At 35.2% G+C, this 144,179-nt stretch overlaps 6 protein-coding genes and 1 pseudogene across 6 annotated transcripts in view; 3 read left to right on the top strand and 4 right to left on the bottom strand.

The window, feature by feature from the left end:
* Positions 1-7,337: 7,337 nt before the first annotated feature.
* On the bottom strand, positions 7,338-13,291 carry LOC123665848 (gibberellin-regulated protein 14-like). Its single transcript, XM_045600083.1, has 3 exons — positions 13,129-13,291; positions 8,911-9,018; positions 7,338-8,425 (listed from the first exon to the last, which is right to left on the bottom strand). Exons 1-3 carry the CDS (start codon positions 13,289-13,291, stop codon positions 7,848-7,850), a joined length of 849 nt encoding a protein of 282 aa, XP_045456039.1. The 3' UTR covers positions 7,338-7,847.
* A 41,065-nt stretch (positions 13,292-54,356) lies between these two features.
* Positions 54,357-89,661, top strand: LOC123665847 (igLON family member 5-like). The gene is made up of 10 exons (XM_045600082.1): positions 54,357-54,420; positions 64,455-64,544; positions 64,915-65,042; positions 78,660-78,869; positions 79,507-79,648; positions 81,309-81,406; positions 83,607-83,728; positions 85,214-85,394; positions 88,341-88,508; positions 89,485-89,661. The coding sequence occupies exons 1-10, from the start codon at positions 54,357-54,359 to the stop codon at positions 89,629-89,631; spliced, it is 1,350 nt and encodes a 449-aa protein (XP_045456038.1). The 3' UTR covers positions 89,632-89,661.
* LOC123666327 lies at positions 77,642-77,760 on the top strand (annotated as a pseudogene).
* A 7,871-nt stretch (positions 89,662-97,532) lies between the features above and the next one.
* Positions 97,533-107,297, bottom strand: LOC123665846 (zinc finger protein 22-like). Its single transcript, XM_045600081.1, has 7 exons — positions 107,026-107,297; positions 104,467-104,619; positions 103,937-104,038; positions 102,266-102,361; positions 99,611-99,764; positions 98,337-98,476; positions 97,533-97,658 (listed from the first exon to the last, which is right to left on the bottom strand). Exons 1-7 carry the CDS (start codon positions 107,179-107,181, stop codon positions 97,533-97,535), a joined length of 927 nt encoding a protein of 308 aa, XP_045456037.1. The 5' UTR covers positions 107,182-107,297.
* A 4,773-nt stretch (positions 107,298-112,070) lies between these two features.
* LOC123665845 (zinc finger protein 616-like) lies at positions 112,071-125,734 on the bottom strand. The gene is made up of 12 exons (XM_045600080.1): positions 125,448-125,734; positions 124,725-124,856; positions 122,395-122,844; positions 121,284-121,414; positions 120,362-120,436; positions 118,734-118,854; positions 116,578-116,693; positions 115,615-115,711; positions 115,308-115,451; positions 114,465-114,566; positions 113,171-113,266; positions 112,071-112,237 (listed from the first exon to the last, which is right to left on the bottom strand). The coding sequence occupies exons 1-12, from the start codon at positions 125,556-125,558 to the stop codon at positions 112,091-112,093; spliced, it is 1,722 nt and encodes a 573-aa protein (XP_045456036.1). The 5' UTR covers positions 125,559-125,734; the 3' UTR covers positions 112,071-112,090.
* Positions 125,735-130,004: 4,270 nt separating this feature from the next.
* LOC123666135 lies at positions 130,005-131,180 on the bottom strand. The gene has a single exon (XM_045600342.1). The coding sequence runs from the start codon at positions 131,116-131,118 to the stop codon at positions 130,042-130,044; it is 1,077 nt and encodes a 358-aa protein (XP_045456298.1). The 5' UTR covers positions 131,119-131,180; the 3' UTR covers positions 130,005-130,041.
* An 11,371-nt stretch (positions 131,181-142,551) lies between these two features.
* Positions 142,552-144,179, top strand: part of LOC123665844 — a 14,004-nt gene continuing 12,376 nt past the window's right edge. The window contains exon 1 of the mRNA XM_045600079.1: positions 142,552-142,617. Coding sequence (XP_045456035.1) covers positions 142,552-142,617 — 66 coding nt within the window. The remainder of the gene's footprint in view (positions 142,618-144,179) is intronic.

Raw genomic sequence — 144,179 nt, 5'->3', positions numbered from 1 at the left:
GGACTCCTAAACTACTTAACCGATTTTAATCAAATTTGCACACCGTGTGCAGTTTGATCCAACTTGAAAGATAGGTTGTATTTTATTTTGGGGGCGTCCATAAATTACATAAGGTGTTTTTTAAAATTTTCTGTCCCTCCCTCTCCCAACCCCCAATTTCACGTGAAATTTTTCAAAATATGGGTTTCTTGCGTAAACGCGTTGGATTGTTATTGTAAAAAGAAAAAAAAATGCTTTTATTTACGACTAGTTAAGACTTGTAATCAATATTGCTGAGAGTTTAATTATAAGTGTAATAAAAATTTAACAATAGAATACTTAAAACGTAACTAATATCTACTCTAATTCCGTCCATGGAGAAGCATGCGCGGTCTCAAGAGAGACTATTAGAACCAACATGTCCATATGATTTTCAGTAAAATCACCTGCTCCTTCAACTTCGTTCTGATCTAGCCACTCTAAGCCGTTGGCATAAAACAAATATGTTGGTTTGACAGTCAGTAGATGCATAACGTCGAAGTATGATGAAACTATTTTCTTTCGAACGAATTAGTGAATGATCTTAATCGTATTACGATTCCGCTTAAGATGAAATCTTAAGCATGTAGAATCTGGATTAAATGGACCAAAACAGTACAATTTTTTTCGTTTCAATCAAAAAAAAAATTGCGTGATATTTGCCGATACCCCAAGGCTCTCTCCAAGGTAAGATTAGATGAGATTTGACTCGACCCCCTCCCCCCTTTAAACATCTCACGTATTTTATGAACGCCCCCTTTGATATATGTAATTATTATATTTAAGAAAAAAAATAATAATAAGGCGTTACGAAGTTCGCCAGGTCAGCTAGTTCTTATTAATGCTATGTTAGTATCTTATAAATGCTATTTCGTGTAGGTGATTTAATTGAATGTGTCTCGCTTATGTTCACTCTGTTTATTTAAAAACTTTTCATAAAGAAACCGGGACGGAGAATGGCTAATCCCGAAGATTAATCAACGACATAACCTCCCTGAAAATATCTTTAAAGATGGCATAAATTCTTCAGTGCGGTGATAAATTTTAAGACATTTTCCCAAATAGGTTTTTTAAGGATTTATCATAAATAAGACTCTTTTTAGATGACAGTATGCCTTGCGCCTATAATTATATTGTGCTTTTGATTTATAGGAAGTTTCCTGTACCTATAACTTCCTGTACCATAAGTAATGGAACATTGTATAAAAGTTCCTTAATAAAGATATTTAAAAATTAAATTATGGAACATTCCATTTTTTTTTGGAGTTGGAGAAAAAATATGAGGAGTCAAATCTACTGAACGAATGACATCGTTACGTTTCTCATAACGCCATCTATCGTTTATTTACCATTAGATATGGTATTAATCTTTTTTTAGACAAGTAAGCCTTTTTTGTGCCTATTTAGACAGTCGATCTGAAGGAGTAAACTGCAGTCGCGCGTCGGAGCTGACGCACACACTTTATTTCTATTTTGAATTTGGGACTTTTTACAGCAAGTTTGAAAATGTCAGTCCCATATTGCCCTAATTACTTGACAATTCAACTATATATTCTGTTCTAAATTTGTATTTTCATTTAAAACTATAAATTGAAATACAAATTGAAGTCGCCAACATACTTTGGAAAATTCCTGCAGATTTTGAATTGAAATTAAGTTTTGTTATTACTTCCTTCCGGTCATCAACTCGCCTGCCCAGCGTGGTGACTATGGGCAAAACACACGAGTTTACTCCATTTTTGGCGCGAACTTGTGGAGGCCTATGTGCAGCAGTGGAATATATTAGGCTGAGTGATGATGATGATGATGATTACTTCCTTTCTCTCCTCTTCATTTCCGGATACATTTCACCAAAAAAAAAAAAAAGCATAAATGTATACAATATGTACCTAGAAGCCCAATTAGTATGGGATGAAAGATAAGGGGATTGAGGTCAAGGGAAAAAACCAAGACAATGTTATTGAAACTTCAATTGAACAAAGAAATGATCGCCTCATAAAAATTAACGTAGGTAAATGTCGATTATGACTTCTTGATGCATATAATTAGTAATACATTAGTGCTTTTCCATAGTACAGTTTTACTTGTTGGTTTGTATACTTTCCAAGAAGGGACGAGGGGAAGGGCGCAATAAAGCTTACGGTGTGCTCGATGAAGTTTACCATTACGGTAATAGATGCTTACAACACCAGGACCTACCGACTATACCGGCTGTCAAAACGTATCCTCAGAAACTCTGGCTACCTTACCTCACCCCAGGAACACGACAGTGCTTGAGATCAGTTTTATTTAGCTGGGATCTTCTGTAAGGTTGCGGTTGGGTCGCTTTAGTTTTTCAGCAAAATAGTCACAACTGTAACCTACTAGTGTTGCACGCGCCCAGAGGCTATGGTATCCGCTTTCCATCAGACACATTATACACTTTTTTGCTACTCTTTAGTGTAAATAATAATAATAATAATATAATAATAACGAACTTAAAGCGCTGATGATTTTTAGATCATGTTATTTTGTAATTTTAAACCGAAATCACAAAGGAAGAGGTTTCTCAATTCGATCGTATATTTTTTTATCTAAGTTCGCGGATAACTTCGTCGTTTATGAACTTATTTTGATAATTCTTTTTTTTTGTTGGAAAAGAGATATCCCAAGTGTGGTATAAGGAAATCCAGATCTGATGGTGGAGTGCCAGATAAATTGAGGAAAACCGTCGAAAACCGTGGTGACGACAAGTGTGTTTGTAATTTTTTTTTGTCTACTTACGTCGTTACGTTACTTGTCGATGTAATTGAAGTCGGTTTTTTTTCGTTTACTAGCAAACACAATGATCATAAATGTTTCAATTATAAATTTATTTATAACACTAGAGCTAACCTAACCTAGCCAACCCCGATAAAAATTCACCCACAATATAAATTGTTTAAAAGCACAGATTTCTACTTCACTATATTAATTCTCTTTGTACCGCCATTTTGTAAATTTTCACAAAAGCATAAGAGTCACAATATCCGCCTGTTGCTGGAATTCGGTTCGATCACCAAACACAAGTTTGTATAGCAAAAAAGGTCATGGCTCGGGGTGACATTCTGCGAGGGGCAGTACGTGCCGAGCAGCAGAAGCGGTGCAAGCCGAACTAGCGATAAAATTATTAATTTAAGGAATTGGTGCCGAAAAAAAGGTCAGGTCAGGTCAGTACGAAAATTAGAGGGCGGTAGACTTATTTGGGCCGAGATGCTGAATCATAAAATAGGCCATAGCACATACTAGCAACTATTTTTTGTGTTCTGGACGTTGGTGTTCTGTGTTCTGAACACCGGACATCGAACATTCGATGTTACGGATAGATTTTTACCGCGAATCATCTATACTCTCCCTCTCACAGTGTAAAAATAAATACAGTTGTCCAACGCCATTGTTGTTTAACAACAAGCCACCACCACATGTCACCTCCGCAGCACGAAGGGTTGTCACAGTTTCTTTTTTCATAATTAAGTAAAATATAATATCACTAGCTGTACCCTGTGTGTGTTGCTACGCTTTTTTTTTTGGTCGTACCAACTCAGAAACCTTTGTGAGCTCATGCACAAAACTTTGCTGAAGATCATGACATGATCAAACGCGTAGTTTACGATTCCATAAAGGACATACAGACAAACATTCATTTTTAATATATGAGAGATTATTTAGTAATTTCTTGAAGTTCTTCATAGCGATGAATACAAAAAGACATTTCGCAAATTCAATTTGAGTTTTACAACGTTTTCATAATTTAATGTTATTAATGTCTAATAGATAAATTCCCAAATGCTATTATAAGTGGGCAACGGAGAGGTGTTGTCGGTTTCTAGATTTACTCGATTTGAAATTTCTGTTACCACGCTGCTCCAATGCGGGTTGGCGGATATATTCCCTACTATGCGTGACGATCGCTATCAGGTGTACATATTAAAAACCGGGACCGACAGCTTAACGTGCTCTCCGAGGCACGGTGGGGAGACCTACAAGAACTAACATTAAAACGGGAAAGAAATATTTGCTGCTAACATAAGCTCGGACCGAATAATACGCTTTTAGCTTATAATTTTTTAAGCATAAATTATCAGTTAATTACCAGGAACTCATAAAACATCAAAAGTTTTATTCGTAAATATTAAATTTGAATCCTTTGAAATTAAAACGTGAATGAATTATTAAACAACTTCGGCTCGGATGCCAAACGATATTATATTAGTATTTAAAACAAATATGAATATCATATGAAAATTTTGAAATTCATTATACTATTTCGTTGGATGTAGGCTGGTTCGTTTAAAAGTCAGACATTTTGATATTTAAATGGTTCAATAATTGAATAAATCAGTTACGTTTAATATAGAAAATTTTAGTATTTTTAACATAATATATATTGGCTTTGAAATACACAGACCGAAGGCGAGCAACGTCTTCGGTGCGATAAAGCCAGCCCTGCGGTCACCAACCCGCCTGCCCAGCGTGGTGACTATGGGCAAAACACATGAGTTCACTCCATTTTTGTGCGAACTTGTGGAGGCCTATTTCCAGCAGTGGACTATATTAGGCTGAACTGATGATGTCTGATGAACATAATATATTGTATTTTTAAGTAAAACTTCTTTATGCACGTTTGATTTGAGTAGTAAGCTGGTGAATGGGTGACGAGAGCGTTATGAAAAGACAGTATGATCGAGCAAGGCGAACGGAACAAGAGAGAGGTGCGAGCATTCGTTTTATTTCCCTCTTTCTCTCATAGCCAGTTAGTTACGTTTCGTATATCTAAGACACAGTACAGGCCTATTGTGTAGAAGTTTTACTTCAGTCGTGTGGTCTAAAGCACACTCGTTTTTTATGTTGTTTACCTTACGACTTTTTACTGTTTTCTAATATAAAGTAAAGAATCTTCTAATATATAAAATTCTCGTGTCATGGTGTTAAACATTGAACTCCTCCGAAACGGCTCGACCGATTTTAATAAAATTTTGTAGGCTATCGGGTAGGTCTGAGAATCGGCCAACATCTATTTTTCATACCCCTAAGTTATAAGGGGGGGGGGATTAAGGGGGTTAATAACATATATTCCAAAGCAACGTTTCCGGGGTCAGCTAGTAATATAATATGATTTCGGATAATAATCCCTAATTTTATGGTTTTTGTTATATTTGTCGATGACGGATAAGACGGTTTTTCTTTTATTTTTCGCAAATAAACACCAAATACAATTATTTAATTTTACGATGTCATTGTTTTTATCACGCCAAAACACAACACGAGGTAGGTTAGATAATTTTCGAGTTAGTTAACTTTAAGAATCGATTTTTTCATATAAGGAGGTCACGAATATAAGGAGTACTACTGAATTAATGACTGAATCGTTTATTTATCATTTCATATGGTATTCAACTTTTTCTTAGATTAAAAAGCCTTTTTTTGTGCCTATTTAGATAGTCGATCTGAAGGAGTGAATAGAATAGTAACATAACCATAAAAATAATTGAGCATTGTTTTAACGGAAGAGCAAAGTGATCATTCGTAGCATAACGCTACGTTCGTAGACTCGTAGAGGCTCTTCGGAAATTATTTTTTTATAGTTGTGTAGAGGCGTAGTTAGTATTTATAAGTTATTCACGTAAATTGATATTTTATTTACGAAATATTATATATATATGTTTATTTAATAAGCATATCAGCAGGATACTCGTAGGATACAGCGGATTTGACATTAGCTGTTTATCTCGTGATCATGTATTCACACTAGCTGACCCGGCAAACGTTGTCTTGCCACTAAACGCTGTTAAAAAATAGGGGTTGGTGGTACAAGGGTGAAAATTTAGTATTGTGTGTATTTTTCAATGCCAAATCATAATAATATAAAAATTTAAAAAAAGGTTTTATCAAAAAGTAAAAATAAAAAAATATTTAGGGGTGGGTCACCCTTATCATTTATCTTTCTTTTCTTTCTGTCTCTTTTTTCTTGAATGAAATACAGCGTAAATAAATCTCCTCTTTATGTTTAATTTTGGACCTGTTTGATAACGCTTATTGATGATTGTATCCATCGGATAAAGGTTACACGTAACCGTTTTTCATCATTGAATTATACAATATTTATGGTATATTTCTATTTGTAATTAGGAATCTAAAATTTGTAGTTTTTTGAGTCGAAACAGGACCTTATGACCTTATTCTACCTCCTGTTGCTAAAGTCTATTCGTGAATTATGTGTAGGATAAATTTATCCAAATCCGGTGGAACGGGCCTTTAATCTAGAATTGAGTAATAGGCGTTGGCTCTTAGAGACTTTTTAAACTTTTTATCTTTTGAAACTTTAATATTTTTTAAAGTATTCATTAAAAGTATACAATGTTAATGAGATCTCCATCTTTTAATTTAATAACTAAAGTAATTGAGATATTTTAATCCAATTTTGAAGAAAGGGAGTTATGTTTTAATTTATTTTTTATATGTTCGTCGATATATTTGTTAATCATATCCAATTAAAAAAAAGTCAACTATTTTTACTTCAACGGAAGAAAATAAATAAATCATTTTAAAATAAATAAAAAAGAGACTTTTTTTCTTTTGGAGAATCTTCTTTTTAAAAAAAAAAGTGGTTTTAAAATGTTTAATTAAAAATGCTTAAATGTATGTTAGAATTGTTTATTTTCTTTTTATCTTCTATAAAAAAAGAATGTTGCTAAGCGCATAACTCGAGAATGGCTCGACCGATTCGCCTAATTTTTTTTTTTTTGTAAGTTCTTTAAGGCCCTCCGAACGCCGATCGCATTTTTTTTTAAAAAAGAAGCTTTAATTAAGCTAAAATTTTTAAAATTACATTTTTAAAATTATAATTTAAACTTTTGACAGAACGAAGTCTGTCCAGGCAGCTAGATTAAAATGTATTAAACACTGTGTTTCAAATTTAAAAACAATAAAACGAAAAATTGGTTTAAATTAAACGATATATTTAATACAGATAACATTTATGTAAATAAGACAAACATTTGTAAAAATCTTAAAATGAACGAAACAATACGGGCATTTAAAATAAAATCATTATCCTTTTAACAATATTAAATTCTTCAGAAATATACGATTATTACGTAACTCCCAAAAAGTATATAGTCTTAGCTAACTTCTTTTGAAAGATAAAAATAATAAAACAAAACAATTAACCTTGGTGAAGCTTAATGAATTAACACCTTCTTTTAAGGAAATTACAGATATTGTCATTTTGAAAATCACACGTGACTAGCGTCTGTAACGGAGTATCAAAATGGCCGCCGTTTGTCTCATTAAAGTTAGTGTTGATTGAAAGTTTACAAAACTTATATTTAAATTAATAAATTTTATACAATTTTCTTCATTAATAACAAATAATGCTTTTGATCAATTGAATGCGCATTTAATTAGAGCGTAACACATTTCTTCTATAGGAATTGTGTTTGACAGAAATATGTACAAGAATATAATATTTCAATGCGGCGTCAGAATGAGAATGCTACAATTTGATGTTTAGATTTTGTTTGAGATTGCGTCATTGTATTTTATATCTGTGTTCTGTACTAGAGTTAGAATTTTGACAGATAACAAACGATGTCAGATAACAAATATCTGTCAAAATTTTAGTAGTTTTAAGATAGAACTTTAACAGAAATATTTTGGTCAGATTACGCTGACGCTACGTAAATTTCTAATGGTTTTAAGTTTTTATCGAGCCACGGATATTTTGTAGAAAATTAAGGACGAGGGATGCGCATGTGTATTACGGATTTGTCAAAGACTATATACTTTTACGGAAGTTATTTTTTACTATTTCAGTTGTAACCAGAGCACATACAGGGGCAGGGAGCATCATCGGACGGCATCTCGTAATTTTGTTGCTGGCAAGGTTCATTATTTTGATAGTTTTCCAACATATTTGACCTAATGTAGATGGTAGGTGGCTGAATATTAGCTTGGCTTGGTGGTCTCACCACAATTTGTGGTGGTATTATATTAGGCAACTCTGGTTGGGTGATGGTTATCGCTGGTGGTTGAATTGGCTGGGGACAGGGTGGTCGGACTATAATTGGCGGTGGTGTTATTGGGGGTAGAGGTCTTGGCCTAACACAAATTGGGGGCACGTTTATTGGACACATTTGAGGGGGTCGGACGTACAACGGCGGAGGGGTGATTGGAGGTATTTGGGATGGTTGAACCTCGATTGCGGGTGGTTGGATCGGCTTGGGCTCTGGTGGTCGGACCACGATTGGAGGTGGCTGGATGACGATATCAGGGTTGGGGCGAACAAAGAAACATCCTCCTGGAACTGGATAAGGCTGGAATCCTTGTAATGATTCCGGTAAATTGTCCCTCTGAATCTTCACTCGGAGGTTTCCATCGGTGTTGGCCGCTGAAAAACAACATTAACATCTTAATATACAAGTATAAATGTGAATACGATCGAGAGGTATTAAATTAAACCACGTAAACCAAGCAGTTCTTAGCTACATACAAGAAATTAGCCAAATAGAACCAGCTTGGACATAGGATACGGCTACAATTGAATTTAGACAACTGTTTATATATGACAGATGTTTTATATATCAAAATCAAAGTAAATTTATTTAAATAGACACCAAAACCACCTTCGAATCATTATCTTACATAATTGTAATCATAATAAAATTTTAAAGAGTATTTACCACCGGATCGGAATGTAAAATCTGCAGAGAAGAATCAGCAAGAAACTCCGCTAAAGAACATCTTAGAAATGTATTTTATGTAAATAATACAAAGCATATGTCTGTCTCACCCATGCTTTCAGGAGTTTTACCAGAATAAAATATAGCCATTGTCATGAATAAAATAAAAATGGAAACTTATATTGCTACTTACATATCTGTCCATCTTCGTCTAGTGCTTGGCACGGCTCACAGGGTGGAGGTGGCAGTCTGCAAGGGCATATTTGTGGGGTTGGTAGCCCGACCACTGACGACAAGAGACCTAAAAAATTACATTTGTGGTGATTGCCATGAATGAAATTAAAGCTAGATATAATTTAATCCCACGTATTGCTACCAAATCACGATGAATGATCTGCTTCAAAAATTTGACACAAAATTCTTTTTTTTCCAAATAGATTTTTAGGCTATAATCTGTGAGTTATGTGGCAATATTTGACTGAGATGGTAAATAAGTATCTTTTAACATACACACAGCGTCGCCTGTGGCTAATGCTAGTAACTTAACGCTTCTGTTATAGATAAGTAAATATACAATTACAAGGGCACAAACTATTGACAGAATAGTGTACTTATTAGAACTTGTCAGACATGTAATAGTGTTAATATTGATATCGAATTATTTCATGAGAGTATCAGTATCATATAAATGGCGATTGTTAGATCTATGATGGAATCTGTGCTGTATTAATTATAGGTGTGTTGATGACGTGTTGGCACAATAGTCACAGCACTGGTTTGTGGCTGTTGCGCTGGCGGTTGCGGACTCCATCCCCGCACATGACAAACATTTGTATTGGTCATATAGATTTTTGCCGTAGTCTGGATGTTTGTCCAGTCCTTGTGGGTCTCCCCACCGGCCTCAGAGAGTGCGTTAAGCCGTTGGTCCCGGTTGTTATCATGTACGCCTGATAGCGACGTTACTCATAGTAAGGAGTATATCCGCCAACTCGCATTGGAGCAGCGTAGCAGATTACGTTCTGATCCTTCTCCTACATGGTGAAAGTGGCCTGTACCCAGCGGCATATCCCAATATTACAGGCTGAAGCGTTAAGCCGTAAGATATCCTAATAAAATAAAATAAAATATATACAAACAAAACCTTCGGAACTGAAGGTGGGGTCATCTTAATCGCGACAATGTGTTAGTCAATAAACTGGGACGTATTTCATCTTTGTTAACTTTCTATTTCTAAGAGTGAAATGGTTTTGTATTTGTATTAGACTTTAAGATCCTATTTACTATAAGGTTAAGAAATCTTAAGCCTTGAATGAGAGGTACTACAATTTCTTCACAATGTGTACGTCAAACTTTCCAAAGACTGCAAAGAATTGGATTAAATTCTCTGGATTTCTCGTGTTCATTAATTTAAATTATCGTGATTAAATCGTTATTGTACGTATACAATCTGGTCTTTAAATAGTATTAAGAAAAAAAAAAATATAAAAAATGGCACGCAGATAATAAACCAAATATTTTCTGTAGTGCAAATGGCATTAGCAACTAAGAGCCCGCGGATGTTTTTAATATAATAAAAAATAAAAAAATAAAAATAAATCACGAGAAAAAATAGTTGAACAATGGTCAAAAATGGTCAGATAAATACCACTATTATATACTTGTCAAATTAAAATAGATAATAGTTTAACACTACATAATTGTGTTTGCAGCAAACGAAGGAAAACCGACTTCAATTATATCGACAAGTAATACAACGAGACACAAGTAAATACGCATTATCAAAGATTACTCCAAAAGTGGTAATTAGACCTCGATGAAATTTAAACGTGACCGTGACATGATAAACATCGTCTTTCGATTAAATTAAAAATCATTAAAATCAGTACACCCAGTAAAAATGTTAGTGTTATGTGGATTTTCGAAAGTTTCCCTCGGTTTCTCTGGGATCCCATCATCAGACCCTGGTTTCCTTATCACAGTACTAAACTAAGGATATCTCCTTTCCAACAAAAAAAGAACTATCAAAATCGGTTCATAAACGACGGAACGAAACCGAACATACATAAAAAAATATATAGATACGGTCGAATTGAGTAACCTCCTCCTTTTTTGAAGTCGGTTAAAAATATTATTTCACAACGATCTCTATTTTCGAAATTTTGATATAAAAAAATATGGCAGAACCAGAAAATTCATTTACATAAATTTACCTTCAGTTTATTTCCACAATTTTCTAGAATATTCTGAAACTAACTATATAAAAAGGTTCGTCAATTAGTTGTCGTATTGGATTATTGATTATATCTGTGGAAAGTTTTGATTGTAACACTGGAGAAAGAAATAAAAAGTAAAACGCTTGACTAATTTCGTCCAATTGTTATGTCTTTGGGAGTTACTTGACTTGTTCAGACTCAATTCATTTGTTTTATGTGTTGTGTTGATTGGATTCTGCTTTTGGAATTGTTATTAACGTGTACTAAGAAAACTATGTACGTGAAAGTTTTAGATACTTGTCTTTTGATTAACTTTCTGTGCACATTATCTATATAAACAATAATGAATGTTGCTAAGCGCGTAACTCGAGAATCGACTCGACTAATTCGGCTATTTTTTTTTTTGTATATGCCTTAAGGCCCACGGAAGGTTTTAGGTTAAAAAATAATAATTTTTACTATTAACTTTTGACAGAACGATGTCTATCTGGGCAGCTAATAATTTATAAAAAATATATAAAAAAAAGTGTTACAGCCAATTTTCTGTCAATTCTATGTCAAATTTCATAAAGTTACATTAACAATGTCTATATTGTCCAAAACACTAACGTTAGATTAGAAATAATTTAAATGGTGGTTCAGTATTCTTAAATTTACTAATTTCACGAGAATTTTCTTATCTTCTAGAACCTTCTCTTGACAATATCAAACACAACAAAAAAAGAATTAGCGAAATCGGTCCAGCCGTACACGCATGATGGCGCGACCAAGGGAAATAGGGATTGATTTTTATATATGTAGATTAATCTAAATAAAAAAATGCAGTTAAGAATATGATTATTAGTGTTTGATCTATATTAATTAACGATGAACGCTAATACAAAACTATATTAAAAATTAACAGCGCCATCTATTGACCGTGCCCCGTAAACAGTAAAATAATAAAAATAATAATTACCTAATAGATACAACGCAGCTAGCCGCCTCATCCTGACATGTCGAAACACCATAAAAACTAGCACTTTTATACAAACCACGACCTCATCGTAATCTTCACACTAAAATCTATTAATTTGTTTCAAAAACACTACAATTGAAGCGAAGTTACACAAACATACTGTTTTGATTCGGAATCATTTTTAAATTCATTTTTTTTATTAAATATATAGCAATGGCAAATTAGACTTTATTACTAAGCAATAAAAACTATAATCTCAAATGCTTTAGTCAATGGAAAAGTATATATAAAGGTATAATTTCCTGTTGATATACATTCGCTAATCATGGTGACATACGGGCTTATATTTTTTGGTGAGTATACTTAATTTTAGTACCACATTAATACCGTGAACTATTTATTTGGCGCTGTTCGTAGCGTTTGCTTCTCAAACAGATCTCTGGTTTCTATTCCCGTTTCGAGTCTGCAGGGCTGGATTTAGAGGTCTGGAGGCCTCGGGGCATTAATGGAGTGGAGGTCCCTTGATCCCAAATTATTTTCCAAATAAACTGTTCAATTTTTTTTTAAAGGTAAAACGTGAAAAAAGTAATGAAAAGTTGTTTACTAGTGTTTACTAGTCTAATTTTGATATTTTTTTCGAAGTCTTTATTGTGGCTCCCTTAAATCCGGCCCTGCTAGTCTGGAAGATATTAATGTTGTAATTATATCAAAGAAAAACGAATGTGCTTTAGAGCACACGACTGAAGTAAAACTTTCTATCTTCACATCATCTTTCATTCTATCTATCATCATATTACCCTTTCAACTTCCGTTAACCTCGCCCGATCACAGTTTTCCTAACCACTTCGTCGCGCATTCACCAGCTTACTCCTCAAGTAAACTATTATCTATTTAGAAAGCCAAGATAAGGCCATATAACATGCTTAGCTTTCAAAGTAAACAATGTGTAGATTTAAAAAAGGCTAACATAACATGAAGACACTCCCGATAGAAGCTAAATAATTGGTTGTCTGTAAAGTCGGTTTATGGACGATAGTTTTACGCGATAACTGCTAGCTCTGACGTCACGCAAGAAGAGAGAAAAATGTGTCACAAGCCAACGCTTGGGCTGATCGTGCCTCGTTGTCCATTAGCTTTTTAAATGACTTCCAAAAAGACGGAGTTTCTCAATGCGATTGTATCTTTTGTATGTATGTTATCTAAGAACCTTCTAATTTTTATATTCATAACTATATTTTACAATCATCAGCGATCATCAGCTCCAGCCTGGCGGCACCCTGGCGCTGCGTTAAGCTGCAAGATGGCAGCACAGTCTGCTTCGGGAATATAGGAAAGCCGACCATATCACCACCATCGATTTGCGTCAGAAGACCATCTCCGCCATGCTCGTGTCCAGCCGCCATCTTCACACCACCCCCGTGCCCGCCGCCACCCTGTCCCCAGCCTTGTCCTCCCCCCTGTCCGCAACCCAGCCCTCCACCCTGTCCGCAGCCATGTCCATTTGAAGCCGTCGATCCTCAGCCGTGTCCGTGTACATCCGTTCCTGAGCCGTGCCCATATGCACCCCAACCATATCCATTATTGATGTCATCCTATTAAATCGCAAGTCACATTTTTGGCAACTCTTTTTGATTGGCAATTTCGGAAAATTGTAATACGTTGGCAAAGTTTTTTTAAAACGTATGACTTTATTTTGGAAACTGATTTTAATGTCACAATAAATTGTATCCAAATTCATATTTTTTTTCTTTTATTCACTTACTAAATAATGTGTGCCTTACAAAACGACAAAGCTAAATATCAAAATTAGTAGATATACTTACAAGTAATTTCAATGAAGGAATTCTTATTTTGTCAATGATTTGTGTACGTTCATTGGTGGGTCAGTAAATATAAGTGACATTTACAATAGATAAACGTACAAGACCGATCGACCCAGTTTTATGGATTTAGTGTCGCCAATTTCCATGTAGGTCATATGCATACGTTTTTATGATTCAATGACTCTTGAATTTCTTGTCGATTTTTCTCAGAATCTACATTCCTAATCAGTTGTTAAACGGTTTTATTTAGCTCACCCCGTTTGTTTTATTTTTTATTCTTGGGTCAAATTTAGTAATTCAAATTTCACCCTCTTCCTGTCAACCGATTAATCTGAAATTTTGTATACACTTTGGATTTTGGTGACAATACAATTATGTTTATTCATTATCATTATAAATTCAAGATGGCCGCGGCTACAAAATGGCGGATAATTTATATTTTATTAATCCCATCAATATGGGTATCAAATGAAAGGGCTCAACAAGCAGAATACAATATACTATAAAAAATTGAAATCCAAGATGGCGGCCGCTACAAAATGGCGGATAACGTAGGTTTTATCAATCCCATCAATATGGGTATCAAATGAAAGGGCTCAACAAGCAGAATACAATATACTATAAAAAATTGAAATACAAGATGGCGGCCGCTACAAAATGGCGGATAACGTAGGTTTTATCGATCCCATCAATATGGGTATCAAATGAAAGTGCTCAACCAGTATAATCAATGTACTATATAAAATTAAAATCCAAGATGGCGACCTCTACAAAATGGCGGATAACTTAGGTTTTATCAATCCCATCAACATGGGTATCAAATGAAAGGTCTCAACAAGTAGAATACAATTTACTATGCAAAATTGAAATCTAAGCTGGCCGCCGCTACCAAATGTCAGATAACAATTTTTTATCAATCCCACCAATATGGGTATCAAATAAAAGGGCTTGACAAGAAGAATACAGTGCACTATACAACCTTAATATTTAAGATGGGCCTTGCAATAATGAAGCACTAAATGAATTAAACAGAATGCAAAATAAAAACTAAAAACTAGAAAATAAAAATAGGTAAAAAAACTTTTTAAGTTAAACGGTTTTATGTTAAACATACATTGCAATGTTTAAGATAAATGTACTAAAAACCAAAAAATAATAAAATAGATACAGTCGTGGGAATTATAAACATATGCATAGACTAGACTAAAATAAAACCGTGGGGCACGTCAATTGTCTACAAATTATCGACTTAATGTGCGATAGAAGAATCGTTTAATTCGTCGTTAAAATAGGCAGTTGGCCCGCAGACGGTGAGGACATTACTTACTATTTTCTTGCTCATGGAAATTCCAATAGTTATACACTCCATGTAAATAAAAGAGATGTTTCAACTAGTTTATCGTTGGACATTCACACTGCTGGCTGGCGAGGAATCGTTTCACTGCTCGTAGTTTGTCTTTAATCGACAAAACATATGATAAAAGTACTACTCGCTCACCACTATGAAACCCTAAAACTCGCTTATAATCGAGCTTGCTAGCTTGTTTCCACATTCTAGCCCTACTTATCACACGTCCATCGTTGTCGGTTGAACAACTGCCTAATTATAGTGTAACATTACAAAACAAACATTTTAATCAACGATTGTAGACAATTGACGTGCCCCACGGTTTTATTTTAGTCTAGTCTATGCATATGTTTATAATTCCCACGACTGTATCTATTTTATTATTTTTTGGTTTTTAGTACATTTATCTTAAACATTGCAATGTATGTTTAACATAAAACCGTTTAACTTAAAAAGTTTTTTACCTATTTTTATTTTATTAATAAAAACGAATGTTATTATTATTCATTAAATAAAGATTCAAAAAGCTTCTGAAGCCTACTTGAATATGTGATAAGAACAATATGAGATTGCATTGTCATTGTCAAAGATGATTTTTCTTCACCATATTGTAATCAAAAGTAATGCTTTAAAACATCACGAAATAAGTCCAGAATTTCGTAAACAAAAAATTTACAAAAACGCGCCTCGAATTAAAAATAAACAGGCGCATAAATGAATTCATTTATGATTGCAAATTGAATGATAACAATTCAAAAAAAAAACTTTAAAAAGAAGAGAAAAAAACATCTGCTTATTTTCCTATCAACGATTTTATTGTTATGTCGCCTTTCTTTACGTAAATATTTGCAAAAACAGTTTTATTAATTTCAACAATTTTTATCTATTACAATAGTAATTAAAAATATAATATCTATCTATACTAAGAAATGGAGAGTCGGTTTTTTTTTTTGTTCGGTATATTACGAAAACTATTGAACCAATCGGAATAATACTTATACCATAAGATGCAGCGTGTTTTGTGGAAGCTTTTAGTATATATGTTGGTGATTACTAATCGTGTAAACAAATATGAATGGACAATTGTTGCTAGTATTCTATTAAGATACTAAAATATCTACTAATAAGCGTTGGTGCAAGAATGAGTATAATCAACCGATATATATATATATATATATATATAACCCGGTCACCAACCCGCCTGCCCAGCGTGGTGACTATGGGCAAAACACATGAGTTCAAGCCATTTTTGGCGTGAACTTGTGGAGGCCTATGTCTAGCATTGGACTGCCATAGGCTGAAGTGATGATGATGACAAGAATGATTATAATCTATACCAATATTATAAAGGTGAAAAGTTTGTTTGTTTGAACGCGCCCATTTTAGGAATTACATACAGGTTACGGGTTCGAATTGAAATTTTTGAAGTGAAATTTCTTTATCGGCGTTGGAAAAAAATTTACGGTAACATCGATACAATCGGATATCGATATAATCGGTTACGCGTCACATTTTTCCGTTACGCGCCATCTTTTTCATGTCCCTACCACGGTTGATTCGAATGGAGTTTTTACTCGGTTACTAAATCTTGTGAAATGTAAGCAATATATTTCATATTTCAGTTACCATAAGCCATCAATAACAAAAATATATAATAACGATAACAATGATAGTAACAACTCTATTACAATTAATGAAATGCTGTAACAATCTTAGTAGTAATAAGATAAAATTAAATAATTGTATTATTTGTATTCATGTCTATGATAATAATAGCATTTTGTTAAACTTTATCTACGCTTCAGCCTGTAATACCCCACTACTGGGCATAGGCCTCTTACCCCATGTAGGAGAAGGATCAGAGCTTACTTAATCCACCACGCTGCTCCACTGCGGTTTGGCGGATATATTCTACTATGAGTAACGATCGCTATCAGGTGTACATGATAACAACGACGGCTTAACGTGCTTTCCGAGGCTCGGTGGGGAGACCCACAAGGACTGCACAAACACCCAGACCACGGCAAACATCTGTATGGCCAATGTTTGTCATGTGCGGGGATCGAACCCGCAACCGCCAGCGCAACATGTACAATCCATGGCTGTGACCGTTGTGCCAATTCTTTTTTGTTGGAAAGTCGATATTCTTAGTTTGGTACCATGATAAGAAAACCAGGATCTGATGATGGGATCCCAGAGAAATCGAGGGAAACTTTCGAAAATCCGCATAACTTTTGACTGGGTGTACCGATTTAATGATTTTTAATTTAATCGAAAGCCGATGTTTATCATGTGGTCACATTTAAATTTCATCAAGATCTGATTACAATTTTTGGAGTAATCTTTGATAACGTGTATTTACTTGACTATTTTTTCGTCTAACTACATTGTATTACTTGTCGATATAATTAAAGTCGGTTTTTGTTCGTTTGCCTGCAAACGCAATTATCATAAAAAGCTGATGCTTGTCTTTTAGTCTCATTTATGTTTGATTGAAATCTGATGACTTCTTTTTGAATAATCTTTGATGATGCGCATTTATTCGACTATTTTTTCGTCTACTTACGTTGTATTACTTGTCGATAATTGAAGTGAGTTTTTTTTCGTTTACGAGCAAACATAATTATATTTCAAACAAAAATTGACGCATCTGTGACACGGAAAGTATAATCGAAAATTTTTACCGTCGAAATCAAACAGAATAAAGATTAAAAGCATAGATATACAATATTTATGTGACTGAACATAAATGTCTCATAGGACCTTTTAATACTTGTAACATTGCCAAGATCTTGATATGATTTTATATTTTTATTGCAATTCTTAAATTGAATCGAGACCACTTGGCGCCGGGTGTAACGCTTTCATATATAAAACTAAAATTGAAAAGATGAAGTGGGTCTGTTGTTTTTGTTTAAAAGTCTTTACGAGTATGTGTGAATGAACCGATCTGGCGATCTTTGTACCGTTTTTTTTTTCTTGAATAGAATAAATTTACTAAAATATACTTGACAATTATCATTATATTTTGGACAATTCACACACTATTTTTAAAAACTATAACCTATGTGTTATTCTAATGTATAAGCTATATTATTGTTTACTTTCATTAAAATCCATTCGGTAGTTTTTGCGTGAAAGAGGAACAAACATCCATACATAAAAACTTTCAAGTTTATAATATTAGTAGGATTTATTATACGTACAAAACTATAAACACAATATATTTGTCATGGAGACTCACGTATAATGGGTGTGCTTATCCCTATAAGAGATTTCTTTCAACACACCGGGAATGGTTAAAGATAGAAATTAAAGGAGGTAGATAAGCAATAAGAAAACATTAAATCATTGAAATATATACATTTACACATACACACACACATATATATATATAGACATATACATTACACACGCGCACTGTACATATATATATATATATATATATATATATATATATATGTCCTATACCCAAAAGTTGTCGGGCAGAAATCGCTCTTTTAGCGTACGAAAAGTGTGAGCATGTTTCTTTTAATGCTGTAAAATAAAGAATATTATTATTACTAGGTATCGATCGCTTCAGCCTGTAATATCCCACTACTGGGCATAGGCCTCTTTCCCCATGTAGGAGAACGATCAGAGCTTAATCCACCACGCTGCTCTAATGCGGGTTGGCGGATGTATTCCCTACTATGAGTAACGATCGTTATCAGGTGTACATGATAACAACCGGGACCGACGGCTTAACGTGCTCTCCCGAGGCACGGTGGAGAGACCCACAAGAACTGCACAAGCACCCAGACCACGGCAAACACTTGTATGGCCAATACAAATGTTTGTCATGTGCGGGGATCGAACCCGCAACCGCCTACGCAACAGGCACAATCTATGACCGTAACCGTTACGTCAACGCGGCTAGCTATCGAAGCATTCACAAATATACTAACCGAAAATTCTTATATCAGAATAGTTAGCTTGAAGACTTCAAGACTAAAACTGTCAAAAGAAATCTGGATATTATAGACAAGTCTAGCCTTAACTTCCTGTCTAAGAAGAGGATTTAGAATCCGAATGACATTTGGAATGTCAATCCTGTAAAACTTGAATGCAACTTAGATTTATTTTCTTCTACACTTTTAGTTCGATTTTGCTTTGAATAAGTTAATGTTTGTGTAAGCTAAAGAGACGTAACTCTAAAAACTTTAATTATTTTATACATTGAATAGCTATTTGATTTTTTTTATCCGTTTCAGAACGAAGTTCCTTATGGGACATTGCCCCATGGGGCCCTATGGGGCCTGGGGGGGGGGGCGTGCCCCATCCCAGCATAAGATTTTTATGTATAGTCCATGTATGATGGCTATACAGTGTCTAATGTATAGTCTACGTGATGACTGTTATTATTATTGCGGTTTGCTATTATTATATCATTCGATTATTATTATATATATTTTATAAATCATTGTAAATAAAATAAAGGTGTTAAGATCATTTTAAAAGTAGTTTTAATTTTATTTTTACCGATATAAAAAAATTATAATAAAAATAATGAATATCCGAATAATTATTTTCTTTATACCTCGAATAGAATTAGAAATTAATATTTTATAATAAGGAACTTCGTTCCTATCTGGTGTCTGGTATACCTAAATTTTATATTCATTCGCTTCAGCCTATACCAGTCCACTGCTGGACATAGGCCTCCACATTTTTGCGTCAAAAATGGCGTGAACACATGTGTTTTGCCCATAGTCACCACGCTGGGCAGGCGGGTTGGTGACCGATTATTGATTATATTCATTAACTTTTCTATTATAATATTATACACATTTTAAGATATTTCGAAGGCATTCTGTAAAGGACACTAAAGCTAAAATGTTTTTAATTTTCTATCTATAATTTTATATCATGGCAGCGAAACACGTCAAAATTAATGGATGATGCTTAATGAAGCTGGATATTAAATTACCGGAATTTAGTGCTTTAATGATTCTCTGAGACATTGCAAGGAGACCCATGAGGACAAAAATCCAGAAGAGAAACATAATTCACTGGGTGTATAACAAGTACAAACCCCGAATTACGCAATCCAATTCTTTTACGCTTTCAATATTGTAACAGAAACATTTAAGTGTCGAAAACATTAACGTCAACTGTGGGCTTGAAATAAAATCATTTTAAACTTTCACTTGTACACAAGAACAGTTCAAATCAATTCGAAAATTTCTTCAATTATTTTATCGCTAACGTAAATCTACAACCGATTCATAATGTCGACTCTGCAAAACAATAGTCAATAACCTCAACAGTGACTTATTTAAAAACTACAACAAAATAGACACAAAATACAAATTTCAACAATAACAAAGCAAAATCTGTGTGACAGACTGGCGACTGTACTAGGAGACCTGTATTACAATACATTAGTCGACCATTATAAACTCAGTCATATTTTTTAAAATATACAACTAGGTCGGCAAACAAGCGTACGGCTCACCTGATGGTAAGGATTACCGTAGTTTATAGACTGCAACACCAGAAGCATCGCATGTTGCCGACCCTACCCCCAAAACCCTTCAGAAGCTCTGGTCACCTTACTCACAACAGGAACACAACACTGCTTGAAAGCAGTATTATTTAGCTGTGATGTAAGGTCGAGGTACCCCAGTCGGGCTGCTCCATTTTTTGAGTTAGGTAATTTACTGGTGTGCCCAACCTCAGTTAAAATCCCCCTCGGCCATATGCCCTGCATGAAAAATAAGATTATTAAGCCCACGCTTCAATATAACATGTGTTCTTTACAGTAAGCCGTGCCAATAAATCTAGCGAAAAGAATATTTAGCTGAACGAAGTACTAAATTATTTCCGAACTCAAACAGTGTTTGAAAATTATTTTATTGCTATCATAATTTCTAGGGCTTAGTTTGCAGTTGTAATTCTAGATTATTTTGTAAGCTTTTTCAATATTTAGTACTAGTTAATAGCGTATCAGGTTCGGTAATTGCTTACTTTAATGATCATCTGTGTTTTAACGATAAAAAACTGAAAAATTGATGTATACAAAGTTTAAGTGAATTCATATTATTTTTACTTTTAAAGAATCTGGCTAAGTGTGAATCGGTGGTCTGTAAAAGGATTTATCACCATTTTAATGACCGCTCTGGTGTAATGGTGAAACACCGACGGTCACAGATTCAATTTCCGCTCGGAGTGGATATTTGTGTTTATACAAATACTAGCTGTGCCCGCGGCTTCGCCCGCGTTGAAATTAGTGTGTCACAAAGTTTTCCCGGCAAACTTCCTGTGAAACTCTCATCAAATTTGGCTTAGCCGTACCGTAAACCTTCCTCTTGCCAATGGTGGAGCCCTCTCTCCAATGGTGAAACCGCATGAAAATTCGTTCAGTAGATTTTGAGCGAATCGATCACATACACTTTTGGGGACTTTGTTTTATAATACACTAACTGTTGGCCGTGACTATGTTCGCATGGTTATGAAGATATGCATTACTATTAAGATGTTTAACGCAAATTATTTTTTTATTTCAGTCACTTGAAATGCTTATCAAACTGAGTAACTTTTTAAAAGGCACAATTTAGTATAATTCATTAGTTATTTTTATAAAATCTCTCTATACACCAATTTTTAGTTTTATTTTCAGGCTGTATATGTTTCACACAAACTATCAACCCCAATTATACCCCCTTAACGGTGAAATATCGTAAAATCCGTTCTTAACGGACGTTTGCTAACTATAATCTACCACGCTGCCAAATTTTATCTTTGTCCAACCTGGATGGATAGACCATCCAGCGGTTTTTGAGTTCTCGTGATGAGTGAGTTAGAGACCTTTCTCTTTTATATATATAGATTACGATGCATTATTTGCACACTACCTCACCATCTATAGAGCATATATTTTTAATTTCAAGTCTCTTACTTCAAAAACATAAGACTTTCATACAACCTGTCGACTCCCGTTTTATCCTTTTAGTGGTTGATTTTCGTAAAATCAGCTCTTAGCGGATGTTTACGCCTTATAAGGAACCTACCTGCCAAATTTCAAGTTTGTAGCTGTTAATAGTTTCGGAGGTTTCGTGATGAGTGAGTCAACCTACCATCCCCCGTTTTAACCCCAAAAGGGAGTTGATTTCTAAAGATACATTATTTGGACACCTTTTCATCATCTAAAGAGCATACGTTTTAAATTTCAAGTCTCTTACTTCAAAAATATAGGATTTTCATACAAACTTTCAACCCCCGTTTTATCCCTTTAGGGCTCGAATTTCCTAAAATTCGTTCTTAGCCGATGTTTACGACCTATAAGGAGCCTATCTGCCTAATTTCAAGTTTTAATTGTTATATTTTCGGAAATTTCGTGATGAGCGAGTCAACCTACCATCCCCCGTTGTAACTCCAAAAGGGAGTTGATTTCTAAAGATACATTATTTGGACATCTTTCCATCGTCTATAGAGCATACATTTTAAATTTCAAGTCTCTTACGTCAAAAACATGGGACTCTCATACAAACTTCCAACCCCCATTTTACCCCCTTAGGGGTTGAGTTTCGTAAAATCCGTTCTTAGCGGATGTCTACTTCCTATAAAGAGCCTACCTGCCAAATTTCAAGTATGTAGGTGTTATAGTTTCGGAGATTTCGTGATGAATGACCTTTCGCGTTTATATATATTATAGATTTATTTCAGGTCTGGTTGTTAGTGAGTAGGAAAGAGGCCTATGTCCAGCAGTGGAATGGCATAGGCTGAAGCGTAGTATAACGTAGTGTTTAAAAATACATACATGTCGAAGACAGCGTTATTCTACCTTCAGACAATCATCTGGGCGTCCAGTGGAATATTTGAACAAAAAAAAATCGTAAATAATCATCGTTATAATGCTTTTCACTAATTTCTTCTCAATCGATGTCTTGACCGAATTACGAGACAGTGCTGCCAACCTTAGACCGCCGTGCCATACTTCCTTTCCTTCGACTTCAAAAAAGGAGGAGGTTACTCAATTCGACCGTATATATATTTATATTATATATATATTTTTATGTATGTTCAGGGATAACCTCGTCGTTTATGAACCGATTTTGATAATTCTTTTTTCGTTGGAAAGGAGATATCCCAAGTGTAGTACCATGATAAGGAAACCAGGATCTGATGATGGAATCCCAGAGAAATCGAGGGAAACCCTCGAAAATCTCCGTGACGATTAGTACGTTTAGTTTTTTTCGTCTACTTACGTTGTATTACTTGTCGACATTATTATTCGTTCCATATTAATAACAATCCATATTAAGACATTATTTTTTTTTAAATAAAAAAACGCTATTTCAGTAACGATTGATAATTTCAACAAGATATAAATATACATGAATAGAGCGAGAACTTATAACTAATAGTAGGGATCGACAAAAAGTATACAAAACTCTAAAAATACAATAGGGAAGCCATTACGGGCAATAATAGCGAAACGCACGCCAAATCGATATAACTCAACCAATTTAAAAAGCCAACCAAATTACGAGAATGCTTTAACAAACTGTGCCTTCTATCTTTTGTCGAATAGGTTTCGGGATTCCGTGGTGATAGCGGGAAGTAAATTTTTTATTGTTTGTATTAGAAAGGCGTTATTCATAAGCGTAAGCGATTTGAAAATATTTTTTTTAATAAAAAAAAGGTACGCTTTTTTATTCCTAAAGGCAAGTTAATGCTTGTGTTTAGTTTATATTTTATGACTGAACCGTTGATACAGTTTGTAGTAGCCGTGTTTTTGCTTCAGTCTAAGTATATCTTACATAAATAAAAATGAATGTTGCTAAGTGCATAACTCGAAAACGGCTCGACTGATTGGGTTAATTTTTTTATATTCGTAAGGCCCACGGAAGATTTTAAACATAAAAAAAAATTTACCAATAACTTTTGATAGAGTGCAGTCTGTCCGGCCAGCTAGTTATGTATATTTAAATGAAAATTAATTATTTCTATGCATATTTTCGAAAAAATATGTAGCTATATAAGTCGTCTGTTACCCACAACACAAGCATTAAGTTGCTTACCATGGGAACAGACGACCGTGATGTTATAAGATATTTATAAAACGTAATCGCTCGTAATTTGGCCACGGTAACATTCTAATGGCGCCTTTATGACTTTTAAACTTTAATACTATTTGCCGTTTCTACAACTTGAATTGTTTCTTGACAATATGTGAGCTGTCCCCGTTTTGTATCTAGATATTTCCTAAGTACTAGAATGATTTTTATTTCAATTAAAAGCTTTTATCATTCTGATCGATTGAAGCGTTGAGGCAGGCCATAGACAGAATTAGGTGGCGAATGCTAGCGCGACCCCATCTCGCCCCACCCAGGCGGATGACTGCTCACACGTGGTGGTTTTTAGTCAGTAGGAGTCTGACATAACCCTCTGGCGCCCCCACGCTGGAGGGTATCCATGATGGATTTTCCCAACGTAAAAAAAAGGCCATAGTCAGAACTGGAGGGATCCTGTTGCCTGCAGATCCGGGACCCTCCAATTAAAGCGGCTGAAGGCTCCCGCAGGGATTTGGTTGGTATTGCACCCCCAAGTGCTGAAGCCGGCATACGGTCTAGGACTGCATCCCGGGCGTCCTGGATGTCATCCGTAAATGGGTTCCCTTGCGATACCAAAAAAAAGGGCATAGAAAGAAATATTATGCTACATGGTACTTGAACCTCACAGAAGATCATCATTACAGCCTATAAAGTCCACTGCTGGACATAGGCCTCCACAAGTTTACGCCAAAATAACGTGAACTCATGTGTCTTGCCCATAGTCACCACGCTGGGCAGGCGGGTTGGTGACCACAGGGCTGGCTTTATCGCACCGAAGACGCTGCTGCCCGTCTTCGGCCTGTGTATTTTAAAGCCAGCAGTTGGATGGTTATCCCACCACCGATCGGCTTTTTAAGTTCCAAGCTGGTAGCGGAACTGTGTTATCCCTTAGTCGCCTCTTACGACACCCACAGAAGATCACAGCTCAGTAATACTGTTCTCAAGCAGTGTTGTGTTCCTGTGAGTAAGGTAGAGAGCTCCTGAACTGAGGTGACCAGAGCCCCTGGGGGGATTGCGAGTAGGGTCAGCAACGCACTTGCAATGCTTCTGGTGGTAATGCGACTGGGGTACCTCGACCTTACAGAAGACCACAGCTAAATAATACTGTTTTCAAGCAGTATTGTGGGGATTGGGGATTAGGTCGGCAATGCGCTTGCGATTCTTCTGGTGTTGCAGGCGTCTATAAGCTACGGTAATCGCTTACCATCAGGCGAGCCGTAGCTTGTTTGCCAAACTAGTCGTATAAAACAAAATTAATTTTCTTCAAATATAGTTTATAAAAAAAAATTAAGTAAAACCTTTTTACGCGCGCTTGGCTTGGAGAGTAAGTTGGTGAATGTGTGAAAAAAGCGTTACGAAAAGTGTTTTCGAGCGAAACGAACGGAGCAAGAGAGAAATATACAAGCAAACATTTTCTTTCTCTCTTTCTCTCATAGCCAGTTACGTTTCGTATATCTAACTAAGACACAGTGCAGGCCTATTGTGCAGAAGTTTTACATCAGTCGCGTGGTCTAAAGCACACTCGTTTTTTTCAACTCTTCACTATTACCAGTGAATAGTTGAATGAGTGACAGCTCTTTTGATTCATTTATCCTTTAAAAGTTTAACATTATTATATTTAATGGCAACGCTGAATGTGTCATTTTTGGATTGAGGCTTAATTAAATACTGCTTTCAATCGTTTTACGTAAAAAAGATTTTTGAAAGCCTTTATATAACTTTTTTTTCATATAACATGGTAAACAAGCGTACGGCTCACCTGATGCTAAGCGATTACCGTAGCTTATAGACACCTGCAACACCAGAAGCATCGCGAGCACATTGTCGACCCTATCCCTAATTCCCCCCAGGAGCTCTGGTCACCTTACTTATCAAGAGGAACACAACACTGCTTGATAACAGTATTATTTAGCTGTGATCTTCTCTATGGTCGAGGTTCTACCCCAGTCGGGCTGCTCGTATTTTAGCCTCTTTCTTGCCAATTCTTCTCAATTAAAACTACATTCCGAATAGGTGGTAAGTTCATATCAACTACAAGCTGTGCCCCACGGATTCACACGTGTTAATTTGAGGAAAAAAAATGCCTATAGCCTTCCTAGGTAAATAGGCTATCCAATACAAAAATAATTTTTCAATACGGACAAATAGTTTCAACTAACAAATAAATTTTTCAAGTTTATGATATTAATATAAATAATATTTACTTCTGGTGTGAGCGTTTTCAATTCTCTACCTCTTTCTCATTTCGTTGTTATAATTATACAATTGTACTAACTGACCCCGCAAACGTTGTTTTACTATATATTTTATTAACCTTCTCAATCCCCCCCCCCTCTTATAACTTAGGGAATGAAAAATAGATGTTTGCCGATTCTCAGACCTACCCGATATGTACATAGAATTTCATAATATTTTATTAATCCTCTTAACCCCTCCCTCCCCCTCCTTACTTAGGGGTATGAAAAACAAATGTTGTTCGATTCTCGGAGTGAAACACTGCGACACGAGAATTTTATATATGTATTAAATATAACGAAGAAGATGCTCTGAGTAGGCTTCTTAATAAAGTGACGTCGGCAAAATGACGTTACTATCTACAATATAATAATATTCGTGCTAAACGTCGTGATAATTCCTTTTATAATATAATTATTTTTGATACAAAACAATAATTTTAATTTAACAACACTTTTATCAATAGCTTTAACGTTACACTCGATAGCAATATTTTTGATGGACCCCAAAACTAACATACTTTCTGACATCGTTTTATCCCCCTTATTATAAACTTTAATGACAGCCAGCCAGGCATAGTTTAACTAAAGAGGTTCTATAGGAGTTTTTATATTTTATTTACTTGTACTTCTCAGTGATTCTTCGAAATTCGAATTTTTTTATTTGTACTTTTTTTCAGAAATTCTAACGTTAATACGGTTTTTGACATTGGAGAATGTCTCTGATATCAATTATTCTCTTGTTAGAGAATTTTCAATATTTTTATAATATTTTCATTTCTTTGTTACAGATATTAAAAGTTGTTTTGACAAGAACGTGTGGAATACCAAAGTGGAGGCTAAAAAGAGGTAAACCATTATTATCATACATACGCATGCATCTATTATGAGAAACTCAAAATACCAACTTCAACTTATTATCCAGAACAATATCCAAAGTAAACCACAGTGTGGGAAGAACATCTTGGCTAAGACACCAATTGTTTGGGAAAATCACTTGTTCATTATTCAGAGCCGCGGTAACAAAGGTACAAGTTGCCAAAATGATCGTCGAACTTTGTGAAAAGATGGCACTTTGTCACGGTTCCCCTGGTCTATTAAGGAAGTAAATAAAACCAGGGTACCATGAACTAAAAAAAATTTATTAGAATAATTAACCCGGTGAGGTAGAATAAAAATGTATGTATATGGGCGGGGTCGAGCACTCAATTCACACAAGCTCCAAATGCAGTTCGGCTCAGGTACTCTCCTGGTTCGCCGTGCAGGTGATATTCCCGGGAGTCGCGTGGCAGGATTCCGCTTTCGACCGGGGGCGGCAGGAACGGGTAGTTCAAGACCCGGCGGAGTGCACTCTCGTCGTTGGGGTTAGGTGGAAACGTCGAAATTGGTGACCCAAACGTCGTAATTGGTGACCCTATCGTTGAAATTGGTGACCCAAACGTCGAACCCTGGAACGCGCCATCAAAATATAAAAATAAGCGTTCCAGCACAGTTTGCAAACATCCACGGCACTGCGTTACAAAAGAAAGCACCTAAATTGTAGCAGTAGTGCCGTGGAATCATAAAGCCAGAAGCGGAGATAATTATTTTTTAAAAGTAGGTTGACTTATATTTCAATATACAATTATAATAAAAAATATTAAAAATGAGGGTAGACTTGAAAGATGAAATCTAAGAACATAATTGAGATGAGATTTATGCTACTGAATACAAATATTATATTTTACAATAGGCATGATTACTTGCATTAACTACATAAATTGCCTGCCATATAAAAATACCACTTACCCAGTTTGGGGGCGATAAACACTGACACTATAATATTTGTTGAAACGAGACAACGCTAAGCAAGGATCACACAATTTTATAAAGTACGGTTACGATGCTTAAATATATATTAGCCACCGTATAGAGACCGTAATAAAAGGTGTGATGTGCGTTAACTATTTCTTGAGACAAAATTCCAAAAATGAATGACGCGGCGGCGACCAGTACTGCCGTTTTTATAAGCCGAGACAAAAGATTCATTTGAATTTTTGAAAAGATAAAATGTTGCCCGCGCGAATATATAAATGCCGGTTGATGAATTTATTATTTTTTTTTGTAGAAAAAAAAATAATTTATGATAAAATAGTGTATCATAAATTACTGTAGATTTTCATTTCATTTAATTATAATAAACTAATGTTTTTTTTTTAAAGAAAAATCATTTCACGTATTTAAAATATTAAATTTAAGTATATTTTAATTTAGCAGCACAAATAATGTACGTATAACGTTACAACTTTAAGAAGATGAACGCCTTTTTCTCCATGTAGGAGAAGGATCAGAGCTTAATTCACCGCGCTGCTCCAAGGCGGGTTGACGGATTTTTATCATTATTATCTTTTATTTCACTTGCTACGATTTACTTATAACCATTTTGTCATGTCGACTTTTTACACTTTTTTTGGAATTTACTCTGTAAGAAGCGACATACGGTACGCGGTATAAAATAAATATATATGGTGTGAAATCGTATGAAATAAAGCTAAGAATTGTGCTTTAAAGCGCTTTTAGCTGTTTATATAAGTTATCTGTAGTCATACCAACATTAACAGTATCGATAAGACCAGCAAGCGTTGATTTATGTTTTGATTTTAAAGTTTCATTGTTTGAATTAACTATAATTTTATTTGATTTTTTACAAATACAAAAGAGAACAAAATTTTTATACATAATTAGGTTGGCAAAGAAGCATACGGTTCATCTGATAGTAAGCCTTACCAACAGGAACACAACACTGCTTGAAAACAGCGTTATTAAGCTGTGATCATCTGTAAGGTCGAGGTACTACCCCAGTCGGGCTGCTCCGTATTTTGAGCAGGAAATTTCCTGCTGTGGCCTAACTCAGTTGAATGTCCCGCATATATACATACGCTGCTGCGAATCACTTCCAAAAAAAGAGGTTCTCTATTCGACTGCATTTTTTTAAGTGAAACTTTGTTAAGCACGCTAGATTTGCAAAGTAAGCTGGTGAATGCGTGGCGAGAGCGTTACGAAATGTGTGATCGCGTGAGGCAAACGGAAGTGAAGATTGAGATATAAGTTAGTGGAGATATAAAAAGAGAGAGTTACGTTGCGTATCGTGTGGTACACTCGTTTTTTTTAATCTGTATGTCACCACAGAAATTTTGACTGGGTGGACCGATTTCGATAAAAATTTTTAATCGAAAGGTGGTGCGCTTCGTGTGGTTACATTTTAATTTGATCGAGACCTCGTGACTACTTTTTCGTTGTATTACTTGTCAATGTTATTACAGTCGTTTTTTTTTTTTTTCGTTTCCGAGCAAAGACATTTATTATTCAAGCTCTAAATCACTTTTGAAATGACATTTTCACTTTCTTCATAACGTTTGACAAGCTGACTTTTATAGTATTCCTTCAAGCGTATGCTTTTTATAATCGCCCTACAAAACCAACCCTTACTATAGGGTATAGGGTCCCTTTACCTTAGGGAATGTTGAACAAATTCCTTTCTGGTCATTTATTCAGAGGGTGCGGTCTTACGTAGCCCTAAATGTTTTTTATGACGTCATTATTAAAAAAAATGTTTGGTTAACAAACAAATAAATACATATTTTTTAAGACACACATGCCCATCTGTCTATTTTCTTGATAACCGTTTGGTATAATGACTCGCAAGAGTCAGATCTCAAATAAATTTGAATGAGCCCAAATGAAACGCGCCACCTTTCGATAAAAAAAAAATCATTGAAATCAGTCCACACAGTCAAAAGTTCTGACGTAACATCACTACATGGTATAAAACAAAGTCGCTTCCCGCTGTCTGTATGCTTGGATCTTTAAAACTACGCAACGGATTTTGATGCAGTTTTCTTTAGTGAATAGAGTGATTCCAGAGGAAGGTTTATATGTATAATACATGCATAATATAGTAGAGGAATACTGATCGTTTTAGAGGTTTCTAATGTGATGTCGTAAATAAATATTTTTTGCGCTTACAATGCAAATATTTATTTTATATTTTATATCAGCATTGCACCCGTGCGAAGCTGGCGTGAGTCGCTAGTATATATAAAAAAAATCGAATTGAAAACCTCCTAATTTTTGTAAGTCGAGTAAAAAACACATACAGACGAAAAAAAAACCACTTTTTTAAACTTAGTTAAAAGAATTTTAATAATCTTAATATGATATTAAAATTTGTGCCTTTTATCACTCATGTCATATTTTATTCAATTAAGTGGGTGACGCACCCTACACAACAACCCCTGTTTTGATCCAGTCATCGTGTGACCTTTGAACGTGACGGGCGTGTTGTGTGTGTTTAAAAATAATTGTCTTGTGTTTACTTTGTCAATATGGTATGTCTTGATATTTTTGTTTAATTATACTAATTATAAATCAAAAACTTCCGTGTCTAACAGGACAGCAAAAGCACTTTTTGAATTGTATTTTCTAAGCATGTCTTGGTATTTTTAACCGACTTCCAAAAAAGGAGGAGGTTCTCAATTCGACTGTATTTTTTTTATGTATGTTACATCAGAACTTTTGACTATGTGGACCGATTTCGATAAATTTTTTTTAATCGAAAGGTTGCGTGTGTCAATTGGTCCCATTTAAATTTATTTGAGATCTAACAACTACTTTTCGAGTTATATCTAATAATGCGTTTTTACTTGACGCTTTTTTCGTCGACCTACGTTGTATTATACCGCATAACTTTTTACTGGGTGTACCGATTTTGATAATTTTTAATTTTATCGAAAGCTAATGTTTATCATGTGGTCACATATAAATTTTATCGAGATTTGATAACTACTTTTTGAGTAATCTTTGATCACGCATAGAGTTACTAGACTATTTTTTCGTCGATCTACGTTGTATTACTCGTCGATGTAATTGAAGTCGGTTTTTTTTCTCGTTTGCGAGCAAACACAATTATATAAGTTAATTATCGCTAAGAGTGAAGCTACCACCGATTTGGAATATAGTGTCTGCTGAGGATCGGCGGGAATTTTAATAATTAGGTCCTTATTAATCAACTTCAAAAGGAGGTTCTCGATTTGATTGATTTGTTATCTGTGCTATCTCAGAATTTCAAACTGGGTGTGCGAATTTCGATAATTCTTTTTTTATCGAAAGGTAAGCTTGCCAAGTGTAAAAAATTGCAAAAGTCGTAACTTATAAATAATAAATAAATAAAATATGTATATACAATAACGGTTTTATATGAAATCAAAAATTCCAGTGACTTAAGTTAATCGTTAAACTAAAAGTAATGGTTGCCCTTTGGTCGAAATTCGACCACAATTAATATAAATTATAACTTTGAACATTAAACAAAAGAGTATATACGTGTGAGTGTCAAATACATGGTAGTGTGTGTAATGTCTTTTTATTGACTTAATGTATTTTTTATGCATAATTTAAAAAAATCATTCTGCAATCCTTCTCTATATAAACTATAAGTGTGCGAAATTACATCCTCCTCCGTTCGAGCAAGTTTCGTAAAAAGGTGTTCAAAGTTTTTGCTTCACGTATTTATATATATAATAGAATAGAAAATAAAATACCGCCAAAAAGTTATCAACCGACCTTCAACAAGAACATTATCAAATCGACCGTATTTTTTTATGACTGTGTTACATCAGAACTTTTTCCTGGGTGGACCGATTTCGATAATTCTTATCTATAATAATCGCTCTAGTATAGTGCTGCGTGAAACCTAAACACTGGCGATTTGTGGGTTAGATTCCCGCTCGGGATGGATATTCATCATATCAGCCTTTCGCAGTCCGCTCCTGGACATAGGCCTCCACAAGTTCACGCCAAAAATGGCGCGAACTCATGTGTTTTGCATATAGTCACCACGCTGGGCAGGCGGGTTGATGACCGCAGGTCTGGCTTTGTCGCACCGAAGACGCTGCTGCCCATCTTCGGCCTGTGTATTTCAAAGCCAGCAGTTGGATGGTTATCCCGCCATCGGTCGGCTTTTTAAGTTCCAAGGTGGTAGTGGAACTGTGTTATCCCTTACTCGCCTCTTACGACACCCACGGGAAGAGAGGCTATATTCTTTACTGCCGTAACCACACAGACAATATATTACAAGTCCAGTATCTATAAAACTTCTTTTGTCAACAAAAGATAGAAAATTCGAAGTATTTTAATTACATAATAAATTTGTCGAACTAAAGTCGCCATGATGGGAACTTATCGCTTTTAAACGAATAGTTCTCGAGTCATAATTCTTTGAACCAAGAAAACTTTGAAGATTGTCTAGTACTTTAGATATTTTAAATTATACTAGCGAACCCACTCGTCTTTACTCCTTAATATTAGTGCTAGAGTTTAAAAAAAATTATACATCAAGTTTCATCCTGTAACATCCTGCTGCTTGTTTTAGAAAAACGAGTGTGGCCGTCGACAATGCGGTAAATTAACATTGTAGACACATGTAATGTATAAAGCATGTAGTGTGTTGCACAGAGCATGAAGCATGAAAAGAAAACCATAGTTATAAATAATTATATATATATCTCACGGTCAGTTGTGGATTCACCATCGAATTAAAGACAATAAGCTTTAGTTCGTAATTTGAAGCAAGCAGTGTTGAAAATAATACGCCCCAACGTTTTGAAAATAAAAATGTAAATAAAAAAGGCATGGGCACTTAGGGGTCCATGGATGTTAAAACTTTAAAAAAAAACATCCTACTGCTGGGCAAAGGCCTCTCTTCCCAAGTAGAAGCAGGATCGGCAGCTTTTAGTTGGCACGTTTGTCGATAGTGAGTGGAATTGGGAAGTTGAGGAGTGGTTATGGGCAACACACACGAGCTCACGCCATTTTCGGCGCGAACTTTTGGAGGCCTATGTCCAGCAGTGGACTGTATTAGGCTGAAGTGATGATGATGATGATGGTGATATCAAAAGGAGGACGTTTACAGGTCGTATAAGAACAAATATCAAAAATCAAAATCAAAAATATATTTATTCAAACAGCCTTCAAAAGCGAAGGTGCTTTCCATCGTCATCGTGATTAAATCATCAATTCACACGAGATTTTATTTGTGAGTGTTGAAAATTTGCAGCATAAAAGGCTGATCTTTTGGTTGCGTTGGCTTGGAAGTTTAATTTTAGCACAGCTCCAAGGGACAGTAGACTTGAGTTTTTGATATAAATTTCAACTTTATACCTCCATGCGAGTAAAATGGTCTTGACAGATAGATGGACAACAAAGTGATCCTATAATGGTTCCGTTTTTTCCTTTTGAGGTACGGAGCCCCAAAAACTAAAAAGCAATCAACAAACACCCTTCGTTCTTGATGTCCGTCTAGAAATTTGTATCATTATTGACAATAATCTTATAATTTCAATATCATCGTCATTATCGTCATCATTCCAGCCTATACAGTCCACTGCTGGACATAGGCCTCCACAAGCTTACGCCAACAATAGCGTGAACTCATGTGTTTTGTCCATAGTCACCACGCTGGGCAGGCGGGTTGGTGACCACAGTACTGGCTTTGTCGCACCGAAGACGCTGCTGCCCGTCTTCGGCCTGTGTGTTTCAAAGCCAGCAGTTGGATGGTTATCCCGCCACCGGTCGGCTTTTTAAGTTCCAAGGTGGTAGCGGAACTGTGTTCCTTAGTCGCCTCTTACGACACCACGGAAAGAGAGGGGGTGGCTATATTCTTTAGTACCGTAATTTCAATATATTTTACACAAAAAAAAATGAGTGTGCTTTAGACCACACGACTGAAGTAAAACTTCTTTAGGTCCCACAGTAATATACGAAACGTAACTCCCTCTCTTTCTATCATCACTAACTTATATCTCCCTCTCATCTTCCATTCGCCTCGCACGATCACACTTCGTAACGCTCTCGTCGCGCATTCACCAGCTTACTCCCCAAGTAAAGCGTACGTAAGAGAGTTTTCTTTCAAAAATACACGTTATTTTTCAAAAGTTTAGTCTACGTCAATTTAGGTAAATTATTCATAAGATTACTATCAAATTTTCCCTAACAATAAATCAACGTCACACTTTGAACTTTAATGTTTAAACTAAATCAGCTAAGGTTTTAAATGTTAAAAAAAGTCACTTGTTAACATTGTAACTTTGGGGTCGTTCATTGTTTATACAACTAGGTCAGGAAACAAGCGTAAATCTCACCTGATGGTAAGCGATTACCGTAGCCTATAGACAACCACAACACTAGAAGCATTGTCAGCAAAATCAAAATCAAAAATAGCTTTATTCAAATAGGCTCCAGGAGCACTTTCGAATCGTCTTTTTACAAATCAAAACTTTAAAAATAAATTATTATTTTTGTAAAAGTGAAGCTACCACCGATTCGGAATGTAGATTCTGCAGAGAAGAATCGGCAAGAAACTCCGTAGTTACTCGTTTGAAAATAATATAAGCGCGTTGCCAACCCTACACATAATCCCCTCCAGCAGCTCTGGTCACCTCACTCACCACGGGAACACAACACTGCTTGAAAACATTATTATTTAGCTGTGATCTTCTGTAAGGTGAGGTAATTCCCCAGTTGGGCTGCTCTTGATTTCAGGCAGGATATTTCCTACTATAACCAAATCTCAACACCCTGTAACCTTAATGTATGTCTGGGCATTGTTTTGACGATACTTAATATTCCGAATAATAATATCATAGCCTTATTTAAAATTAATAACCAAAAAATACACGTATTTGAATGGATCGGGTGTAGTCTTAGAACCTCACTACATGTCACGAGGTAGAGGGAAGTTCCAGGGGGTTAAAAAGCTTCTAAAAACGCTACTCCACTGCAGGATATACTAACTAGTAATTACTATGAGTAACGATCGCTATCAGGAGTATATGATAACACCCAAGGCACGGTGGGGAGACCCACAAGGATATAAATCCAAATCGCAAAGAAATATTTGTTTGAATACAAATGTCAATCCCGAGCGGGAATAGAACCAACAAACCGCCGGTGTTTACGCAGCTACACGACACACGCACACTAATGGTTGTTTAAATAAAAAAGTGTAAATCGGATAAGCTAGTAACAAAAGTATGTCGTCGTATGTAAGTCGATGTCAAGTAAAATAATTTCAAAGTATAATTTTGCCAGCACATAATCAATCACTCTATTTGCTAATTACTTCTAAAGTTTAATTTTTATATTTATTGTAATCATTTACGAGAACTATAATTGTGCGTGACGCCTTAGAGCCAGTCGAGTTTCGGACTACATAGAGTTTCCTCTACAACAAGAATTCAGGTAGGCTTTCCACGGAACCCTAAATGAAACCATAAAAAGATCTCTTGACCGTCGAAGTTACTGACGTAAGTAGCTATAAGAGAAAGAGAGAAAGAAAATGTGTACTTCCCACCTCTCACTTTTGCTCTGTTAGCCTCGCCCGACACTTGGTAACGCGTTCACCAGCTTACTCCCCTAGTCAAAGATGTTTCACTTCAAAAGTCTTGTATATCCAATTTAGTCATTAAATTGATACAAGTTAATGAAACCATAAATATCAGAGTAATATTATTAGCGAGATTATCTAATATTTACCAATATACTTATTTGTAATTAAGTCATGGCGAGGTCCAATTCGATGAATACTTTATCACATAATTCATAATCGCTATGTTACCTCAGAACTTTATCCTGGGTTGACTAATTTCTATGATTCTTTTATTAATACATAAATATATAAATATAACATACACACACGATCATCTGCTCCTACGGTAAGCAGCTTAATGCTTGTGGATTGATATAATTAAATATATATACATTCGGCTGCTACCTATACCATATATATATTGATAATTATACATACAAATAATACATATATAAATAAATAAATACAAATATCGAACCCGCAACCTGCGGAACAGAAGCAGGACCACTACAAACTGCGCTAACAGGCTGGTCGAAAGCTGTTGCGTGTCATGTGGTCCCATCTAATAAGTAATTTTTAGTTAGAACTGATAATGCGTAATACCGCATAACTTTTTATTTTGTGTACCGATTTTGATAATTCTTGTTTTATTCGAAGGCTGATGTTTGTATAGTGATCTCATTTAATTTTAATCAAAATCTTATGATTATTTTTTTTTAGTAATCTTTGATAACGCGTATTTACTTGACTATTTTTTGTCTGCCTACGTTGTATTACTTGCCGATGTGATTAGAGTCGGTTTTTTTTCATTTGTGAGCAAACAAATTACTGACGTCGGTAAAAAAGCAAAAATTGTTTAGCCCTGTTGCGATGTGATGGTCAAGCAAAAGCAAATCCTTTTAGTTCGTGTCTTTTGTAAGGCACTTAAAAAGTATTGAATGTATCATAAAATAAATAAAAACGATGTGGTTTCGTGAGACATCAGATAGGAACAAAGTTTCTTATTATAAATTATTAATTTCAAGTTCTATTCGAGGTATGAAGAAAATTAATTATTCGGGTAGGTACATATTTTTATTGTGATTTGTTATGTCAATAAAAAAAATACGTTACAAAATTATCTTAACACATTTATTTTATTCACAATGATTTATAAAAAAATTATAATAATAATTATCGAATGATATAACAATAATAGCAAACTGCAATAATAATAACGATGCGACGCCGCGTTGGCGCAACGGTTGCAGCCATGGATTGTACCTGTTGCGTCGGCGGTTGCGGGTTCGATCCCCGCACATGGCAAACATTTGTATTGGCCATACAAGGTGTTTGCCGTGGTCTGGGTGTTCTTTCAGTCCTTGTGGATTTCCCCACCGTGCCTCGGAGAGCACGTTAAGCCGTCGGTCCCGGTTGTTATCATGTACACCTGATAGCGTTCGTTACTCATAGTAGGGAATATATCAACCAACCCGCATTGGAGCAGCGTGGTGGATTAAGCTCTAATCCTTCTCCTACATAGGGAAAGAGGCCTATGCCCAGTAGTGGGATATTACAGGCCGAAGCGAATAATAATAACAGTCATCGCGTAGACTATTCATTAGACACTGTATAGCCATCATACACAGACTAAACATAAAAATCTTACGCTTTTTTTAACGTTACGGACGATTTTTGCCAGCTATATAGTACCTCTCCGCAACGCCTCATAGGGAACTTCGTTTCAATAATTTTTCCTAAGAAAAGTTACATTCAAAAGCTAATGATTCTAATATAACGTACGAAGTAAAAGCGTGCAATATATATCAATAATCTCATAAATCTCATGGGTGCCATAAACCACGGTCCCCCAATTTATGTGAAAAGCGTGTGCCAGTGTCCCATGTGAGTAGATATTAAATGTCTATCATTATTAAAAATGATTTTTTTCGTGTTTTTCATACAAATATATATCTATATACTAATATTATAGTTTTATGTTGTTTTGTGTTGGTTATGTTATTTAGCAAGGAAGGCTATAGGTTAGTTTTTTTCCTTAAATGAGCTCGTGTGAAACCGCGTGGATGTTTATGATACTTTGATAGGTATAGTCAGTTCAGCCTATTGCAGTCCACTGCTGGATGTAGGCCTTCCCAAGTTCACGCCAGACATCCCTGTTTTCTGCAATCTTTATCCAGCCTACACCAGCAATCTTACGTAGATCGTCGGTCCAACGGGCCGGAGGACGTCCCATACTGCGTTTGCCAAGACGAGGTCTCCACTCCAGGACTCGCTTGCTCCAACGGACATTGCTCCTGCGACACAGATGACCAGCCCACTGCCATTTCAACTTGCTAATTCTGTACGCTATGTCGGTTACTTTCGTTCTCTTGCGAATAGTTTCATTTCTAAAAATATTTCAAAATTAGGTATACTTTATGTTTAATCATTACATAGTATATAAGTATAAGACCACAAGACAAGCCACATTCTTCGATTAAAACAAGAATCATCAAAATCGGCACAACCAATAAAAAGTTATGCGACAAAAAAACAGTCAAGTAAATACGCATTATCATTGCATAGTATAAAACCCCGCTGTCTTTATGCTTAGATCTTTAAAGCTACCCAACGGATTTTGATGTGGTTTTCTTTACTAATTAGAGTGATTCCGGAGGAAGGTTTATATGTATAATACATGCATAATATAGTAGAGGAACGCTGATAGTATTAAATGTTTCTAACGTGATGTCGTAAATAAACAATTTTTTTGCGCTTACATTTTAAATATTTATTTTATATTTAATATTTAGTATGTACTGTGTGGCTATGGTATTAAAGAATATAGCCACCCCGTCTCTTCCCGTGGGTGTCGTAAGAGGCGACTAAGGGATAACATAGTTCTGCTACCACCTTGGAACTTACAAAGCCGACCGGTGGCTGGATAACCATCCAACTGCTGGCTTTGAAATACACAGGCCGAAGACGGGCAGCAGCGTCTTCGGTGCGACAAAGCCAGCCCTGCGGTCACAAACCCGCCTGCCCAGCGTGGGACTATCGGCAAAATATATGAGTTCACGTTATTTTTGGCGTAAACTCGTGGAGGCCTATGTCCAGCAGTGGACTGTATAGGCTGTAAAGATGAGTATCAGCATTGCACCCGTGGCGGGTCGCTAATACTAAATAAATATAATAAATATATAGTCTATCTTTGCCGCATATCATGCAAAAATTATTTACGAAGATTATTAGTCAGCCTGTAACAAAACCACTGTTCGGTATAGGGCTCATTCTCCATGTAGGAGAAGGATCAGAGCTTACACCACGCTGCTCCAATGCGGGTTAGCGGATATATTCCCTACTATGAGTAACGATCGCTATAAGGTATTTGTGATAACAACCGGGACCGACAACGTGACGTGCTCTTCGAGGCACGGTGGGGACACTCACATGGATAGACATCCAAAACATCAAAATCCATAAAAATCTACTACACTTCTCTACTATAACTACTACAATCTGTACAATTACTATACATCTTTACAATATACAACTTTATTCAAATAGGTCCCATAAGCACTTTCGAATCGTCATTTTACAAATTAAATCTTTAATTATGTGGTGTCATGGGACACAAGGTAGGAACGAAGTTCCTTCGAATAGTATAAAAGCAACACAATTGGAAAAAAATGTTGAATTTTATATATATTTTTTAGTTCTTGATTTTTTTTTAAAAAATTTTGTTGATTGGTTTTTAATTAAGTAAAAATATTGAAGAAATTTAGTATTTTAGAAAATAACAATTACCGTAAAATAAAATAAATCAAACAAAATAATAATAATAATTCGAACTATTAAGTGAAATAAAAAAACATGTCTTTATTTATTTTTGTCGACAGTATAAAATTACATAAATAATTTTAAAAAAAAGTTTAGTAGCAATATTATTTTTAGTTTTACAAACGTCATATTATACAGTCGTGTGACTGATATTACGTCACTGCCGTTGTATATTTTTCTTACGGTTTTAGTATCACAATTTTTTTTTAGTTCGGTTTTTTTTTAGTTTGGTCGCCCAACCAAATATGTCAAGCCTGCCGTAAGGAACTTCGTTCCAAAAATGATAATAATTTTTATATAAGTAAAACTACCACTAATCCGGAATGTAGAGTCTGCAGAGAAGAATCGGCAAGAAACTCCGCAGTTACTCTTTACTCCTTACTAACAACAGGAACACAACAATACTTGAAAGCAGTGTTATTTAACTTTCAACTTCTATAAATCAAATGTTTCAATTAAATTTATTTATTTATTTAATTTATTAATTTTTTTTAATTTTATTTTTTATGGCGAAATTGATTGTAAGTAGTATGAGATACTGTTGTTATATTTATTAGTTTATTATATTATATTATTCTAATGTATATATGTATTGCTTGTAAGTATTAATGTGTAGATATTTGTATGTATGTTTATTATAATATAACTGTACGTCGCCACCTACCCGATCTTCAAATAAATAATACTCAAATCCTATTTCGGGTTGTCTGGAAGAAATGACTAACTAGCCATAAGACCGCCTCTTGTACTACACATTCTTAAGTTGTCTGTATTATTATTATTTTATATTTGCATATTGTGGTCTACAATAAAGAGTAAATAAATAAAAATAAATAAATAAATAAATTCGAGGCAATTCCCCAAAATCTTATGAAATTAACATTATCAAACATTACAGTAGTACAAAACCCTCTTGGGTTTGGTTTATGTTACAGTAAAATGAGAAGCATTATCCAATTTACGCCAAAGACAAAATTAATAGCTGCGGGTTTCCGCCAGTACATTGGCCATATATTTCTAGTTTATCTCGACCCCTGGCCATTGACGTGACCTCTGGTGCCACGTGGCGCCACGTGGATGCGCGTGCGCTGCACAACGAATTTATTAGGGTGAAAAGAATATCGAAGTGGCTCTGCATGGACATACTTAAGCGTAGATTATAAAGTTTTGTATGTATAAATTACATGTATAAACTTTATTTTGTATTTTTTTGCGGTACGCCTGTAACATCCCACTACTGGGCATTGGCTTCTTTCCCCAGGTAGGAGAAGGATCTGAGTTTAATCCACCACGCTGTGAGCACTATGAGTAACGATCGCTCTCAGGTGTACATGATAACAACCGGGACCGACGGCTTAACGTGCTCTCCAAGGCACGGTGGGGAGACCCACGAGGATTGCACAAACACCCAGAGACCACGGCAAATACCTGTATGGCCAATACAAATGTTTGTCATATGCGGGAAGCGAATCAGCAACCGCCAGCGCAAAAGGTACAATCCACGGCTGTGACCGTTGCGCCAATGCGGCGTCTAATATTTTGTGTATGTACAGAATTTTTGAAGTGAAATATCCTTAGAATCGTTGTGATTTGAAACTAGATGAAACGAAAATGTGTCACGATAAAAAACAAACACATAAGTGTATAGGAAAGAGAATAAATCTATACATATAATAAAATGGTAGAAAAGTCAAAACTGTACATTGAATATTTTTTTTAAAGAACACTTGGGGTGTGATCTACAATCGATACCGAAGCCAAATATATGGTTTTTAGGTTTTTTGTCTGTTTGTCTGTATGTATGTCCGGGATAAACTCAAAAAGTACTGCATGGATTTACTTCAAATTTGGCACGAATATTATTAAGAAGTCGGGTCAACATATAGGCTACATATTATCACGCTATCACCTACGGGGAACGAGCAGTGAACCTTTATTTCCTCAACGCATTCTGTAACAACGCGTAATCTAACGACGCATATTTGAATGTTGTTGTTATTATGTTAATAACCATGCTATAAGCTAGCTTCACACTATAAATAAAGACAGTCTGTAGTATATTTAGTATCAGCATTGCACCCGTGCGGAGCCGGGGCGTGTCGCTAGTATAGAATAAAATAAATCACAGCTCAAAACGCGTAAGCGACGTGTTTTACGTGTCGCTTACGACCTTTTTAACCGACTTCCAAAAAAGGAGGAGGTTCTCAATTCGACTGTATTTTTTTTTTTTTTTTTTTTTTTTTTTTTTTTTTTTTTTTTTTTTTTATGTATGTTACATCAGAACTTTTGCCCGTGTGGACCGATTTCGACAAATTTTGTTTTAATCGAAAGGTGGTGTGTGCCAATTGGTCCCATTTAAATTTATTTGAGATCTAACAACTACTTTTCGAGTTATATCTAATAATGTGTTTTTACTTGACGCTTTTTTCGTCGACCTACGTTGTATTATACCGCATAACTTTCTACTGGATGTACCGATTTTGATAATTCTTTTTTTGTTGGAAAGGGGATATCCCTAGTTTGGTACCGTGATAAGGAAACTAGGATCTGATGATGGGATCCCAGAGGAATCGAGGGAAACTCTTGAAAATTCGCAATAACTTTTTACTGGGTGTATCGATTTTGATAATTTTTACTTTAATCGAAAGCTGATGTTTATCATGTGGTCACATATAAATTTTATCGAGATCTGATAACTACTTTTTGATTAATCTTTGATAACGCGTATTTACTTGACATTATTTTCGTCACCTTACGTTGTATTATACCTCATAACTTTTTACTGGGTGCACCGATTTTGACGTTTCTTATATAAATTAAAAGCTACTATTCGTCACGTGGTCCCATTCAAATTTAATTGAGATTTGATTAGTAATTTGTGAGTTATATCTAATATTGCGTATTTACTTGACGGTTTTTTCGTCACCCTACATTGTATTATACGTTATATCTTTTTACTGGGTGCACTGATTTTGATCTTTTTTGTATAAATCAAAAGCTAATACTTGCCATGTCGTCCGTTTTAAACATGATTGAGATATAATGAGCAATTTTTGAGTAATCTTTGATGACACGTATTTACATGACGATGTTAAGACGACCGTGGTCATGTTCAATACTTTGCCACAACGCCATCTATCAAAATTTAATGAAATTACTTCGTTGACTATCGATCAAATTACAATATTCCACTAGAGTAGAGAGTAGCAGTTTATTCGTTATAAATATATTTGTGCTTATAATTTTTGAGTTATCGCTAATACTGGGTATTTACTTGGCTATTTTACGTGCCGGCCCCGGAATGAAAAAATTGAACAGTAAAATCTACTGAACGAATGACCTTGTTAGAGATGGCGTTCAGACGTTTTCTAATATCGCAATTAGGTTCTGATAGATGGCGTTATTAGATTCATTTATTTACAATTTGATATAGTAATAATATATTTCTCAGACTAGTAAGCCTTTTTGTGCCTATTTAGACAGTTGATCTGAAGGGGTAAACTCCAGTCGTGCATCGGAGCTGTGTGAAAACATGAACAGTACATATTTTTAATAAAAAAGACATAAACCGTAATTCAATATAAATCCGCTTCAACTAAAAAACCCGCCGTAATAAGCGATGTCAGCGCTTCGCGCGAATCGACGACGGGCCTTTTATGAAATTTCTGCCTACAATCGCTAACAAAATGTTAGAAATAACAGTAGAACATTACATAATTCTACAATTTTATAATGTCGCGTTATATGGAATATGAACAAAGTATTACTATTTTTTCATCGATCTACGTTGTATTACTCTTCGATGTAATTGAAGTCGGTTTTTTTTTTCGTTTGCGAGCAAACACAATTATTTTGAGGACAAGTCGCAATGGTATACATTCTTACGAAATTTCAGAAGTTACACTTCGGCCGTCTGTGCTCTGCACACACACTAATTTGTTTGTAAAAAAATATTCAAGTAAATGCGTATTATTAAAGATAACTCAGGTCACAAATTGATCAAATTTAATGGGTCTTTTGATTTAAAAAAAGAATTATTGAAATCGGTTTACCCATTCGAAAGTTATGAGGTATAATACAACGTAGATCGACAGAAAAATTATCAAGTAAATACGCATTACAAGCAAAAACTCAAAAAATACTTCTCTGGACTCAATTAAATTTGAATAGGGCCAAAAATTGTTAGGTGTGTATATGTTACGTATAAAAAACTAGAAATGAGAAGCTCCTTCTTTTTTTGAAGTCAGTTAAAAGAGGTATTGAAGACGCCGCCACAGCTTGTATGTAATAGCTGTAGATGTTAATTGGTTTTCATTATGGTAAAGTAGGTAATTGAAAATTTTTTTTCTCAAATAAATGCAGGTGAAACCGCGGGGCACATCAAATGTTCAATACAATACCTCGATTATGCATTTCAAGTTTATTTGGAAAAGGTAATTTATGTTTGTTTTTTTGGTTGACGAAAATTTGTAGTGCTTCAAAAGTTAAGGTTATATATAACCCGAGTAGAAATCTTTTCGTCTTCCTTATAAGGACCCGACCAGGCATGCCTGATCAGGACTAGATAAGGCATGTAACGCAGATGATGTATCTGAACCTGATCAGAAAAACCTGATCAGGTCCAGATAAGGTATGATCTGATCAGAAAAATCTGACCAGGTCCTGATCAGGTCCAGATCAGGTATGACCTGATCTGGAAAACCTTGTCGGGTCCAGATCAGGAAGTCTTGGTCGGGTCCAGATACATCATCTGCGTTACATACCTTATCTAGTCCAGATCAGGCATGCCCGGTCCGGTCCTTGGTTGCTTGATCCTAATGGGGTATGCCCAGTGCGGTCCTTTTAAATAAAACATGCTGTAAAAGTTTGTATTATTATAATTACCTCACAGAAGGGCAGTGACAAATAGCACTGTTTTCAAGTTAAGTATAGCCTCTATCGTAGTAGGCTTTATTCTAACGGCAAAAATATAGAAGCTAAAATCCTGTAGTCCAAGGCACGAGCGTAAAGCTAGTTCTATGTATTTGATAATATAATCAAATTAAATTTCGCAATCGGCTTTTACAAAATGGAATAACAATATCCTCGATCACCGCGGGAAAAAATAAAAAACAGAAAAAGACCAGACACGCTATGTCAGTCCCAAGACTCCGATAATCATGCGCACGCGCGGGTCACGCGACCGCCACGTGGCTGCCACGTGGTCGCAACGTTGGTATAGGTTATGTTCAACTGCGGCATGAGTTACTAATTTTTAAATTTTGTTATATATTGATGGGCTCATAAAAAATGTTTGGAGTACAACCTTTTTACGCACGCTTGACTTGGAGAGTAAGCTGGTGAATGCGTGACGAGAGAGTTACGAAAAGTGTGATCGGATAAAGGGCACGGAAGTTGAGAGGGAGATAGTTAATAAATATTGAAAGAGAGAGTGTTACGTTTTTACAAAGTTTTACTTCAGTCGTGTGGTCTAAAGCACACTCGTTTTTTGTTCGTGAACTTATCGATTATTTTAAATTAAATTTTTAAAACTTTTTAATCTTTTTCAACATTTCAGTGCAGTTGCTCGAAAGTTATGTACATACATACATTTTTTGATATTAATTCCTGATTATACAGATGTAACACTGTCTGACCACACAAAAGTCGTCCTCTTGGATTATAATCATTGAATTTTCAAAATTATGACAATAATTTAGTTCCTTCTACTTTCTACTAAAATTACTAATTTTATCCTCTAGCCTGCAATTGACTTGCGTGGTGAATTTAGCATTCATTTCCTCCATGGAGAAAGAGACCTGTGCCCAACACTGGGATGTTACAGGCTGAATCGTGGTCGTCGATTTATTTAATTATCGACTATTTTACGACTATTTTTTTAAAAACTAATATATTAATGACTAAATAACCCGGTAACCTTCGTATCACCTACGTATATTTGTGAAAAATATGGACAAAACACTTTCTGAACGCACCTGTAAATATTTGACAACCAAGTGACATTTTGTTTTGACAAAAGACATCAAATTTGTAACAGCTACGAACATTTTTAGTAGGAGTATTTTCCGTGACTTATTATTTATTTTCGTACCGTTTAAACTTTTCCTTAACTTCCACAAATATTTCAAGATCAAAATTAAGCCAATCGGTCCAGCCATTCTCGAGTTTAAGCGACAGAAACGATTAACAATATATATAAATATATATTATGAAAATCATTATCAAAATTAAGTGCTTTTTTATTTTAATTTTCTATAAATTATTTTTAATAATATATTATAGTACTACTAGCAACTAGTATAAAAGGCCAATTTGCTCTTTTACCAACCAGGGAACATGGTGTTTAACCTTTTCCCATGGCTAATTGTTATACAGATTACGTTCAACCCTTTTTAAGGGCTGATTTAATCTGTCACAAACGAGTTTGAGATTAAAGAGGTTTTAATACCAACAAAAAAAAAGATTTTTTTTCTGTGGTGTTGGGGCGTTGTTTGTGTGTTTATTGTAATGTTTTTTTTTTACATTGTGTTTGTTTGTTTTGCGTTAATCTTATATTTGAAGTATTATGTTTAATTATATAATTGAGTCCCACGGCTGGCAGATGTTCACATCACAATGTTTCAACATTTAATAAAAATTTATTTATTTTTTATTAAAAAAAAATTAATTCAAAAATTTCTTTAAAATTTCGACATGTCAATTACTATATAGTGCTGTATGGCTACGGCACTAAAGAATTTAGTCACACCTCTCTTCCCATGGGTGTCGTAAGAGGCGACTAAGGGATTACAGGGTTCCACAACCACCTTGGAACTTAAGAAGCCGACCGATGGCGGGATAACCATCCAACTGCTGGCTTTGAAATACACAGGCTGAAGACGGGTAGCAGCGTCTTCGGTGCGCTAAAGCCAGTACCTGCGGTCACCAACCCGCCTGCCCAGCGTGGTGACTATGGGCAAAACACATAAGTTCACGTTATTTTTGGCGTAAACTTGTGGAGGCCTATGTCCAGCAGTGGACTGTATAGGCTGTAATGATGATGATGAATTACTATATAGTATAGCATAGTACATATATTCTATCTTACAGCGTGGCGTTGCGTCGCCACGGCCTGTATCGCCACGCAAACAATCAGGTTTACCCTCGCCTATAGATGTTTCACATCAAAAACTGTCTTCAATTACATCGGCAAGTAATACAACGTAGGTAGACGAAAAAATAGTGAAGTAAATACGCGTTATCAAAGATTACTCTAAAAGTTGTAATCAGATCTCGATCAAATTGAAAGCACAGATGACAACCACAACCTTTCGATTAATAGAATACAAATCATTGAAATCGGTCCATCCAGTCAAAAGTTCTGAGGTAACATACATAAAAAACAAATTCAATCGAATTGAGAACTACCTTCTTTTTCTGAAGATTAATAAGATGATGAAATCACACGAATTAGCTAGTTGATATTTGAATAGAAGAAATTTACTGGTCTAAGTCATAAAAACACCATTCTCATAACAATAATGCCACTATGGGGTTTAGCTTTTACGCTTTTTATCTTTCACCCCATAATGTTAAATCCACGGGGGCTTCTGAGGTACGGTTAGCAAAAATTTTATAGTTTTTAACTGTCTTCAGAAAAGGAGGTTCTCAATACGACTGTATTTTTATGTGTGTAATTACGTCACAAGTTTTCTTCTGCGTGTAACGAATTCGATGATTCTTATTTTAATCGAAAGAAGGTTCTTGTCATGTGGTTATATTATATTTTTTATATTAGATTTTTATATCAAGATCTGACATGTCATTTTAGAGCTATCTCCAATAACGCGTATTTACTTTGTTTTTTCGTCAACTTACGTTGTATTACTTGTCGATGTAATTGAAGTCGGTTTTTTTCATATGCAAGCAAACGCGAATGAGAAAAGATATTAAATTTGTGTTATATAAAAAAAAAAAACGAATGTGCTTTAGACCACACGACTGAAGTAAAATTTCTGCACAATAGGCCTGCATTGTGTCTTATATATACGAAATGTAACTAGCTATGAGAGAAAGAGACAAAGAAAATGTGTGCTCGCACCTCTATTGCTTTGTTCGCCTCGATCACACTTTTCGTAACGCTCTCCTCACGCATTTACCAGCTTACTCCCCAAGTCAAGCGTGCGTAAAGTTTTACTTAAATAATTGTGTTTGCTCGCAAACGAAAAAAAACCGATTTCAATTACATCGAAGAGTAATACAACGTAGATCGACGAAAAAATAGTCAAGTAACTACGCGTTATCGAAGATTACTCAAAAAGTAGTTATCAGATTTCGATAAAACTTATATGTGACCACATGATAAACACCAGCTTTCGATTAAATTAAAAATTATCAAAATCGGTACACCCAGTAAAAAGTTAATAATAATAATAATAATATATTCTTTATTGTACACCAAAATATAAACAAACAGTAGTAATTACAAAAAAAACATGTACAAAGGCGATCTTATCGCTGAAGAGCGATTTCTTCCAGATAACCTTTGGGCACAGGACATGATATAGTAGTGACGGATAGGAAGTGTACAATATCCTTAGGGATGAATAAAAATAGTGTATGATAGATTCATTAATTCATACAAATACACATATAAGTACAAATATCCATACATAAATAATCAAAATACTATTAATATACAGTTATTGCGGATTTTAAAGACTTTCCCTTGATTTCTTTAAGATCTCATCATCAGATCCTGGTTTTCTTCTCATACTGTCTGTACTAAACTAGGAATATCTCCTTTCCAACAAAACAAAGAACAATCAAAATCGGTACATCCTCCATCCAAGTAAAAACGCATTATTAGATATAATTCGAAAAGTAGTTGTTAGATCTCAAATAAATTTAAATGGGACCAATTGACACACACCGCCTTTCGATTAAAAAAAATTGTCGAAATCGGTCCACCCGATCAAAAGTTCTGATGTAACATACATAAAAAAAAATAGTCGAACTGAGAACCTCCTCCTTTTTTGGAAGTCGGTTAAAAAATTGGGAAGTGACATCGTGTGAAACAGTAACGCTGACCTACACCTGAGAGTGACGTTTTACCGCTCAACGTCTTTTGCGAATGAGAAAATAATTGTGTTTGCTCGCAAACGAAAAAAAACCGACTTCAATTACATCGACAAGTAATACAACGTAGATCGACGAAAAAATAGTCAAGCAACTACGCGTTATCAAATTACTCAAAAAGTAGTTATCAGATCTCAATAAAATTTATATGTGACCACATGATAAACATCAGCTTTCGATTAAATTAAAAATTATCAAAATCAGTACACCCAGTAAAAAGTTATTGCGGATTTTCGAGAGTTTCCCTCGATTTATCTGGGATCCCATCATCAGATCCTGGTTTCCTTATCATGGTACTAAACTAGGGATATCCCCTTTCCAACAAAAAAATAATTATCAAAATCGGTACATCCAGTAGAAAGTTATGCGGTATAATACAACGTAGGTCGACGAAAAAAGCGTCAAGTAAAAACGCATTATTAGATATAACTCGAAAAGTAGTTGTTAGATCTCAAATAAATTTAAATGGGACCAATTGGCACACACCACCTTTCGATTAAAACAAAATTTGTAGAAATCGGTCTACGCGGTCAAAAGTTCTGATGTAACATATACAAAAAAAAAAAAAAAAAATACAGTCGAATTGAGAACCTCCTCCTTTTTTGGAAGTCGGTTAAAAAGTGTGTGTTTTACTTGTTCATGGTTTCATAAAAAAAAAAACAAACGAACTCTTCAGATTTAGTATAGATAGGCGACGCGTTGCTGCAGCGGTAACAGTACTGCAGTTGCGCCAGAGGTCGCTGGTACAAGCCATGGCGAACACAGATGGGGATAACACGAGAATAAATCTTACAAAGGCCGTTGATTGTGAGGTTTTTGTGTAAGAAAGAAAGAAAGAAACACATTTATTTATTTATATAGTTAAATAATGAAAGAACAATCTAAAATTAAAAGTACTAGTGTTATGAAAATATGAATTATTTAATTCATTTTTAATTAGCGTATTATTTATTACTAGCGACACGCCCCGGCTTCGCACGGGTGCAATGCCGACACTAAATATAAAATGTAACATAAATATTTGCAATATAAGCGCAAATTTTTTTATTGATTTACGACATCATATTAGAAACCTCTAAAACTGACAGTGTTTCTCTACTATATTATACATGTATTATACATATAAACCTTCCTCTGGAATAACTCTATTTACTAAAGAAAGCCGCATCGAAATCCGTTTCCTAGTTTTAAAGATCTAAGCGTACAGACAGCGGGAAGCGACTTTGTTTTATACTATGCAATGATACACAGTTGATAAAGATGTGTGGACTTAGTGACGCTGTATTTCATGCAAGATATTACTGAATTTTGTACTAAAACACATTTAATAGATTATTTTCAAAAGAGTAACTACGGAGTTCTTGCCGATCTTCTCTCTGGAATCTACATTCCGAAACAATGGTAGCTTCACTTTTATTAATAACAGCGGTACCCTGCGTTTGTTGTTATGCTTTTTTTCTTTTTTTGTCGTACTAACTCAGAAAATGTGGGCTCATGCACTAACTCAATTTGTAAAATATGCCAATTCAATTTAAATGATAAAATACTATCAGAGCGTAGATAATTTTATTTGATTTTGAGAACATGTCTGATTGCCTAATAATGTCCATTTTACGCTTCAGCCTGTAATATCCCACTGGTGGGAATAGTTTTTCATAAAATGAAATGAAAAACTTTTTTTTTGATTCCAGACTATGGCGATGTACGAATTTTTTATTGTTTTTCTAACATTTTTGTGGTATATTGTTTACTAGCTGTTCCATACGGTATCTCCCGCGTATTTTACACTTTGCTGACGATCATAAAGTTATCAAATGCATAGTTTACGATCTATAAAGGACATGCAGACAAACATTAATTTTTATAAATATAGATAGTAGCATTATAATTTTAATTTGTAAAATGAGGATTCTAACGCTTTTGAAACTTATTAGGATAAAATTGCTTTTCATTTTTGATTTTAAAATTTAAACAATATTTTGCTAACCGTACGTCTATCACTGAGGGGGTTTTTTCCGTACCTATTGGATTTCAATAATACAATTTATTCCAATTACGTATAACATCGATGGGACAGGGATGTATGGAATACAAATACGGAAAGTTTTCAATATGCGTTGTCGGTTATAATCTGTGTAACTGAATCGCCGCGAATGTACGCGAACTTTAAAATTAGCGCGCTGAATTGGATAATTCTTTTTTTTTTGGTTTGTTTTGTTCATTATCATCAGGACAATGTTTGGTTAAAAAAAAAAAAATTAAAAAAACATTACATTGGTAATAAAAATAATTAGCGCAATGAAGTTGATAAGGCTAACTATAGGTATACTAGGTAGTACCTACTTTATTTAAAAAAAAGTTATTTAAAAAAATTATACGGTCGAATTGAGAAACCACCTTGTTTTGAAGTCGGTTAAAAACACAAATTAAAAAATAATTTATCCAAGTGAGCATAAGTTTTAAAAACACTTTTTAACCCACTTTCAAAAAACAGGACGTTATCAATTCGACTATATTTATTTTATGTATATCACCTCATAAGCTTCCACTGGTTCAACCGATCTCGATGATTCTGACAAGCAATTTTTGAGTTGTCTTAAATAATATGTATTTACTTGACTATTTTTTCGTCGACCTACGTTGTATTATACCGAATAACTTTTTACTGGGTATACCGATTTTGATAATTCTTTTTTAAATAGAAAGCTAATGCCTGTCTTGCGATCCATTTTCTATTCAAATTTGATCAAGATCTGATTACTGATTTTTGAGTAATCTTTGATAACACGTATTTACTTTTCTTTTTCGTCTACCTACGTTGTATTACTTGTCGATGTGATTGAAGTCGATTTTTTTCTGAATAAACACAATTTATCGTAAATGAAACGTTATTTTGAAAATTAAAATTTTATTTTTTCAACAAACGAATCATATATGTATATTGATACGCTAAGGTTAAGATGTTTGTTTAATTTCAAATCAACTCACGTATTTTTGTATTTTTTTGAAGTGATAATTATTATACTTATTTAGTGCGAATTATTCGCACGGGTATTGCTAGTTATATGTAATGTGAAACTACCACCGATTCGCAATGTAGATTTCACTGAGGAGAATCGGCGAGAAACTCCACAGTAAATTAAAAAAAAATTGTCAACGATTATAAGTCATATGTTGCATAAATACGGCGTCACTAAATCAATAAATTAAATGTACACTATACGAATTTCTTGCACCTGGTGAACCATACCTACATTGAAAAAGAGGCCTATGCCTGGCAGTAGGATGTTACAAGCTACATACGACCGTACAAGTTTCTTGTAGCATCTTATAAATATTTGTGGTATTCTTTTACTACTTTCACTTATGATTTTGTATCTCGCTTCAGCCTGTAATATCCCACTACTGGGCATAGGCCTCTTTCCCAATGTAGGAGAAGGATCAGAGCTTAATCCACCACGCTGCTCCACGGTTGGCGGATATATTCCCTACTATGAGTAAAGATCGCTATCAGGTGTACATGATAACAACCGAGACCGACGGCTTAACGTGTTCTCCGAGGCACGGTGGGGAGACCTACAAGGACTTTGTAAAATTGTGTTTAATTGACAATTAAATAAATAAATATACATACATAGGTTATACTACAAGAAACATCCATTATAGAAACATTCTCATAGCTTTTCCCTTTAAAACAACACACACCCAATTCATTTCAATAGTACTTCATTACAAATCGCGTAAAACCGGGGCGTGTCGCAGGTATCAAGCGAGCATGTTATTAAACTTATTTGACCTTCCAAATCCACCCCTAAGTGTAGGGTTGTTTGGAATCGATAAACGCTTTTTTATAAGTAATGGAGGGTTGTAGTGTACGGCGATTTCTTGAATTGTATTCGACTAAGAATTAACAATATTTGTGTATTTTATGTATGGGATAGGTTTGGAAATACGAGGGTACATATTACGGCCTAGTCTTAATCTATACATATAATAAAACGGTAGGAAAGTCAAAACTGTACATTGAATATTTTTTTAAAAGAATACTTGGTGTGTGATCTACAATCGATACCGAAGTCAGAAATATAGTTTTAAGAATTTTTGTCTGTTTGTCTGTTTGTCTGTACCTATGTCCGGGATAAACTCAAAAAGTACTGCATGGATTTACTACAAATTTGGAAAGGATATTATTAAGAAGTCGGGTCAACATATAGGCTACATATTATCACGCTATCACCTACGGGGAACGAGCAGTGAACCTTTATTTCTTCAAAGCATTCTGTAACAACGCGTAATCTAACGACGCATATTTGAATGTTGTTATTATGTTAATAACCATGCTATAAGCTAGCTTCACACTATAAATAAAGACATTCTGTAGTATATTTAGTAAAAGCATTGCACCCGTGCGAAGCCGGGGCGGGTCGCTAGTATATATATATTTCTTTTGCGTGTGTTTGTCACTGAACTCCTCCTAAACGGCTAAACCGATTTGGTTAAAATTTGCACGTATATTTCTATGCGTTTATGGATGGTTTGAAAATATTGGACCCGGTAGGTTGCACTGCTATCGGTATGTCAGCAATCAAATTTGGTAGCTGTATTTCGGGCAGGACAGTGTATGTCGGGTCCTCTAGGTGTATACTAATATTATAAATCTAAAGAGTTTGTTTGTTTGTTTGAACGCGCTAATCTCAGGAATTACTGGTCCGATTTGAAAAAAAATCAGTGTTACGCTTAAATCATCACGCTAAGATCAATAGGAGCGGAGTACTAATTGAGATGGTTTCAAAATCGGGGTTTTTTCAAGTAACTATTCAACGCAGACGAAGTCGCGGGCAGAAGTTAGTAAAATATAATTTTTTCTATAAGAGGTAGGTATAAAGGAAATAATTATTCGGCTATACATTTTATATTACGATTTTGTTATCGATAAAAATCAAAAAAACTACTTTACATAACTACGAGTATCTTAACATCTTTATTTTTATTTACGATGATTTATAAAATACGCCGCCGAGACGCCGCGTTGGCGCAACGGTTACAGCCATGGATTGTACCTGTTGCGCTGGCGGTTGCGGGTTCGATCCCCGCACAGACAAATATTTGTATTGGCCATACAGGTGTTTGCCGTGGTCTGGGTATTTGTGCAGTCTTTGTGGGTCTCCCCACCGTGCCTCGGAGAGCACGTTAAGCCGTCGGTCCCGGTTGTTATCATGTACCTGATAGCGATCGTTACTCATAGTAGGAATATATCCGCCAACCCGCATTGGAGCAGCGTGGTGGATTAAGCTCTGATCCTTCTCCTACATGGGGAAAGAGGCCTATGCCCAGTAGTGGGATATTACAGGCTGAAACGTTTATAAAATATATATAATAATAATCGAATGATATAATAATAGCAAACTGCAATAATAATAACAGTCATAACGTAGACTATACGACATTCTATAGCCATCATACATATCTTACGCTTTTTTTTTAAATTACGAACGTATTTTGAAGACTAAGGTACCCTTCCGCAATGCCCCATACAGAACTTAGATCCAAAAAATTTAATATTAAATTATGTAATCTATTTTGTCAACAGATGAGGCATCGTGCGTGTAATCCAAGAGGCTGAGACATGGAGCCGAGTTGGGTTATACTGGCGACTGCCCTGGTGGCGGTGTTCGCGCAGAACAACAGAAGTAAGTAATGCTAATTACTTTGTAGCGACATCTATCGCGCGAAGTACGACTACGAAACTGCGTAATTAGAGAAAAACTGACGTATGCTACATCGCGCTATCAGAGTTTTCAAAGTGATTAAGTATATATACATGATCCCGACAAAAACCGTCGGGGGCGCAGTAGCTCGCCAGACACAACTTCCGTCTGCTCGGAGGATCCTCCCTCTTCGATGGCGGACGTGATTCTTCACACCACGTTCCTCACACCCCTAAAACTTTATCATTTATATCATTGCTCAAAACCTGCAGCAGTTACACTAGGGATCCAGCTCAACCTTACAGAAGACCACAGCTAAATAATCCCTCTCGAATCTGAAGAATCCCTCTCGAATGGTGCTGTGTCAAGGTACCTGTAAGGTAGGCAGAGCTCTGGGGATGCGCAGTATGGACACTGGGGCTGGTGTTGCAGATGTTTGTATTTTTAAGGCTGTGGTAACCGGTGACACTCTGTACGCCACGCCAAAACCGTCTAGTATTTTTTGTTTACAACGCGTTGGCGCAACGGTCAAAGCACTGGTTTGTGGCTGGTGCGCTGGCGGTTACGGGTTCGATCTCCGACAAGATTAACATTTGTATTGGCCATGCAGATGTTTGCTGTGGTCTGGGTGTTTGTGCAGTCCTTGTGGGTCTCCCCACAAGCCGTCGGTTCCAATTGTTATCGTGTACACATCAGGCGATCATTACTCATAGTAGATAATATATCCTCCAACCTGCATTGGAACAGCGTGGTGGATTGAGCTCCGATCCTTCTCCTACATGGGGAAAGAGGCCTATGCCCAGCAGTGGGATATTACAAGCTGAAGCGATAACGAACACTAACGACCAGGAATACAAACCTCTCGTCGTACCCATGTGTGTATGCTTGAATAAACACATATATTTCCGTTCTGGTTCCCTGTCCTTATATCTCTATTGGCTCAGAGAACTCTTAAGCGCGTCAATCCTGGTTATTGTTATAGACGCCTTTTGGAAATAATAAATCCAGCACTGTTATTTCAATATTATTTATTGAACAAAACACTTAGGACACATGCTATTCTCCTGAAGAGCGAAACGCGGGCGCCTAGCGACGTTGCATTTAAGCTTCGCTCATACTCTCCCACCATTTAGTTCCCCTACTAAACGGGTAACAGACCCGCTTAGTCAATTCAGTCTCTTTTAATATAGCTATATATTTGCATTCAATAATAGATTTTGATTACATTTATTCGTTATTATTATTAATATAATTGTATAAACATTAGCGATTATTGCCTAATTCTTACGAAAGCTACAATTTAACCTTAATTATGCTTACACACCTAACAGTGATTGTTTTTTTTTTGTTTTTTTTTTAACAAGTCTTAGACATCCACGGGCTTATGAACCCATGTCCTTTTTTACTCTAATACATGCAAATTTTTATTTTTATTTTTTTTTCTCTATTTCAAGGTAGGCGTTAGTCAACAACATCGCTGTTCAAGTCAGACTATGTTTGTTTTTAATGTCTCCAAAAGAGACGTGAGTCCACCGACCGGTTCTTAATCTAATCTATGGTACAACATTTTTTTTTTTTTTTTTTTTTTTTTTTTTTTTTTTTTTTTTTTTTTTTTTTTTTTTAATTATTATTTCCTTATAATACTATACTTATATCTAGCTAATTCTTACATTATAATCATAGATATCAGATAACAGTGATTGTTAGAAGTTAGAAGTAGTTGTTAGAACTCTTAGAAGGAATACGAGTAGTGAGTTCGAATTGAAAAACGTTTATATGTTCATAGCAAAGAACTATTAAGCACAGTATAGATTCAGCTTGTAACATCCCACTGCTGGGCATTGGCCTTCGATGTAGGAGAATAGATAGAAAGAAACATGTTTATTCGGGACATCACACTAATCACAGACAGTTTTTACACAAAAAAGTACAGTCAAATAGAAATAATAATAACTAATATGTATATATATATATATATATATATATATATATATAACCAAATTACAAGATCAGTAATATAGACTATAAAAAATCAATATCATCAAAAAAATTCAAATAAAATTTAAATCTAAAAATTTTCAAAAGATTATGAAATAATTGTGTTAGCTGACAAACGAAAAAAACCGACTTCAATTAAATCGACAAGTAATACAACGTAGGTAGACGAAAAATTAGTCAAGTAAATACGCATTATCAAAGATTACTCCAAAAGTTGTAATCAGATCTCGATGAAATTTAAATGTGACCACATGATAAACATCGGCTTTCGATTAAATTAAAAATTATCGAAATCGGTACATCCAGTAAAAAGTTATGCGGATTTTCGTGTTTTCCTCGATTTCTCTGGGATTATATCATCAGATCCTAGTTTCCTTATAATGGTACCACACCAGGGATATCTCCTTTCCAACGAAAAAAGAATTATCAAAATCGGTTCATAAACGACGAAGTTGTCCCCGAACATACATTAAAAAAAAATTATATTCCCTATTACGAGTAACGATCGCTATCAGATATTTATGATAACCACCGGGCCCGACAATCACAAATCGATATAAACGAAATAGCATCAAAAACTTAGTTCAAACATAAGCTCGATTAAGCTTTTATTTAAGCTCTCGTCGGACATTTAAAAGCAATAGACGATACCAATATTGGAGTTTTAATTACTTCGAACGTGGCCCGATATTGTTCACTTGTACTCTATGATTGAGTTTCACACGCCGATGTTGTACCCTTTGATTAAGTTTTAAGTGATTTATTAACTGTTTTGGAGTTTTTTTTTTGGAAAATGGAGGAAGTGAAGAAATAATTTAAATTTATCTTATTTAAAGAATTAGAAAACCAAATAAAAGTATGAAAAGGTTTTACTGCAAGAAATCCTTTCTGGTAACTTTTTCTAAAAAAATAAAAAATAAATAAAAATGAATTAAGAAAGAAAACAAGAACAGTATGGTACAGTGCAATTTCTTCCTGGTTACCTTTCGATGGAAACTGATAAACGACCATTTGATAAGTGTGCTAAGCAAAACAAATATCTGTAAACATATATATATATATATATATATATATATATATATAAAAACTTATATTATTATACTTCATAAATATTATATGTATGTCGTTTTCTAATTTTTACGCGAATTCCACTCATTATAATGGAACAACTTTTTCAGATTTTAATCGCGGCTTATTGAGTTTTTTAAATGCCCGACGTTTCGGATGCTTTACAGTACCATGGTCACGGGAGGACTCTAAAAAAACAAAAACCGCGATTAAATCCGATAAAGTTGTTTCATTATAATTATATGTATATATATAAATTACGTTTCTGTATGTTCATATTATATTATATTTACCTTTTGCTATCACTATGTTGGTAAACAAGTTAACCATACACCTTATGGTAAGCGGTTACCGTAGCCTATAGACGCCTGCAACACCAGAAGCATCGCAAGCGCGTTACCGACCTTTACCCCAATCCTCCAGGAGCTCTGGTCACCTTACTCAACACAGTAACACAATACTACTTGAGAGGAATGCTATTTAGCTGTAATCTTCTGTAACTCTGCTACTCCAGATGTTGAGCAGGATTTCCTGCTGCCGTCTACCAGACATTTTTAAAATTAAGCAGTTTTTTTTTTGTATGGACAAAATTAACCTCAACTATTTAATGAAAATCCAAGATTTATTAACATGGGAAATTAGTAAAGCCATTGTGGACCTTTTGCTATGAAAAGTAGATGCTTGATGGGATGACATTTTTAATTAGGGCGGACACATCGAGGTCGCCGTGAGGTCACTCCGGCCGCTTGTAATTTCCTACTTACAATTTTTATTTAAATAAATTTGTCATAGATTGTATATATACCTTTTTTTTATTTAAAGTTATAACAATTCAAAATTGAGATTTTATTACAGATTGTAAAAAAATTGTTTATTTTTTTTTCGTATTTTGAGTTTAAATTTTAAACCATTTCAAAACGAGGTTTTATTTCGGCCTGTACATTTTTCATGTTTATTGTACGCCTCCAAGAAGGTTGTGCTTTATTCTCACAAAATGCGCTTATTCTTTAAGCTTCTATATTTTTATAACAATGCATTAATATGCCTTAAAATACTAACTTTGACAACTTTCTTGATTGACTTGATTTTTGCGTTTTATAAATTGTGGAACGACTTCATAATATATTTATAGTGAAAGTTTTAAAGGAAATTTTTATTTTATTATTTTTAGGGCATTTAAAATGAAAGCTTGTGTCTTTAAAAGTTTTTTTATTTTTTAACTGACTTAAAAAAGGAGGAGATTACTCAATTCGACCGTATATATATTTTTTAAGTATGTTTGGGGATGACTTCGTTATAACTTTTAGAGTAATCTTTGATAATGCATATTTACTTGACTATTTTTTTTTTTTACCTACCTACGTTGTATTACTTGTCAATATAATTGAAGTCGATTTTTTTTTCGTTTGCCTGCAAACACAATTATAATCTGTTTTATTGTAAAATTATGTTCAATATCTATAGAAATAAAGTTCTTAGGGTAATGGATTGACTATTGGACAGATTACAATTCATTCTTCTGAGTTTTATTTAATAGACGTGATAAAAAAGCTTTAGTTGCTGTAAACGTTTTATGAATTGACGATTTTTAAAATAATTCGTTTCTTATAACAGTCTTTATTTTCACATATTCCTCTACAAATAAACAGTCTTAAAATTATAAGAAAACCAGATGAAGTTGCAGGTATCAGTTAGTATTATAAGCGTTTGTACCTAAACAAGAGAATGCTACAGCTATCTTTGTAATATACAAACATACAGACATATTTATCTAAAATATTTATTTATATAAGTAAACTTAAATAATAAACATTCTCTGACACACAAAGGGTAGAATTTATCTTTTATACAGTTTCCGGACCGTTTTATTTCAGGCAAGATGGCGACCGAAATCCGCCATTTTGTTTACTTTGTAAATCGCTATATCCTGAGGATTTAGAATATGATATATATTTTTCCATTGCATGTTTCCGGGTATATTTTGTACTGCGAGCAACGATGACTATCAAATGTATATGATAAAAAACGAGCCCGACTCAAACTGCTCTCAAAGGCACGGTGGGACAACCGCAAGGACTGACGCCCAGACCGGAAATTTTTGTACCAAAACAAGCGTCCCGAATTGAGTTCAAACCCTCTGGTTAAAAAAGCACCTACACGACGATAACACCAGTGGTGTGTTGATTTTATTAAAATATTTCGCTTCAGCCTGTAATATCCCACTACTGGGCATAGGCCTCTCTCCCCATGTAGGAGAAGGATCAGAGCTTAATCCACCACGCTGCTCCAATGCGGGTCGGCGGATATATTCCCTTCTATGAGTAACAATCGCTATCAGTTGTACTTGATAACAACCGGGACCGACGGCTTACGTGCTCTCCGAGGCACGGTGGGGAGACTCACAAGGACTGCACAAACACCCAGACCACGGCAAACACCTGTATGGCCAATACGAATGTTTGTCATGTGCGGCGATCGAACCCGCAACCGCCAGCGCAACGGGTACAATCCATGGCTGTAACCGTTGCGCTAAAATATTTAGGTTATTTAATTACCACTTAACTATAGGATTAATTTAGTAATTGTTAATTGTTTTCCTACTTACCTATTGTAATGATCACAGTCCACAAGTGAGTCAGAGACGACGTATGAGGGAAGGTCATGAGGTAAATAAAACTCAATGAAAGTCTAATACTAAGCTTAAGATTACTAGCTGTGCCCGCGACTTCGTCCGCGTGGAATTTAACAAAAAATTTATTGTTCAGTTCGCAGAGTTATAGAATAAATAAATTTCTAAAATAAAAGTAGCCTAAGTTACTCTTTACTGTTAGTCAAAATAATTGTTTCTTCGCAAACGAAAGAAAAAACCGACTTCAATTACATCGACAAGTAATACAACGTAGGTTGACGAAAAAAATAGTCGAATATTTATTCGACTATTTTTTTAGTATGACTATTTATGACTATTTTTGAGTAATATTTGATAACGCGTATTTACGCGTTATCAAATATTACTCAAAAGGTAGTCATCAAATGTCGATCTTTAAATGGAACTACATGACTAAAAGAATCATCAAAATCGGTACACCCAGTGAAAAGTTATGTGGTATAATACAACACAGGTGAACGAGAAAATGGTCAAGTAAAAACGCATTATTAGAGATAACTCACTAATTACTCGTCAAATCTCAATCAAATTTAAACGTGACACAACAAACCCCATCTTTTGATAAAAATAATAATCATCTATTTCGGTTTACCCAGTTAAAAGTTATAAGGTAAAACAGATACAGTACTTTAATTTAGGTAGGGCACAGCCAGCTCTGAGGTCACCAACTCGCCTGCCCAGCGTGGTGACTATGGGCAAGACACATGAATTCGCGCTATTTTTGGCGTGAACTTGTGGAGGCCTATGTCCAGCAGTGGACTGTGATAGACTGAAATGATGATGTGATGATGATGATGAGGGCACAGCAAAAATTTCCTACTCAAAACATAGAGCCGTCCGACTGGAGCTGGTACAGATATTATTTGTTTCCCAATCATAGCTTAAAAATCACAGCTAAATAATACTGCTTTAATGACCAAAGCTCCTGGGAATGCTTCTGGTGTTGCAGACGTCTATAAGCTACGGTAATCGCTTACCATCAGAGCCGTATGCTAGTTTGCCCACCTAGTTGTATAAAAAAAAACTATAAAATTCGAATTAAGAAGCCCCTGTTTTCAGTCTCTCGAAAATATGTTGGCAACGCTGGAGGTAAAGCTAGTGTCGATAGCGCAGATAATAAATTTAAAAAGTCTAGAAATATAAGAAATAAATAATGAAAAATGACTTAAGTTTTTCCATAGACTCGTTTCCTTCATATTTCATTGTCAAACGCATTGAATTTCATTGTGAAAAAGTTCTATAATGGTACCGATTTTAAAATCGATGGAACTTTTGAATAGCTCAAAGTTTTTCTTTATGTATTAGTTGAGCTTGACTTTGTCAGTTCATATAAAGAAGAAGTGGCTTTCAAAGGAGTATATATATTCAACTATAATTACTGATACGGGTATTCAAAATCAAAATCAAAAACAGCTTTATTCAAATAGGCTTCAAAAGCACTTTCGAATCGTCACTAACCGACTTCCTAAAAACCTCCTCCAGGTTCTCAATTCGACTGTATTTTTTTTATGTAGATTACTTCAGAACTTTCGACAAAAAAAAATTTTAATCGAAAGGTGAAGCGTGTCATTTGGTCCTACTTAAATATATTTGAGATCTAACAAGTACTTTTCGAGTTATATCTAATAATGCGTTTTTACTTGACTATTTTTTCGTCGACCTACGTTGTATTATACCGCATAACTTTTTACTGGGTATATCGATTTTGATAATTTTTAATTTAATCGAAAGCTGATGTTTATCATATAGTCATATTTAAATTTCATCGAGATCTAGTGACAACTTTTTGAGTAATTTTTGATAACGCGTAGTTACTTGACTATTTCTTTGTCTACCTACGTTGTATTACTTGTCGATGTAATTAAAGTCGGTTTTTTTTTTCGTTTACGAGCAAATACAATTTTATTTATTTTACAAATTAAAATTTTAATTATTTTTAAAAATGAGATTACCATCGATTCGGAATGCAGACTCTGCAGAAGAATCGGCAAGAAACTACGCAGTTACCCTTTTGAAAATAATATATAATCTGTGTTTTAGTACAAAATTCGTAATATCTTGTATGAAATACAGCGTCACTCGTTATTGTTTGTATTAATCTGCTGTGCCCGCAATTTCGTCCGCGTGGAATTTACCAAAAAAATTATTGTTCAGTTCGCCGAGTTATAAAATAAATAAATTTATAAAATAAATTTTGCGTGAGTAACTCCTTGCTACAACGCGATGTATTTTTTTAGAATTATTAATACTCGTACATACTTAGGTACTTTAAGATTGAGTTTCTTTTATTATTATTTAGTTTTTAAAGGTAACTCAGGTTATCGGTATCAGGTATCGGGGGTTATTTTAAATTTTTAATTTAATTTTTATATATTGTAGATTCATTATCGTCTAAATGATGTAGCGTAAAAGACGATGTTTAATAAAAGTATTTATTTTGATATAAAAATCAATTTGTTACTACCAAATTAGCATTAAAATTAATTTATTATCAATTTTTGGTGTATTTCGGACAATTCACACACTATCTTTAAAAATTATAACCTATGTGTTATTCAAAAAAAGTTTGTTTAAAAAAATTGTAAAAGATAAAAGTAAAAAATCAAAAACTTGCTTTTTTGAATTTTTCATGTGAATTTTGAGGTTATGTGAAAAAATGTAAGTGCAAAAGTTGTAGATCTTTTTATTATCTACAACTTTGTCCAGTAACTTTTTTCTATAGGACTTGCAGTTTAGCCAGAAATCGAGATAAACCGCCTTAAACACCACCTCCCTTCCACTTCTCGACCTCAGATCGCCCGTAATTTATTTTCGTTGTATTCTCTTCCGTTTCCAATGGATTTCATCCTTCTATATTTCTTTTTACATTTTACCATTTTATCTATTTATTTATTTACACTTTATATATATACTTTATTGCACTTAACAACAGAATATACAGAAAATTACACGTATAGTTGATGACAAAGGTGGACTTATCCCTAGAAGAGATCTCTTCCAGTCAACCAATGGTCATGAGAGAGAGTGTCATATAGCGGGGGACACAGTGCAAGAAATAACAATATTGAGAAAATAGTTGAATAACTGTAATGTATTACAAACTTATAAGTATAAATACATACACACAGACATATCATACATATACTTTATTGTACATCAAACAAGAAATTAAACAAACAAGCACCATAAAAAATAATTAGTAGAATTTTTTTTACAAAAGGTGGCCTTGTTGCTTAAAAGCAATCTCTTCTAGGCAACCTTAGGGCAAAGGAGATGATATATTGATACATTTTCAAGGGCTAAAAGGACTGGCCTATTAACTAGCCTTCAAATTACAAAACTATTTTGTATTAGAACTGTTTAATCTATAGACCATTGGAACACAATAGACTTGCCAATGAAAAGCAAATAAGCAACAAGAATGAAACCATTTCAAGTCTTTATAAAGTAAAAATTTCTTTCTCACATTAATTTCGAATGAGTATTAAATGAATTATCGCAAACAGACGGAGCCGGGCGAACCGGAAGTACTAAATAACGAGAGAAACGGAAAAGGCGGTCGTTAACCGGCTTCCGGTTGTATATTGCTTTCAGACATGACTTTTTAATTGATTAATCTTGTTTATTTGTCGATACAGCTTTAATTGCAAATGGCTGCTTTGTTTGTCTGTGTAAATAGAAATTAATTGTCAAAATATAATGTGCATGGCTTTCAAATGACTGCACTGTATTGTATAATTCTTAAAACAAGATTTATAAAAAAAACAAAAGTGCCTTAGACCACACGACGGAGTGTAAACCTATTGCACAGAGAGACAGACAGACAATAATTGTAAAAAATGTTATCTTGGTATATGTACCGTGTATACATCCATATGCATTTAGTAAAAAGAGATTTTTTTAATATCACAAACCGACACTCTAATTTTATTTATTTGTATAGACTAGGTCGGCAAACAAGCGACCGGACATGGTAAGCGATTACCGTAGCGTATTGATGTCTGCAACACTAGAATCATCGCAAGCGCGTTGTTGACCCTATCCCCAATTCCCCCCAGGAGTTCTGGACAGTTTACTCACCTCAGGAACAACACTGCTTGAAAACAGTATTATTTAGCTGTGGTCTTCTGTAAGGTCGAGATACTATCCCAGTCGGGCTGTTCCAGATTTTGAGCAGGAAATTTCCTGCCGTGGCTCAGTTAATCATTATGGTCACACTTGATTCATACTTTTGACTGCTATTTTTTGAAACTCAAAAAGTAATCATTTGTTTTATTTTCAGATGATGGCCCCAGGTTTCTATCGCGGGGACATTCCTTCAGGACAGTGGTCGGGGACACGCTTCTATTGCCTTGTCAAGTACAGAACTTAGGTACCAAATTGAAAAATTACTTACTACAAATTAAATTATATTCATTTTAAATAAATTAAATAAAGGTTAAAGTGAAGCTACAACACTTCACACACACACTATTTTGAAAGACACAGGCCGAAGACGGGCAGCAGCGTCTTCGGTGCGACAAAGCCAAGCCCTGCGGTCACCAATCCGCCTGCCCAGCGTGGTGACTATGGGCAACACACATGAGTTCACGTTATTTTTGGCGTAAACTTGTGGAGGCCTATGTCCAGCAGTGGACTGAAATAGGCTGGAATGATGATGATGATGATGATAAAATGTAAAATAAATATATATGCGTAGTTTAATTGACTATGCTAGTGGCTAACGTTTGTGATAATTCCAGGGTCATTAGTTCTTCTTTGGAGGAGGGGTCCAGCAGTGTTGACAGCTGCAAGCCTTATGGTAACCAGGGATGAAAGGTTCCGCCTGGTCGACGGTTACAATCTCCAGATTACAGATGTTGGGCCACAGGTATTGTACAATTGAATTATAATTTTCAAAAGCCTCTTTTTTACTTGCGATTTATGTACAGTCGACTTTCGTTAATTCAAACCTGCGCTAATTCGTACCTCTCTATGATTCAAAGCCATCACGAGTTCCCTACAAAATCTTTTTATATTTCGAACTAAATCTATACATTTTTATACACTTGATAATTCGAACGAAAAAAAAACCGTTGCTACGTAACAAAACGACGCGTTAATTCGAACACATCGGCATCAAACACTCGGAATTCAAAGTTGCAGAGAGAAAAAAACAGAAAGCTAGTAAGTAGGTTCATTTCGAGACAAGTTCAAACTTGTACATACATGTATCATCGTGCAAGAGTCTTTTTTTTATTATGATTCGTTTGACACACACTTCCGCACGAATTGGTTTGTTTAGTTATGTTCCAGTTACTGTTACTCTTTCGTTGTATACAGATTAAAAGTATGTGCTAGTTATGAGTCCTAAAAAGTATAAATGCTTGAAGTTTGCTGAAAAGAAGAAGTTAATCGAGAAAGTAGAGAGAGGTGAGGAGAAAGGTGACTTTTGTCATTGTTAAAGAATAGCAGTTAATAAATTTGTATGTAATGATTGACCAACACTTAATAATTCGAAGTTTTATTTATTTTCTCTCAAATTTTGAACCATTTGATATTTCGAACACTCGATAATTCGTAATATTTTTCGAGTCGTCTGAGTTTCGAATTATCGAGAGTCGACGGTATGTAGGTATATTTATTAGGATGGAATCTTGCAACTCAATTTCGAAGCATATATCTTCAACTAAAGCTGAAATTTTGTATACACGTTTAGTTTGGATGACAATGTATGGTTAGGTTAGGTTAGGTTATATGACGTCATTCCAAATCCAACATGATAAGTCTAGTAAGAAGTAACTTAGGTTACTTTTATTTTAGAAATTTATTTATTTTATAACTCTGCGAACTGAACAATACCTGTTTTACCCGACTTCAAAAAAAGGAGGAGGTTCACAATTCGACTGTATTTTTTTTTATGTATGTTACATCAGAACTTTTGACTGGGTGGAGCGATTTCGACAAATTTTCTTTTAATCGAAAGGTGGTGTGTGCCAATTGGTCCCATTTAAATTTATTTGAGATCTAACAACTACTATAAACTACTAACTATTTTTGTTAAATTCAAAACGGACGAAGTCGCGGGCACAGCTAGTTTATATAATATATTTTAAAGTATAAAAAACCACAACTTATACTTATTTCATTTTATTAAATTTATATTCCAAATCTAAACTCAAATTCCAATTTCCTGTGCAATTTTTTATTTTATTTTTGTATTCTAGTTCCTTATAAACCTTCAATATAATATTGATAATAAAAATAAAAAATAAAAAAATATTTTTTTAAACTATTTTTGATAAATTGAAAATAATTTTTGTTGTATATAATTGATACTTGTCATGTTGTCCCTTTTAAATATGATTGAGATCTGATGATTTCATTTTACATAGTCTTTGATAACACGTATTTACTTGACTACTTTTTCGTCTACTTACGTTGTATTATTCGTAAATGTAATTGAAGTCGGTTTTTTTTTTTCGTTTTCTAGCAAACACAATTATTGAAGGCTTGTATAGTGCTGTAATTGGTCCATTCAATAGGTCCAGCAAATAAATAAATCTTTCAACTTTATAATATTGGTAATAGTCATTAGGATTTTGAGTAACTTCATCATTCCAGCCTATTGCAATCCACTGCTGGACACAGGCCTCCACAAGTTCGCGCCAAAATGCGTGAACTCATGTGTGTTGCCCATAGTCACCACGCTGGGCAGGCGGGTTGGTGACCGCGGGGCTGGCTTTGTCGCACCTAAGACGCTGCTGCCCGTTTTCGGCCTGTGTGTTTCAAAGCCAGCGGTAAGATGCTTATCCCGCCATCGGTCGACTTCTTAAGTTCCAAGATGGTAGAGGAAACTTGTTATCCCTTAGTCGCCACTTACGACACCCACGGGAAGAGAGGAGTGGCTATATTCTTTGGTGCCGTAGCCACACAGTAACTTAAATATTATGAATAGGTTAAGGTTGTTTGTAACACTGAGTGCATTACCTTTTTTTATTTTTTACGATGGAAAATGCTTTCACGCACAGACCCCGACGCCCTTAGGCGATGGTAGTGTAGGGCTCCCGGCGCTGACACTGGGGCTGATAACGTATTATCTAAGTTTGTAATGTATCCAATGCTATGATACAAATTTTTATTATATTGTTTAATATTTTTGCTAACTTAACTTTCTTTTATTATTGTTGATATTTTCTTAAATGTAAATAGGTATATGTATTATTTTTGACGTACTGTGTGGCTACGGTACTAAAGAATATAGCCACCACCTCTCTTCCCGTGGGTGTCGTAAGAGGCGACTAAGGGATAACACAGTTCCGCTACCACCTTGGAATTTAAAAAGCCGACCGGTGGCGGGATAACCATCTAACTGCTGGCTTTGAAATACACAGGCCAAAGACGGGAAGCAGCGTCTTCGGTGCGACAAAGCTAGTACTGCGGTAACCAATCCGCCTGCCCAGCAAGGTGACTATGGGCACATGAGTTCACGTTATTTTTGGCGTAAACTCGTGGAGGCCTATGTCCAGCAGTGGACTGTATAGGCTGTAATGATGATTATTTTTGACGTTCGTCAAGTGTGTGTTTCATCTTACGACAAAATAAATGTTTTTGTTTCATTTCATTTTAGTAGTTTAGAGATAAATAATGTTATTATTATGAAATAACTTTTTCGGACTTTATCGCGATTTATTAAGTCCTCACGACCATGGTTGCTGTAAAGTATTCGAAACGTCAGCCATTAAAAAAACTTAGTAAACCGCGATAAAATCCGAAATTTTGTTTCATTATAATGAATGAAAATCGCGCAAACATTAGAAAATAATAATGTTATTCATAAAAAATATCCAGTATTGCATCAATTTACTCAATTCTGTACTCATAAAAATAACTTAATTAAAACAAAAATAAAAATCGGATTGCGATTCGGTTTGTTTGTTCATTTTGTTAGTTAGATAACTGTTTTACATAAAAAACTCTTTTCTATGTTTTGCCTTTTGTGTAAATCTAGTCATCTATACAAATAAATAAAATAGGACTATCTGTTTGTAATATTAAAATAACCGATTTTACTAAATATATACGAATGTATACAAGGTACATAGGCCAAAATAACATTTTTTACAATTTTTGTCTGTCTGTCTGTCTGTTTGTTCCGGCTAATCTCTGAAACGGCTGGACCGATTTTGACGATTTTCACTGGCAGATAACTTATCTAATAAGGAGTAACTTAGGCTACTTTTATTTTAGAAATTTATTATTATTTTTTAAATTCCTCGCGGACGAAGTCGTGGGCGGTCTAGTTTTATATGTATTCAGTATTTTTCATTGTTATCGATTTAAAAATGACTACTCAAAATAAAAATTATTTCATTCAATCAGGCTGAAGAGGCACTTTTAAATCATTTTACAAATTAAAGTTATGTTAATTGTTTTTGAAGTCAAACTTCTTTAGGTACGCTTGACTCGGGGAGTAAGCTGGTGAATGCGTGACGAGAGTGTTACGATGTGTTATCGTGCGAGGCGAACGGAAGGTGAGAGGGAGATATAAGTTAATGAAGATAGAAAGGGGGGGAGTTACATTTCATATATTACTGTAGGAGCTAAGCTAGTTTTACTTCAGTCGTGTGGTCTAAAGCACATTCGCTTTGTTTTAAATAAATTAAGTGCCTATAGTTAATGAAATGCATAATTAAGAATTGGCAAAAACTCCGCAACAATTAATACTCTATAAAAAATCATAGAGAAATCATATCAAAATCGTTTTATATCCACGTAATAAACAACGCAGACAAAGACGCGGGTATCAGCTAGTTATATATAAAAGGTCCGAACGAGATCATAGATCAAATCAACTGTAATCCTAGCATGCAGATTTGAGATAACACCCGTAATAAAGTAGGAACGTCAACGACACCCACATTCATCATATCCGGATAAGATGTCACCCAAATGACTATTGATATCATAAAGATAAGGATGACTCTCATATCATTTTAATGGATTTTATTAAAAGTAACATACATATTACAATGCTGTGTGGTTACGGCATTAAATAATATAGCCACCCCCTCTCTTCCCGTGGGTGTCGTAAGAGGTGACTAAGGGATAACACAGTTCCACTACCACCTTGGAACTTCAAAAGCCGACCGATGGATAACAACTGCTGGCTTTGAAATACACAGGCCGAAGACGGGCAGCAGCGTCTTCGGTGCGCCAAAGCCAGCCCTGCGGTCACCAACCCGCCTGCCCAGCGTGGTGACTATGGGTAAAACACATGGGTACAACACATTTTTGTATTTGAACTTGTGGAGGCCTATGTCCAGTAGTGGACTGCGAAAGGCTGCTGTGATGATGTGATGTGATGATTTACAATGTAACTCTTTAAGTAATGATATAGGGTGCTTGGTATGAAAAAGTGCGTTCGTGCAATTCACACGGCAGAAGTGAAACTTCTGAAAAGTCGTAAGAGGGTAGGTCGTTGTGATTTGTTCTATTGACGATGATCCATTATGAAAAAGGTCGTAGACGCCATGCTACGCGTCGCTAACGCGTTTTTAGCAGTGAAGTATTTTATATCATTCTCTCCTATACATTTATGTGTATCTTTTCTTTATTGTGACTAATTATCGTTTCATTGAGTTTCAAATCACAATTCTAAAGAAGTTTCAAATAAAAAAACGAGTGTTCTTTAATAATAATAATTCTTTATTTCAGGCAACAATTTGACCCATAAAACAATTTGACTTTCTTCAATTCTTATTATACAAATACAACTTTAAAAAAATGAATAAATATCACGACAATTTGAAAAATACAATTACAATAATAAAATAAAACTAATTACAGTCGCACAATGTCCAATAAGAATGATAATAATAATAATTAATATTTAAAGCTTTCGCTCCGGCATTTGAAATTTTTAAATAGACCACACGACTGAAGTAAAACTTCTTTAGTTCCATCTTACTTATATCTCCCTCTCAACTTCCGTTCGCCTCGCCCGATCACACTTTCCGTAACGTTCTTGTCGCACATTCACCAGCTTACTCCCTAAGACTTCAAAAAATGCCATTAAAACTTGCCAACTTAATAACATAAAGTAACTTTCCCAAATTGTATTCTACCCTTGTTAGTACGAGTAGTGAGCATCTTTCAAACAGAACTCTAAAAATATGAAATATATAATAGAACTAGTGGACCCGGCAGACGTTGTCCTGCCCGGAAAACAGCTACCAAATTTGATTGCTTACATACCGATAGCAGCGCCACCTGCCGAGTCCAATTGAGATAAAAACTACACTATCTCCCAAGTTTTACAAAATTACAGATGCTTACGAAATTTGATAAAAATTGGTTCAGTAGTTTCGGAGTTTATCGCGAACATACATCGTGACACGAAATTTTTATATGTATAATATAACTATCGACATATATATGATACGTCGGCTAATAAAATCTGGCCCAAACATTGTTAATTAATTAAAAAAGTAAAAAAAAAATGATTAAATAAGTTAGTTCAACATAAACTGTCCAATGAACGCGTAAGCACGATTATTATTTAGTACGAGATCTGGCTTAAGATTTATTTTTTCTTAAACAACTAGGTCGGTTAACAAGCGTACGGCTCACCTGATGCCAAGCAATTACCGTAGCTTATAGACGCCCGCAACACCAGAGGCGTAGCAAGCTTGCTGCCTCCGACTCCCCCCAGCAGCTCTGGTCAACTTACTCACCAACAGGAACACTACACTGCTTGAAAGCAGTATTACGTAGCTGTGAGTTTTAACTATAATTATACCAAATCAACAGGAAGAGTTTTTGGAACCATATTATTATTTATTTATTATTTATCTATACATATAATAAAATGGTAGAAAAGTTAAAACTGTATATTGAATATTTTATTGAATATTTTTTTGAATATCTACAATCGATACTGAAGCCAAAAATATAGTTTTTAGAATTTTTGTTTGTTTGTCTGTATTTATGTCCGGGATAAACTCAAAAAGTACCGCATGAATTTACTTCAAATTTGGCACGAATATTATTAAGAAGTCGGGTCAACATATAGGCTACATATTATCATGCTATCACCTACCGGGAACGAGCAGTGAACCTTTATTGCCTCAACGCAGTCTGTAACACGTGTAATCTAACGACGCATATTTGAATGTTGTTGTTATTATGTTAATAGCCATGCTATATAAGCTAGCTTCACACTATAAAAATAACGCAATATAAGTAACTAAGCCGATAAACATAATTAAATGAATATAAGTAGACAAGACAATTTTAAAGCAGCGCCATCTATGAGATTTTTCTGTAGATATGAAATGTAAAGAAAAAACGGGTAAATGAATGTTATTTTAAAAGGTATAATCGTAGGTGGCGTGACTATGGGCATGGTGGCGTGACCAGCGTGGTGACTATGGGCAAAACACATGAGTTGTCGTTAGTTTTGGCGTCAACTTGTGGAGGCCTATGTCCAGCAGTGGACTGTATAGGCTGTAATGATGAATCGTAGGTATTTTTGGTGCTGTATAGCGTTCACGCAGACGACGTCGCGGGCAGCAGCTAGTAGATACATATTTATTTTTTTTATTAATTATACCAATTCGAATTCGGACAACGTCTGACGGGTCAGCTAGTTTTTATATACGTAGATTATAATTAATGTAAAGCTATCATCCATTCTCAAGAAATTCAGCTATATTATAATTGCGAAAGTATGGAGTTTCGACGTAATACACACAATTCAGACTGCAACATCCCACTGCTGGGATAAGCCACTAGTCAAGTAGGAGAAGTATAACAGCTTAATCCACCACGATGCTCCAATGCGGGTTAGGTGAGCCGTACGCTTGTTGCCAACCTTGTACAAAAAAAAAGTTGGTTCAAAAGCGCTTAAATCCTACTTGGATAAAAAAAAAATTTATACGATTTCTATTTCAATTCAGAGAACCTAAAGTCACTTGAAAACATTAACATAAAACACCCCACTTCACTCCTATAAAACGCGTAAATGTTGTCATAATAAAAAATAACGAGACCGCCATTTTTATAACGCAATTATCATATATTACCGCGGTAATTTTTTGGTTTTGTATTTTTACGATGTCATGTGACGTAATGAGCCGGAATAAATGGCGATGTTTTGTATTGTTCGATGTGAGCCAATGTGTTATTGATACAGGTGAATTTAGTGGCTCATCTTGACTAAATAATCTGCTGTATGTAGATAAGTTGATTTTGCTATTTTTTTTTTTTTAATTGTGGGTTTTTTTCCGTTTTTTTTTTACGTGATGACGTTTATTACGTGTTTTTTTTTTTGATACGTGATCGTCGTCTACGTGATGACTGTTATTATTATTGCGGTTTGCTATTATTTTTATATCAATCGATAATTAATTTTTATATCTATACTATATTACACAGAGGTAAAATTTCTAACTTTGTATGTAGGGGGTAATCTTCGCAAATACTGATCCGATCATGAAAATTCTTTCACTAACAGAAAGCTACACTACTCAGAAGTGCTATAGGCTATATTTTATTGTTATTGAACAAAATATTCAGTGAAAAATAATACTATATATAAATGAAATCGGAGAAATACGAGCGAGGTGAAAACTTTACTACATATTTGCATCACAAATAATAATGAACGCAAACGAAGTGGGGACGGGTCGGCTAGTATTTTTATAAATCATTGTAAATAAAATAAATGTGTTAAGATAATTTTGTAGTTTTTTTATCGATAAAAAATCATAATAAAAAATGTATACCCGAACAATCATATTTATACCTCGAATAGAAGTTGAAATTAATATTTTATAATAAGGAACTTCATTCCTATCTGGTGTCCCAACACCACGCGGTTTTTGACGTGACAACGTCTTATAAATTGGTTTGCCGGGTGACACTTCAAGAAACTGCGTTACGCTCCGCTCACGTTATGCGCTCACAATGAGAGCGAGTGAGAGGCACGCGTCCCTTCCACTCGGGCATGGTTAGCCCGCCTAAGAGCGAGAGAAACAGACATAAAAAGTGAAAGGCACGCGTCAAATTCAGTGCGAGATTCTTTGTATAAATTAATGTTTTAAATATAATTCTTTGTATAAATAAATGTTTTAAATTGTTACTATTATTTCATCCTTCTTCCTACTATACGAATGAATATTCTCATTAAAATTATTTTACCACTCAAAGTCGTTGTCACGTAAAACTTTCGCCCGTATACCGACTTTACAGGCAACCAATTTTTTTTTTTTTTTATAACAACTTGGTCAAAAAAATAATAATAGAAAACAAATCAAAACAAAAAACACACTTTTTTACATAAAAAAGTGAAGGTTTTTCGTTAAAGGAGAATTTTTAAAGATTAATAAAGACGGGCTTGATCAGATAAGCTGTTTTAATGTAAGCGACCCAGTTAGTGACTACCTGATGCCCCTGTGGGTTTACTTGTGCTTTGTTCTAACACTTATAGTAAATACAATGTGGAAGTAATAAATTTTATTTTCGTATATTGAAAATAATTTATATAAATAAAAATCGATTTCTGTTCGTTTGTCTCGCTAAAATTCGAGAACGGCTGGATTTATTTGACTAATTTTGATCTTGACATATTTGTGATGTTCGGGGAAGGTTTAAACGGTGAAAAACAAATGAATGAAATAATAATGATAAAAATAGTAAATAAGTATATTTCATTTTCAATATTGATTGATTGATTGGTTTAATGGCTTTCAGTTGTGCATTTTCAATATTGTTCCTAGCTGTGAAACATCTGATGTCTTTTGTCAAAAAATTGTCACTTAGCTGTCAAATATTTATAGGTGCGTTCAAGATAATTTTTTGTACAAATTTTTCACAAATATATGTTGGTGATATGGGGTTTACCGGTTCATCTACTCATTGATAAAATTTTATTCGTAAACACGTAGTGGAGCAGCATTTAAGCTCCAGGCCTTCTCCTACATGAAGAAAGAGACCAATGCCCAGCAGTGGGATGTTACAGCCTGAATCGTACTTAGTATTCATCACATCATCATATCAGCCTATCGCAGTCCACTACTGGACATAAGCCTCCACAAGTTCGAGCCAAAAATGGCGTGAACTCATGTGTTTTGCCCATAGTCACCACGCTGGGCAGGCGGGTTGCTGCCCGTTCTCGGCCTGTGTATTTTATAGCCAGCAATTGGATGGTTATCTCGCCATCGGTCGGCATTATAAGTTCCAAGGTGATAGTGGAACAGTATTATCCCTTAGTCGCCTCTTACGACACCCACTTACTTATTATTATTATATAGTATTACCATTTGAGATTTATAATAATCTGCGATCGTAAATTTATTATTGTGATTACGTTTTTAGAGTTCACTCTAAGAAACGATACAAGGCCCACGTTTTTGAAGTTATATTTCTTTTGGCGCGTTTTAAAAAAATGATGAGAGTAAATTTTTACGATGCGCGCGCACACCGTCACGAAAAAACCAAACCCTGAAGTTAGTTAGTCAACGAAGAAGTTAACAACGTGAAGTTAGCTAGCCAATGAAGTATAACTTCTTACGTGCGTACATAAGTACACACACTTTTTCAGGTTTTACTTTTTTTAGCGTATTAATAAATGTTGAGTGATTTTTTTTGGAATAGGTTTTTTTTTTATATTAATATAATAGTTCACGAATAAAAATAAATAAAAACTTCTTCGTATTTTTACGTTCTTAATTTTTTTTTTTAATAAGTAATGCTCTTAATAAATATTCCTTCTGACACACTTTTTTATTGTGTGTATCACAACACGAAATGAAACAGAATTATTTACCGTGTTTTGTTTTGCAGGGTAAAAACATTAAGTTGTCACAAAGATTATATAATACACATATGATGTGTCACTGTGACACATGAGACATGAGCTACTGAGTGCAGAGGGACTGGGTTCCTTTGACTCGCTAATTATACGCTTTGTAACAACTTAACAAACACTGCCTTTGAAATAAATGAGGCAGACAATTAAACGTGACCCAAATATACTTTACAAGTAAATCATTGTTTTGTTGTAGTAAGTTATTAAGCCTCTTTTAATATTTGGATTTACTGTGTGGCTACGGTACTAAAGAATATAGCCACCCCCTCTTTTCCCGTGGGTGTCGTAAGAGGCGACTAGGGGATTACACAGTTTTGCTACCACCTTGGAACTTAAAAAGCCGACTGGTGGCGGGATAACCATCCAACTGCAGGCTTTGAAATACACAGGCCGAAGACGGGCAGCAGCGTCTTCGGTGCGACAAAGCCAGCCCTGCGGTCACCAACCCGCCTGCCCAGCGCGGTGACTATGGGTAAAACACATGGGTTCACGTTATTTTTGGCGTAAACTTGTGGAGGCCTATGTCCAGCAGTGGACTGTATAGGCTGTAATGACGATAATATTTGGAGGTAACAACTATTCAAGTTAGTTTTTTATCATACAATATTGTATCGTATATTTTTTTTGTTTTACGCTTCAGCCTGTAATATCCCACTGCTGGGCATAAGTCTCTTTCCCCATGTAGGAGAAGGATCAGAGCTTAATCCACTATGAGTAACGATCAATATCCAACGATATCCGACGGCTTAACGTGCTCTCCGAGGCACGGTGGGGAGACCTACTAGGACTGCACATACGTTCGTCATGTGCGGTGATCGAACCCGCAACCGCCAGCGCAACAGCCACAAACCAGTGCTGTGACCGTTGCGCCACAATAAAATGCAAATCCTTAAATATTCAATTGACAACTGGAGTTCCAAATCTATCTAAATTGCGTATTATCTAAATAGCCTTAAATATTCAATTAAAGTCTTAATATTTTAAAATGTAGGTGTATTTCAACGCTCGGTAAGAGTGTATAATCGTCTTATTACGAAATTAATGTTTTCATTTCATTAAATTTCATTGCGTACATTAAAATATCTAGTCTGGGAGTTATTTCACGCTTCTGTAATGTCGTTAATTTTGACTGATAAGCGCTGTTAAAACTTTAATTGCGTATCAGAGGACGCGCCAGTCAATGATTCAGTTTGAACGTCCCACAGCTGGACATAAGCCTCTTTCTCTATGTAGGAGAAGGATTGGAGCTTAAACCACCACGCTGTTTCACTGCGGGTTGGCGGATATGTTCCCTACTATGAGCAACGATCGCTATCAGATATTTATGATAACAACCGGGACCGACGGCTTAACGTGCTCTCGGAGGCACGCTGGGGAGACCCACAAGGACAGACATCGAAACCGGTAAGAAATATTTGTACAAATACGAATATTTAATCCGAGCGGGAATCGAACTCGTTAACCGTCGGTGTTTAAGGTGACTACACGCACTACTAGAGCCTAAGCCTAAGCCTGGAGCCACCAGAGCGGTTGTTGATACCAGTCAAAGTTATAGCTTAATTTTGGATACCTCATCAATATCGTAGCAAAATATATCTTTTGCATTGCTTCATAAACAGCAAAAAATACAGTTTCTAACGATCGCATCATCGAATTCATCGTTACTAAGCTCTTTATCAGTTAATTAAATCACAGGAACTCGAAATGATTTTTTTGATAATCTGTTAGAATGGTTTCGGGGTGAGGAGAATCGATTCTTGTAATTATTTTCTTTATGAGACCCTTCCCGAAGTAATTTTTATCTTGGCGTTCGTAGTCGGTTTTCCGAAACACGTTTCCAAATATGAAGTATATTTATGACAACGTTTATCATCACTACATAGTATAAAACAAAGTCGCTTTCTCTGTCCCTGCACATGTATGTACGCTTAAATCTTTAAAACTACGCAACAGATTTTGATGCGGTTCTTTTTAATAGATAGATTGATTCAAGAGGAAGGTTTATATGTATAATAACATCCATTAAATAGTAGAGAAATACTGTTATTTTTGAGTTTTCTAATATTATGTCGAAAATAATAATTATTTTTTCGCTTAAATTGCAAACGCAGGCTGAACCCTACGAGATTTATCAAAATAGTGTACTAAGTATTGTACACATTGAAAAGGTCTACAGAAAACTCCGCGATGGTATATACCTATTTCTTATGGATATCCCACAATAACATTTTTTGACATTTACTTTTTACGATAAATAATGGCTAATTTTCGAAGCGATTTTAACCAATACAGCATTAACCTTATCCAATTAAATACTTTAAATGTATTTTTTATTTAATATAGATCTATATGGCCCTTTACAGCATATGATTTAAATGAATATTTTCGAAGATATTACAGATTTAAAAATCGCGGTACGTAGCGTTTGCGGCGGTTCCGGCCGGCTTTTACTCTAAGTTAACGCGTGCGGGTCACGGGCAGTAATGAAAAATCAAAACTACTGGATCGATTTTAATCATTTTTTCAGTGAATGACATAGGCTATAATTATATTTTATACCCGTGCGAAGCCGGAGCGGGTCGCTAGTTGAACAATAAGATGTTATGAGTCACGAATTTTTAAACGTCCATACCGCGTTGAATACACCGGTTCTCAACCGATCACCGAAGTTAAGCAACGTCGGTCGCGGTCAGTACTTGGATGGGTGACCGCCTGGGAACACCGCGTGGTGTGGGCTTTTTATTTTTGTTTTTTTAATTCGTTTGCCAAAGACGTTTCACTTTGACATGTGTACTTTGTAAAGTCAAATAATATTGTTTAATTTAGATACTAGACTAAAATAATGTTTAGCGACAGCATTCAGTCACATATATTCAGTCATAACAGAGTGAGGACTAAACAATATCCTTACTTATTATAGCTGTGTTTGCACGCATACGAAAAAAGAACAGACTTCAATTACATCGACAAGTAATATAACGTAAGTAGACGAAAAAATAGTCAAGTAAATACGCGTTATCAAAGTGTCAGCCTAATCAATAAATAAATAAAAAGTCTGGTGTCGTGGGACACCAGATAGGGACGAAATTACTTAATAGAAAATATTAATTTCAAGTTCTATTTGAAGTATAAAAAAATAATTATTTGGGTATACAATCCTTATTATGATTTTCTATCGATAAAAATCAAAAAACTACTTTAGAAAATTCTCTTAACGCCTTTATTTTATTTACAATTATATGTACATAATAACTAGCTGTGCCCGCGACTTCAACCGCGTGGAATTTAACAAAATAAGTTATAGTTCAATTCGCAGTTATAAAATAAATATTTTTTAAAATAAAAATAAAACTTAAGTTACTCCTTATTACGTTACCTGTCTAACAGTGAAAGTCACATCAAAATCGGTCCAGCCGTTTCAGAGATTAGCCGGAACATAAAGACAGAGAATCAAAAATTGTAAAAACATGTTATATTGGTATATGTACCGTGTATACATCCATATGCATTGAGTAAACAGTGAACGCCTATTGTGCAGGTCTAGTGCTAAAAATTTTTTACTTCAGTCGTGTGGTCTAAAGCACATTCGTTTTTTTTTTTATTAATAATCCCATCAATAATCCCATTTTTTACCAGGATGCGGGAGACTACGTATGTCAGATATCGGATCGAGTGGCTCGCGATCAGGTTCACACAGTGGAAGTGCTCGTGCCTCCGAGCGTCCGAGCCTCGCCCGAGTCCAGGCACGCGGCGGCGAGGCGCGGGGGCGCGGCGGTGCTCGAGTGTCGAGCTTCGGGCAACCCTGTGCCGTCGGTGACGTGGCATAAATTGGTAAGGAATCGTGGCGTACCCACATACATATAAATTTTTTGAAGACTTATTTACGCACTCTTGACTTGGGGAGTGAGATGGTGAATGCGTGACGGGTGCGTTACAAAACGTGTGATCTTGCAAGACAAACGGAAGTTGAGAGGGAAATATATTAAATGGAGCTAAAGAACTACTTCAGTCGTGTGGTCTAAAACACAGTCATTTTTTAAATTTTTATGTCAGTTTAGCGCAATTTTCGTTGGTGTGCTGTGTGGCTACGGCACCAAAGAATATAGCCACCCCCTCTCTTCCCGTGGGTGTCGTAAGAGGCGACTAAGGGATAACACAGTTCCGCTACCACCTTGGAACTTAAGAAGCCGGCCGATGGCGGGATAACCATCCAACTGCTGGCTTTGAAACACACAGGCCGAAGACAAGCAGCAGCGTCTTAGGTGCGATAAAGCCAGCCCTGCGATCACTAACCCGCCTACCCAGCGTGGTGACAATGGGCAACACGCATTTTTGGCACGAACTTGTGGAGGCCTATGTCCAGCAGTGGACTGCAATAGGCTGGAATGATGATGATGATGATTCGTTGGTGTTTCAAAATAAATAAATAAAATTATTTAATTTCCCTCAAACTTATATATGAAATAATAAATTTCCTTTCAAGAATGAGTCGAATACGCGGCTGGGCGAAGGCGCTCAACTTCAACTGTCCAGACTGGAACGTCATCACAGCGGGAAGTACGCCTGCACGGTGGACAACGGTGTTGGACCACCAATCGTCACGGAGTTCCAACTGCAAGTGCTCTGTGAGTATTAGTAAGCTTTTAATAAGTTACACTAGGGGACATAATACATGGGTGCCGCCCCTCTCTGGGTGCTGGGGCCCGGATGTTTTCATTCTGGCCGCCGGGGCGAAGTGGTGCATGCTAACGCGACCCCATCTCGCCCCACTTAGGTGGAGGTCTGCTCACACGTTGATGATTTTTATTCAGTAGGAGTCTGACTCCCCTCCGGTGCCCTCTCGCCGGAAGTTGTCCATGAGGATTTTCCCCACGTGAAAAAAAGGGGACATAATACATGAAGTATTATGTAAATCAATTTAGGTGGGGCTCTTGTAAAATGTCACGGTACGTTACAATGGCGAAGGGGGTCTGTAATAGCGCGTGACGTAACATTCTTGAAGTGAAAGTTCTTTATGCACATTTCACTTGGGGAGTAAGCTGGGGAATGCGTGACAAGGGCGTTACGAAAAGTGTGATTGGGTGGGGCGAACACACATTTTCTTTCCCTCTTTCTCTCATAGCCAGTTACGTTTCGTATATCTAAGAAACAGTGCAGGCCTGTTGTGCAGAAGTTTTACTTCAGTCGTGTGGTCTAAAGCACACTCGTTTTTTTTTTTAAATAAATTGACTAATATCCTCGCACGTCATAATTGGAAATATATTAGGATCTCTTATCACATTAACCTACGTAGAGAAAGAGGACTTAGCCGGACAGTGGGACGTTTGAGTACAAATCATGGACTAATCAATCAACTGCCAATTATAGGTATAACGTAATTCGCGACTAATAATATAATAATAATAATATTTATTTATTTAGATGAAGATTACATTATGAGGAAAATAAGTTATAAGTAATTTTTACACAAACATGTCCCAATTATCATCAATCCTTATAATAATAATTATAATAATAATAAATATCTACACAATACACACACGGTCGTCTGTTCCTAAAGTAAGCTACTCAATGCTTGTTTTATAGGTAACATCCGACTGGTATACCTAGATATATATATTTTTCGATAAACTTACTTATAAAAATAATACATATATAAATACAGAAACAAATATTTAGATTATGCCCAGACTGGGGGTGGGAATCGAACCCACAACCCTCGGAGCAGAGAGCGGGATCACTACAAACTGCGCCAACGGTGTAATCAAATCCCTATCCATAAAACCTTATCCATATTCCGCTGGCGGTCATACGCAGATCGTCTGTCTCTACCTGAGGTAGGGCACAGCAGGAAATTTCCTGCTAAGTATATGGAGCACCTCGACCTTACAGAAGACCACAGCTAAACAATACTGTTTACATGCAGTTTTGTGTTCCTGGTGGTGAGTAAGGTGACCAGAGCTCCTGGAGGGAGATTGGGGATTGGGTCGGTAACGCGCTTGCGATGATTCTGGTGTAGCAGACGTCTATAAGCTACGGTAATCTCTTACCATCAGGTGAGCTGTACGCTTGTTTGCCGACCTAGTTATATATAAAAAAGTGAGCAAGAGAATGTGGGGCATTCTCTTTCTTCTTCAAACGTTTTCATCTTCTTTATCTATTAAATAAATAAGTAATTTATGTAATTTTTAATTCATTGCTGATATCCTTGCTAACTATACTGTAAAATTTTTGAAGGTCCAATCATAATTAATTTTGCGGTAATAAAATATGTGTTTGCTACAGATCCACCAGAGATAACAGTGGAGAGATCGTGGGTTCACACCGGGGAAGGGTTCCGCGCTGAGTTACTGTGTACCGTCTTGGCTGACCCACCCGCTGAGGTAAGTTTGTGGTTCACTATGACCCTAAATACATTGTTATTTGATCTAAATTGTACACATATATTTTGAGTCATAATCACATGAGCTGATATGTAAAATAAAATATGTTTTATGAGTTTTTAAATACTTTCCGATGACCAGCAGGCCTAGCATGCGCGCCACGACAATTTTTGTCTACCCCTTTTCTCGTATTATCTCTCTATGTCTACAGTAGCTAACATGCGTGCACGCGATACTCTTCTCGTTACGTCAATAGAAGAGATAATCATTAAATTTTAGTGATCTGTGATATTTATCTCTACGGAAGCTAACATGACATCGTAATTTTGTCGAATTTTGTCGTTTTAGGAAGAGAAACTTCTCGTTTTCAATATTATCGACGAGAAAGACGATAAATAAAAAATAAATAAAACCGGGTGCCTATTTTTTGTATACCATGGCGTTTCCTTATTATAATTATATAATTTCGGTTTACGAAGAGCGGGAAATGCGAAAAGTCGAGTTAAGTGTGCCATATAATGACACAAAAAACGTATTTGCGCCCTGTTGCTTCTTATTCTAAATAATAATAATAATAATACTTTATTTCAGACCAAAGTATAAGTCCATATTGGGTTAGTACAACAAGACAAGACACCATTCAGAATAAAAAACAAAACAAAATTATATTGAAAAAAATCAATAAGTAAAAATAAAATTAAATAGAATAAAAGTAAAATCAATAATCAAAAAAAAAAAAATCAAAAATTCAAAAATTTTTAAAAATTAAAAATAAAATAAAATAAAATAAAACAATGCGTGATAGAATTACAATTATCTAATGTGCGACAAGATATAAAGCACAACACGAGCATATTGTTTTACATATATAATTAAATTCATTTACTTACGCCGTTTTATTTTCCATATTAGATTTTTTAAATTAGATATACACTTTTTATCTTAGCCAAAAGGCCGAGAACATTGTTAAATAAAACATGTGTCACTCGTTTGAAATTATACAAACGTTGGCTCATCCCGGTTTGGCACGATTGGTCAATAACTTTGTAAATTCAACTTTACGACATAAGAAATAAGAATAATATTCAGTTGTGATTATGGTTGATAATGTTTCTCTACTCGACAAGGCGAAGTCTTCGGAAGAGAATTTTGTCTCTCGTAGTGCGCATGTTAGGGTAATCGAGAAAATACTCGATGTAGACATTATCTCTCTCTCTCGTCAAGAGATATCTCGTTGTACGCATGCTAGGCCGGCAGGAATCCATTTCTTAAAGATAATGATAATTTTATGTTACTGGCAATACCCGTGCCAATAATAAGTACTAAATAAGTAAAAAAAATTACCGACCATCAATTATGTTGACGTTGTTTCAATATTAAAACCGTCATATATATAATTTTAATAATTAATTAACAAAAACAAAATCAATGATACATTTTTTAGTTATTGATGGCAGTAGAACCAGCCATTGTCTATAAAATGATATGTAATTTATGTGGAGTAATTTTGATGTTTTTTTTTCTAAAAATGGAGGCAAACATCTTAACCTTAGCGTATTAGTATTCAAATTATCTTTAGTTCTTTGATATTTTATAAATAATTTTTTGTTACTTTAAGATTTTGATATCTTAAAAGACTGTCAATTCAGTGTTGCCTGTAATAAAAACAAAAATTAGTCGTGAAACAACTGTATATTATCGGATATTTGTTTCATTAACTTGTTCAACAGAGTATATGCTAGCAACATTTATTTATAATAACAAATATTTAAATAAATATAAATAAAATATTACCATATTAAAAACATTTCGACAATCCCGGTCTTCGGTCTTGAGTATTTAAAAGTCAGTAGTTGGATGGTTGTCCCACCATCGGTCGCTTTCAACAGTCCCAAGGTGGAAGTAGAACTTTTTTATCCCTTAGACCACCACGGGCAGAGAGGGGGTACTACCGTAGCTGCAGCAAATTTTTATTTACTCCAAATTTTTGCGTCTGTCTGTTCTATCTTCGATGGAGAGTTTAATAACCTTCATCGCTTCAGAAGGATCAGAGCTTAATCCACCACGCTTTTCCAATGCGGGTTGGCGGATATTCCCTACTATGAGTAACGTAGTAATAACCTTCAGACCTACAATAATTTTAAACAAGAAAACTGTTTACTGTTGTTTAAATTCTAAATATTTTCCTATACTTACACAGGTCCTCTGGTACCAGAACTCGTTCCCTCTGTCAGCATCAGAAAGAGTTACCATGTCTGTCAGAGGGAACAATCACACTCTACTTATTGCTAATGTACAACCGGAAGACTTCGGGAATTTCACGTAAGTATATACAACAACTGCCTCTTTAAATAAAAAACCTGTCAGAGATTCGGAACCATATACAACAAGTCATCAAATTTAGCTGTATGAGGAACATGGTGATTGAATTCCTCATCAACCAATGAAAAGGGAGGATCCTCCAACCAGACGGAAGTTGTGTCTGGCGGGCTAACGCCCCGACGGTTGTTGTCGGGATCTTGTATATATACTTAATCACTTTGAAAACTCTGATAGCGCGATGTAGCATACGTCAGTTTTTTTTTCTCTAATTACGTAGTTTGTAGTCGTTCGTATTTCGCGCGATAGATGTCGCCACAAATGTAACCCACTGCTATTACGCTTGCAGTCACGGATTCGATCGCAACTGATCTCTAACATTTGTATTGCCCATACATTTGCCATGGTCTGGGCATTTGTAGTTTTGTATTGTATGTGTTTCTGTCCCCCGATATCCGAGAAATTCCGATTTCTTGGCTAGTATCTTGGCTTTTATGAAAAATAATTAGTCGAAGGGAATGGTGCTGATAGTCGAAATACAGGCTATGCCTAATTCGGTTACTGATGCTAATGTCATTACTTCTGATATTACTGCCACATTATCATTGTTATATAGTTCTAAGTTTGTGAAGTTACTTATATATATCCAATTCAAACACGTAGGATAATCTACTTCACAGCTAGGGTGACATACCCTCGTTGAAGTTCTAACGCCGCGTACCTAATTCATTTTGTGGTAACCACAAATCATGCATTATTAAGGCTTAAGTGAATTAAAATATATGACAATAACAACACGTAACATATGAAAAATTGGTAATGTTTTGGTACGTATTCTGACGAATGTATATCTAAACCATGTAGTGACTTCTATAAGGACTCTTTACCAGATATGCAATACATGCAGTACATTACAGAACCTACACTAACGTAGCTTAGAAAAAATTAAAACCTTTGACATTACGACTTAAAGAAATTTAAAAAAAAACTGTACTGATTAGACAAATATTAAAAATATTGCTTACTAGCCGTGCCCGCGATTTTGTTCGCGTGGAATTTAACAAAATAGTTACTGTTTAGTTCTTAGAGATATAAAATAAAATAAAAATCTGAAATGAAATTAGCGTTATTCCTTTTTACATCAGCTATCTGCCAGTGAAAGTCCCGTCAAAATCGGTCCAGCCGTTTCAGAGATTAGCCGGAACAAACAGACAAACATACAGAAAAAAAATATATAAAATGTTATTTTATTATATGTACAGTGTTTAAATACATATGCATTTAGTAAAAAGCGGTTATTTTAATATTACAAACAGACACTCCAATTTTATTTATTTGTATAGAATACGCATTGTATACTTAATTTTTGACACAGTAGCCCATCCCATCTGTAGAAAGTTTTTCCTAAAAAGTAATCTATTAGCTAATATCAGTCTCAAAATTCACCAAGATAAATTCTACTACATTCCCAACTGTTTACCATTCCAGGTGTGTAGCTGACAATAGCCTAGGACGAGCTCGCCAACACGTGGAGGTATCAGGAAGGCCCGGAGCCGCTCGCTTCACCTCCCCCCCGCTCGCCAGATCCAGGACCTCGTACACGCTGTCCTTCTCTGTAGACAGTTACCCCCCACTCGACGAACTCAGGCTACTTTACAGGCAGCTTGCGGTATGTACTATAAACTTATTTATAGACTAGCTGTACCCTGCGGTTTCACCCGTGATTTGAGGAAAAAACGTTCTAACTGTACACGTGTTATACAGTCTTCCTCAGTAAATGGCCTATCGATAGACAACAAGAATTCAATTTGAACCAGTAATGCCGGAGATTAGCGCGCTCAACCAAACAAATTCAATAACAACTGTCAAAATAACTTTTGTATAAAAACTAGCTGTACCCGTGCGAATAATTCGCGCTAAATGAGTATATCTAATAATTATTACTCACTTATACAAAATAACAAAAAAGTTTTTATGCGTGAGTTGATTTGAAATTGAACAAAATTTATTAAAATAAAATTTAAATTTACCGACCGTCAATCATGTTGACGTTGTTTCAAAATTGAAGCCGTCAGATGGCAGCATTGCTGTATTTTGTGTCAATGTATGTATATATATAATTTTAATGATTAATTAATTTACAAAAATAGAAGCGATAGTAATTTGTTTAGTTGTGGATGCCGGTAGAGCATGCAATTATCTATAAAATGATATATAATTTATGTGAAGTAATTGTGAGGTTTTTTCTAAAATTGGAGGCAAACAACATCTTACCTTCGAATATTAATATATATGATAAATCGTCATGTATGTACGCGCATAACTTCTAAGCTACTCCACGTAATCAGGCGTTTTTATATTCGTTTTTGTCTGGATTGCCACAGAATAAATTGTCTATCACAGTAAAAGTATTTTATGGAAAAAAAGAGTGCTTTAGACCACACGACTGAAGTAAAACTTACGAAACGTGACTTTCTCTTTCTATCTTCCCTAACTTATATCTCCCTTTCATCTTCCATTCGCCTCGCCCGATCACACTCTTCGTAACGCTCTCGTCACGCATTCACCAGCTTACTCCACAAGTCAAGCGTGCGTAAAGAGTTGTATTTCAAAAATTGTAATGAACATATGAAAATTTTATAAAATATAAAGATTATTTCGACTTCTCGTGTGACTCTTCACAAGTTAGAACGAAATCTTTTGAATCACCTAATTGTTTAATGTATGTTCGGAGATAACTTCGTCGTTTATAAACCGATTATGAAAATTCTTTTTTGTTGGAAAGGAGTTATCCCAAGTGTGGTATCGTGATAAGGAAACGACGATCTGATGATGGAATCCCAGAGAAATCGAGGGAAAGCCTCGAAAATCGTAGTGACGACTAGTGCGTTTGTTAATTTTTTTCGTCTACTTACGTTGTATTCTTATCTTACCATTGAAATCAGTACGGCATTATACACTTATTCAACTACCTCTTGTATCCACAAATTACTGCCAAAATGCTTTCCTGTGGCGCGCGAGTAAGGTTTAAGTAATCTGTGTAGACTGAGCGATTTTGATGTATTCAGTTCAGGTGTGGTGGTGGCGAGGCGAGTATTGAACCAGAATTTCTTTGCATTATTTAGTTGATATATATGTATTGTTTAAAAAGGTTATGTAACATCTTGACGTGCAATTACTCTGTCCGCATGATATGTTTATTTATGTACTAGTTCTTATACGTGAAGACCTTTCATTAGCCAAATGTTGTTTAGTTCAATTGCTATGTATTGTTATTTGTGCTGTTGGTTTGACGAATATTAAATAAATAAAATCCAACATAAATTTGCGATTGTCTATAAATAAATATAAAGCTTATATTAATAATAATGTTTGCTCACAAACGAAAAAAACCGACTTCAATCACATCGACAAGTAATAGGCACAACGTAGGAAGACGAAAAAAACAGTCATGTAAATACGCGTTATCAAAGACTCAAAAAGTAGTCAAAAGACTCGATATTTAAATTTGTCTTCATAATATTAATATACATACACCTAAAGAGAAAAATAATATGATCTTATTGTTAATAACATCAAGCCAGTTATTAGGAAACGGCGAAATATCGGGTAACCTGTGAAGAGCGGGAAATCGGCGGGAAAATTCAATTAACGTTGAATTGTTTTGGAAGTAATTTCGCGTAATTTGCGGCTATTGGAAATTGGATTTACCGTCTGTAATAGGAACAGAAATAACGTCTACGTACATCTGTTTAAAGTAATTACATCCGACATTTTCTCAATTCGATTGTACGCACGCTTGACTTGGAGAGTTTTTTTTTTTTTTTTTTTTTTTAATGTCGAATAGGCAGCCATTTGACCACAATCTCACCTGATGTTAAGTGACGATGCGAATGCGATGTAAGATGGTGAATATGTGACGAGAGCGTTACGAAAAGTATAATCGGGCGAGACGAATGGACGGTGGGAGGGAGATATAAGTGAATGAAGACAGAAAGAGAGAGAGTTATGTTAGTTAAGTTTTGCTTTAGTCGTGTGGTCTAAAGCACACCCGTTTTTTTATGTATGTTACCTCAGAACTCTTGATTGGGTGCGTGTATACTTGACTGTTTTTTCGTCAACCTACGTTGTGATAAGGCCGTACGCTTGTTTGCCGACCTAGTTACTTTAAAAAAAAATTATAAAAAAAAACACTGCTAAGCTACTGCAATTGAAAGCAGTATTTTTTTTTATGTCACTAGGTCGGCAAATAAGTGTACGGCTCACCTGATGGTAAGCGATTACCGTAGCTTATAGACACCTGCAACACCAGAAACATCACAAGCGCGTTGCCGACCCAATCTCCAATCCCCCCAGGAGCTCTGGTCACCTTACTCACCAACAGGAACACAATACTGCTTAAAAACAGTATTATTTTGCTGTGATCTTCTGTAAGGTCGAGGTACTAACCCAGTTGGGCTGTTCCATATTTTGAGCAAGAAATTCCTGCTGTGCCCTACCTCATATTATTTAGCTGCGGCCTACTGACCTCCCAAGTCCCTGCTCCAGATACTAATCAAGCGATTTCCTACTGTAATCTACCTCAATATTAACAACTGTATGTTTTCTTCCACAGATAAACGAATCATTCCAGCAGCCAGGCCGCTGGCACGACGTCGTCATCCCAGCTCCAGAGCCAGCTGGATCCCTCACTCACAGAGTCACTCACGAGCTCAAGGGGCTGGAACCGGGTGCTGTTTACGAAGCTATCGTCCAGGCGAAGAATAGATATGGATGGAATGAAGTAAGAGAGAACTTTATTTTAGTTTTGATATAAGAATTTTGGGGTTTAAATGGCTTTTCTGAGTTTTTGTAACGATTATTTCTTTAAAAATACATTTAGAGGGTTGTCAAGGGTGGCTTTACTTATAGTGCGGGGGGTGCAGTGTGCGGGCATGTACAGCCACCGACAGCCACACGCAAATCCGTAACATTCCGTTTGATATTTTTTAAAGAGATGAGCCACGGTCAGTCGCTCCCAAGCGCTACATGGGCGTGATCTGGTCCTGGGTTGAATCAGTGGTTACATCAACTATCTATAGTTAGCGTTCAGTATGATCATCATATTCCGTGTTTGTGTTTGAGTGATGTCACCTACGCATAATTTTAGCTGTGAATCATAGACAAAACTACAAAACCAAAACACTTACCATTTCTCGCTGAGTCCACCATATCAAAGGACATTAATATACAAATACTCATCATGGAATATATACGGTGTTTCCTTGCAATCTGAGCGTTTCTTATACGCTTTTATAATAAAATATGGGATTATCATCTTCCTGAGGGATATTGATTCGAAACGCTTTTGTTGTTTTATTACTACTGTTGTAGCTGTATGCAAACCTAATTCTAGATAGAAAATATCTTCAAAATTAAAGGATAGCGAGACATGTGTCTCTAACAATTGTGGAAAATTCGAACTATCCTCCTTCATAGTTACGTTCGAACTTCTTCTTACAGAACCTCTCACGCTAGGCCAGCATGAGAGGTTCCGGGGGTCCATGGCCCCGAGCGGAACACGAAAAGGAGTGGCCAAATCATTACAATTTTTTTCGATTGACAGAAAAAGTAATTTAAAATCTCGTCCGCAATTTTACAAACACAAATTGCAGATTATTTTCTTCTTTATTTTATTTTTGTAGTAAAAAAATGTATTATTTATTAAATATATAACAAAGGTATGACAATACAATAATAATGGTTTTTTTATCTTCCAGGTCAGCGACATCTTTCAGTTCCATACATTAGGCGGCTCACACTCAGTCCACGCAGACGAACTATCTCCAATGTTCTCCACGGCAATCGCTTGCCGACTGACGATATCAACCACCCTCCTCGCCTTATATACACACCTGCTCGGATGATCGGGGATTCACCGCAGCTGTTCCTAATTTTGACATTCCAATTTTTAAAACACCAATTATCTTTATTTTATTTTTTTATTTTAAAAGAAACCAATGTTTATTGTGATATTTTCATTCCTTAATTTGTAATATATAGTTTATAGAGGCGAGTATGTGTAGGTTATTATGTAAGTCATATTCATATTAGAGGACTGAGTGTAAGTTTACCCACCATCTTATAATGCAACAGCGTAGTGGGATCTGTCATAACACCTTTATAAATGTATGCCCAGCAATAAAACTTTTTTTTAATATGTCCATCACAGTAGTCAAACTCTTTTATGCCAATGTCACGTTGACAGTGTCATTACGAGTGATACTTCCACTCAGCCCGTGCGACAAAATGACAAAAAATAATCTCTCCAAGCAATGTCACAGACTTTTTGATATTATATCTGTATTATTAGCAATATATTGCATGTCTGACTATCTACGCCTTGCGGTTTTACTCGCGTAACTTGCAACCCCGTGGACGGAAAAAGTAGTCTGTGTTGTCTAGATTTTTAGCTATCTATGTACCAAGTTTCATCACAATCAGTTCAATTGTTTATTGCGTGAGAGTAACAAATATCCATCCAAACTTTCGCATTTATACTATTAGTAGAAATTAAATCTCTTTGAGGCGTAAATGTATAGAAATTGTAATAAAACATATTTTGTTGTATGGATAGTGAAATCGCAAAACTCAGAGCATAACCTCCTTTCTTGGTTTTATAACTTTTTTTTACCTTCTTCAAACTTGACAGTTCAACTCTAAAGTTTTATAATCTGTAAAAGACTTGCAGAAGAGATGACAGCAATCGGGAAAATAATCACACTCGTCACATTAATTATATTATTATACTTCAGCATTCATTAAACATAAATAAAAAACATATTTATATCCAAAATAAATTTAATTTATTTAAGAGTATATTTTAATACATTTGAAGCTTACGCCACACTGGACGAGTACTTACCATCGCTATAGAGTCTTACCGTTGCATTTGAAAGTTCTACACTCTAAGCGCTGTAGTTTTTAGACTACAGAAAATGTAAGCGGTAAATTTATGTAATGAATACACACTTGAAAGTTATCAAAGAGATGATTTACTTAATGTAAGCTAAAATGTGGAATAAAAATCATGTAATTGATCGTACTATCATTAAAATTAGAAAAACGCGTGAACGAGTTTTTTCAGTACTATCTCTGGGCTTGAAAACTTTCTAATCTAAGCACAGAATAGCACAAATGGAAGCGCTGTAAGTACACGTTCAGTCTGACCTAGGCTTTACTATATCGACTGAATTTAAAATCGCCTAATTTTAAGCACAACACCATATTTAGGTTAGTGACTATATTTTCTATGGCTGTATATAATACTTTATGGGACTTACGGAAGATTAACATGACATGTTGCAACAAGCCAATGATGAGTCAGACTCATGTCCTAAAGGTTCTGTATAATTGTATAAGAATATCGCAGAAAAAAAACCGTTAAATAATATAGTTCTTGTGTTTTTAAAAATCTATTTTTTTTTTTAAGATCTAATAGTAGTGATACAAATTCTGTCATTTTTAAATTTTCGATATTTAATCTTAAAGATCTTTAGGCCATTAAAAGCCCTTCGTCATATAGAGGCCATTAGAACCTGTTTCTCTTGAATTCATAAACTGTAACTTTAAGATTAATGTAAGCGCATAAAAATATCTCAAAATATAGTAGAATTCAATGGTAAAAAAATTGGTTCATGTCTGTAAAGTTGGTTTACGGACGAAAGTTTAACGTGACAACGTCATAACAAAACATCTCCTCGGATGCATAGGCCAACCGAGTGGAAAAGAGATAGATGCGGCGCAAGCTTACAATGAGCGTAACGTTACAATGAGTCATCCTTTTTCGTGTACGCAGCCGGCGTTAATCGATTTATTAGACGTTGTCACGTAAATAATTAATCAAAAAATTGTTGTACCTACTGTCGGATACTGTAATCCGTGGACCGTAACGTACTGTTAATAAATAAATAAATAAATAAATAATAAATATAAATAAATATTTACACAATACACACACGATCGTCTGTTCCTAAAGTAAGCAACTTAATGCTTGTGTTATAGGTAACAAATGCCTGCCTATTTGTCATAAAAAAAAAAAAAAAAAAACAGCCGACTGGTATATAGCTACATATTTTTTTTTCGATAAACATACTTATAAATAATACATATATAAATATATAAATAAATATTTATATTACACCCAGACTCGGGGTGGGATTCGAACCCACAACCCTCGGAGCAGAAAGCAGGGTCACTACAAACTGCGCCAACGGGCTAGTCAAGTAGTACTGTTACCCGGAAGACTATTTTACCTCCCACTGTCAAAGTCTGTTTGTATCGTCATGCATCAAATAGCGCTATTCACTGGTAGAACAGGCCCTACACAAATTTTTAGTTAATTTAAATTATTTCCTTAATTTACCTACGAGTTATTTTAAAGTTTAAAAAAATCATAGATTTACAAGATGGCCGCTTGATTAGTCTTCCATAAGTTCCAATTAAAATAGTAATAAACATAAGTATATCGCTTGAAAATATCTTTTTTCATAATTATTATTTACTTATAACACATCCATATAAATGAATTTATTAATAATTACATTGTAATATTTAATATTAAGCAATAAAATGTGTTAGTGATAGTGCTATTTAGAAATAAAAGTATATATAACTATTTTTATTTTGTCCCTTTTTTATAATAAAACTGTAAATTATAATTAAGTGCAATATTAAATCTAGCATGGAATCGGAAGCAATATACGAACACATCAGTATTTTATCGGTAAAATATAATAAGATAGGCGATACGGCACTATTTGTTTTTTTTTTTTATTTTGTTTTATATTTCATTAAAAAAAAATATGATTGTCTTGATCTGTCAAATTTGAAATATCAAGAAAATAAAGGATCTTTTTTTAATTTAACATCACCGTCATAATACTGCTTCCTAATTTAAAAAGTCCCATTACTAAATTTTTAATAAAATTTTCATAAACTAAGTAATATACAAATGTCCAGTACCTAAATAATTTTTAAATTTAAACTTTATTATTTATTTTTAAATATTTTTCGAGTTATTTCTCGACAATGTATATTACTGATAAAATAAAACTTTTTTGTAATTAGACGTAATTTTTTTAGAAAAAAAGTAAACAGATAAAATATAATAATTCTAGTTTAAAAATTGTATAAATTTAATTGGCTGTAGAAAACGCCTTTTTGAAAATGAAATGTTTTTCAGAAAAACACCGAATCTTGTAAGTAGCTAATAAACATGTAACTTTAATACAAAATAATTATTTTGTTTTATTTCGATATCCCAACAATATTAGTACAAAGTTTTTTAAAGTGATATTTTTCACGTATTTTTAAATAACCTATTTGTCACCGACTGCAAAAAAGTGGTAGGGCTCAATTCAAATATGTTTTTGTGTTACTATTTCAGGGTGTACCGACTTGTCGCGTGGTCCCATTTAAATTTGGTCGAGATAATTAACTATTCTTTCAACTACCTTATTTATATATAATAGTCTCATTATATTACGCTTCAGCCTGTAATATCCCACTACTGGGCATAGGCCTCTTTCTCCATGTAGGAGCAGAGCTTATTCCACCACGCTACTCTAATGCGGGTTGGCGGATATATTCCCTACTACGAGTAACAATCGCTATCAGGTGTACGTGATAACAACCGGACCGAAGGCTTAACGTGCTCTCTGAGGCACGGTGGGGAGACCTACTAGGACTGCATAAACACCCAGACCACAGCAAACATCTGTATGGCCAATACAAATGTTCGTCATGTGCGGGGATCGAACCCGCAACCGCCAGCGCAACAGGCACAATCCATAACTGTGACCGTTGCGCCAACGCGGCGTCTCATTCATTTTAATACGTGTCGATGTTATTTAACCGACTTCAAGAAAGGAGGTTACTAATTTCGTTGTGTGTGTGTGTGTGTGTTTGGGGATAACTTCGTCGTTTATGAATCGATTTTGATAATTCTTTTTTTTTGTTGGAAATGAGATATCCCTGGTGTGGTTCCATGATAAGGAAACCAGGATCTGATAATGGGGTCCTAGAGAAATCGAGAGAAACTCCCGAAAATGCGCATAACTTTTTACTGGGTGTACCGATTCTGATGACTTTTAATTTAATCGAAAGCCGATGCTTATCATGTGGTTACATTTAAATTTCATCAAAATCTGATTACAACTTTTGGAGTCATCTTTGATAATGCCTATTTACTTGACTATTTTTTCGTCTACCTACGTTGTATTACTTGTCGATATAATTGAAGTCGGTTTCTTTTCGTTTGCCTGCAAACATGTTATGAAGTTGTCAGTTGTCACGTTAAACTATCGTCCGTAAGCCAACTTTACAGACAACCAATTTTTTTTTTTTTTTTTTTGTATTCTAACAGAGAATTCTTTTCGAGATACATCGTATACTATCCATTTCAGGAACATTGATAATGGAAAAATTTTAATAACTTTTTCTTTTTTTGTGTGAAATATAAGCTGTTTTTCTTAAAACGGGTAGATTTATTAAAAATAAAAATAATACCCAGACAATCGCTAAAAAAAACACAATTTTCTTTACAAACTCTTGTAAAAAATTCTACAATGTAAAGGAGATTAAGATATGGCCGCCTTGTGTTAAAATAATAATTGTTTGCATTCAAACAAAAAAAAACTTCAATTCACGTGGATTTAAATGAAACAATATGACAAGCACCAGGCTTCAAATATAAAAAGAACCATCTTTACCCATTAAAAAGTTACGGTACATTTAATAATTGTTTGATCAAAAACGAAAGGAAACCGACTTCAATTACATCAACCAGTAATACAACGCCATTGGCTTAGTCCGTCTATTGCAAACGATTCAGACAATGTCAGACAGACACTGTGTCGCCTAAGACACTCTTCAGGAAAACGCAGAGTTGCCTAAGCTCTGCGCCACCCTCTCGACCTCACTGGCTAGGCCCACAGGAACGACGTGTCGATACGTGTGGAGCCAGTTCGGCTGCAGGAGTCTTTCGCATTTTAGAGCTATGCCACGAATGCTTGACAGAGACCCCATTCCGGGTTTCAAATGAAGTTTTCCTTCTCCAGACCCTGATGATTTTGAGCCAGGTTTATCTCTCGGTCGCCTTTTACGACCCCCACGGGAAGAAAGTGGGTGGTGCTATTCTACTCGGCCGACACCACACGGTATAATACACATATACAATACAATAGACGAAAAATAATCAACTAAAAACGCGTATCAAAGATTACTCAAAAAGTAGTCATCAGATCTCAATTAAATTTAAATGGGACCACAAGACCAGCACCGAGAATTATCGAAATCGATCCAATCAGTCAAGAAGTAACAAACATTCGAATTTTGAACCCCCATATTAGAAGTCGATTTAAAATAAAATTAGAAAAAGTGACAAAAAATTCGTAAAAAAAAACTCCATTATTGTATAAAATTTATTTAAATAAACAAACAATATATAGTTTTAAATAAGTTTATTTCTTATAATACAATTTACATTAATACAAAGGCCCCCTCACAAGGCCCCACAAGGCCCTCTAGCGATTCACACAGAACTAGGTGTGCCCCGCGGCTTCACCCGGGTTAATTTGAACAAAATTGCTTACTAAAATACCACATAGCCTATAGCCTTTCTCGGTAAACGGTCTATCCGACACAAAAATATATATTTTTTAAATTTGAATTATTAGTTCTTAATAAGCGCGTTTAAACAGTCTTCTGTTTTATTATTTCATTAATTAAATAATTTTATCAAAACAATAGCAAAATATTTTTTTTTTTTAGGTTTATACAAAATGGCTTCAAGTGAGAAACATTAAATGAAAGCACATACACAAAACATTAGTCAAACAGAAGCACACGAGAGAAGTTTACGACCACGGTCTCCTACACAGGTCGTGCAACTACAGTAGTAGGGGTTCGTTGGATTTAATGGTTTCGCTTTTCCTTTCAATTTACGGCCACCAGAGGCATGACGATAGATTACTAGCTGACCCCAAAAACGTTGTTTTGCCATATGTTACTGACCCCCTTAACCCCCCCCCCCATATAACATAGGGGTATGAAAAATAGATTTTGGACGATTCTCAGACCTACCTGATGTGCATACAAAATTTCATAAAAATCGGTCCAGCCGTTTCGGAGGAGTATTGTAAACTAACATTGTGACACGAGAATTTTATATACAAAATGTTTTAAAATATAACCAATTACAAGGAAGCGTCACTCAACCAGCGCCACGCGATCGCACACAGCGATAGCAGCGACGTACTGCGGCGGTGACGCGAACGAAAAGTTATGACATCATACTAATCTCTCACCATGAAATTGGGCTTCGTTGCATGACCTGTATCTAAGACCTTGTTTACAATTGGACTTGAATTATTGTATGTATATTATTATTATTATTAAAAATAAAATTACAATTTCTTTGAACGTATAATTCAATTGTAATAAAATTAAAAATAAATCAAACAACCATATCTTCAAATACACATTCACTACTTCATACACTAGAATTAATATTCACAATATATATGACCGTAAAATAATTTACAAAATAATTCCATACTTTAAAACGAAAGGATACCGGCTCTTTCTCCATACAAACGTAGTCGACTGTTTCCTCCCTGGATAATGACACTATAGTGCGTTCAACGAGCCGAGATACCAAATGTATACAAACCAAATGCGAGGTCATTCAACTATGCAGGGTTTTGTAACCTTTTTATTACTTACACAAATTTTTAAAATGTAAAATATATTTATATTTTTTTATAATTGCTGAATTAAATATAATTAATTAAATATAATTATGTATTTAAGATTTGATACTTCTTAAATAATAATTATCGAAATATAAAAATCACCCCAATCGCTTCAGGACACGAAATGAAATAAAAATAAATTATACAAATTCAAAGGGCCGTACGCGATCCGATTGTTTTCAAGCCCAGTTAAAATATCGTTCGACCTTGCAGAGACGTGCAGCAGATAGCAAACAAACAAGATAAAGAGATATACTATATTTTGTTTGTCCCGTCGTCGCTACGAAAAAATTATGGGCTTCGTTTACGTTTGGTATCTCTTCTCGTTGAACAGACGTTAGATCAAATGTTTTTGTAACATAAAACCTTTGACTGCCATGACCATGCCCGTATGTCTTGGTTTTTTTCATATTCTCATTATCAGTGTGTTCAAAAACTAGAAATATTGCCAAATTTTTAAAACATTTTCAGACACTCATTAAAAATAAAATTACGCACATTTACAAAAAAAAAAAACAAATACGTAGAGGCATAGCTGAAGGCTTTTTTTAGTACCATAAAAAAAATTTGTATGTTTTGGGGAGGAAATAGTCGACTACGAAATGCTGTTTTGGTCAATAATTATCTACCTAAAACGATCCGAGCTGCAGTTGTCCCTTTCTTGGCTCGGGGCGCGGCGACGGTATACAACGAAACAGGAACATTTTATTCAAATACCTATTTTTCAAGTCTCTCAGGTACCCTTTCCTCTTATAGCCTCCAAAACACAAAATTCATTCATTCATTTTGACTATATAAAGGCCCCCTTAACTCAGAGGGTCTTTATACAGATATATTTACTATAGAGCCTTTAAAATACAAGGCCCCCGGGAGCTAGGGGGCCTCATGTTAAAAGGGGCCTTTTTAAACTACTAGTCTATCGCATCCGTCTTCACTTCTATCTTATAAAACAGATGAGGGGCCTTGATGTCACAGGGCCCCCGATGTCACGCGGGGCCCACTTGACTCCAACTTTACACTTCCTGTATCTCGTAGACTTCTTCGTAAAGCACTTCCGGTTCCTCGTCGTTAGCGTACATCGCTATTTCTGAACCTTCGACCTTCACTTCCTCGTAAAACATATCACCATCGTGGTAGACCTGTTAAGTAGAGAGTAAGAGTGTTTACTAGTGACCAGTAAAAAGGCTACATTAAGTGTCATATTAATTAATATTTTTGTAAGTATACTATGCTTCAGCCTTTAATATCCCACTGCTGGGCGTAGACCTCTCTCCCCGTGTAGGAGAAGGATTAGAACTTAATCCACCGCGCTGCTCGAATGCGATTTGGCGGATATATTCCCTACTGTGAGTAACGATCGCTATCAGGTATACATGTCAATACAACAAACAAATTAATCTCTGAAGAAATCAAATTAATTTAACTAAGGGCACAGCAGGAAATATGTGTTCAAAATCTGAAATTGTATATTTCTTAAAAGGGTGGACCGATTTCAAGGATTTTTTTTTTTTTTTATCGAAAGATGGTGCGTGTCATGTGGCCCCATTTAAATTTATTTGAGATCTAACAACTACTTTTCGAGTTATATCTAATAATGCGTTTTTACTTGACTATTTTTTGTATTAAACCACATAACTTTTCACTTGGTGGACCAATTTCAATAATCTAAAGTGCCAACTTGTCGTGTGGTACCATTTAAATTTGATCGAGATACTTTTTGAGTAATCTTTGATAACGCGTATTTACTTGACTATTGTTTACCTACGTTGTATTACTTGTCGATGTAATTGAAGTCGTTTATTTTTTCGTTTGCAAGCAAACACAACTATCAAATCACTTCTCACCTCTTGATAAACGTCTCCCTGATAGACCTCGCCCTCCGTCTCATACTCCTTCAGCTCCGTCTTCACCTGGGGCTGGAAGACACCTTCCTCAATCTGGACTTCCACATTCATCGCTGTGGATAAAATAACAAGTTCATCAGTTAATAATTGATGATCACACCTAAAGAAATGATATAATTCCTGTAATAAAAAAAAAAAACGAGTGTTCTTTAGACCACACGACTGAAGTAAAACTTCTGCACAATAGACCAGCGCTGTGTCTTAGATATACGAAACGTAACTGGCTATGAGAGGAAGAGAGAAAGAAAATGTGTGCTCGCACCTCTCTCTTGCTCCGTTCGCCTCGCCCGATCACACTACATAACGCTCTCGTCAAGCATTCACAAGCTTACTCCCAAGTCAAAAGTGCGTGAAGAAGTTTTATTTAAGATCTTCGTTATTCTTGATTTTATTTTAACAATAAAAAAAGTCGTCTGATTCAATCAACGTTAAATAATTAATTTTGGAATTCAAATCGTGTGAAACAGTAGGAATGTGGAGTGACGCTTTAAATATTATTTAAAAAAACTCAGTATCCTGTCCCCGTCAGTACCCTGGTATTGTTATTGGAATTAACTCCTTAAGAAACATTATAAGGCCAGTGGTATGAAAAATATATGGGACATTGTATTGAAAATAATATATAAACTGTGTTTTAGTACAAAATTAGTAATATCTTTTTTTTTTATGTCACTAGGTCGGCAAACAAGCGTACGGCTCACCTGATGGTAAGCGATTACCGTAGCTTAATCACGCAAAAAAGGCGCATCAAGACGTCGAGTTGCGGAAAATAGCCCGTGTACAACAACATTACCGTAGCTTATAGACACCTGCAACACCAGAAGCATCGCAAGCGCGTTACCAACCCAATCCCCAATCCCCCCAGGAGCTCTGGTCACCTTACTCACCAACAGGAACACAATACTGCTTGAAAACAGTATTATTTAGCTGTGACCTTCTGTAAGGTTGAGTCCCCAGTTGGGCTGCTCCATATTATGAGCAGGAAATTCCTGCTGTGCCCTAACTCAGTTAAATCTTGCGTGAAATACAGCGTCACTAAGTCCACACATCTTTAATAACTATGCACTACACACCGAATAATATACTATTGCTATCTTTTTAATAAGCACTTTAAAATTATGTTGAATTGTTGACGTCACTCTATAACCTTCCTACCTAACCTCTGAAGACTTTCCCTCGTTACATACCTTGTTTGCTCACTTGTTTGGCTCGTCTGTTCCTACTCTTGTACGGAGCGGGCATCTTCAAATGTACCGTTTTAACATGAAGCTTCATCGAGTTGGACTGGGTGAAGAATTTACCACACTGCGGACACTCGTAAGGCTTTATACCGGTGTGAACCTGAAAATAATTAAAATTATACTTATATTAATATTAAAAGGCTAGCGTAAGATAATAAGAGTAACTGCAGAGATTCTTGCCGATTCTTCTCAGAAGAATCTACGTTCCGTATCGATTGTAGCTTAACTTTCAACTACTGATATAGCCTGTAACATCTCACTGCTATATAGGCCTCTTTCTCAATGTAGGAGAAGGGTTATAGCTTAATCCACCACGCTGCTTCACAGCAGGTTGGCAACATCCACTCTGATGTAGTGGTGTGAGTGGTCGCCTTAACCACCGACGGTATTTTTTTTTTATGCTCCATACTCTATGCAACACACTACATGCTTTATCCGTTACATGTGTAACTCTACAATGTTCATTTACCGCACTGTCAACGGCCACATTCATTTTTCTATTTTTTATTATTTCGCGAGCACATCCTCAATAACGTTCGTATCCCCATTTCGGTTCGCCATTTTGAGGCTGTGCTCGAGGATTTGCCTAATGTCTGCCTCTACCCTACTGCCCTTCTGACGAAGTGGCCGATTGCGTCGTCCTTGTCGTCGGTGTAATAGACACAGGTGTTAGTGTGTCTAGTCACCGCGACCACCGACGGTTTGCAGATTCGATTCTCGCTCGGAATAGATATTTTGTATTTGTACAAATATTTCTTTCTAGTTTGAACGTCTGTCCTTGTGGGTCTCCCTACAAGCCTCGGAGAGCCGTCGGTCCCGATTGTTATCATGTACACCTGATGATCGATAGATCACTACTCGTAGGGAACATATCTGCCTATTATACATTTATCTTACAATATTACACAGCCTATAAGCCTTTCTCGGTAATTGGACTATCCAAAGCAAAAACATTTTTTCAAAGCAAAGCCGCAATTCCTAAAATTGGAACGTTTAAACAAACAAACTGTTCAGCTTTGTAATATAAAATTATTTTTATTAATATATATCTAATATATAAAATTCTCGTGTCGCAGTGTTAGCGACCAAACTCCTCTGAAACGGCTTGACCGTTTCTTATGAAAATTTTTGTGCATATTTCGTAGGTTTCAGAATCGGTCATAAACTATTTTTAAAACTAATTTTCGTTATAGAGGTGGGGCCCATCCCAAATTATTTTATTTCATTTTGTGGCAAAAATTTTTTTTTTTTTTTTTGCTGGGTCAGCTAGTGATTTATATTAACCCTTAATTAGGCGCATGGGGTCACGGCCATTTCAAATTGAAAAATATATGTCTTTGAGAGATTTGAGCGCGCCCACGCTCACTCTAGCTTCCTAACTTCCCTCAGGGTACGCAAATCAGTCGCTTCCAGAACATCTATGCATATGCACTGGTCGCTTTTCTCTAGAGCGCTGACCCCATGCGACCACTTACGTGATTTTTTTTTGCGGAGGTAAGTTTTTATTTTCATGTTTTTACTTCGTTTATATTCGTAAATTGGTAATTTTTTATATTAGTATATATGTATTTATATACCGGCTATTTAATTTACCTATTTTTGTGTTTATTTGCACAGATTTTTTCTTTTATTTTTAGTTTATTGATTTTTTAAGTGGCTAATAATAGGCAGTTATTGGAATGGCTGGAGGTGGCCGACGATGAGCAAGATGTTGCTAGTTCTGCTTCGGAAGACAAATTAGTAAACGGCAACGCTGTGAATAGTTCCCATATGATTCTGGTAGTAAAATTGAAGAGTTCGCAGATAGTCAAATTATATCATCTGAATCATCGGTGGCAAAAGTGATGTCGATTGCAATGAACAACTTTGCATTAGTTATAATTTTGGAAGAGAAGTAGAAATCTGGCTATATTTTGTCATCTTCTAAAGTTATCTGATATCAACGCATTTATCATACTCAGATCGAATGCTAATAAGAATATTACACATACAAGACAGATTTTTTTTTTAAATTGGCAGCAGCACTTATAGAAAGTCACAAAAAGCATCGTATTAGCAGCTTTCTGTCCCTACGTCAACAAAAAAATGGCTCCGTGAAGCATATGATATGAAAAAGACGGTGCATCAGTCAATATCTAAGCGCGGACGTTGCTCATTGTATCCTAGGAAGAACGACAAGAAAGTGCCAACCATTTGGTTGGCACTGTTTTGTTTTTTTTTCATAAGTGTTGTAAATTTGTTTCTCAACAACACTTTAGAGTATACTGCGTCGATTGCAGATAAAAATAATCGGCTAATGAGACTTATTATTATTTTTTTAAATAAGCGCATCGGCTAAGTCAAAAATTATGTAGTTTTAGGAGTAGTTAGAAGTTTGTAATTTTTTGTTTAAATTTTAAGTCAAAGCTATATTTGTGTTTATTAAAGTTAAAGATAATAAAGAACACTAATATTTTATATAATCCAATCATTGTTTTATTTATTAAATACACTCCTTTTTCAATCTTGTTTTTGGGGTCACTCGAGACCCCATGCGACTAATTGTGTGATTTTCTTAATGCGCCTAATTAAGGGTTAAATAAGGTCACGTTCATATCTTACCCGATCGTGTCTCAGTAGGGCCGCCTTGTTGCTGAAGGCCTTCGGGCACTGCGGACACTCGTACGGTCTCTCACCGGTGTGTGTTCTCATGTGTATCTGGAAACATATACTGATATAAACATTTTTACTATCATATCATGAATACCGGGGATCGAACCCGCACCTCCGACTCACCGTCTCGGCGCTCTTAGCCAATTGAGCTATGGTACAATTTACATACCCGGTCGAAATCTTTGATATGATGATTTTTTTTATTCAGTCTTAAGCGACCGCTGCGCCGCCTATACTGTATTATTTACAGGGCCCGATAACTGTTCAAAGTTCCATATTACTATGAAATCTTTGACAAGAGACAAAACCGTGCTACCTTTAATTTTATTTACTTTTAATTTGAAATATGTAGGCATTCGTATTCGCGATTTCTTGACCCCTCCGCCATTCTTGTCACAGTTGGTCATCTTTATGAGACCCCTCTACCTAGTGTGACGTCACATATTTTGCAATATTTACAAATCAGTTTTTACACACAATTCATTATAATTTATTATTTTTTTACGAAGTTGTGGACAGCTTCCCATCCATTGTCACACAATGTCACACTTCGTCAACACAAACGGCGCCCTGAACGCGTGACGTAAGAGTTTATGAGCCCTAAGCTATATATATATATATATATATATATATATATATATATATATATATATATATATATATATATATATATATATATATATATTTTAGTTTAACTGTTAGTTTGTATATATCTAATAAATAAATAAATAAATAAATAAACTCCTCCTTACGACCAGGGGGTTTTAAAAATAAGGGATTCACGGGATTTGAAATTAATGACTCAATGATGTTACTATGAGCAGTGCTAAAAGTGTAATTGAAATATGAATTTGATTGACCATCGCCACTGAGCGCATCATCAAAACGCCATACTGGTTATGAGTCAAGTTTAACCTGATGCTTCAACAGACTCCACGGTCGGAGGTCTAGTAACACAATACACAAGCACAAACGCCCAGACCACGACAAACATCTGTACAACCGATACAAACGTACACCACGTGCGGGGATCGAACCCACAATGAATAGAATTGAGTAAAACTAGTTTTATACAACTTTTTTTCGTGACAATATAAACAAAACGGCGAAGAAAACTGACAGTTTTGAATTTTCCGCTTAACTAACAAGTTTTTATTGTTTATTGAATCTTTGAGTAGTAATTGTTTATTCTCATACAACACAAAAAAACTTCAAACATTAAGCTTAAGCTACCTTTGAAGTTTTCTTGGAAAACAAAAAGAAAATTAATTTTAAAAAATTTTTATAAGCATATTTCAATCATTATTTATTATTTTTTTAACTGAGGTAGGGCACAGCAGGAATTTCCTGCTCAAAATATGGAGCAGCCCGACTGGGGGAGTACCTCGACCTTACAGAAGATCACAGCTAAATAATACTGTTTTCAAGCAGTATTGTGTTCCTGGTGGTGAGTAAGGTGACCAGAGCTCCTGGGGGGATTGGGGATTGGGTCGGCAACGCGCTTGCGATGCTTCTGGTGTTGCAGGCGTCTATAAGCTATGGTAATCGCTTACCATCAGGTGAGCCGTACGCTTGTTTGCCGACCTAGTGACATAAAAAAAGAACAATAGAAGTACTTACTTGCAGGAACAAAGGCATTGTGAAACTCTTAGGGCACTCGGAACATTTGTAGGGCCTTTCCCCGGTGTGCACCCGCTGGTGGTAACGCAGGGCTGCGTTGGACTGAAAATTTTAAAATTATTTTTTATAAAAAATCCTTTCCAATATTATAAAAAGTGAAGATTTCAATTATTGTACATTTTGTATTGCCTTTTTTTACGTCACTAGGTCAGCAAACAAGCGTACGGCTCACCTGATGGTAAGCGATTACCGTAGCTTATATATACCTGCAACACCAGAAGCATCGCAAGCGCATTGCCGACCCAATCCCCAACCACCAGGAGCTCTGGTCACCTTACTCACCAGCAGGAACACAATACTGCTTGAAAACAGCATTATTTTGCTGTGATCTTCTGTAAGGTCGAGGTACTACCCCAGTCGGGCTGCTCCATATTTTGAGCAGGAAATTCCTACTGTGCCCTACCTCAGTAAAATAGCCCTTATCGCTAAGGGAGTTAACTCCAAAAAGGAAAATTAAACTCAAAACTCACCGCATATCTCTTCCCACACACTTCACAAACAATATTTTTCATACTGTAGTATCTCCGTCTCTCTGCCGAGTCCCTTTCCTTTTTCGCTCTCGGGTTGGTGTGGATACGCTGGTGGATGAGGCATGCTTTCTCAGTTGCGAAGATTTTCTCGCACTAGAATTGATTAAAATCTAATTCACGTATACGGTTACCAACACTATGATTTATAATAAATTAATTGTATTTGCTTGCAAACGAAAAAAAACCGACTTCAATTACATCGACAAGTAATACAACGTAGGTAGGGCAAAATATAGTCAAGTAAATATGCGTTATTAGATATAACTTAATAAGTACTTAGATATCGATCAAATTTAAATAGGACAAGACAAGCACCAGCTTTTGCTCAAAAAAAAAGAATCATCAAAATCGGTACGCCCAGTAAAAAATTACAAAAAAAATACAATTGAATTGAGAACTTCCAGCTATTTTTAAAGTCGGTAAAAAAAATATCCCAAAACAGTGTAACAAACAGTTGACAACTAAGCTGATGAGCAGATTGTGATGGAAATAAACTTAAATATAGTTGAAAGCTATGGAAAGTAAGGTGAAGGAGTGGTGTAAAGCAATATTACAATGATGAAAAATTTACTCTTTTAACTTCGAAAACATGAGAAATTTCTCATCTCGTTTTTGTTTTTTTTTTTTTTTTTTTTTTTTAATTTTATCTTATATCTCACACAGGTGTACGATTTACGGTGTACGATTTTGATGATTCTTTTTTTTTAATCATAAAGCAGGCGCTTGTCATGTGGTCCCATTTGACTAATATTTTTTGAGTTATATCTAAAAATGCACATTTAAATGACTAATTTTTCGTCTACCTTGGTGTATTAAATGTGATCGAAGTTTGTTATTTTTTCATTGCTAGCAATTTTTTTTTTTTTTAACTCATATATTCTTAACTTAATATATGCACAATTTAAAATTCTTATTTACGTTTTCTGTTAGTGTTAATTCTAGTAACATTAAATCTGCCTTTTGCATGACATAAGTATGTTATCTATACTAATATTATAAAGCTGAAGAGTTTGTTTGTTTGTTTGCTCTAATGCGCTAATCTCAGGAACTACTCGTCTGATTTGAAAAACTCTTTCACTTTTAGATTGCCCATTTATCAGACAAGGCTATAGGCTATATCATGACGCTAAGACCAATAGGAGCAGAGCACCAGTGAGGAATGTTTAAAAATCAGGGTTTTTTTCCTTTTGATAGATTTTTCACCTTTTACGTAAACAAAGTCGCGGGTTAAAGTTAACGTTAGCCCAAAGTAACCGTTCCATTCGGACAAAGTCGTGGGCAGAAGCTAGTAGTCAATATAATTAGAATTCATTGTTAAAACATTAACTTTTAAATTACTTAATTTTAACGTGTTTTATTTTTTTGGATAAATAACTAATATTGATCCAGTTCAGATGAGAGGGATGGAATTTCTCAACCAGCAAATAAATTTCAATCTAAAACTTAGTTTACGTATTATTTTCAAATATCAAACTTTTATCTGTTCATCATCTATCACAGTTCACTGCTGGACCTAGGCCTCCAAAATTTCGCGCCAAAAATGGCGTGCACTCATGAGTGTAGCCCATAGTCACCACGCTGGGCTGGCGGGTTGGTGACCGCAGGGCTGGCTTTGTTGCACCGAAGACGTTGCTGCCCGTCTTCGGCCTGTGTATTTCATAGCCAGCAGTTGGATGGTCATCCCGCCATTGGTCGGCTTTTTAAGTCCCATGGTGGTAGTGGAACTGTGTTATCCATTAGTCGCCTCTTACGACACCCACAGGAAGAGATGGGGTAGCTATATTCTATACTGCCGTAACCACAAAGCGTTTTATTTATTAGAAACTATCAAATATCCAACAGATAGATGAAACAGACTTTGTGTCCTAAATATTTTAAATATAACTATTTTTAGTGTTTTTTCACATAATTTAGGAGTTTTTTGAAACTACTAAATGAAACATTTGTATGCCTCAAGGAAGTATTTTGTGAAAAATAAAGATATATCAAAAACTTATCTGTTGGAGATATTTCAAAGAGCATTCAAACGGGTCGTATAGTGCATATTTTCACACTATTATGTCTATATTTTCCACATAATTTAAGACTTATTTAGAACTTGTAATACAAATGATATTTAAATTGACTTCATCTACGATTAACACAAAATAGTCGCATCGACTATTACTAATAATTTAATACATTATAAAAATTATTTACACCTTTCGATTATATGGATGAGTCTTCTTATCATCAATTTAACATAAATGTTTTGAAGATAAATGGAAAAAACCTAAACAATGACCGAAGGCATGTGAATTATGTACATTTAAATTTAGCATAATGTATGTTGTTCGTGCGTAATCTTTTATAAAAGGATGCTAAGAATTTTAATAATGATTTTACAAGCGATTTTTTCTTTTTTTAATTTCCGATTAAAGATTAACTTTGTTCAGCCTATTTCCCGCGTAGTTAGTACAAAAAAGCTAAAGTAATCAAAATGTAAATTTAGATACGCACCGTGTCGCACTTGTATTCATTTCTTTCGATTTGAACTCTGTGATTATGATCTTTTTCCAAATGATCTTTTAATGCTTCCTCCGTTGGAAATGTATCGCCACATTCACAGATAATATAATGTATACTAACGAACGAACAATAAAACATATTACTCATAGGGAATAAGACGCCACAGATTACTAACTGATTACTTCGACTATCAAGCGCAAAATGTTTGATGAGACCTTATTTTTCTATGCAGCATGCGCCATGACAGTATCTGTGGGACGCTTAGGTAGTGACGTCACCTAGTTGTTTTTTGCAACGATGTCTCGATTCTCATTGACGTTTATTGTGAATCGATAAAGATTGTTTTAATTTTTGAAAAAAGTTGTTGAGTGAATGATGATATTGAGGGAAAGTCATGAAGAAACCATGCCTAATGAAAGTCGATCTAACACTAAGTTTATTAAGATTATTTTGAGTATATATAGGCAGAAGTACAGACGTCATACGCATCAGACAAATAACAATTTCGTAAGAAATAAGTTAAATTAAAAGAGGTTATTAGTTTGCAAGACAATCATATTTCTCAATGTGCGGTAGCCTGTACAATTTAGTTTTTTATTTAGAATGGATGACTCAATCAATTTTAAAAATTAATTTAACTTATCCTTCGTTAAGAAATATACAATTTATAATGCAAATTATTAAATCGTTATAACCTGACAAAATAACTCATTGTGAAAAATAACGTAAAATTAATTTAATTTGTGAACTAAATAATTGGTGCGTAACAGTGACCTCTCCAATCTCCGCACAAAACAAATTTTTATTTGCTTCAAATAAATGTTTGTATCTAAGATTCTATTTGCGTATTCTTGGAACTGTTACATTATTTTCATCTTACTGAAAGCATTATATAACTTGTTTATTTTTATTACATTACTAGCTGCTGCCCGCGACGTCTTCTGCGTGAACGCTTAAAATAACATTCATTTACCCGTTTCTTCTTTACATTTCATATCTACAGAAAAATCTCATAGATGGCGCTGCTTTAAAATTGTCTACTTATATTCATTTATTTATGTTTACCGGCTTAGTTACTTATATTGCGTGATTTTTATAGTGTAAAGCTAGCTTATATAGCATGGTTATTAACATAATAACAACAATATTCAAATATTCGTCGTTAGATTACACGTTGTTACAGAATGCGGTGAGGAAATAAAGGTTCACTGCTCGTTCCGGGTGGGTGATAGCATGATAATATGTAGCCTATATGTTGACCCGACTTCTTAATAATATTCGTGCCAAATTTGAAGTAAATCCATGCGTTACTTTTTAAGTTTATCCCGGACATACATACAGACAAACAGACAAAAATTCTAAAAACTATATTTTTGGCTTCAGTATCGATTATAGATCACACCCCAAGTATTCTTTTAAAAAAATATTCAATGTACAGTTTGACTTTCCTACCATTTTATTATATGTATAGATAGATTAATGAATAGATTATTATTGATTATTGAGAAATTGACTAATACGTATCGATTATTTAATCGGTTCAGTCGAGTTTGGCAATTACTAAATTAAAATGACATGAGTCATTCCTAGGAAACAGAAAATTGTTGCCATGTTGCTTAATCTGTTGAAATTACGCGTGCGTTCATTTTTGCATACAAAATAATTTATTTCTCATTTTTTTTTTTAATTTTAATAATTAACATAACAGAACTTTTACTGGTCTATACATTTGTTTTATAGTATATAATTTTGAAAGAATTAAGCCAATTTTTTATTGTCAGTAGATTACATTATTTTTATTTTTTATTTATTACTAGCTTAAGAAGCTACTAAAAGATTTTTACCTAAATTGTTAGTGAAAAGCTGGTCTGTGTTAGTAAGTTTACTCGTAGTTATTCGTAAATGTGCTGTCGATAATTATTCAATATTATATTTATGATTAACTATTATCTACTTCATAATTAATGTAATAGGTATGTATTTATTTGTGTATTTAATTCTTTATATGTTTATAATATATACTATATATATATATATATATATATATAATTGTATTATTATTAGAATGTAGGATCTACTTTGTTTTTAATTTTCTGTTTTGCCTTTTGATAACCCTACTCTTTTTATTTTAAAATCTCCTCTACCCCAAGGTTGTCTGGAAAAAATCGCTTACCTAGCGATAAGACCGCCTTTGTGCATAGTATTGTTTTGCAAATTTTATTTTTAAAGATGTATGCTATGTAATATGCACAATAAAGTATATTTCTTCTTCTTCTTTCTTCTTCTAGCTGACCTCGGAGACGTTGTTGTTAACCCCCTGGGGGGCGCCCCCCATAACTTAGCGTATGAAAAATAGACGTTGGCCCTTGGCCGATTCTCAGACCTACGTGATATGCACACAAAATTTCATAAAGATCGGTCCAGCCGTTTTGGAGGAGTATTTTAACTAACATTGTGACATGAGAATTTTATATATAAGATGTAGAAATACATATATACTTAACTGCTTAGTCTACATAAAAAACAATATTTTAATAATTTTTTGGTTGAAAGAGAAACCGTAAACAAAATATAACAGTGTTTAAACAAATTAGGAGCAACATTAGTGCGTTATTTTTTATTCATACTTTTCGTTTCGAATGTGATTTATACTTCTTTTTAAGTACCACGCTTTTATTAGCGTTGGTTGTATGTATGTAATGGAATCTTTGAGCATAATTTCACCAATTTCCAGAAGTTTGATTATTTTGAAACTTTGCACACGTATCAAGGACCGATGTCTATGCAATAATTCAATAACAGTTTCCCAATATCCTTATTAGGACCGCCAGGATTAATAAATTCTTTTGTGGATCCTTTGTAAGGAAGTAAGAGAGATAAAGTTAGCGCGCGATCTGCGCATACCTGCAGTTTCGGACTTACTCTTTCGCTCGGGCACTCGGCACAGCACAACGGAGGCAGATACTTTTTCAGGCTAGTTGCATTTTTACCTTGTTTATCCCTTACTAGCTGAATCCCGCCCCCTTCACGCGGCGTAAGTTCGTGGCTTCGCTCGACGCAGAATAGTTATTCTTTTATTGTTTATAAAAATTTTGGAAATAAATAAAATTTCTAAAATAAAAGTAGCCTAAGGTACTCTTTATTATATCTGCTATCTGCCATTAAAAAATCGAACTAAAATATAAAAAATAAATAATAATTTAAAAAACTAAAAAAACACGCTTTTATTAGCTAATCGAACTAAAAAGTAGAAAATAATTTTTAATTACAAAGAGTTTATATTACAGTAGTAGAAAGAAGATCGAACAATCAATCATAATTAATTACTTCAAAATAAAATTATAAATAAATTTAAGTTGTTAAGAGAATAATTCAATTCAGAGTAAAAAGTGTGTAAGATAATAAAAATTAACTTCGCATTTATTCAATAAAAGAAAAAAATAAAAAATAAGTAAATAAATATAATTGCATAAGTTGATAAAAAATGCCATGCTATAGCTTTACCGCGGCAGTCCCCGAGTGCCACACGTTTTTTTTTTAAACTATAATTTATTAAGTTAAATAAATCATACGATTTTCTTTTCATGAAACTGATATTTTAGAAAAAAAAGCTAAAAGACAAACATTTATAATGATAACAGACATTTTAACTAGTTTCAGTAATTTAACTGGTCGTACATTAATCCACATCCAGACAATAATTTAAATGTGTAACTATCATATTTATTTATAAGACTTAGGTATTGCTACCTTAGCCTACCTTAGCTTTAATTTTGACAGTTTACACTTAACTCCTTAAAAACGATATAGGTAAGACGCGTTGTATGAAAAAATTACTGTGAGAGAAATCGTATTAAACAACGCAACAGCAGTGACGCTGAGTTACGCTTTACAGCGCTTTTAGCTGTAGCGAAATATAGGTATAACAGTATACCAGCGTTTACTGTACCGATAGGTATAGAAAGCGTCAATTTATGTTCTGACTTTGGAATTTTATTTAGTTAATTATAATTCGATTAAAATAATAGACACGCACGCACGCGCGAAAAAGTGTCACGTTCCGCCTGAGTCTAAGCGTGCAAGTGAGAGCTCGGGACAAGCGATGGAGGCACAATCGGCCCGAGCGTTAGCTTGTGACACATTTTCTCTCTTCTCGTGTGACGTCAGAGAAACAAATTTTTGTAGTGAAACTTCTTTATCGGCGTTGGAAAAAAAATTACCGTCACATTTTTCCGTTACGCGCCATCTTTTTCTTGTCCATACCACGATTGATTCGAAGAGTACTTTCTCCAGCGGAGTAGGATAGCATGTCGTTTAAGCGGACTTACTCCCACCATTAGACTTGACCGTTTTTCTATTGCACCCTTATTTATGTGTAACACTCTATAGTGACGTGATATCAAAATGCTGTAATAGTCTTAGTAGTAATAAGGTAAAATGAAATAATTGTATTATTTGTATTCATGTCTATGATAATAAAAGCCTTTTGTTAAACATTATCTAATTTAACTTTAATAACCAATGTCTATAAAGTTACATATAGTAGATCATTTTTCGAAAAATAAGGTCATAAGAAGTTTCACTTCTTACGTGTGTACACTAGTACACGCACACGTTTTTTTTTTTATATCACGGTAATCGTATCTTTAAAAATTTTGTTTACAACCAATTCTAATATAAAAAAAAAACTATTTAAATTTGGATCTTTAAAAAAACAGTCTATCACGAACGAGTTTACTTTCAAATCGGTTTCAATGTGGTAAAGTAAACATGACTAGTTTTGATATATATACGATCTATCGGTTTAGCCTGAACATCACGCTGGAAAAAATTACTGAAAAACGAGTGTGCTTTACCACACAACTGAAGTAAAACTTACGAAACGTAACTCTTTTTACCTACACTAACTTATATCTCCCTCTCAACTTCCTTTCATCTCGCCCGATCACACTTTTCGTAACTCTCTCGTCACGGATTCACCAGCTTACTCCTCACATCAAGTATGCGTAATAAAGTTTTTTTAATAAAACTACAAATACATAAGTACATAATTTATTTATTGGACATCAATTTTGCTCCGTCTGTTCCTGTAGGGCGCCGGCATTTTTAAATGTACAGTCTTTATATGATACTTCATTGAGTTTGACTGAGTGAAACATTTGTTGCAATGCGGACAACTGTACGGCTTAACTCCTGTGTGTACCTGAAAGTATTTATAATTACTAGCGGCAGCCCGGCAGACATTGTCCTGCCTCGGATACAGCTACCAAATTACTGACATACCGATAACAGCGCCATCTACCGGGTCCAATTGCATTTTCAAGCCATTCATGAACCCATAGAAATATACGTACAAAATTTCAACTAAATCGGTCCAGCCGTTTAAGAGAATTTCAGACAAACACATGCAAAGAAGAAATATTTATATAAAGACTAGCTGACCCCGCAAACATTGTTTTGCCATATGTTTTTAAGAACCTTAATTCCGCCCTACCTTATAACTTAGGGGTACGAAAAATAGATGTTGGCCGATTCTCAGACCTACTCCATATGCACACAAAATTTCATAAAAATCGGCCCAGCCCTTTAGAAGGAGTTCAGTGACAAATACACGCTCAGAAGAAATATATGTAAAGATTGTGTTTCTGTACTACACAACTAAAAAAATCAATCAAATTGAGAACCTGCCCAAAATCGGTTAAAAATAACAAACACACACACGGTCACCTGTTATAGGGTAAGCAACTTAATGCTTGTGTTATAGGTAACAGCCGACTGGTATAGCTACATATTTTTTTTTGCATATATTACACCTAGATGACTAGCCCTTTGGCGCAGTTTGTAGTGACCCTGCTTTCTGCTCCGAGGGTTGTGGGTTCCATTCCCACCCCGAGTCTGGGTGTAATATGAATATTTATTTATATATTTATATATGTATTATTTATAAGCATGTTTATCGAAAAAAAAATATGTAGCTATATACCAGTCGGCTGTAACCTATAACACAAGCATTAAGTTGCTTACTTTAGGAACAGACGACCGTGTGTGTATTGTGTAAATATTTATTTATATTTATTTAGATTAGGGAGCGGGAATTGAACCCACAACAGTGAAAGAGGGCTAGACAGTAACATACCCGATCATGTCTGTTCAAGGCAGCTTTGTGCTTGAAAGCTTTAGGGCAGCTCTGACACTTGAAGGGTCTCTCCCCCGTATGGGTCCTTATGTGTATCTGTGGCAAAAGTAAATAATAAATTATCTGTGGCAAAAGTAAATAATAAATTATCTGTGGCAAAAGTAAATAATAAATTATCTGTGGCAAAAGTAAATAATAAATTATCTGTGGCAAAAATATTGTGGTATACAGAGTTGATACAAGCGAGAGACATTAAATGAAACCACATAAACCACATACCATTTATAATCCCATCTTCAGGTACAAACTATTGACAGAATACTGTACTTATTAGAGCTTGTCGGGCATGTAATAGTGTTAATATTGATATCGACTTATTTCATGGGAGTATCACTACCATAAAAATAGCGATTGTTAGATCTATGATGGAATCTGGTGAACACTGGTAACTAACTATTCTTGTTTCATCATTCCAGCCTATTGCAGTCCACTGCTGGACCTAGGCCTCCACAAGTTCGCGCCAAAAATGCGTGAATTCATGTCTGTTGCCCATAGTCACTACGCTGGGCAGGGGGTTGGTGACCGCAGGGCTGGCTTTGTCGCACCGAAGACGCTGCTGCCCGTCTTCGGCCTGTGTGTTTCAAAGCCAGCAGTTAGATGGTTGTCCCGCCATCGGTCGGCTTCTTAAGTTCCAAGGTGGTATTGGAACCTTGTTATCCCTTATTCGCCTCTTACGACACCCACGGGAAGAGAGGGGGTGGCTATATTCTTTGGTGCCGTAGCCAGATAGCACATTCTTGTTTAGCATTATTTATTTATTTATTTAACAATTTATGTACACTAGGATAACAAAAGGAAATAGATTATATAGATTTTTTTTAGTTTCTGTGTGTGGTTCTGTATTGGTTTTTTTTATGATTTTTATTCTTTATTAGTTATAGTTATGATAAGCTGTAAGCTATCCTAATCAAATAAAATAAAAATAAGATGTGTACAAGAAATCGGTCAAATAGAAGCGGTATTGTAGACAGCGACTGATGCTTTGTATATATAATATAAATGGTATGTAGTGAATGTGGCTTCACTTTATTTTTTATTTGTATATAACTAGGTCGGCAAACAAGTGTACGGTTACCGTGATGGTAAGCGATTACCGTAGCTTATAGACGTCTGCAACACCAGAAGCGTCGCTGTGTTGCCGACCCTACCCCCAATTTTAGGAGATCTGGTCACCTTACTCAACACGGGAACACAACTTGAAAGCAGCATTAGTCAGCCTACACATTACACTGACCTGCAACAGCTGCATGATGCTGAATTTCTTTGGGCACTGGGTGCAGTGATACGGCTTTTCTCCCGTGTGTGTCCTCTGATGGTACATTAGCGTTGCTCTCGACTGTAAATAAGTAAAATTAATTAATATCATCTCTTATACATACACTACAATACAACTACGACTTCAATACTCATTAAGATTAATTCATTCTGAAATGATGTCTGTATTTTTTTTTTTAGAATACCTTCAATGTACTTGGACGTTTTTACAGTTTGACTTAAAATGTAGAGACGCATAACACCGAGGTTTATTACGAGTAAAATTTATTTCTAGCGTAAGTACTTAAACGGCCAGTTTCAATAATCTATCTATCTCTGAATTTACTTACTAGAGATAGTATTTTTCCATACGAATCGTGTCAAAAACCTATCGCTAGTAGGCAAAACCAGAGATAGATGATTGAAACCGGCCGTTGGTATTTAGTGTGAGTACATCTAGTGCGAGTACGTCCGGTGCGAGTACGTCTAGTGCGCGAGTACGTCTAGTGCGCGAGTACGTCTAGTGCGCGAGTACGTCTAGTGCGCGAGTACGTCTAGTGCGCGAGTACGTCTAGTGCGCGAGTACGTCTAGTGCGCGAGTACATCTAGAGCGCGAGCACGTCTAGTGCGCGAGTACGTCTGGTGCGAGTACGTCTAGTGCGAGTACGTCTGGTGCGAGTACGTCTAGTGCGAGTACGTCTGGTGCGAGTACGTCTAGTGCGAGTACGTCTGGTGCGAGTACGTCTAGTGCGAGTACGTCTGGTGCGAGTACGTCTAGTGCGAGTACGTCTAGTGCGGGTACATCAAGTGCGAGCAGCCTCACCATGCACTTGAGGCCGCAGAGCTCGCAGACGGCGCTGTCGTGCGGGCGGCGCGGCAGGCGGCGCCGCAGCGCGCGCTTCACCCCGAGGTGGACGCGCTCGCGGTGCACGCTCAGCGACCGGGCGTTCTTGAAGCTGCGCGCACACTGGGGACAGGTTAGACTATAAGTCGCTGGATTCAGGACCGGACGGAGTGGCAAACATTAGGAGAGGCCTAATACGTCTAGCAGTAGACTTCTAAAAGCTGATGGATGGATGGATGGATGGAAATATCTAAACAATATTGGAATATTGAAATTAAGAACTCACCTCCTCACAGTATAGGCTCTCATCCTCATGATTATCCTTAAGATGCTGTTTCAACTGATCTTCGGTTTCATATCCTTCGCCGCAGTAACGACAAGACCTTAAAACGTATAACAAAAGAAATTTTCAGAAATTTCAGCAAGCGGTCAAGCGGCAGAGTGGTCTCGGTGCCCGTGAGCGCTCTATCGAAGGTAGCCTGCATAAGCCCACCGTCGGGGCGTCACGGTTGCATGCGTTAGCGATACCGTGGCGCCCCACATTGCCCAAGCCTCACACTCCCGCCACGTCCGGGCAGTTGGGATAATGCGTATATGCATTTCCCATCGAAAAAAAGGGTACAGAAAAGAAGGAGAAACTTTCATGGTCATAGCGAGAATGTGTACTGACGTTAATGCGGCAGGGTACTGACTATAAGATACATAATATACTGAGACAGGGTAATGGAAACAATGTGCCAGGATACTGAGAAAAAAAAATTAGCTAAACAGTTATAGTGATCCAGAGTGTTAATTGTAAAATATAAAAGGATACGGTACTGACAATAATTTATATATAAGACATTGGTTGACTACTTAAAATTGGAATCGGAAAATTATACAATGTGTTGCTCTGAAAAAACAAAGATTTTATTTTTCTTTACACATTATGATACAAAAATAAATTATAAAAACCCTTAACCTACATGAAAAAACAAAGAAACGACATTTAAAGTTATTTACCAACTCCTATACATAAAATTAAAATTAAATATTTCTTTTATATGGGACTATTATGGAGTGTCAAAAATCTCTTTTTAAAACAATACTATTGCTATAAAAAAAGGTACTAGACAAATATACAAACTCAAAGGAATATATTCCTTTATATATATATATATATATATATATATATATATATATATATATATATATATATATATATATATATATATATATATATACAGTGAGTAAATTGTATACAACTTACCGGAGAGTACCATCGCATATTTCATTGTTGGACAACTTGAAATGTCTCTTCAGCGCTTTGATCGACTGGAACTTGGTGCTGCAGTGCTCGCATTGGGCGGTAAAAGTTTCCGTGTTCTGTAAGTTGTCAAGTCAAGGAGAAAAAGTCTTTCATATTTTCTAGTAAAAAGTTGAAATAAAATCTTTTTGGTTGTATTTTTTGTAACTGGCTGGTTTTGATACTACAAAAATGTGACATTTTAAAAATGAAATTGAAAAGTAAAACATATTTTCGCGCCACTTTTTATGTGTTTTTCTGTACACCATAATTTTATTTGCTCGCAAACGAAAAAAAAACCGACTTCAATTACATCGACGAGTAATACAACGTAGATCGACGACAAAATAGTCAAGTAACTACGCGTTATCAAAGATTACTCCAAAAGCTGTGATCAGATCTCGGTGAAATTTTAATGTGGCCACATGATAAACATCGGCTTTCGATTAAATTAAAAATCATCAAAATCGGTACCCAGTAAAAAGTTATGCGGATTTTCGAGGGTTTCCCTCGATTTCTCTGGGATCCCATTATCAGATCCTGGTTTCCTTATCATGGTACCACACTTAGGATATCTCCTTTCCAACAAAAAAAGAATTGTCAAAATCGGTTCAGAAACGACGAAGTTATCCCCGAACATACATAAAATATAGTTATATATATACGGTCAAATTGATTGACCTACTCTTTTTTTGAAGTCGGTTAAAATTTGGGAATAATGCGACTCAAGGCACGAAAACAATTTTTAACAATCATGGGCCTAATGCGATGTCAATAAGAGTGGCACAGAATTGGTTTAAATGTTTTCAGTCAGATATTATTATTTATGAAGAAAGGACCAAGCTGTATATAGCTTACATGCCACTATGGTGGCAATCTAAATTATCAGTTTAATAACGATACGAGGAACTGAGGCGATAACTGAGGTAGGGCACAGCAGGAAATATCTTATTCAAAATCTGGGAAAGTACCTCGACCTTACAGAAAGATTACATACATACATACATACATACATAAATACATACATACAGGGTGGCCGATCAGTAGACGTCATAAAAAAAATTAAGGCTAGGTATGTTGTGGGGTATCCGAATCACCCCCATGTATGTTACGCGATTTTTTATAGTGTAGGAGTTGTTTTTTTTTTTTTTTTTTGATTTTTTTAAGAAATTTTGACTTGACCAATTTAAAAAAATTCTAAAAAAAAGTAAAAGATTTTTTAGTTTTATTTTTTGCAACTGAATTCGCATGAGTTGTACTTTTATGCATAAAATAATAAGCTTTGTCGCTTTGATGAAAATTATGAAAATGTTCGTCTAAAGTCAAAAATTTACGTTCCGTGAAATAGCACTTAAATTTTCAACTTTAAATTAAAAATCTAAACAGGTGACCTTATGATTTCTTAGTTAGTCTAAAAAAATGCGCCGAACTCTCACCTTTCATAATAATAAAAGAAAAGCTGCACTTAATTGGGAAAATTTGGCTAAAATCGGACTTCAAAGACAGCAAGGTGAGAATTTTTAAAATTAGTCAATTGATTAAAAAATAATTTCTATCATTCCTAAGGCAAATTAATAATTAAAAAATGCTGGAAACCTATCGTGTTGGTTGGATAAGAAAAGTTTTAAGTAAAAACGAGATCATAATGTTAAAATCAGTTAATATTTTTAAAATTTATAATAAGTTTTCAACGTGGCCACCTCCAGCAGCAATATACATACGACACCTTCGTAAAAAAATTGTTTTAATCGTCTAAATGCTTCTCTTTTCTCTCTGACAACATTCACATAACTTTTCACATAAATTTTCTTTCAGCCCACAACGTTTCCTTATCTCACTATTTCTCATCCTGTCACTCAGTTTAACTCCTATCATACTTCTCAACGCTCTCATCTCAACTGCATATATTCTGCTTTCATGGTTCTTCTGCCATACCTTACAGAAAGATCACAGCTAAATAATACTGCGTCCAAGAAGTGTTACGTTCCTCCAGAGCTCCTGAAGGGGGGATAGGGGAGATCGGTCGGCAACGCGCTTGCGTGCTTCTGGTGTTACAGACATATAGGCTCCGGTATCCACTTACCATCAAACGGATAAAAAAAAATGTAACAGTTACTTACGTGAACCTTCTTTTTATGCATTTTTAACCCATGTTCACCAATAAACGACTCTCCGCAAAGCTCGCAAGCGTTTTTAGACGGATGCTGGAGGCGGATGTGGGTCAGATGACTCGTTGATTTCCTGCAGACAAACGAGAGGCGTTAAACAACTGCATACAATTCACAACACATATACAATATCACGCCGCGTTGGCGCAACGGTTACAGCCATGGATCGTACCTATTGCGTTGGCGGTTGCGGGTTCGATCCCGCTCATGACAAACATTTGTATTGGCCATACAGGTGTTTGCCGTGGTCTGGGTGTTTGTGCAGTCCTTGTGGGTCTCCCCACCGTGCCTCGGAGAACACGTTAAGCCGTGGTTCCCGGTTGTTATCACGTACATCTGATAGCGATCGTTGCTCATAGTAGGGAATATATCCGCCAACCCGCATTGGAGCAGCGTGGTGGATTGAGCTCTGATCCTTCTCCTACATGGGGAAAGAGGCCTATGCCCAGTAGTGGGATATTAGAGGCTGAAGCGTATATAATATCAGTCAAACAGAACCAGTACTTTCGTCACAGGGTAGGTTTCCAACTGAACTTGAACAAATGTGACATACAAAATTTGACGACCGCTCTAGTGCTCTGTATTTCCATGTAAACGCCTAAATAATTGCGGTTGCGGTTTCCTGCTCAGAAAAGATATTATTACGTATACAGATACAAGCTGACTAAGCAAACGCTGTCTTGCCGCTAAACGCTATTTAAAAATAGGGGTTGGTGGTAGAAGGGTAAAAATTTAGGGTTGTGTGTATTTTTCAACGAATAAATAATTTATCTAAAAATTGAAAAAAAATTGGGGTGGACAACCTTAACATTAAGGGGGATGGAAAATAGATGTTGTTCGATTCTCAGACCTACCCAATATGCACACAAAATTTCATGAGAATCGGTCAAGCCGTTTCGGAGGAGTTTAACTACAAACACCGCGGCACGAGAATTTTATATATATGATACGTTTCCGTTCTAGATGTCGATCCTTGTGAGTCTCCTCACCGAGCCTTGGAGACCTTTGAACCACCGGTCCCGGTTTTCATCATAGACACATAATAGCGATCGTTACTAATAGTAGGAAATATATCCGCCAACACGCAGTTGAGCAGCGAGATGGACTAAGCAGTCCTTCTATTACATGGGGAAAGAGGCCTGTGCCCAGCAGTGGGATTTACAGGCTGAACGCAATACTATATAAACATACAGCCCACTTTCGTTATTCAACAAGCATTTGGGCGCAATCTACATGCAAAGGGCACTCGTGCACAAGTCGGTAACATGAGAATTTTTTTTTGTCACTAGGTCGGCAAACAAGCGTACGGCTCGCCTTATGGTAAGCGATTTCCATAGCTTATAGACGCCTGCAACACCAGAAGCATCGCAAGCGCGTTGCCGACCCTATCCCAATCCCCCCTAGGAGCTCTGGTCACCTTACTCACCAACAGGAACACAATACTGCTTGAAAACAGTATTATTTAGCTGTGATCTTCTGTAAGGTCGAGGTACTACCCCAGTCGGGCTGCTCCATATTTTGAGCAGGGAATTCCTGCTGTGCCCTACCTCAGTTGATAAATGTCTAGAATTGATACTCACGCGAACAGAGCACCGCATATCTTACACTCGAACATGAATCCTTTGTGCCACTTCAGATGTTCCTTTGCTCTGTGTCTGGAAACAATGAGCAACAGTTAAAAAAAAGTTTTGTCTAAAAAGTATGTATAATTAAAATTAAAGTTGTGTGTATCGGGGCGCCAAGAAACTGGAGCCTACTTTTTTAAACAAGTGTGCTTTAGACCACACGACTGAAGTAAAATATCTTTAGCTCCGTATAATTAATATCCACCTTTCAATTTTCATTCGCCTCGCCCTATTAGACTTTTCGTAACGCTCTTGTCACGTAATCGCAAGTTAAGTGTGCGTAAAGGAGTTTTAATTCAATAAAAATGTTCTAAAATAAGCTAATCATAATAAAAATAAAATTGGAGTGTCTGTTTGTAATATTAAAAATAGCCGCATAATCGGTACATATATCAAAATTACATTTTTTACACATTCACAACTTGGGCTACTTTTATTTTAGTTTTTTTTTTTAATAACTCTGCGATCTGAACGATAATTATTTTATTAAATTCCACGCGGACGTAGTCGCAGTCAGAGCTAGTTAAAACATAAATTGACACTCGTATCGGTACAGTAAACGCTGGTATATTATTATACCTATATTTCGCTACAGCTGAAAGCGCTGTAAAGCGTAATTGCTAAGCATTGTTTCACAGGAATTAGTCTCCACCACGGGCGTTATAACGTTTCTTAAAGAGCAAACTCCGATAACAATACCAGGGTACTGACGGGGACAGGATACTGAGTTTTTACTGACGTTGATGCATCAGGGTACTGATTATAAGATTTGGGTACTTGGTATAATGAGACAGGATAATGAGTAAACTCCAATAACAATACCAGGGTACTGACGAGGACAGGATACTGTTTTTTTTTTTAAAAATATGTAACTCACATATTCCTGGACACGTATTCGCACAACTTGCACACGTATTTCTTTTCGTGCGTGTTGAGAACGTGCGCACGCAGCGAACGAGCCTCCGGCCAACGAGACTTGCATATTTCACAAACGTAGTCGCCTCTTTCCTAATATAATTTAATAAAATTATGAATTAAAAATAAATCACTTGTTATACAGAATCGAAAAAAAAGCGTGTGTGCAATTCACACGGCAGAAGTGAAACTTCTGAAAAGTTGTAAGAGGGTAGATCGTTGTCATTTGTTCTATCGATGATGATCCATTATGAAAAAGGTCGTAGACGCCATGCTACGCGTCGCTAACGCGTTTTTAGCAGTGAAGTATTTTATATCATTCTCTCCTATACATTTATTGTATCTTTCTTTATATCATCGAAATTCAAATCACAACAATACAAACATCCCAGACGTTAAACAAATATGTTTAACGTCTGGGATTGTGACATAGTGTTGTCATCATCATCATCATCATTACAGCCTATACAGTCCACTGCTGGACATAGGCCTCCACAAGTTTACGCCAAAAATAACCATAGTCTCCATAGTTTTGCCCATAGTCACCACGCTGGGCAGGCGGGTTGGTGACCGCAGGGCTGGCTTTGTCGCACCGAAGACGCTGCTGCTCGTCTTCGGCCTGTGTATTTCAAAGCCAGCAGTTGGATAGTTATCCCGCCACCGGTCGGCTTTTTAAGTTGCAAGGTGGTAGCGGAACTGTGTTATCCCTTAGTCGCCTCTTACGACACCCACGGGAAGAAAGGGGGCCACACAGTACGTCATAGTGTTGGGATAAATATTATCACTGTTCTGATAAATTTTAGTTATTTTTCAAATATTTATATTCTTTTAGTATAAACTTTTATGCATGTTTAATCCACTTATTTATCAAAATGTATCCTGCATGAGTCTACTTACGTGGTAACCTATAGCTAATATGGCGGCCCAAGATAGCGTAGCTTAGTTTGGGTCCCACTGGCAAATACTGTATATTCAATGCAAATGTAGTTTACTAATTTAAATTACTAAATTACTCTTTACAACGATTTTGAAGAAGTTTAACTTCGAAAATTTGTTTAATAATATAAACTTACCGGTTCATGCTTAACCATATGATTCTTGAAAGTCGACGCCATAATAAAACCTTTGTAACAAAAGCCGCACTTATAGAAGGAGTTTAAGTAATTCGAGGACGTCTTCCTGCCTTCAATCTCCTGTAACTGCTCTTCTTTACTCAGAATATGGACTTCTATGTCCTTGAACTCAGAATCGTCATTATTGTCACTGTCATTGAGTTCATAATGATCGTTGACCTCATTGCTGTCATTGAACCCGTCGTCTTCTAACTTGATGGGTGAGTCTTTTCTGGATTTCTTTTTCTTCTTCTTCCTCTCGACATCGGTAACTTCTAGCTGTGATTCTACGATTATCTCTTCTTTAATGATCCGTTCTGAGTATTCGATGTTAACTGTTGGGTAGTTGGTCGACGTTGAGTATGGAAGCTTGTATTGTTGGTTGATGGTTCCTATATCGTTTGTTGTCAGCTAAAAAATAAACAGGATATATATTATAGAAAAATTAAAAATTAAAAAAAATTGGTTTGTCTGTAAAGTTACGGACGATAGTTTGACGTGACAACGTCATAACAAAACATCTCCTCGGACGCACAGGCCAATCGAGTGGAAGAGAGATAGATGCGGCGTATACGTACAATGAGCGTAACGGGACATTGAGTCATCCTTTTTCGTGCATGCAGCCGGCGTTCATCGATTTATTAGACGTTGTCACGTCAAAAAACTCTTTAGGTACTTCAATAATCATATGAAAATAAATAGTTGTGTTTGGTCGCAAACGAAAAGAAAACCGACTTCAATTACATCGACAAGTACAATATACATACATCGTAGTTACAACGTAGGTAAGTCAAGTAAATATGCGTTATTAAACATTACTCAAAAAGTTGTCAACAGATCTCAAATAAATTTAAATGGGACCACATAACACGAACAACCTTTCGATAAAATAAAAAAAAAAAACATCGAAATCATTCCATCCATAAGTTCGTTGGTAACTGAGGCATACATGAAAAAATACAATCAAATCGAGAACCATTCTATGCAGAGAATGGTCGATTTCATTTCGGAAAAAGACAACTGGGTTGACTTACACTCTACATGGCTTTGAAACATGACAAAAAATCTTTGCTTTAATTTAAAAAAAAAACAACCAATATAATATTGGGCCATCCGTTGAAGAGCTATGATTCTACAGAGATATTGTCGCCCAACTTGATATTGGCCTCTTTTTTTATGCGGAGGAGGAGGGGGTCAAAAATATTTTTTGACATTCAAAACATTATGCAATAATTGTGCTGTGTGGCTACGGCACGAAAAAAAAGAATATAGCCACCCCCTTTCTTCCCGCGGGTGTCGTAAGAGGCGACTAAGGGATAACAAAGTTCCACTACCACCTTGGAACTTAAGAAGCCGACCGATGGCGGGATAACCATCTAACCGCTGGCTTTGAAACAACAGGCCGAAGACGGGCAGCAGCGTCTTAGGTGCGAAAAAGCCAGCCCTGCGGTCACCAACCCGCCTGCCCAGCGTGGTGACTATGGGCAACACACATGAGTTCACGCATTTTTGGCGCGAACTTGTGGAGGCCTATGTCCAGCAGTGGACTGCAATAGGCTGGAATGATGATGATGATGATGAAAACATTATGATTCAGCCTGTAACATCTCACTGCTGGGCATAGACCTCTATCTCCATATAGAAGGGTCAAAGCTTAATCCACCACGCAGCTCCAACACGAGTTGGTGGATACATTCCCTACTATAAGTACATATCGCTATCAGGTGTATTTGATAATAACCGGGACCGACAGTAACACATGGTCACTGAGGCACGGTAGGGAATCCAAACTGGAAAGAAATATTTGTAGATGCAAATATCTATTCCGAGCAGGAGTCAAACCTGTAAAGTGACGGTGTCTAAGAGCAGACACGGCACACATGGTGTATCATTAACTTTAAACAATTCAATGTTTATTTTTATTTAATATATAAAATTCTCATGTTGCGGTGTTTGTAGTTAAACTCCTCGAAACGGCTTGACCGATTCTCATGAAATTTTGTGTGCATATTGGGTAAGTCTGAGAATCAATCAACATCTATTTTTCATCCCCCTAAATGTTAAGAGTAATCCACCCCAATTACACCCCATTTTAGTTTTTTGAATTTTTAGATAAATTATTTATTTTTTATTTTTTCATTCTACACTAAATTTTCAACCCTCTACGATCAACCCCTATTTTTAAATAGCGTTTAGCGGAAGACAACGTTTGCCGAATCAGCAATAAAAGTATAATATTTTCCTTTATGATTCTAAATATATAAACTACAAAATGTTAAATAAAATAATACCTGTCTTTCTGCTGCATACATAAGTATTGATCTCGTATCACAGCATTTTTCCTTGAAGGCCACAAATTTGAGCAACAATGAGCTACAGTAACTGCATATAAACTCTGGCAATCCATCCTTTGTTTTAGATATCTAAAATAATAATTTATGATTGAAAATTAACTTTAACTTACAAAAAAACATTTCAGTATTTTCAGGAATTCAGAAAAATATATTTTAAGCAGTCAAAATCAAACTTTCAAAGTAAAATAACTTTTTAAATCAAAGAATTTGCTAGTATATTTTTAAAACAATAAACAAAAAATCTTTCTTTATTTTACTATTCATTAGAAAAGATATCGTTTTTTTTTTATTATTCATGGTTCTCATTTAAAATTTTCTTTTTATTTATAGTTTTCATTAAAAGCTTTATATATATATATATTTATAAATATTTATATTTTTCTACGTTACTTGTATCTTATTAGATTTTTTTTGTATTTTCTGATCTATAACGAAGAGCGTACAAGGTTTATCTTTACAACACCGACAATTTAATTTTATTTGTACAAAAAAAAAAACAATTTTCTAAAGCTTAACCAGAAAGTAATTCAAAATTAAAAAAAAAAAAAAAAAAAAAAAAAAAAACAGTATAATTATAGTATCTGAAAGCAAAAACTTATATTAAGAAAAAAGATTTTTTTTTAAATTACGAAATATAACATGAAACAAGGTTATTCTGACCTGATCACCAATTACATTTTTATAAGCTTCGATTAAATTAAACTTGTATATATTGTACAATTTAACGTCATCAGTAGCGAGACAAACGCGACACACGAGTAAATCACACATATTTCACATATAAAAAACTATTTAATTTTCTATTCATGTTCTGAAAATATTAGTAAACAAACTTTTTTAACTTGTCACAATTTCATACAGAGCAAATGTTTATAGAGTAAATGGTAAATCTCTACATATTCTGGATTTTGTAAGTCTTCATTACTCTAGCGCCTAGAAAAGGTTACTCAATTAAATCGATTAGGCCACGCCCTTTAATTTACAATTTTTCTACTATTTATAACTATATTGAGATGAATATTAAATAACAAGTAAATTATTTCATATTTTCTTCTATTTTTTTCTCAATATAATTATAATTTTGATTTTAAATAAATGTTAATTACTCTGGACAAAGCTATTTTTAGAAATAGAGTTAATTGGCTTTGGTCTTTGTAATAAGCTTCTATTGTTCTTATGGTATACAAAAAGTTTATTCAAAGACAATAATCGGTTTTAATTATATAATGATATCAATTTTAGTCATTATATTATTTCTACTTAGATTCTTATAAGATTTTAATTCTAAAGACTACGAAACTTACGAAAAAAAATTATCTAAGTGAACGCATCTAAAATATGACAATATTGCCAGTTGTAAATAAAATAGTTAAACTTAGATTTCTTACTTCCTTAATTAAATTGTAATTTTATTGTAATAAGTGGTAATAATTAAATAGACCATATTATTCACTATTCAACCACAATATTGTGATAATACCCAAAGGCCTAAAGTCTAAATGTTACTTTACTTCTAAAAACTTGACTCGGCAAGCACCGTCCTGGCAATTCGTATTGTATGTTCAAAAATTTTAACTGATTTTAATGGAATAATAAAATGGTAATCAATCAATCAAAAATGTTCGTATTTAAATAAACAGAAAAATGTATTACACAGTTATTGCATCTTCAATAGCTTAAAGCACATATATGAAATAAAAATGTTTTTAGTCAAAAAATTATTATCCTAATATCAAATTTTAATTACTTCTGTAACAAACCTTATTAAAAGATTAACATTGTTAAGTGACACGCTCGTCACTAGATACTAGATCGTTCAATAAGTCCCGAGACTAACCTGGAAATGGCGCATATATTAAAAACTCTTTTGATTTTTAAAAAGTACTGGCTATCAATACAAGAATATGTGTCAAATTTTTAAAAATGGAACAATAAAATTATTGATTTTGAAACATTTAAGTGACGCTACGGTTGTAATTTCGATAGAATGGAAAAAAACGAGTTTCGCGTGTTGATAAAACATTTTTTTTAATGGGAAAAAATACCGTTGAAGCACAGCAATGGCTTATAAAATGTTATGCAGGATCAGCTCCCTCTAAAGCAACCATTTGTCGGTGGTATGCCGACTTCAAGCGCGGTCGCATGGACACTAATGATGGGGAACGCTCAGGTCGTCCAAATGAAGCAGTGACTCAACAAAATATTAACCAAGTCCTCAAAATCGTATTGGAAGATCGGAAGGTAAAAGTGCGAGAGATAGCCGTGATAATGAAGATTTCAGCTGGTAGTGTTTTCACTATTTTACATAAAAATTTGGCCATGAAAAAGCTTTTTTTATAAGTAGGTGCCGCGTTTGCTTACAACTAATCAAAAGGAACAACGTATCAATGATTCAGAGCGATGTTTGGCGCTGATGAATCATAATAAAAAGGATTTTTTACGTCGGTATGTAAAAATGGATGAAACCTGGATATACCATTTCACTCCGGAATCCAATCGGCAGGCAGCGGAGTGGAGAGCGGCTGGTGAAAGCCGCCCGAAGCGTCCAAAGACTCAGAAATCGGCCAGTAAGGTTATGGCGTCTATATTTTGGGATGCGCATGGAATACTTTTCATCGACTACCTTGAAAAGGGGCAAAATATAAATAGTGACTATTACATGTGCTTATTGGAGCGATTGAAGTACGAAATTGCGGATAAACGGCCTCACATGAACAAAAAGAAAGTGGTGTTTCACCAGGACAACGCGCCTTGTCACAAGTCCGTGAGAACGATGGCCAAAATTAACGAATTGGGCTTCGAATTGCTTCCTCATCCCCCTTATTCGCCAGACTTGGCCCCCAGCGATTACTGGCTGTTGGCAGACCTCAAAAAAATGCTGCAGGGTAAGAAATTTGACTCAAATAGTGAAGTTATCGCAGCAACGGAGGCTTATTTTGAAGCCAAAGACAAATCGCTCTACACACATGGGATAGAAAAGTTAGAAAAGCGTTGGAGGGACTGTATCGCTCATAGATTATACACTTATATACTGGTAGTATCGCTCTTGGAGGAGACTGTGTTGATGAATAAAAATTAATTTTATAAAAAGACCTTTTTTTAGTACTTAGTCTCGGGACTTATTGAACCACGTGTTAGCACTGAGTTGCATCGCGCTATCAAAACTATGGATGTAATAGTTAATTTTTGTCCATCAAAGGTTTGATTTGATTGATGGAGATTGTTAAGTAACGCACTCGTCACTAGATGGCGCTACATGCCGAGAAATGAACATACCTTCCTGGCTACCTATTATCAAGGTGAGGAAATGCTCTCTCGCGCTTAGATCGTGCACGCTCTTAATTGAGTGTCGCTACTGTGCCCTATGACCGGTTGCTCTCAGAAAGTCTCACCCCGCTAGGATAAAGGTTATCCTACGCTAAGTCAATTTCTACTGCCTCATTAACCGTCCGTCATGTCGTCGCATCCTCAATCTGTCCGTCTGTCGTCGTCCCTGTTTCTGTGTCGTCATGCCGCAACTGCGTTCGTCTGGCGAACACTTTGTCAAGCTTCTAAATTAGAAAAAAAAAAAACTTTTATAATATAAATTAATATCAAATAACGAATTCTCTTAATTATAAACGATATGGACTGAAAATCGAAGACAATTTTTCTTTTGCCTATTTCACAGTTCACTGGTTGTGTATAACATTAATGCTATTTGACGGATGACGATATTCAACAGATTATCGCGTTATCTACAACTGGTGAAACTGGCCTCTAGTTCTGTTATCAAATTATCATTTAAACAGGACTTCCACTTCCACTTCTAAAGTCCTGCCTTTCTTCGTCAGTTTTAAATCAATCAAAATTTTGTAGGTATCGAATAAATGTATGTAGGTACGCAAAATTGAAATAAGTTGTTAACTGACGATTTAATTAATTATTATTAAAAACTAGCTGACCCGGCGAACTTTGTATCGCCTAACAGTGACTTTAAGTATTATCACAAATCTTTTGTATGGGAGTATAGAAAAGTGTTGTTTTTAGACTTTTTCAGAATCTTTCTCTCCGTAAGAACCATCCTCGTACTTCAAGGAATATTAAAAAAAAAGAATTAGCGAAATCGGTCCAACCGTTCTTGAGTTTTGCGCTTAGCAACACATTCAGCGACTCATTTTTATATTATAGATTAATTATAATTAAAAATAAATATTTTACAGTGTAATTATATTCGGTTCTAGACTATGTTAATGATAAAGATGCATGGATTTAGTGGTGCTGTATTTCACGCAGGATTTACTTCGTCCGAATTTCTGCCGTGGAAATGCCGTGGGAATGTCGGGATAAAAAATTAGCCTATACGTTATTATGATGTAGGATAACTGTAAGCATTTCATCCAAATCTGTTCACTAGCGTTTTGAATGAAAGAATAACAAACTCTATGCTACATATATCCATACTCACAAAGGATGACTAGATTTATAGTACTTAATAAAAGTAATCAGACAGTTTCAATTCTTTTTTCTGTTAATCTATAATCGGTGGTAGCATCTCTTGAAACATTTAACAAGGAAACTTTTAACTAGGTCGGCAAACCAGAAGCATAGCAAGCTCGATGCGGACCCCATCCCCATTTCCCCCCAAGGGCTCTCGTCACCTTACTCACCAACAGGAACACAACACTACTTGAAACCAGTCTTATTTAGCTGTGATCTTCATTAAATTTTTTAGTTATATGTTTATTTTTAGTTCAATTGTGTTTTTTTTATATTAATAGTATAAGTTATAGTTTCAAAAGTGGTTAAAGCCTAATTGAATTAAGTAATTTTTCATTTTGTTTTAATCATCATTTCAGCCTATCACAGACAACTGCTGGACATAGGCCTCCACAAGTTTACGCCGGAAATGGCGTGAAATCATTTGTGTTGCCCATAGTACCACGCTGGGCAGGCGGGTTGGTGACCGCAGAGCTGGCTTTGCCGCACCGAAGACGCTGCTGCCCGTCTTCGGCCTGTGTATTTCAAAACCAGCAGTTGGGTGGTTATCCCGCCATCAGTCGGCTTTTTAAGTTCCAAGGTGGTAGTGGAACTGTGTTATCCCTTAGTAGCCTTTTACGACACCCGCGGGAAGTGAAGGGGTGGCTAAATTCTTTACTGCCGTAGCCACACAACAGTTTCATATCAGCCACATTCAGGTTATTTGAATATAACATTAAAAATAAAAGATTCGACATATTTAACAATAAAACATATTAATATATTAAAAATTTATTCAAAACTTTGCACTCCTCCGTTTAAAACCAGTTTTATTCAACGGCAACTTTAAATGGACCATCTTTTTATTACCCGATGTGATTACAGAAGCCCCCGTTACCCTAACCTTTATTGACGCCGTGTTAGGTGTCAACTTGAGAGCCTCACATAGACCTTCCATCTCAATCTTATAATTATTAATTAATAATAGAAATACTATCGCATGACATAACGACTTATCCTTGAACGGCGCTGGTCGTGTCCGTTTCGAATTAGAAGAGCTTAGGAAGTTAGTTAAGATATATTCATTCAAAGTCGGCGATAGAGGACATATTGTAAACGATTTTTTTGTTATCTCCTTAACCATTGTGGAATATAACTGTAGTAATGCGTTTGCGTACACCGCTAACACTGTATGCTTCGGCGAGAGCTTTTTATTAGCTATTGATTTTACAAACGGTACCATATCTGATACAATGTCTTTACCGTTTAGTTCCGAGTAAATTTTATCATACTGTTCTTCAGTTAAGATTTTGTTGATGTCGTAAACTCCGTCAACGGTGTCCGCTGTACGATCAATGGGTGGTATGTAGAAATCGTCATTATCAGCTTTATTATAAGACTGTAAATCAAGTTTCTCTTCTGTAATCTGCTCCGCAACGTTTTGCATTTGTTCTGTGACAGTTTCAACATTAACTTTTAACTTTTCCCGGTGTTCCATGCGTTGCTTCTGTTTCTTGGAACCGAACTTTCTACTGAGCTCTAAATTGTTAATCTCGAGCGGCTGAGTTTCGTTAACCTTCACATTTAGTATCGGTTTCAAACTAACAACACCACTTTCGATTATGCGTACTTTTTCAGTTAATTTATCACGGGCGAGTATAAAAGTCTTCCCTAACCCTTCATTTTCTTCATCACCAGCGTATAAAAGGCCGTCAATTTCTGTAGCTAACGTCTTACTACCAGTTTTTGAGTTCTCAAGTAGAACAATGTCTTGGGCCTCAAAATTGTCAGTCGTATAACCATTTTGGAAGTTTACCAGCATGGGATAAAAAGTATTTTTGGGATAAACTTCGTCGATGTGTATTTGAGCCATTTTTAATTTAAAATATTACATATTTACGTGTACACGTGTGTTGATAGGACATAGGTTATAAAAATAATAACAATCACAAAATTGACGTTTTATGAGTGTCATTTGCAGACATTTAAGAAGTTTTTGTTTATTTTCCATTATACGTGACTTTAGCGAAATCGTTGTGAAAAAATTAAAGCAAAATATTTTTAAATGTTTTCTTTGCTCGGAGGTTATTCGAAACAAAATATTATTAGTATGACATTTGATAATTTTATACCCTCTCGAGGAACTGAAAAGATTTGTGTAATATTTACGCTTGGTAGCATATAACGGAATGCGAGAAAGAACGGTCAAATTTAAATTTAATCTAGGGACACGACAATAAAAAAATCGATATATGTAATCAAATGTTTTGCAATTAAAATAAGAAAAATAATGGATTATTTTAATAACCGACTTCGACTGTTTTCTCATGAAATTATCGGTAAGTGTTATGTAATATAATAATAACATATCTATTATTAAAAAAATACAATTATTATTTTCTTTTCCAAAAAAATCGATAAATTAAAAATCGTTTAATTCATGTAAGTATGTGAAAACCATAGAGCAACACGGAGGGGAGTAGCCATTGCGTCTGCTACCGATACAAAATTGTCTGTCATTTTTTGCGGGGGGAAATTACACACATGCATACTTTATCTAATTCGCACACAAAAATAATCGTCTGTCACTACGAAACTCACACATACTAAATTAAAAACACACTTACATTTTTCACACACACATAGATACATTCTGTGTCATTACAGTATAATGACACGCCGCAACTACACTGACAAGTTTCTTACAGCCATGGTTGTAACAACTGTCGATATCCATTATCGATAAATTCAAGTACTCGGTTAGGTAAATAAGGTTTTTAAAGTGATACAAAGGTAAGATGTTATTATAAAAATAGGCTTAATTTATTATATACTACAAATCAAACATCTTCATGTAAAGTAAACGATTATAAAAAGTAAAGATTTGATTGTTTGTTTGTTAGCATTGAATAGGCTCCGAAACTACTGGACCGATTCAAAAAATTATTTCACCGTTGAGAAGCTACATAATCCTTGAGCGACATAGGTTACACTATATTTTCAAAAATATTAGGATTCCTTACTAAAACTCCAATAATGTAACCCAAGGGATAAAAAAATAACCTAAAAAATTCCTTACATTGTGTACGCTGCAAAAACTAATGATAATAGAAATATATAATGTAGTAAAACTTTGTACAACACATCATTATGTACAATAATTGTGTTTGCTCGCAAACAAAAACAAAACTGACTTCAATTACATCGACAAGTAATACAATATACGTAATATATACGCGTTATAATAGGTTACTCAAAAAGTTGTTATCAGATCTCGATGAAATTTAAACGCGACCACATGATAAACATCAGCTTTTTATTAAATTAAAAATCATCAAAATCGGTCCACCCAGTCAAAAAAAAAGTTCTGAAGTATCATACATAAAAAGATACAGTCGAATTGAGAACCTCCCCTTTTTGGAAGTCAGTTAAAAAGTGTCGCGACAGCCTATGTCTAACTATTATAATTATGTCACAATACGTTTGGTGCAACGTTGTTGTGCCAAACAATGCCATTCTACAATAAACGATTTAAAGTTAACATAAATTTTGAGGAGTTGATGATGTACACGGTGATGTCAACAAATCGGGAGTAAGGAGCGTAACACTAATGGCATCATAAGATGATAGCTTGTCATCTGCTAGATTTAATGATTTGTTGATGACTCTGAAAGGATGGACATTGTTCATTTTCAAAGTTGATAAATCTAAGCTTCATTTCACTACTATGACTAAGGTGAACCATATCTTGATTACCTTGTACATGAGACAAAAAAAAAAAAACTTACGGGACAAAAACAGTGTGGCGTTAGTGTTGGTTTGGTGCACTCAACTAATTCTTCTATTGTTCGCCAACACTTAAAAGTTAGTGGTATTGATATGATCTGAACAAATTACACTATTTTTTGTGGGCGTCCAGGTTAATCTGTTATTACCATTTTTTTCCATGTATCCCTTAAATTTGGATTTTTAGAAAACCTGCCAAATTTTTATTTAAAACATTATGGTGGAAGTTCACATTAAGTAATTCTAGTAAAATGTATTAATACTCATAATACGTGTATTATATTTAATTTAATGCAATTTTATTAAATAACTATGTTTACTAAAAAAAGCTAGCAATATAATATTTTAAATAAATCAAAATCTCAAAAATGTCTGTCTCCTCTTTTGCCTTTGCCATTTTTATCGATAACCATCTACAAACAAACCGGTAACAACACTATCGCTCGGCGACAGTGACTTCTCGGAAATAGACTCCGATCAGTCGCTCGACTGATCCGCATATTGCACGCGGGCGAGCGGCCTGTGTTGGTAAACAAATCGTGTCAACACGAACAATAATATTTGTAATTTTTAAGTTTAAAAAAGGTTTAAAAGAAGTATACAAGTAATAATGTGATTAAAAAATACTTACGTATGAAAGGTAACGCCATGTTTTAGTAAATTTGACGTGGCAGATCTTTTTTTGCAGTAAAAAACAGAACAATTTGGCATTTTTTGAAGGACGTTGATTCAATCGCGCAACTAGATTTAGTCTAGTGATCAGTGCGGCGGCAACTAGTTTTATTGTTTGCATATGGCCATTTGGCCTTATACCTTGACAGAGGGGAACGCCTGTACATGGCTACTCCCCTCCGTGTTGCTCTTTAGTGAAAACATACTAAATTTAACCTGATAAATGAAACTAATTCTGAGTAATTAAAATAGCAATAAACTCAATTTGATGATTGAAAGTTATAAAGTCTGAAACACAAAAACAATTTCCTCGGTTTGCTCCCATTTAAAATCTTTACGTCCAATTATAGTCAAAACTGCTGTATCCGCGACTTCGCATGGAAGGTTCTAAATTTGAATAGTCTTTATTTATTTATTTATTTTTTGAGAAGAGCACCACTCTTCCCACGGGTTCAAGAGAGTGCTCACAGTGCCCGTAGGCGTTCTATAGACAAAGGCGGCCCGCACAGGCGGGCCAACCGTCGGGGCGTCGTGGTAGTATAGGCAAGTTATTTTACTGTTTGAGTAGTATGCGAAAGCGATCCCGTGCTCCCGTGTTTTAGTAGGCAGTTACTGGTTCAATCCCCGCATATGGCATATATTGGTATTGGCCTTATATATGTTTACTGTAGTTTGAGCGTTTGTGCTTGAGTATTATTTGTTTCTAGATACCAGACAGCATTAAATCCTATTGGGGACAGTTGAAACTCATTTTCAACCGTTTATTTATTTATTTAACTTTATAGTTCAGATACCAATAAAGAGCCAACAAGCACTCTCAATACAAGTAGCCCAGCAAGTACAACGACATCGCCCTCTTCGAACTGAATAGCGACTTGGATTTCGAAGCCGCCATCCGACCAGCTTGCCTCTGGACCAAGCCCGACTTTTCTGAACACCAATGCGGTTGCGACTGTCTCGAGAGTCACCACCTCAACTAAGTCCACTGAAGTCAAAAATTGATATATATTTTTGAGGATACAGCATATATATTTGTGAATTCTTGAGCGACTTGGCTGAGGAAATACCTCAAACTTACAGAAGATCATAGACATTTACTGCTCTTAACAGACGATAATTTCTCTCAAATTGTGAAGTAGTGTTGTATTCCTGTGGTGAGTAAGGTAGCCAGAACTCATGGGGATGCACTGTGTGGACAATGGGGGTAGGTTAGGTTAGGTTAGGTTAGGTCAGGTGTTCCAGGAAAAAACCGGAAAGGATTTACTGAGTAAATTATTATTTAACGTAAACTTAATATAGTTCAAAAATACACAATCACTTTAACAACCGGGTCTGGTGTGCTGGTGGGTGTACTGCTTAGGCGCTAAGCTACCAAGGTCTTGGGTTCGGTTCCCACTTGGGATGAATATCCCCACTTGGGATAGACAACGCGTTGGTGCAGCGGTCACAGCACTGGTGCTTGCGTTCGCAGTCACAGTCATGTTTTTCGTGGACTAGGCGTTTGTGCTTGTGTCCTATGTATGTGGACTATCGACACAGGTGGAAATCCTACTGCGGGCCATTGAGCGTGAAGCGTTGGTTAGTATTATTTTTTGTATTTGTACAAATTTTTGTGTCCGGTTCTGGTGGAAGTCTGCCCTTGTGAGCTTGAAAGCACGTTATGCTGTTGGTCCTAGTTGTTTTAATTCTTATACCGAGTTATGAGCGACTATGAAAAATTATCGAGAAGAATTTACAAGAATTTGGTCTGCATTTGCCAACGGTGCTATGGGATTTACGAGATTTTTTCCCATAGGGTAGTAACAATGATTTTTGACCGACTTCCAAAAAAGGAGGAGGTTCTCAATTCGACTGTTTTTTTTTTTATGTACGTTACATCAGAACTTTTGACCGTGTGGACCGATTTCGACAATTTTTTTTTAATCGAAAGGTGGTGTGTGTCAATTTGTCTCATTTAAATTTATTTAAGATCTAACAACTACTTTTCGAGCTATACCTAAAAATGCGTTTTTACTTCACGCTTTTTTCGTCGACCTACGTTGTATTATACCGCATAACTTTCTACTGGATGTACCGATTTTGATAATTCTTTTTTTTGTTGGAAAGGAGATATCCCAAGTTTATTACCATGATAAGAAAACCAGGATCTGAGGATGGGATCCCAGGGAAATCGAGGGAAACTCTTGAAAATCCGCAATGACTTTTTACTGGGTGTACCGATTTTAATAATTTTTAATTTAATCGAAAGCTGATGTTTGTCATGTGGTCACATAAAAATTTTATCGAGATCTGATACCTACTTTTTAAGTAATCTTTGATAACGCGTAGTTACTTGACTATTTTTTCGTCAACCTACCTTTTACTTACTTGTCGATGTAATTGAAGTTGTTTTTTTTTTTTCGTTTATTAGCAAACATACGTATAATAATTTTAATAATTAATTAATTTACAAAAACATAAACAATAATATATTTTTAGTTGTTATCGCTGGAAGAGCAAGCAATTATCGATATTATAAAACGGTATATAACTAGTGTGGAGTAATTGTGTAGTTTTTCTAAAAAGCAAACATTTTAACCTTAGCGTATCAATATTCTCCCCTCTCATCCCGTGGGTGTCGTTTGGGGCGACTAAGGGTTAATGCAGTTCCACTACCACTTTGGAACTTAAAAAGCCGACCGATGGTGAGATAACCATCCAACTATTGACTTTGAAATACACAGGCCGAAGACAGGCAGCGTCTTCGGTGCGACAAAGCCAGCCCTGCGGTCACCAACCCGGCTGTTCAGCGTGGTCACTATGCAACACAAATGATCTCACGCCATTTTTGGCGTGAACTTGTCAAGGTCTGTGTCTAGCAGTGGACTTTGATAGGCTGAAATGATGATGATGATGATGATGATGATGTATTAATATTAAAAAAATCATTGAAGTCGGTCCAACCAGTCAAAAGTTCTGAGGAAACATCCATTAAAAAAACAAATATAAAAATACAATCGTCCTCCCGTGATCATGGCTGCTACAGTATCCAAAACGTCGTAAATTTAAAAAATTTAATAAACTGCGATAAAATCAGAAAAAGTTGTTTCATTATAGTACAATCGAATTGAGAACCTGCTTTTTGGAAGTCGGTTAAATTACCGCGCCTCGGACCATGTCCTAGCTTTACTAGGCAGTCACAAGAGTATCGATCTGTAGTATAAAGTAATTAATAGTCTGCAGTATAAGCATAATAAATTATAATTTAAGCATTATGCTTAGTAAAAAAAAAACAAGGGCATTTTAAAGGCTATGAATATTAAATTTAAACAAATAAAAAAAGGCATCTTTTACCTTCTGCTGTTAAATTGTATTCGTAATTTATGTGCAAGATAAATTGTGAAAAAGGCTATATATTAATACGTGAAGCAAAAAATTTTTACCCCTTTTTACGATAATGAAAATTCGCACACTTATAGTTGATATAGAGAAGCAATGCAGAATGCTAATATTTTTTTTTAATTATACATAAAAATATAATAAATCGATAAAAACAAAACATTACACTCACTACCATGTATTTGATACATACACGCATATTATACTCTTTTGTAAAAACAAATAAAAAAAATCAAATAAATTGAAAAATGAAATCAATTGAAAAATTTTAAAAAGGTTCTTTATAAACATTTTTTAATATCATATCAAAAATCGACCCTTCCAGCGGGGATCGATCCTGCATCTCCGACAGGTTCTTTATCTTCATTATTATTTTTTTTTTGTTTTTGGTAATTTAAAGTTTTAATTATGGTCGAATTTCGACCGCTGGGCGACCATTAGTACCTATAATTACTTGAATGGTCGAAATAAATTTATGAAAAACCTGTGTAACGAAAATAAATGTTTTATACTATACGAACTGTCTTGTGAACTTGGCATCGCCATATTTTATATTACCCTAGCTGACCTGGCGAACTGCGTAACGCCTTATTTTTTTTCTTAAATATAATAATCACATATACCAAAATAAAATACAGCCTATCTTTCAAAAATTTGATTAAAATCGGTTGGATAGTTTAGGAGTCCATCGCGAACAAACTATTATAGTTTTTGATGTATTATTCTTTTTACCATCGAAGTCCACTGTATTTATGAGATACTAGCTATGCCAGCAACTTCGTCCAAGTGAAGTTCAAAAAAATATTGATCAGTTCGCAGACCTACTAAATAAATAAGTTTCTAAAATAAAAGTAAGTAAACCCTAAGTTACTCCTTATTAAATCAGCTATCTGTCAGTGAAAGTCTCGTCAAAATCGGTCCAGCCGTTTCAGAGATTAGCCGGATCAAACAGACAGACAGAAATACAAAAATTGTAAAAAATGTTATTTTAGTATATGTATCGTGTACATCCATAAACAATTAGTAAAAAGCAGTTATTTTAATATTACAAACAGACACACCAATTATATTTATTTGTATAGAACTATTCGCGAAAATGAATTTAAAATCTGTAGCTTGAAATTGATCCTGATGCCCTTTTCTAACTCCTGCTTTTATAGGATTTATTTTATTTATTTTTATTTTATACTTTATTTTATACTTTATCGTACACCACAAATATATTACAAACAAAGCATAAAGATAGTTACAGACAGTGAAGTACAATGGGCGGACTTATGGCTAATTAGCCATTTCTTCCAGACATATTCCAGACACATTATTTTCAGGACTTTAAGTTATTAATATTTGATAAATTATGAATTGATTTATCAAATGATGTGTGAGATCAGTGCATGCCAATGACGCTGGCTCTTACGACACGTTGTAGGTCAATGCGACTCCGATTTGAGGCCAGCTGGTTTTTGATAGTGTTGTGATAGTGTCGAGAAAATTTTATCGATATACTTTTACTTTTTATAGTTTTTATTGATGTCATCGATATTATTTTTAAAGTTTTATATTTTGGTTAGATTAATTTATGATTATCACAAAATATTTAACGTGACTTTCACAACGATAAGTCATTATGAAATTATTGTTGACAAGTTATAGATAATTATGGTTTTTAATTTGGGGTCGTTCTATAATAAAGTGAGGATTTAGAATGGGTTTGAAGTTTAAATCACGAAATTTCTCATGGAGGGGGGAGGGAGTGATCAGATATCACTTGTATTTATTTATTTAAAAAAGAACAAACATACACCTTGCAAACTCGATGTGACGATGTCTCTCTGAAAATTTATATTATGATTCCAAATATTGCATCAGATTATTTATTTATTTATTTTTTTATTGATCCACCAACATTTGTTTACATCAATACATACAAAAACAAAAATACATAATATACATAACTTAATCTAGATGTAACAAACACAGGCAGATACATCATGCTTGATAGAAATAAAACTTCTAAGCGCGAGTCGAAGTAAAAACTAAATAAAAAAATAAAAAAACACAAAAAAGAAAGAAGTATAAACACATTTTTAAGATGATTGGAGTTTGGTATTTAACAATTATACATCAGAATAAAGTTTTTGATTTTGTTTTTTTGTCATTTTTTATTCCACTACCTTACATAGTGTATCAAGCATATATCGATATAAATTAAAGTAGTTTTTTTCTGTTAGAAAACAACATGGTTATTTCGAAAAAAAAAATAACGATATCAAGCGTGTCACAGCACTACGTTATATTTCCTGACTATCGAATTCAACAGTTCGATTATGTGTGCTTCGATGTAAGCTCAACTTTTATGTTTGTTTGCGTTCATATTTTATTTTACTATACAAGGTAAGCTATTAGTATAAAATATATATTTATATGAATTATTTTATAATTTATAATGTTTTATCGTAATTTACTGCTAAAGCAACGGATATGAGGGTTGTGTTGTGAATAAAATATGGGAGTGAAGTTGTGTGAAACAGTAACGCTAAGTGACGCTACTGCTGACTTCTAAAGAAGGAGGAGAAATTCAGAACTTTTAACTGAGTTTACCGATTTTGATGATTCTTGTTTTAATCGAAAACTGATTCTTGTCTTGTAGTAGTAGTAGTAGATATTTAAATTTTATCGAGATGTAATGACCACCTTTTGAGTACTTTTCGATTACGCGTATTTACTTGACAATTTTAAGCCGACTTCTACAAAAGAAGATAATTGTCAATTCGATTGTATTTTTTTATAAATGTTACTTCAGAGCTTTCGACTGGGTGGACCGATTTCAATTACTTTTTTTAAATCGAAAGTTAGTGCGTGTCTTGTGGTTCCATTTCAATTTAATTGAGATCTAACAAGTGCTTTTCGAGTTGTATGTAATAATGCGTATTTACTTGAGTATTGTTTCGTCGACCTACGTTGTATTTTACCGCATAACTTTTCACTGGGTGTACCGATTTTGATGATTCTTATTTTAATCGAAAGATGATGCTCGTTTTGTAGTTTACATTTGAGTGATCTTTGATAACGCGTATGTACTTCATTGTTTTTTTGTTTTCTTACGTTGTACTTATCGATGTAATTTAAGTCGGTTATTTTTTTCTTTGCGATAGATGGAGATATTTGATTCGTTTATTTACCATTTGATATGATATTAATCCTTTTGGTAGACAGTCAATCTAAAGGAGTAAACTAGAGCTGTGCGTCGGAGCTGACACACACTTTTTTGATTTTACATTATCTCATAAATTGTGCGTCCAAATAAAATGCTATTAAAGACAGACTGCTGGCTTTGAAATATACCGGCCCAAGACGGGCAGCAGCGTCTTCGGTGCGACAATGCCAGCCCTGCGGTCACAAACCCGTCTGCCCAGCGACTATGAGCAAAACACATGAGTACACGCCATTTTTGGCGCGAAATTGTGGAAGCCTATGACCAGCAATGGACTGCGATAGTCTGAAGTGAAAGACAAAGTTTATTTTTATAATATTGCCTTGTTGATGAGGTACTTTTCATTCAAAAGGATTCATACGCCTGGCTTATACTAATGCAACAACAGCACCGTTGCAGAGTTATTTTAAAACTATGATATCTTCTATTCATTGAAATTAACTGATGTCGAGGACAATTCTGTTTGAAAATAATTACTTGTGGTCAACAAAGCATTTATTTAGATAAGTATTTTATCATATCTGTGGTGACATCTATCGCGTAGCATACGAACTAAGAACTGACGTATCCTACATCGCGATATCAAAGCTATCAGGGCAATTGAATATATATACAAGAACCCGACAACAACCGTTGGGGCAGTAGCCCACCAGACTCAACACCCGTCTGGTCGGAGGATCTTCCCTTTTCAATGGGAGATAAGGGACCTTCACGTATGTCTATAAAACATCTTCACAAATAGTGCATTATTGTTGAACAAACTTGATTACCATAAATAATTGTGTTTGCTCGCAAACGAAAAAAACCGACTTCAATCACATCGAAAAGTATTACAATGTAAGTACCTAGACTAGGCGAAAAAATAAAATAAAAAAGCACTAGTCACTAATACAATTTTCGAAAGGTTCTCCTCGATTTGTCTAGGATGCCATCATCAGATCCTTGTTTCCTTATTTTAGTACCACCCTTGGCATGACTCCTTTCCAACAAAAAAAGAATCATCAAAATCGGTTCATAAACAACGAAGTTGTCCGCGAACACACAGAAAAAATATATTTTTACGGTCAAATTGAGAACCATCCTCCCTTTTTGAAGTCGATTAAAAAGGTTAATAGGCTTAATGTTTGAAGGTATTCTGCCGCGGACTTTTTTAAGAACTTTTAATGACGATCAATCCCGTCATACGTAATTTTTGGGTGGTTTAAACCGTTTAAACAACGCACGCAACGGAAGCTCTCAAAAAAAGAATATATTTTGAAGGAAAACTTCTTCATGCGTGATTCGGCGAACCGAATGGCACAAGAGAGAGAGAGAAGTGCCGGCACCAATTTTCTTTCTTTCTTTCTCTCATAGCTAGTTACGTTTCGTATATCTAAGACACAGTACAGGCCTATTGCTAAACGACCTATATTGCCTATAGGTCTATTTGCGTAACATTTCTTATGAATGCTAAGTTCCTATTGGCGGTAGTGTGATGTTATATAGCCTATAGGCTTCCTGGGTAAACGGACTATTCAAGGCAAAAATAATTTTACAATTGAATTTTTTGAGATTAGCGCGTTTAAAAAAAACAAACTCTTTAGTGTTATAATCTCTAATTGTGTTTGCTCGCAAACGAAAAAAAAACCGACTTCAATTACATCGACGAGTACTACAGCGTAAATCGACGAAAAAATAGTCAAGTAACTACGCGTTATCAAAGATTACTCAAAAAGTAGTTATCAGATATCGATAAAATTTATGTGACCACATGATAAACACCAGCTTTCGATCTTTTTTCATCCCCCTAAATGTTAAGAGTAGTCCACCCCAAAATTATTATTTTTTTAATTTTTAGATAAATTATTTATTTTTTAATGTCTTATGATACAACATTATAAAATACATACGAATCTAAAATTTCAAACCTCTACGACCAACCCCTATTTTTAAATAGCGTTTAGCGGCAAGACAACGTTTGCCGAATCAGCTAGTATTTCTATGTATATTTATCAACAAAAACAGATATATTTGTCAATATCAGCCGGCCGTTACCCATAACACAAGCATTAAGTTGCTTACCATAGGAACAGATGACGTGTGTATGTTATATGATATTTATTTATTTAATTTATTTTCTTTTATATTTACAAAGGAACATATAATACATGTACCGGGAATGCTATCCCACACCAAACAGCAAGATTACTCGTACTTCCACCTGACCCAGGGGGCCTTTAATTTTAACATTTGAATAAAATAGAAATGTTTTCAGACATGGAGTCAGAAATATTGAGTGAAGATCCCGCACAAGAATACTCAGAAGGTGTTCGTCTTGTTGTGGTAAGACAAAAAAAAGTAAAGTAAGGTTAACAAAAAAAATATTGTTCAGTTCGCAGAGCTACTAAATAAATAAATTTCTAAAATAAAAGTAGCCTAAGTCACTCCTTATTAAATCTGCCATTGAAAGTCCCGTCAAAATCGGTCTAGCCGTTTCAGAGATAAGCCGGAACAAACAGACAGACAGATATACAAAAATCGTAAAATTTTTTATTTTGGTATATGTACCGTGTATACATCCATATGCATTTAGTAAAAAAGCGGTTATTTTAATATTACAAACAGACACTTCAATTTTATTTATTTGTATAGTTATATATACCTACAGCTAAGATGGAAAACAAGCGTGTGGGCCCACCTGATGGTAAGCGATTACCGTAGTCCATAGACGCCTGCAACACTACAAGCATCGCAAGCGCGTTGCCGACCCCACCCCTGGCTCTCCCCAGGAGCTCTGGTCACCTTATTCACCACAGTAACACAACACTGCTTGAAAGCAGTATTATTTAGCTGTGATCTTCTGTAATGTCGAGGTAAAGACCCAGTCGGGCTGCTCCAGATTTTGAGTAGGATATTATCTTCTGAACTCTAATGTCGGGATAACTTTAAACCTTTTACCTTTTTTAACCTTTAACTTTTAACCTTTGTGTTTTACGGAATCTCCAGCTATGTACGTACCGAGTTTCATCAAAATCAGTTACATAACAGTGTGTTCCTGAAATTGTAACAAACAGCCGTTCCTACAAGCTGTCGCAGTTGTAATATTAGTAGGAACATAACGAAAATGTCTATTTATTTAGTTATTTATTTTATACTTTATACTTTACTGTACACCACAAATATATTACAAACAAAGCATAAAGATAGTTACAGCCAGTGAAGTACAATGGGCGGACTTATGGCTAATTAGCCATTTCTTCCAGACAACCCAGACATAAAAAGGAAACTTATTATCAAAATTGGGTAGGTGGTGTAGATGTACAATAAACTTACATACAAATGTCTACATTCTAATACTTATAATAAAACTAGCGACCCGCCCCGGCTTCGCACGGTTACAAAAACTATCAACATTCCTCTATTATATTACGCATGTATTATAATATAAGCCTTCCTCTTCAATCAGTCTATCTATTAAAAAGACCGCATCAAAATCCGTTGCGTAGTTCTAAAGATTTAAGCATACATAGCGACATAGGGATACAGGGACAGAGAAAGCGACTTTGTTTTATACTATGTAGTGATATAGAATAAAATATTATAATATAATTAATACCTAAATAAAAATATTATAGAGTATAGAACATATTATACATTAACTAGCGATCTCTGTCTGTCCATATTTTTTTACATGATAAGTAATCACCAACATATCATATTCATATACTAAAACCTTCTCCGAAACACGCTGCATCTTATGGTATATGTATTATTCCGATCGGTTCAGTAGTTATAATATTAGTAGGGACATAACGAACGCAGTATAACCGAACAATAAAACTGACTCTCCATTTATATATATATGTATTATTTCTATGTATATTTATCAATAATTGTGTTTGCTG

The sequence above is a fragment of the Melitaea cinxia genome, chromosome 25 (genome assembly GCF_905220565.1).
Source record: "Melitaea cinxia chromosome 25, ilMelCinx1.1, whole genome shotgun sequence".
Taxonomy (NCBI): domain Eukaryota; kingdom Metazoa; phylum Arthropoda; class Insecta; order Lepidoptera; family Nymphalidae; genus Melitaea; species Melitaea cinxia.
Note: the sequence above shows the minus strand (reverse complement) of the source record. Positions and strands in the feature narration are given on the sequence as shown.

Bases quoted from the DNA above. Each gene is read 5' to 3' on its own strand.
- LOC123665848 (XM_045600083.1), bottom strand. From the start codon at position 13,291: ATGGCGGCTGGACACGAGCATGGCGGAGATGGTCTTCTGACGCAAATC. The intron at 9,019-13,128 runs GTAAAATATAGT...GTAATTTTTTAG, and splicing joins GCTGATGATCGCTGATGATT to GTCTCTTGTCGTCAGTGGTC. The intron at 8,426-8,910 runs GTAAGTAGCAAT...GTTGTTTTTCAG, and splicing joins AGACGAAGATGGACAGATAT to CGGCCAACACCGATGGAAAC.
- LOC123665847 (XM_045600082.1), top strand. From the start codon at position 54,357: ATGGAGCCGAGTTGGGTTATACTGGCGACTGCCCTGGTGGCGGTGTTC. The intron at 65,043-78,659 runs GTATTGTACAAT...ATTTTTTACCAG, and splicing joins TTACAGATGTTGGGCCACAG to GATGCGGGAGACTACGTATG. The intron at 81,407-83,606 runs GTAAGTTTGTGG...ATACTTACACAG, and splicing joins TGGCTGACCCACCCGCTGAG to GTCCTCTGGTACCAGAACTC.
- LOC123665846 (XM_045600081.1), bottom strand. From the start codon at position 107,181: ATGAGTAATATGTTTTATTGTTCGTTCGTTAGTATACATTATATTATC. The intron at 102,362-103,936 runs GTAAGTACTTCT...ATATGTTTCCAG, and splicing joins CAATGCCTTTGTTCCTGCAA to ATACACATGAGAACACACAC. The intron at 98,477-99,610 runs GTATGTAACGAG...TTTTATCCACAG, and splicing joins CAAACAAGTGAGCAAACAAG to CGATGAATGTGGAAGTCCAG.
- LOC123665845 (XM_045600080.1), bottom strand. From the start codon at position 125,558: ATGTGTGATTTACTCGTGTGTCGCGTTTGTCTCGCTACTGATGACGTT. The intron at 118,855-120,361 runs GTGAGTATCAAT...GTTTGTCTGCAG, and splicing joins ATATGCGGTGCTCTGTTCGC to GAAATCAACGAGTCATCTGA. The intron at 113,267-114,464 runs GTCAGTGTAATG...CTTTTGCCACAG, and splicing joins GCATCATGCAGCTGTTGCAG to ATACACATAAGGACCCATAC.
- LOC123666135 (XM_045600342.1), bottom strand. From the start codon at position 131,118: ATGGCTCAAATACACATCGACGAAGTTTATCCCAAAAATACTTTTTAT.